The sequence below is a fragment of the Pituophis catenifer genome, unplaced genomic scaffold (genome assembly GCF_029215685.1).
Source record: "Pituophis catenifer annectens isolate HBS135680 unplaced genomic scaffold, rPitCat1.0.hap2 SCAF_3, whole genome shotgun sequence".
NCBI lineage: Eukaryota > Metazoa > Chordata > Lepidosauria > Squamata > Colubridae > Pituophis > Pituophis catenifer.
Window position 1 is genome coordinate 197,809,632 of NW_027256883.1, and position 144,179 is coordinate 197,953,810.

Consider the following 144,179-nt stretch of genomic DNA (forward strand, 5'->3'; position numbering starts at 1 on the left):
GCAATCATTTGAGATAATAATTTCTATTGTTTTGTACCAAAATGTAGCAATAGCACTTCGATTTATATACTGCTTCAGAGTGCTTTACAGCCCTCTCTAAGCAGTTTACATAGTCAGCCTATTGCCCCAACAATCTGGGTCCTCATTTTACCGATCTTGGAAGAATAGAAGGCTGAGTCAACCTTGAGCCGGTGAGATTCAAACTGCCAAACTGCAGGCAATCGACAGTCAGCAGAATTAGCCTGCAATGCTGCATTCTAACCATTGTGCCACCATGGTTTCTTGTAGGTCCTTGTTTCTGGAGATATGTCACTATATGGGGTTAGTTGTGTTAACTCAAGGGGACAGAAAAGTAGAATGCACTTCTAACTTACCCTATAAGGCAACACAACACTTGATCAATGGGATGGAGTATGCTTATCTCTATGCTGAAGTTTTGCCCAGTTAGTCAATTACACACACACACACACACACACACACACACAAACACTTATTTGAAAGGAAGGTAGGTGCAGAATTCTAAAGACTGAAAAGTTCTGTCCATTTATTTTAATTATAATTTTTTTCTCTCTGTTCATTTGTGTCCAGTTTTTTGAGACTGCTTGGACAAGTCACTCTTTCTTAGCCCTAGGAAATAGGCAATAGCCAACCACTTCCAAAATCTTACCTAGAAAACTAGAAAATACCCAAACTTAGCCAAAAAACATTTTGATATTTAATGCTCAAAATCTGAATCTCCAGTCCTTCCATGCGATGTAAACATGGTCACAAATACACTGTGTCCATATGAACACAGTGGAAGAGCTGCCTGATGAAGAGCGGTTGCGTCTGTTATAATGAGCAGGGGAACCATTGTGGGTAAAAAGAGAGACAGATGCCTTATAAGTTAATTTCCATTCCACGTGAGCTCATCTCTCACCTGCTCAGAATGCATGAAATGGTTCTGGTTCTGCTGGCAGATGCTCACACCGAAAATGTGTCCTTCTGCCCGTCTACCCCAGAAACTAAATTCAAGCTGAAACATTGGAAGCAAATAGCTTTTAGAATAAAATTAACAGCTGTTGCTGTATTGGCCTGAGGCAGCATTTGTTCAGTGTTTGACAAGTGGGGGAGGGGAGGAGGAGGGGAAGCGGAAGAAGAGGAAGAGGTAAGAAGAGGAAGAGGAGGAAGAGGAAGAGGAAGAAGAAGGGAGAAGGGAGGAGGGAGGAGGGAGAAGGGAGAAGAAGTAGGAGGAAGAGGAGAAGAAGAAGGAGGAGGAGGAGGAGGAGGAGAAGAAGAAGGAGAAGGAGAAGGAGAAGGAGAAGAAGGAGAAGGAGAAGGAGAAGAGGAAGAGGAAGAAACAATAACAACCTTCGTCACCTTTTGCTGTAAGTTCTAGAAAGTGAGGAAAGATAAGCATGGAGTGCATCATAAAAAGTAATAAAGGAAGATGCTGAGGGAATAGATATTGTAATTCAACTTTGCAAGGATTCACTTTTTTCATTGATCAACCTACTGACCATTTAGATATAGACGTTTAGCATTTTTTCAACCATATCAATCTGTTATCCAACAGTAGATTGTAGAAGTGAAGAAAATCTCATTTGTGGGTGGTTCACAGAGATATCCAGGAAGACCACTGTTTACTTGAGAAGGATGATCCCTGTCATTCACTATAGGAAAAACACTGCAGTATGGTTATGACTCAATTAATGCTGACAAGCAAAGAGTTAAATTGTTTTGTTTTTTTTAGATGAGAGACATGTCCATTCATTTTCATAATCTCTCAGGTTGCCCATTACTAAATAATCCTTAAATAGTCTTAGTACAGCTCCTACCCTTGTTTTGAGTTTGTGGTCCATCATTTTGTAGTCCTGATTTAAAGGGGATATGGAAAAAACACTTAGTCTTTGTGTTATCAAGTCAGTTTTGACTCCTGGCAAGTTTATGCAATTTTCTTGGCAAGATATTCAGAAGCAGTTTTCTCATTGCCGCCTTCTGGATGAGAGGGAGAGGAAGTGACCCAAAATCACCCGGCTGGCTTTGTGCCTAATGTGGGATGAAAAGTTATGACTGCTGGTTTGCTTCTTGCCGCCGCCAGACGATCCCTTGGGATCCCATTGCCTGTAAAGAGCCCCATTGCCTATAAAGAGCCGCCTTTATAACCGAAAGGCGGCTCGAAAAAACTCCATTTCCATGTGGAAATGGAGAGAGAGCCGGCGGGGGCAGGTAGAGCTCTCTGCGTAGCCCCAAAAGTTTTTTTTTTTACTTTTGGGGACGAAGCAGATGAAGCTCCCTATTTCCCTCGCCGCTGCTCCGGGCTTTGGGAGACCTCTGCTCATGCAGAGCTAGGCAACAAGAACAAGCCTACAAAATTAACAGAACAATTAAAAAGGATATGAGCTGGACCTGTGACCCTGAATCGCAAGTATTTCATTTATTTTATAACAGTTACTGAAGAAGGAAAAGGAAAAGGAAAAAAGAATTTTTAAAAATGGCAACTGCCGAGGCTTGAGAAGGGCTGAAAGGGAGAGTCCTTCCGTTTTCTATTAAGATACAAAGTAGCGGAATAAATACTTCTGGCTACAATTGAAGATAAAGCTCTACTTTTCTGTTTTCTTCTTCCTGGAGATCTGATATTGATCTAGGTTGGAAAGAAGTTTTTTTTCTTCTTTGCTTCTCTTTTCTTTTTTTAAAATAGTTTATCTGTGTGGAAATATGGCATTAAAGCATGCAAAGCTGGACAAACAACCAGTGGGGGGGGATTCCCCCATTAATAAATTACGTGAACAAGTTCTAAATCTCCAGTCTCAGAAAACTGATTTTAATATAATTGAATTTCTTTTGGAGGAGATTGTAAGAAGGGATGAGATTGTGAATCAGAACCTTGAAAAATTTAAGCAGGAAATTAAAGAATTAGTGCAATTAAAGTTTGATACTTTGGATCGAAAGATTATAAAAATGGCTAATGGTTTTACAGAATTTATGATCAAGTTGGATGCAAATACTAACTTATTAGAGTCTAAAGTGGAAGAAATTGAGGACAATTTGGATAATAGAATACAAAAAATTGAAAATGATTTGACAAACACTCAAGACAATAGTCCAGAAGAAAAACCTAAAATAGAGGCTGATCAAAAGACTTGTAATGCAGAAAACATACAACAACGGATTGAAAGAGAAGTTTTAATGATGCAATATAATTTTACTGAATATGCGATTAGACTGAGAGGACTGCAGGAAAATAACAGAGATGACTTAAGGAAAATATCTTCTGAAATTCTGGCTGGGATCTTAAAGGTTCAACCTGAGGAAGTATTTTGTAGGATTGATAGAGTTTATAGAATAAATTCCTGGATTGCAAAGCAAAGGCAACTGCCTAGAGATGTGGTGATTTATTTTACAGATAAAGAAATACGAAATAATATTGTGCAAAATTCTTTCAACTCTACTTTGCAATTGTTTGGAAGAAAGATTTGGATCTACAAAGAGCTCCCGCCCAAGATGTTATCGGAAAGGAAGAAATTTGGTTTTCTGGTGACTGAGCTTAAAAAAAGAAATATTCTATTCAGGTGGGATGCTCCAGTTGGTATAATATTGAGATATCAAGGAGAAAGATACCAACTAAATACTGTTGAAAAAGCGGAAGAATTTTATCAAAAAATTTTGAAAATGAACTTAACATCTTTAGGCACAATAAAGGATAAGCAGAAGGAGTTGGAAATAAAGGGAAAACATCGAATTATAGAGGCTGCTGTGGACAAATTGCCTTTGGATTCTTTAGACATCTCAGCTGGATTATCTACAAATATGAGAGAAGTGGCATCGGACTCTAATGTGATGATTCACCAAGTCACAGACAAGTATGGAAACCAATTAGCTGATACACAATCGATAAAAAAGAAATATGAGACACAAAAACAAAACCAACAAGATCAAGTCATAAAGCAGAATGAAAACCGATCAGTTGATATACAACTTGTAGAAAGGAAACCAGGATGGAGATCAAACCCACAAAAAGAAAAGAAAAAAAGAAATAGGTCTCACAAAAATAAAAATTTCTAAATTAAGCAACAGTGAAGCCAGTTATTTTAAAAAAATGAATGAATATATGAAAAGATAGTTGAGGCGAAGTATTGGTCAATATTATCCTGAGGAGAGTGACAGACCTCTGCAATGCCATAATTTTGGGACGTGAAAAGAGCCTTAAATTGTTGGATTGGAATTATCTATTCTGGATTTTTTTTTTATTGATAAATATATTATATTTATCTTGAGCTATAAGGCAAGAGAGCTATGCTGGGGCACGCAGAAGATCTGGTTGTTACCCATTATGATGATGGGAATTAATAATCCTGATGAAAGCCACAATTACAATTATATGGAATATAATTATAATGTCACTCGGGTGGTTGTTTTCTTCTTTTATATATATATGAGGATATTCATTACTGATGGGGGCAGACGATGACTGAGGATTTTGAACAAACTGTTGCAACCAGGATGCTATGTTACCCTAATATGGATGATGGACTCAACAATCCAGTGGAAAGACATCAAAGAAGATATTATATGGATTATAAATTTAAAGTCATTGATTTTTTCTATATAATGGAATATATTTTTTTTTAGCAGGGCGGGCAGTGGATTAAAGATACTAAGAATTGTTGTGCATGGCAATTTTGTAGGAAAGTGGGTGGAAATAGGCTAGTTTACTGATTGTTTAGTTTAAGAAAAGGGATGTTTAAGTGATATATTTAGGGGAGTGGAGGAAATGGATAGAGTTGAATAAATGTTAAGTTAGGATTTATGGGGAAGGCTGCTTTGAAATATTATATTAATATACACAAAAGATCAAATGTTAAAGTAGGATTTATTATATAGTTTTAAAGTGGAAGGTTGTTTTGAAATGTTGTATTAATATACAGATATAAGTATGGGGGAGGAGAAAAATGGCAGATTATTGCTAAATTGGGAGTTTTAATAATATTATGCTAAATTAGAAGTTATTATACAATGTTATAGTAGAACGTTATTTTGAAATGTATGGTAAAAGGGGGAAGTAATAATATTAATAATATTATTAGCAAGTAAGGGTCAGTATTTAGAGGAGGGAGTAAGGGGATGGTAAAATATTACATAATCTGTTATGAATTAGGTTTTTTGTTGGGAAGAAGTCACGGGGGGATGGGTGGTGAGGGGGGGTTAGGGAGGAGGGGGGGAGAAAAATGGGGGGGGGGAATTTGTATTTGAAAACTTTTTCAATAAAAAAAAAAGTTATGACTGCCCAGTTCCTAGCCTAGTGCCTTAATCACTACACCAAACTGGTTCTCATATGGGTATTTTAAGTCCCCCAGAAATAAGATGATATGGATAGCTCTTTGATGATGAACAACAAGGAAAGGATCTTCTCTTTTGTATATATTCATGGACTTTGCAAAGATACCTGGTTGGCTCCAGTATAAGTATGATATAATATACTTATTACATTAAGTATCATATAATGCATATTATACTTTAGTATACAGTATAATAGATTAAAACAGTATTTTCATTTATTCCAGCATAGCTGTTCTGAGATAATTGTTCTTAGTGTTTGAACATAAGTTTCGAGGTATACAGCTTACTTTCCTCCATGAAATCATTTAGCTATGAGAACAGTTACATAGATTTCTTTACACCTTGCACAAAACTATAAGGTGGTTGATTTGGGCTCAGTGCTATGCTTGAAAACCATCATTTATGGCTTTAGAGTGTTGTGTGATCCCAGCCAGTTAGGGTTTAGCAGACTATAGTTAAACAAATAGTGTTATAGCACTTAGACTTATATACCACTTCACAGTGCTTTACAGCCCTTTCTAAGCAGTTTACAGCCTATTGCCCCCATCATTCTGGGTCCTCATTTTACCAAGCTCAGAAGGATGGAAGGATGAGTTAATCTTGAGCCTGGTGGGATTCGAACTGCCAAATTGCAGGCAGCCAACAGTCAACAGAAATAGCCTGCAGTCCTGCACTCTAACCACTACGCCACTGTGGCTCTTATAAGGGGTTAGGTTAGGATGATATGTAAGGCCAAGAAAACCAAAGAGAAAATGCTACCATATTTCAGTGATGGGATGAGATGCATATATTATATTTCTTATTTAATAATTTAAAAATAAGAATATTTTATTAATGTTGGAGGCTACTATTACAGGATGCTCCCAATAGTTACTACAGCAGCCAGCTTGATATCCTTCCATAAGTCTTGACAGCCAATTAAGCTGTCAATTAAACAGCCAATTAAACTCCCAGACCACTGGATATAAAAGATAACTCCCAAGGAAATCAACTGAAGAACTATTCAGATAATAGTTATGTTTAAGACTGCCAAGTTTGTCTTGTAGTACTGACAGCAATAATGATAGTAGTAATACTAGTTGAACATGAGCAGATTAAAATAGTGTGGGAATTCTGAATACAAACTGATCAAGTCTTGGCCCACCAGAAAGTGTGATAATTGAGACGACAAAACCAGGGAATAATAGAAGAATTTGAGAAGATCACAACGTATCAAGATGTGACAATTGAAAGTTGAAAGATTATGGCATAAACCGATTGTACGGGTCCCAGTGGTTATCAGCACACTGGGTGCATACCAGAAAATCTTGGAATCCACATTGCACATTGACAAAATTTCCATCTGTCAATTGCAAAAGATCACACTGATTGGATCTAGACATACATTATGGTAATATGTTTTAACATCCTCGGTTCCTCGGACTAACTTGATGCGTATAAAAGCCAATACCACTTAAAGAGCTGGCAGCTGTGGCTTCACATTCTTGTAAACAGAGAATAATAATAAGTGTTTTGGGTGCAGTCCCAAAATATTTGGAGCATTACTTGAACACCGTCAGCATTGACAAAATCACCATCAGTCAACTGCAAAAAACAGCTTTATTTTGAAACAGCTTACATCCTGCAACAATCACCTTTGAGCAACATCTGCCTTTTCCTTGGAAAGGACTCAATTGGTAGATTAAAAATGCCAAGTCCAGTATAAACATCTGGCTGACTGCGACCAACCACAATAATATTTTTGGATGGAAAACTTTTCTCTTTTGCTCTTTAGCTAAGGTATCCCCACCACCACCTCTATAGGCCATCTTCCTTAAACTGCTGCTAATGTTTTCCTTAAATTAGAAATTACTTTTTTACTTCTTGGGTATAATTTTTTAAATTATAAGTGCTGAAAAGAAACACGGCTTTAGTCCTAAAGCGTCACAATGATTGGCAAAGCAGAAACATTCTTTAGTGTTTAGATGCAAACAATGCAAAATATTATCTTCTCCTCTGAGTATCTGAAGCATGTCATATTAGGACTGTTAAGATGGTTGATTCAAAGGGATTCAGATTGGCTAAGTAAGTCTACTGTCTTCTAGAAGCTGAAAGGCAGGCAGGCAGCGCTTGATCCTAATAGCTAAGGCCAAAATTGATTATTTATTTAATTTATATATGAACTCCTTAATCACCCATCTCCCTTGAATGCATATGACTCAAATTGCATACAATTTTATATTTGCAATTATGTAGTTTAGGCCATGATGGTACGATGCAGGTGACATCCTGATTTCCACAGGATGATTTGGTGAGAATAACATAATCCTTAGAAGCAAAGCTGCCAGCATGTTTCCCCCTTAATCTCAGGAAAATGAAAGCAGAAAGCTATTACAAAGGCTTCTGACTGTGCAATCCTTCTTGCTGGATTTAACCAAATTTGTTTAATGTTCAGTTGGTTAACAGCTGGTCTTAAATGGTAAATAACAACAGTTGATTAAAATATCCTTACTCCATTAGTGCCTCCTATTACAGTTTGAGTACAAAGTCTACCCAAACAGCAACAAAATCTCTGCTTTCTAAGCCTGTAAGTAACGTCATGTTATTACCATTTAGATAATTTGCTATTAAGGGCCATGCATTATTTAATGCTGATTTGAGGACAATATAGAACAGGGGTGTCAAACTCAATTTTATTGAGGGCTGCATCAGGGTTGTGTTTGACCTCAGGGGCCAGGGTGGGTGTGGCAAGGGTGGGCGTGGCCAGCTTGATGTCACTTGTGTCGGGGGCGCCTGTGGCGGCCCGAGCGCTCTGCCAGCGAAAACAGACTCCTGACCTCTGTTTTTGGCTGCAACAGCCTCCTGCAACCATCTGCCAGCAAAAATGGAGCTCAGGAGGGCCGCCTGCAAGCTCCATTTTCACTGACAGAGGCACTGTGGGCCGGTCCTTCGCTGTTTCCAGGGCAGCCCTGCAGGCCAGATCTAAGCACCTCACAGAGCAGAACTGGCTCCCGGGCCTTGAGTTTGACACCCCTGATATAGAATATTAAAATGAAGAAATAAGATCATTGATTTTTTTTTAAGAGTTGTTCCTCCTGTTAAAATATATTCTTTTGAATAGCTAAATATGAGCCAGCAGTGTACAGTGGCAGCCAAAAAAGCCAATGCAATCCTAAATTGCATTAACAGAGGGATACAATCAAGATCAAGTGAGGTACTAATACCACTCTATAAAGCCTTAGTAAGACCACACCTAGAGTACTGCATCCAGTTTTGGTCACCATACTATAAAAAAAAATGTTGAGACTCTAGAAAAAGTGCAGAGAAGAGCAACTAGGATGATTAGGGGACTGGAGGCTAAAACATATGAAGAACGGTTACAGGAACTGGGCATGGCTAGTCTAGCGAAGTGGAGGAAAAAGGGGAGACATGATAGCAGTGTTCCAATATTTGAGGTGCTGCCACAGAGAGGAAGGGGTCAAGCTATTTTCTAAAGCACCTGTAGGCCAGACAAGGAATAATGGATGGAAACTGAACAAGGAGAGATTTAACCTGGAAATAAGGAGAAATTTTGTGACAGTGAGAACAATCAACCAATGGAACATCTTGCCTTTGGAAATTGAAGAGATTGGACTGTTATTTGTCAGAAATGGTGTAGGGTCTCCTGCTTGGGCAGGGGGTTGGACTAGATGACCTACAAGGTCCCTTCTAACTCTTAATCTGTAAATCAATTCACACCCTTAATTGTGTGCATACACACAAGAAGGAGAAAACTTAACTCTGTCTGTTTTCCAACTGCCAAAATATTACCATTGACCTTGGCAACGATAGCTAGAGCTTCAAACTGACATATGGATTTCTCCCATGTTTGGGGTTTCTGCCATCTGGACAGGCAAAGCTTGATGTGAATTTCCTGTAGCAGCTAGAAGGAAATTACATTTTTAACAGTGCACTTGTTCAGATGCTGGTTCTCTTAGATGGTGGGCGTGTGGGAAGGCAAATCAACCTCTCAAAATAACTTTAGGTTATATGTGCTCCAGCAAAATCTGTCATCTGTCATCTTAGACTGCCAATACTTAGGGACACTTATTTAGCGACTGTTTAAAGTTAGGCTGTCACTTTAAAAAGTGACATACAACCAGTTTCTCATAGTGTCCATGCTTACATAATCTGCATCACATAATCTCTATTTGCAATCTTCCCAGATGGCTTCTGACAAGGAAAATCAATGGGGAAGCCAGCAGGAGATTGCAAGTTGTGGTCATGTGATGTCTCCCTTAATGACCATGTGTGATTCGCTTAATGATTGTGGCAAAAAGAAGGTAAAATCAGGTCTGGTTATGTGATGCCTTACTTAATGAATGCATTGCTTAATGACTAATTATGGCCATAAATTGAGGATTTGCTGTACCTCTCCTCTTACTTTTCCCAGGATAACAACTTTATGAGTTCTAAGAGAGAATGGCCTGAATTTACTTAGCTGGCTTCCATATTTTAAACAGGATTTGCAATCTCCCCTTTTCTAATCTACCACCTTAATCACTACATCAAAGTCGCTCTTAATATTTAATATTTCTAAAATGTTTGTTCTGCCTTTGGGTTTCTGGCTCAGGGTTCACTGGGATTATCCCCACGTCCTAGCAGCAGTGAATTTCTTCAGTTTACAATTCATTACAGAAAATCAAGTTTATTTTCTAACTTGCTGTGGCCATTGTCAGTATGTGTATACAAGCAGGCGGTTGTAATGATTCTGAAAAAGATCTGCTTTTTTTGTATATGTCATTCTCCCAGAGATTAGAATGGCCCCCCACTGTAACACTCTTCTGGAAGGCGCTGAAGACTTGGTTCCAGTGGTGAAATCCAATTTTTTTTACTACCAGTTCTGTGGGCGTGGCTTGGTGGGCGTGGCAGGGGAAGAATACTGCAAAATCTCCATTCCCACCCCACTCCTGGGGGAAGGATATTGCAAAATCTCCATTCCCACCCCACTCTGGGACCAGACAGTGGTGGTATTTGCCGGTTCTTCGAACTACTCAACATTTCTGCTACCAGTTCTCCAGAACCTGTCAGAACCTGCTGGATTTCACCTCTGCTTGGTTCTGCCAGTGGGCCTGGGGAACACAGAGTGGGATGGAACATATTAAATGGCTCGTGTGCAGGAGTGGGTTCTACTTACCTTTACTACTGGTTCGCAGTGGGGCCACGCGCCTTTCTGTGCATGTGCAGAAGCATTTTGATGATGTTGGGGTCAGCGGCCGGAGTCTCCTGCCGGTTTTACTACTGGTTCTATAGAACCAGTGCGAACCGGGGGCAACCCACCACTGCTCGTGTGATATTTTGTCGCTGGGGTGGGAGGATATTTTATTATGTTATTTCATTAATTTATTATTCTCTCTTTTATTACTTTTATTGCTTTTTATATTGTTTTTTATATTATATTATATTATATTATATTATATATATATATATATATATATATATATATATACACATGTATATAATATTCTTGTAAGCCGCGTTGAGTCACAATGTGTGAATAGGCAGCAATATACATTTCCAAATAAATAAATATTTTCAAAATAACTGAGGAGCAGATAATTCTATGCTAACTGGCTAATGTATAAGGAATTGGATGCGGCATGACAGTATTTTAAAAATGGAGATAAATGTGAGCTGAGTCTGACAATGATTGCAAAATATATAAACTCAGTATTCATAATGAAAGTAAGTACTGTAGCAGATGCTCCAGAGCTAAATTAGTGGCATAGCTAGGATTTAAATTTTCCAGAAATTCTCCAGGTTTCTCCTAACTTGTTAAAAATGGAGGACCTATGGGTTTCAAATAATGCATATTATTGCGATTTTATAGCTTATACTTTAACAAAAGATGGAAAACTGAAGTCTGCAAATACCATCTTTCCCATACTGGTTCTTTTTTGATAGGCTGAGGACAGTGATAGGATTCAAGTAATTTAACAACTGGTTCTCTGCCCTAATTATTTCTTCCAACAACCAGTTTGCCAAACTGCTCAGAAAGTTAACAACCGGTTCTCCGGAAGTGGTGCGAACTGGCTGAATCCCACCACTGGTTGAGGGTTGTGTACTTCCAAAACATGGAATATTTTCCTTTTTTGGCACTGTTACAGATGCTGCAGTGCTTATCTGACCTGGAGGGCTGTCAAACTCCCAGCCCGCAGGCTGGACGCATCATGCTCTGGCCACGCCAGTGATGAAATTCAGCCAGATCTATCTGGCTTATGTGATCCGGTAGGGCCAGTAGCGGGAGGCTCTGCCCACCCACCCGAATGTCATCACGTCCTGTTTTTGAACCTCTGCGCATGTGCAGAAGGCTCTGCACCGGGGTGTGCTTTGTTTGAAGCGAGGTGAGAAGAGGCGAGACAGTGTTAAATAACAATGCTCTTTATTAGGCAAGGCCTCAGGCCATAACAATAGCAAACACCCATTACAGTAGGAACGAATGAACAAGGCAACAATTTCTGTCATGGCTGCTATTTATACAGCAGCTGTCAAACAGGTGACCAATCACGCGCACTTATTTCTCCCGCTGGGCGAGCTGTTACTTCACAGCCAATAGGCAACACTTCCATGTTGCTGGGCAGAGGCGTGGCTACATATGCCACAGGATGGATTCTACTTACCTTTACTACCGGTTCGCAACAGGGCCGCGCGCACACACTTGCTTTGTTCGTGTGTGCAGAAGCTTCCTAATGACATTGGGGTCAGTGGGCAGAGCCTCCCACCAGTTTTACTACCGGTTCTATAGAACCGGTCCGAACCAGGGGTAACTCACTACTGCTCTGCTCATGTGTGGAGGAGGCATGCATGCTCACATTTGCGATCCGGTACGAGGGTAAGTGCATTTCACCCCTGGACCACGCCCATGCCTGGTTTAGTGAAGGGGAAAAAAAGTCCTGATACATCATATGACACTGCCGTGATGACATGAGTTTGACACCCCTGTGCTAGGGCAACCCAAGAAGACTTGCTTTCTGAAGAGGAAGATCTGAGGGGTTTGTGATGGGAGGGAAGAAATCAGAGGCATTTTTGCCTCTGTTGTCGTAGTCAACTTACTGTGAATCAGAGAAGGAGGTTGAAGACACATCACTATTTAATGAAAGAACAACTCATCGAGATTATTCTGACCAGCTTTTCCTGTAACCGAAGCTGGAATGACCCTGAATCCATGAGAAGAAAGATGTAGGTGTGTTGGTCGCCAGAAGCAAAGCCTGAAAATCCATCTTAGAAAAGGAAAAAGGAAAAACAGGTAGTCCTTGACTTACAACCATTCTTATAGTGACTGTTCAAAGTTACAAGGGTACTGAAAAAAAATGTGACCTATGAGCAGTTTTTACACTTACGGTCCTTGCAGCATCCCCATGATCAAAATTTGGGTGCTTGGCAACTGGCATGTACTTATGACAGTTGCTCTGTCCAGGGTCATGTGATCGCCATTGAAAACTTCCCAGTCAGATTCTGACAAGTGAAGTCAATGGGGCAAGCCTGATTTGCCTAATGACTGCATGGTTAACTTAACAACGGCAGTGATTTGCTTAACCAATGGGGGAGGGGGAAAAGGTTATAAAATGGAACACAGCTCTCTTAAGTACCACCTTTCTTAGCAAGGGAAATTTGTGGGCTCAATTGTGATTGTAAGTTGAGAATTGCCTGTAATAAAACTCATTGAAATGATCTAAAATAGAGCAAACTCAAATGGAGGAGGGTTATTTATTTTATTTATTTTTACTTATTTATTTATTTGTCAAACACGTATAACATAACAGATATAAGTATGACCATTATTATGAAATCATGTTTAAGGATACAAGTAAAAGGGAACTTTAGGAGAGGGACGGTAGGCATGCTGGTGTACTTATGCACGCCCCTTAAAGACCTCTTAGGAATGGGGTGAGGTCAACAGTAGACAATCTAAGGTTAAAATTTTGGAGGTTTGGGGAAGAAACCACAGTCAGGTAGTGCATTCCAGGCATTGACCACTCTGTTGCTGAAGTCGTATTTTCTGCAATTGAGTTTGGAGCGATTTACCTTAAGTTTGTATCTATTGTTTGTTTGTGTATTGTTGTGGTTGAAGCTGAAGTAGTCATTGACAAGTAGGACGTTGTAGCAGATAATTTTGTGTACTATGCTTAGGTCAGACCAAAGGCAGCATAGTTCTAAATTGTCTAATCCCAAAATTTCAAGCCTGGTGGCATAAAATATTCTGTTGTGAGCAGAGGAGTGGAGTACTCTTCTTGTGAAATACCTCTGGACTTGCTCAATTGTATTAATGCCCAATATACAATGCGGGTTCCAGGCAGATGAGCTGTATTCAAGAATTGGTCTAGCAAAAGTTTTGTATGTCCTAGTTTGCAGTACAATATTACCGGAGAAGAAGCTTCTCAAGATTAGGTTAACAACTCTTAATGGTTTTTTTGGCAATGTTTTTGCAGTGAGCTCTGGCACTTAGATCATTAGAGATGAGTATGCCAAGGTCCTTAAGAGAATGAGAGTTGTCTACGAGGTCATATCCGCCCAGCTTGTATTTGATGTTCTGATTTTTTTTGCCAATGTGTAAAAAAAAAAGGGTTATGAGAAGGGTCAGTTGTAAACATGTTTCAAAACCTTGATCAGATTTCTGAAATTCACCCCTCATAAATCCTTTGTGATAATCCTGTTCCCTTGGCTCTTGTAACATCAGTCTGATGACATTTACTCTCCTGATGTACAACTTATGTCCTGTTTTCCCCTCATATATTTTAGCTCTTGTTTTTCCCTTGCTCGATTTGAAAGACCTCCTGTCTTTTCATTCCGGACAGTTTATTTATCACTTCCTGCTCTTTTTCGCTTTCTCACTGTAAGTAGGCAGGATGGGCAGCACATGGTCAGTAGCAGAATATAGCTAATATGAGCCCAGGTGGCGCAGTGGTTAGAATGCAGTACTGCAGGCTACTTCTGCTGACTGCTGGCTGCCTGCAATTTGGCAGTTCAAATCTCACCAGGCTCAAGGTTGACTCAGCCTTCCATCCTTCCGAGGTGGGTAAAATGAGGACCCAAATTATTGGGGGCAATATGCTGACTCTGTAAAACCGCTTAGAGAGGGATGTAAAGTGCTGTAAAGCGGTATATAAGTCTAAGTACCATTGCTATTGCTAACTCGTTGAAAACAGCACACCTCTGATTCAATCCTTGGACTCTGAGTTTGAGTTTGAAATTAAAGTTCTGTGACCATTCTGAATAGCTTGGATGGACATTGTTTTAGATCAATACAGAGCAACATTTGGCAAGGATTTTGAAGAACATCCCATGGGGTACTTCAATCTGGCTTCCATAATATCACAAACTTCACTTCAACAATGCATTTGAACCCCAAACACGTGGAAATCCAGCTGCAGGCTGTCATTCATTTTGCTTAGTTAGGAAACAAAGCCTCAGTCTTAGCCAGTATTGATTTCCTTGTGAAGAAGTCAACTCAGTTTCCCTGGATAGATATCAGAACAAACAATGTCAGTTTGGCATGACAGTACAGCTTTCATCTTAATGGGATTTACTAGTTTGAAGCTGGACAGGAATAATCACAACTATTCCATATTAATCTTCTTGTGACAGTCTTTCCTAATAGTACCATTTTTAAACTTCTAGGGTAAATTTAACCTTCAGTGTTAAATCGCTAACTGCAGAACATCCATCCTCACAATGTCATCGCACACTGTCAACATCAAAAATAAGTGTATGTGTGTGTTTCGGGGGAAGTTTGGTGATGGGAACAAATGGGTGGAAGAGTTATGTAATATAAAGTTTGGGATTAAAGACCAAAAGCTTAAGAACAGTAGGAAGTGGTGAGGCTAGGACTAGAAGTCAGATCCAAGAACCAAATGATTAGGGACCGACAGCTAACATGAACAGCTCAAATATACCAGCAGCCAGGGAGATTTAGGTACATCGTGATCCACTAGATCAGAGCAGTCAAACTGGCAGCCCCCAGGCTGGATGTGTCATGGACAGGCCATGCCCACCCCAGCTCTGCGAATTGGAAAAAAAAAACCTTGATTTTCCAACCCGAAGTGCCATCTTGTATGCGATCTGTTTTATATGGATTGAAACATGGCAATGCTTTAGAGAAGAAAATGGCTATTTCATAGATAAATGATGGATCACAGATAATAGATGACAGACAGACAGATAGACAGAGAGGCAGGCAAGCAGGCAGGCAGGCAGGTAGACAAATAGATAAAGATACCTGCCTCTTTGCTACTTTGCTACAGTATGCTACATAAGGTTGTTTTGGCAACAATATTTGCCAGTTGTGTAAGCAGATACAAGGTGAAAGAGTTTTTCACAACAATGTTCATAAGCAGAATTTTGCTAAGAAGAGAGAATAAATGGACCAATCAAAATCCCCCCATCGCCATCCATGGCAGAGTTTTTGCACAGGCATGGAAATCCTTCATCTAAGTGAAACTACAGTGAAAATCAATGGCAACAAGCAGCGTCATGCACCTTCACCATGTGAGAGGGATGACTTCCCTTATTGCCCAATAAATAACAAATGAATAAACCCATTACTGGAGACTCACAGTGATTTGAATATATTCCTTGGGTGACCCTGAGGGAACAGATCAGTGGTGAAATGTAAAATTTGTTACTACCAGTTCTGTGGGCATGGCTTGGTGGGGGGGTAATGTGACTGGGTGGGCGTGGCCAACTTTTTTTTTTTACTTTTAAAAGCATTTTTTCTACAACCTCTTCAGCTAAAGAGTTGCTGAGTTGCCCGATCATCAGAGGCTTTTTTTTTCTTTTAAAAGCAAATGCAAAGAAAAGCAAAGAAAACAAAAGGCTCTGATGATCCCGGCTGACTCAGAGCCTTTTAAAAGGCTCTGATGATCAGGCAACTCAGCTGGGATCGTCAGAGCCTTTTAAAAGCATTTTTTTTACAACCTCTTCATTTGTAGAAAAAATGCTTTTAAAAGTAAAAAAAAAAGTCTCTGATGATTGCATGGCTCAGCTGGTCATGGGGGGGGTGGGGAGTAGGGATTTCTGCTATCGGTTTTCCAAACCACCCACTGCCATTGCTACCAGATCAGGCGATCCTGTCCGAACCGGGAGCATTTCACCTCTGGAACAGATAAAACCCCAAGTAGCCTCAGTGACTCTCAGACAGTGTTAAGACCAGATGTCTGCAAAGAAACACAATCCTTCCATCCCCCCAGCCCCACCATCTAGTCTCAACTGTCAGTACCTGTCTTTCCATCTCCCCCACAATCCAGGACAACTGATGAAGCTTCCTGGATGGGAAGCAAAACCTCTTCTTCTTCCTCAAAAAAAAAAACAAAAACAAAAAGCCACCATCTTTAAGACCATGAGAGAGGTTCTCTGAGGATGGGCTCCAGCATGAGTCCGAAAGCTTGGAAGATTAAACCTTTGGTTCCGGTGATCGACCCAGATTGGATCCTGCAACATTGTCCTGGGACATGTATATTCATCTTCATTTGTGGATAACTTTTGGCCCATGGGATGTTGCTGAACTTCAGTTCCTAGCTACTCTAGACAGCATGTTCAGTGATGAGGAATGATGGGAGTTCAACAACACTATCTGGAGAATCACTGGGTTGTCCCTCTATGTCTGTAATTATGAATTTGGAAAGGAACATTCCAGTCATTGAATCTAATCTTTGTACAGTGTATGAATCCAAATACAAGTATCCGCAGCATCTGCTTGATCATACGAACACGTCGTAAAGGAATTTTGAATAATTTATTTCTGCCTTCTTTCCTCCTGGATGGATTCCAGCTAGGCTTTGTATGCTTAACTGTAATAGTCTGTAAGAATGTCCTTGAGAAACAGGAGGGAGAAGAGGAACTGTAGAGTAGACATAGATAAGAGATAGCTTAGATTTCAGAAGGACTGGGTGTCTGAAAAGAAACCCTCCCTAGTTTCTTTGACTGTACAGGTAAAGGGGGAGAAATGTACTTTCAAATTGCCAGTTCTATTATTATACTGTAACAATAAATGTAGTAAGTACTCATGGTTGATGCTTCTTGTCTAGGCTATCTTGAAGGGCTGACACCAATCTTGCTTTATAATGCTTTATACTACCACTTTATAATGCCTTGGTAAGGCCACACTTGGCATACAGCATTCAGTTTTAGTTGCCACAATGTAAAAAAGATGTTGAGACTCTAGAAAGAGTGCAGAGAAGAGCAACAAAGATGATTAGGGGACTGGAGGCTAAAACATATGAAGAACGTTTGCTAGCACTGGGTATGTCTAGTTTAATGAAAAGAAGGACTAGGGGAGACATGATAGCAGTGTTCCAATATCTCAGAGGTTGCCACAAAGAAGAGGGAGTCAAGCTATTCTCCAAAGCACCTGAGAGCAGGACAAGAAGCAATGGGTGGAAACTAATCAAGGAGAGAAGCAACTTAGAACTAAGGAGAAATTTCCTGACAGTTAGAACAATTAATCAGTGGAACAACTTGCCTGCAGAAGTTGTGAATGCTCCAATACTGGAAGTTTTTAAAAAGATGTTGGATAACCATTTGTCTGAAGTGGTGTAGGGTTTCCTGCCTGGGCAGGGGGTTGGACTAGAAGACCTCCAAGATCCCTTCTATTATTCTATTCTTACAAATCTTAAAGTATCTCTCCCCAATTAGCCTCAGTCTTGTCTTATAAAACTTGTTCCCCTTGTTTAACATCTTTTAAATGCAGTCTATCTATAGACAGATGATCTTAAAATTAACTTCTGAGTCCATTGTTCAAAAATATCCTTCAATATGTCCAATGTTGAAATATTTTCCTCAATTCTGTATTAATAAGTCCAATTTAAGTGTTCTTCTTTTTTAATTGTAATCTTTAGTTTCTTCTGGTTCCCTCTAGCATCCATCCTTCAAAGTCCCATCCTATCATGATTTTTGAAAAAAAGAATTGAAAACAAAAGCATTTTCCCACATGAAGGATTTTTATAATTAATTCCAAAATTCCATCTAAACCATTTATAATTTCCCAAAACCCAGTTCTAATAATCCTTTTGCTTTCTATTCACCCCAAAAATTTAAACCCTTAAATCTTTTTTTGCCTAAGAATTGAAGGAAACTCACAGATGTTTTCAGCCTTGTCGATCCAAAAGTTCCTAATAGACAAAATAATTGCACTTAAACCATTTCCAAAAGTGATTAAAAAAAGAAGTTTGCAAACCCAGTGTTCTTCTGAAGGTGGTGATTATGGTTTGAGCAAGATGGTTATTTCCTCCTCTCCCAGAGAACTGGACCAGGGGTGAAATCCAGCAGGTTCTGACAGGTTCTGGAGAACCGGTAGCGGAAAATTTGATTAGTTCAGAGAACCAGCAAATGCCACCTCTGGTTGGCCCAGAGTGGGGTGGGAATGGAGATTTTGCAATATCCTTCCCCTGGAGTGGAGTGGGAATGGAGATTTTGCAGTATCCTTCCTCCGCCACGCCCACCAAGCCACACAACGCCCACCAAGCCACCCCCACAGAACCGGTAGTATAAAAATTTGGATTTCACCACTGGACTGAACTCACCAAAAACGGCTTTGTTGAGAATTCCCAGCAAGGACCATCTGTCTGGAGCACTTATAGATGATCTCTTCTTAGTCAGAGATGGATTATAAAATGTTGGCTCTGCTTTTAGTGGAGCCATTTTCAATCTGCCATTTCTTCCCCAGAAGTCACTCCAATATTCTTCTAAGACAAATTTTACTAAATCAAAAATTTAGGATTTTTTTAAAAAATTTTTTTGCTTAAGAGATAAATTAGCATTTTTAAAGGCAGTACATTCTTTCCTCCCAATGTAATGGTGTAAATAAGAAATAGCTGCACATGCAGGGGTGGAAGTCTACCGGTTCAGACCAGTTCAGGCGAACCAGTAGCTCCCGACGATCAGCTGGGAGCGAATCAGTTAACTCCGACGATGAGGTAGGCCTGCCCGTCCACCCCTGAGCTTTACTGAGTTATATCTTCTCATCTGATTTGTGTGGCAGAGCGGATTGCTGCGCCTTAGCTGTGTTACTCCCCAGCAGTAACGTGGAAGGTACGTTTTCGTAAAATTGTGCATGCGCGAAGTGGGCAATCACTGAACTGGTAGTTAAACCAGCAGGATCCCACCACTGTGTACACGTGTTCTTGATCTCTCAGATGATCTTAAAGTGGGAGTTGCAGAAAATTATTTTGAATTTCTAGAAACCTGGAGTTTCAGCCACTGTGCTGAGTGCAGAAATTACATTCGATCTGAGGAGCTTGAACTGTATCAATGGCCCATGAAAGACACACCTGCTCATTACCTACTCTTCCCCAAATCTGATGACTGTTATCGTTTCTATTTTGCTTGGATTCTTCTTCAGTCAATGGACATGTTGCTTCTTATGTGCCGACTAGAGCCTGGAATGCTAATTAGTGAGCCATTTCATTAAGATTATGCAGTAATTGCTTTATTAGGCTAAGCTTCAGTGAGCTCCAGATAATGTTTGCATTCATTCAGAGTTGGAAAGAAACAAGAATGGCTTTTTAAAAAAGAAAAAGAAATCTTAGCATGCCATATGACTGTATGACTGTAATTTTGTTGCTTGTATCCTTACGATTTATATTGATATTGTTTCCTAATTGCTTATTTGTACCCCATGACTATCATTAAGTGTTGTACCTTATGATTCTTGATGAACGTATCTTTTCTTTTATGTGCACTGAGAGCGTATGCACCAAGACAAATTCCTTGTATGTCCAATCACACTTGGCCAATAAAGAATTCTATTCTATTCTATATGAGTATTTGTGTGTATGAGTGTGTGTGCATGTGTGAGAGAGAGACAGAGAGAGACACACAGAGAGAGAGACAGAGAGGCAGAGAGAGAGAGACAGACAGACAGACAGACACACACACACACACAAAGAGAGAGAACATTTATTTGTTTTTCTTTTTGAAGAAGTAAAAGTTCTTGGGTGAGTCAGATAAAACCAATTATCTGATGCAGGTAACAAAGCATGAAATGTCACAAGTCTCTAGGTGCATCATCCTTAGAGGAGGCAGAATTTCTTATTTCAAGATATCGGACCAGACAATTTGATGGCTATTAAATGATGAAATAAGGCCTTGCAACTTGCTTTGGTCTGTGCAAGCAGAAGTAAACGTGTTTACTAATTTTGGGTTTTAATTTTAAATGGGGACAAAAGAAGAAAAATATTTATTTGGCTGTGCCTCAATGCTGCTCAGACGGCTTCTAAAAGCGGTTGATTTTTTTATTCTTGTATTGCACTGACAACGTGACTGTGGGGAAGCAAAAGCAGATTGAACAGAGGTAGCTTTATTCATTCATTTCAAGATGTATGTACTGCCTCTTAGGCAACACCTTCACCAAAAGACCTTGACAAAAATTGGGGGGGGGGGAATCAACATTATAGCACTCGTTATCTATATATGGATCAAAACGTCAATCAAATCTCAAAACAGATGAAGCTTTAAATCATTAAAATTATGGCACTCTGAATCAAGACTGAATGGCACATCATAATTATTAATTAAAATTAGCTTGAGATATCTAAACTCTGTGAGGGTTGCAATCGTAGTACTTTGGAAAGGAGGAGTTAGAAAAACTTGTCTTACTGAGCAACAGAGATGAGCAGCTGACCGAGTAGAACATATCACAAGGTCATCATAACTACAAGCTGCATTGTCCACAGTGTCTTCAGAATTTCTTGGTGTCTACCTGCCACATCTGCCTTACAAAAAAGATTTTAGTATTTTTTTTTAAATTGAAAAGAAACAAAGTATCAGTAAAGTACTTTCCTCTTGGTATCCAAGGATGTCTTCAGGGCACAAGCGGTCCCCAAAAGTTTTCTTAGAAAATAAAAAAAAATAATGGGTAGTTGCAGTATCACATTTTCCTTGGATATGTGACAACTCTCCTCCCAAGGGACACAGATAAAGTATGGATGTTAAGAGAGCACCTTCTAAGCTCCCTCCACAGCAATGGTTTTTATGCAAAAGTTCATAACATATTATCCAAATCAGTGATGGGATGTCCCCAGTTCGGACTGGTTCACAAAAACCGGTAGTAAAACCAGCGGGAGGCTTCCCCCATTGACCTGGACGTCATCATAGGCCATCCGCGCAGGCATGATGCGAACCAGTAGTAAAGTAAGTAGAACCCACCCCTGATCCAAATATAAGATAAGTTCATTAGCCTGAAAAAGTTAGAGGTTTCTAGCTATAGCATGCATGCATATATATATAAATATAAATTGATTTATATGCCACCCTTCTCCGGAGACTCAGGGCGGCTTACAATGTGCTAAGCAAAGCAATTTTACCTTTGTTATCATTCCAGAGTTCTTTGAGGCAATAATAAAGAATTAAGGAATTAATTTGAGGCAATAATAAGGAATTAAGGAATTAATTTGAGGCAATAATAAGGAATTAAGGAATTAAGGAATTGTGATTTGAAGTAATTCATATTTTTTAAAAAAAATTGTTGTTGTTGTTAGTTGCGAAGTCGGGTCCGACCCATCGCAACCCCATGGACAACATTCCTCCAGGCCTTCCTGTCCTCTACCATCCTTTGGAGTCCATTTAAGCTCATACCTACTGCTTCAGTGACTCCATCCAGCCACCTCGTTCTCTGTCGTCCCGTTCTTCTTTTGTCCTCAATCTTTCCCAGCATTAGGCTCTTCTCCAGTGAGTCCTTCCTTCTCATTAGGTGGCCAAAGTATTTGAGTTTCATCTTCAGGATCTTGCCTTTCTACTTAATTTTCCTAAATGAAATCATGGTGAAATGGGTCTGGAATTTTTCAGCTACAGGCTTTGAGGGTACCAGCCTTTTGAGGTGTGCTTGGTGAAGAAACACACCAAAAGATCTCCAGAAAAGTCAACAAAATCATGAAAGCCTGTCTAGGCGTCTCTATGTTCCATTTTATATTAAACAAAAGAAGGCTTATTCTGAGTTTCTTTCTCATGCTTGCTTCAATTCTGTTTAATCTTTTTTGCAAGTCCTTCCTTAAAGACTCTTTCATACATTTCGCAAGATTATTTATTCCTTTGCATAAATAAATTTATGAAAATCTTTACTAAGACATCGTGTAGAATCCAGAACTCAGATCCTGAAACTCATCTCCATAACTGTATGAATTTATTTTTAGAAAATGAACCTGTGAGCATTTAGATTGCTGGCATTAAAATAGACATTTGACTATATATCTATGATGAGCTTTCTTCATCATGTTTGTAAATGAAATCATTGTTTCCTTTTAACATTTAAATGACATCATGAACAATGATTTTTCAAGTAGGTTCCCATCTCACCTCAACCCTTAGTCATGTTGAGAGTCCTGCTCAACTCATTTTTTTGCATCAACATGAAACTGATGATAAAACTTGAGCAGCAGATCATCTTTGCACAGGTTCGCCTGGTGCACCAATTGTGACCCTACTTGGATCAGGAGGCTCTCCTCACAGTCACTCATGCCTTTGTCACCTCACAGTTAGATTATTGCAATGCGCTCTACATGGGGCTACCCTTGAAAAGTGTTCGGAGACTACAGTTGGTCCAGAATGCAGCCGCGCGAGCTGTCGTGGGTGCATCTAGGTTCACCCACATTACACCAATTCTCTGCGAGCTGCACTGGCTCCCTATTGGTCTCCGGTCACAATTCAAGGTGTTGGTTATTACCTTTAAAGCCCTACATGGCTCAGGGCCAGGTTATCTTCGAGACCGCCTTCTGCTGCATAGCTCCCAGCAACTGGTAAGATCCCACAGAGTTGGTCTCCTCTGAGTCCCGTCAGATAAACAATGCTGGCTGGCGGGCCCACGGGGGAGGGCCTTCTTTGTGGCTGCCCCAGCTCTCTGGAACCAGTTACGTCCTGAGGTCTGGACCATCCCCACCCTATTGGCCTTCCGAAAAGCAGTGAAGACCTGGCTTTTCCAGCAGGCCTGGGGCTGTTGATCTCGCTTTGCGATCTGATGAGATCCGGCCATGAATGGTGTGAATGGGTTTTAAAGTCTTTAATGTTTTTAATTTTTAAGTGTTTTTATAGTGATTTTTTGAGTGTATTGTGAGCCGCCCTGGGTCTTCGGAGAGGGGCGGCATATAAATTGAATAAATTGAATTGAATTGAATTGAATCTGGATTTACAGCATTTGTTTGCAGGAATTCTGCCTAGTTTATCACTTAACACACTATAGAAAATTAAAATCACAATAAAGTTTCAAAAATGGTAAATGAGCAATAGAATAGTGTGTGTCTTCAGCTCGTTGGGCAATGAAACATCTATAGGCAAACAATCAAGGTCAGAGAGCACCAAGTTCAGTCCTGTGCTGCATTATTCTCTTCTATTGGATGGATGGATGGATAGATAGATAGATAGATAGATAGATAGATAGATAGATAGTTAGATAGATAAATAGATAGATAGACAGATACTGTATTTTTCAGAGTATAAGACGCTCCGGACTATAAGACACACCTACCTTTTTTGGTGAGGTAAACAAGAAAAAGATATCTGTCTCTGCTTCTGCCTCCCAGCAATTTTGCCTTGTTGCAGCAAACAGCAAATAGCCTGCTTTACTTTCATTTTCATTTACAGCATAGCTTGATTAGCACAAAAAAAACAAAAAAAAAAAACTGTTCCCAGCAATTTACCTCCTTGCAGCAAGCAGCAGAGGCCCGCGCAAAACAGCTGAGAGTCAGGAGGCCAAAGGACAATCAACTTGTGCTAATTAGGCTGTGCTGAAGCTGAAACAAGCTGTTTCTTCTTGCTGCTTGCTGCAAGGAGGTAAACTGCTGGGAGGCAGAGGCCAAAGGATAGGGGCCAGTGGGTGGGTGGGGCTACATTTGGTGTATAAGATGCACCTAAATTTTCACCCCCTTTTAGGGTGGTAGAAGGTGCGTCTTATACTCCAAAAAATACGATAGATAGATAGATAGATAGATAGATAGATAGATAGATAGATAGATGATAGATAGATAGATAGATGATAGATAGATAGATAGATAGATAGATAGATAGATAGATAGATAGAGCTTGTTCTGAATATCCTGAAAGCATCAAGTTGATCACTGCAAAGCCTAATATAAAGAGCCTTAGGCTGATCCATAAGACCAGCAAATATTGCTGAATATATACAGACTCAGCTCATTCATATGTTAGCTTTTCCAATGCTTATAACCTGTATACAAGGGCATCCATATATGAAGACCAATCATATCTTTCAAAACTAACATAAGAGCTGAATGGGCTGCTGTATGCTCTATGAATTTGTTGGTTCCCTATTTTCAGAAAACACCACTAACGGTCGATATTACGGTTCAAAGACTTAAAAAATAGTGGGATCTTTCATATTCTTATCTTCAGGAAGAGAAGTTCAGAAGGGCAAAATTTTTTTTTTAAAAAATGGAAGAGCTCTGGAATGAGCTGCTGATCCTTTTGGTTGAACCATTGAGTGCTTCTCCTTCTCTTGCCAAAAGAAATCCTTTTGAAGCTGCACCACAGACTAAAACATTTTTCCCACTCTACAGAATAATGTAATTATAATTACTATCCGTGTAAATTATTAATAATGGAGCCACTAATACTTCAGTCTGACCTTTTGTTCTCCCACAATTATAAATGCTAACACAGAGTTGAGATTGCCTAATGATAACATAGTGGAAAATGCTTGAAGATTACCAGAGTAGCAGCATTTTGTCTCTATTTAAGTTTTCAGCTGATCCAGGACAAATATGACAAGACAATGTCAATTTTCTCCTCACAAGGAAGAAAAGATGGGAAGATGCTAACACAATCTTTAGGCAATGCAACAACATATGGACCAGTGGTGGGATTCACTTACCTTCCCTAATGGTTCGTAAATGTGAGCACACATGCGCACGGCCTTCTGTGCATGCACAGTGCTCACGCATTATGTCCAGGCGGGTGGGCGGAGCCTCCTGCAGTTGCCGCTACCAATTCACTTTATCTGGAGAGAACCGACTGAATCCATCTACTGATATGGACATCATTGGATGGACGTACAGAAAACAAATTGCCTATATTATTGGTACAAGGAGGTAGAAGATCTCAGTTATAACAATAAAGATGGGACCAAGGGTTGAGCATGGTATACATTAAACATGCAAGTTCCACACCAAGATGAAATGGAAGAATGAAATCGACCAGTTTCATGAAAAGAGAGTGAATATAATCTCACCATTTTTTTCAAGGAGAACCTTCAAGAATCTCTTGGAAGTCCTGTGCCTCATTGATAGGGAACCAGAGGAACATGGCATGAAATCAATGCTGTTGTTAAAAGTCAATGTGAAAAGAGACCAGAAAAAAAAATACAACAAACAAAAAAGAGAAGAAACCAGAAGCAGTAAGTGCGAACCAAATTGGGCCAGCTAAGCTGAAGAATTGAAAGGTCGGCAGTTCAGGGGTTCAAATTACCCGTTACTTGTCCCAGCTTTTGCCAACCTAGCAGTTCGAAAGCACATAAAAAATGCAAGTAGAAAAATAGAGACCACCTTTGGTGGGAAGATAACAGCGTTCTGTGCGCCTTTGGCATTTAGTCATGCTGGCCACATGACCACAGAGACGTCTTCAGACAGTGCTGGCTCTTCGGCTTTGAAACAGAGATGAGCACTTCCCCCTAGAGTTGGGAACAACTAGCACATATGTGTGAGGGGAACCTTTACCTTAAGCTGAAGAATGACACAATGGCCAACAAACTGGAAGAAGCAAGTGTACATACCAATACCAAAGAAAGAGAACTTAACATAGTGTGCAAAGTATTGTACAATTAATTGCTTAATTTCTCATGCTTGTGAAATAAAGTTCAGGATGATCTAACCCAGATTAGAGCCCTACATTGAAAGGGAAACATTCATGCTGGTTTTTAGAAAAGGCTGAGGAACAAGAGGCATTATTCTTGATGCACACTGAGTGATTGAGAAATCCAAAGAAGAGCAAAAAGACATTTACTGACAATGGGAAGGCCGTGTCAAGCTATGGAATATCCTTAGAAAAGTAGGAATCTCAAAACATCCTCATAAAAAGTCTGTACATAGGACAGCAAGTGAGTCTGGGCAGAAAACAATGAAGTAGATTGTCCCAAAGGTGCTTTTTCAAGAAGCAACTGGACTTTCTTGTTTTTCTTTGAAGACGTTTCACTTCTCATCCAAGAAGCTGGAACTGGACATGGCTAGTCTAGTGAAGAGAAGAACCAGGGGAGACATGATAGCTGTGTTCCAATATTTGAGGGGCTGCCACAGAGAGGAAGGGGTCAAGCTATTTTCCAAGGCACCTGAAAACCAGGCAAGGAATAATGGATGGAAACAAGGAGAGATTCAACCTAGAAATAAGGAGAAATTTTCTGACAGTGAGAACAATCAACCAATGGAACAGCTTGCCTTTGGAAGTTGTGAGAGCTTCATCACTGGAGGCTTTCAAGAAGAGATTGGACTGCCACCTGTCAGAAATGGTGTAGGCTCTCCTGCTTGGGCAGGGTGGGTGGGTGTTGGACTAGATGACCTACAAGGTCCGTTCCAACTCTGTTAATCTGTTACAATCTGTTACAATCTGTTAATCTATACAATCAGTTCATTCAGTGAAGTAGATTGGTGCTCAGTTGGCAAAGGAATGAAGTAAGACTGTATATTCTCTCCTTATTCATTCAATCTATATGCAGAATATAGATTGAGAGAAGATGGAGTGGAAGATGTATGCAGTTTTATATTTGGAGAAAAAAGCATCAATAATCTTTATTGGGATTTTGATAGCCAAAATGCAAATCAATTGCAAGCTCTAATAATGAAAGTCATGGAGCACAGTGAAAATTGGGACTACAGTTAAATACAAAGATAATCAAATTAATCACAACGGGTTCAGCAACCAGTCTTAGAATTGACCAAGAAGACATTGAAATGATGGATTGCTTTTGCCTTTTCAGATCACCTATCAACAATAAAACAATCAGCAACCAAGAAATTCACTCCAAACTAATACTTGATATGGTGGCAGTGAAGATTTTGGAAAAGATGTTGTGACGTGTTTATATGTATTGTACAAAAATTAGAATTGTGCAGTCAATAGTTTTCTTTGCGTTACTCTACAACTGTAAAAGTTGGACATTAAAGAAATGGAATAGAAAGCATACTGATGCCTTGAACTTCAGAGATGGAGGTGATTCCTGAGAATACCAGATAACAAACTGATTATAGATTAAGTCAATTTGGAATTCTCATTTGAAGCACAAATGAACAGTCTCAAACTATAATATTTTGGACATGTGTATAGACCCAGCTGCTTAGAGAAGTCCATATTTTTGGGAAAGATGGATGGAAAGTGAAGAAGCATCCAGCATAACGTAAAGGGACAACTCATTCTATAGAACATCTACACATAATCTATAAGAATTAACACTGAGTTAATGCTAAATAGCAGTTGTTGTTATATTATCATTATCATTTATAGCACAAGTGTTGATTGTAGAAAATTCTCATGTTCAATTTTGTGATATCATTTGGTATTAGAAGTTGCAAGGTGTTGGGCTGGAAAAATATGTGGTTAAGATTTGAGATGCATATTTCCAATAGAATTAAGTTTCCTGAGATGGTGTTAGATTGCAGCTTCAGAATTTGCAATCAGCACATCTTTGAACCCAAGGTGTGTGAAGCAGAATCCTCATCATATTGACAATATAAGTACTTACAATTCTCCTTGGATACAGAACACATGTTAGAACGCATATTATTTTTGAAATAAATGATGGTGAGAGGAAGATAGTTGCAAAACACTAGGGACCCAATATCTTGTCACTGATATGCTCAGATTTTTTTCTCTCAAATTTACTTTTTAGAAAATTATTTTCCTCTGCAAATAATTTTTCAAATATTATTGATATATCACTATATATGTCCTCTTGAGAAAATACCATATCCAAAAGGAGAGTCCCCAGTTAGGATGACCTTAACAAAGTGGGCCTTGTTTTCATTTAATTTTTCTAGATTCAGAATCTAATATATCCTACAACATAAAGAACAACATTTCCAACGTTGCTATATCTTACTAAATACAGTACATATCTGATTGATTGTGTGCCATTAAGTCAGTGTCAATTCTTATTCTCCAGGACAATCCAGCCTTAACCTGGTCTTTCAGATCTTTCAATGATGGATCCATTGCCACTGTAACTGGTTATCCATTCATCTTGGTGATGGTCATCCTCTTTTCATTCCATTCATTGGTCACAGCATTAGAGCCTTCTCCAGAGAACTAGGTCTTCAGAAAATAAGTCCAAAGTAAAGTAATTGGCTCAGTGGGTAAGATGCTGAGCTTGTTGATCGAAAGGTAAGCAGTTCAGCGATTCAAATACCTAGTGCCACATAACAAGATGAGCTCCCATTATTTGTCCCAGCTTCTGCCAACCTAACAGTTTGAAAACACTTTAAAAATGCAAGTAGAAAAATAGGGACCACCTTTGGTGGGAAGGTAAGAGTGTTCCGTGCACTTTTGGCGTTTAGTCATGCCAGCCACATGACCACAGAGACATCTTTGGACAGCACTGGCTCTTCGGCTTTGTAATGGAGATGAGCATCGCCCCCTAGAGTCAGGAATGACTAGCACATATGTGCAAGGGGCACCTTTATCAAGGGGCACGATAATTTGAGCTTAACCATTTGTGCCTTGAGTGAGAACTCTGGGTTGATGTGTTCAATGATCCCTTTATCTTTGGCTATCCATAGTATATTCAGGGGTCATAGCTAATGCCAAACTTCAAGCATCATTGATGCTGTTTCTATCTTGCATCTTCAAAGTCCACTAAAGACATTTCAGGATAATGTTCAACATTAAGAAGCTCCAAGTAGCTCATAATGGAGAAAATTATTATTTTACTGTTAATTTACATTTATTATAGCTGCCCACTCCCATAGACTCTAGGAAATGGGACTCCAAATCTTCTGGGGGGGGGCATATTTATTGATTCATCTAGATGTGTTGAACTACAATTCTCATGGAAGCTTTTGCTCACCATAGCTGAAGGACAGCAGCTTGAGGAAACTTGGTCAATTCTTAGTCTGATCATCGGTTCTTGGCATTGGTCAAAGACAGAATAGAATAGAATAGAATAGAATAGAATAGAATAGAATAGAATAGAATAGAATAGAATAGAATAGAATAGAATAGAATTTTTTGTTGGCCAATGTGATTGGACACACAAGGAATTTGTCTTTGGTGTATATGCTCTCAGTGTACATAAAAGAAAAGACACCTTCATCAAGAATCATAAGGTACAACACTTAATGATAATCATAGGGAACAAATAAGCAATCAAATCATATTAGGAAACAGTCAATATAAATCGTAAGGATACCAGCAACAAGGTTACAGTCATACAGTCATAAGTGGGAGGAGATGGGTGACAGGAACGATGAGAAGATTAATAATAATGCAGACTTAGTAAATAGTTTGACAGTGTTGAGGGAATTATTTGTTTAGCAGAGTGATGGCGTTAGGGAAAAAACTGTTCTTGTGTCTAGTTGTTCTGATGTGCAGTGCTCTATAGCGTCATTTTGAGGGTAGGAGTTGAAACAGTTTATGTCCAGGATGCAAGGGGTCTGTAAATATTTTCACAGCCCTCTTTTTGACTGGTGCAGTATACAGGTCCTCAATGGAAGGCAGGTTGGTAGTAATTCTTTTTTCTGTAGTTCTAATTATCCTCTGTGTCTGTCTTGTTGGGTTGCAGAACCAAACCAGACAGTTATGGAGGTGCAGTTGACAGACTCAACCATTCCTCTGTAGAACTCTGTAGATGCTGAAGTAGAAGCTTACTAAACTTGAAATTAGATCCCCACCTCTTCTTTGTGTTATACTATAGGACTGTCACTTCCTCCTCTCTAGTTGCGGATAGTGCCTCTGCCCTATCAAAAGTGAGGTGGCACAAGGAGTGAAAAGTTGCTTCTGCATCCCAGGAAGCAAGAGAGGGAACTGCACTCCCTACTAGGGAAGTCAGGAAAAAAATTGGGGAGGTGGGGGGAGGAGGAAGAGAGAAGATCCCCTTCTCTCATTCCGCTGCGACCTCCGCAGCGTTCAAGCTACCTTTCTCTCTCACAGAGAAGGAGAGGAGGAGAGAGAGCGAGCGAGCGAGCAGGAAAACAGTCGTACTGGTTGCCGAGCTTCTGGGTCAGGATTGGAGGATTTATCCCAAAGACGGATCGATCATCTGGGGTGGGCTTTGGTGGTGTGGGGGAAGAGTTCAAACGGCAGCCAAGCCAGAAGCCAACCCAGCCAGGCACAAGCTACAAAACTGGGTTGCGTTTGCAACTTTTCCTCCAAGCCCGCCTTCCTCCGCCGTAAACCGGGATGGCTTCCAATTTTAACGATATAGTAAAGCAAGGGTATGTCAAGATTAGGAGCAGACGTTTGGGCGTAAGTATTTTGCGATGGCTTTGGCGTCTCTCCCCACCCCCACCCCCCCGTTTTCCTCTCCTCCATTCCCCGCTTCTCCCCTTGGCATTTTCATCCGAGACTGAGCGGCGGCGGCGGCTTTTGAGACTTGCCAGATGCTCCTCCGCGGCCGCCGGGTGGGTTGGTGGGTTGGGATCGGTCGGAGTGTCTGAACGTGAAGACAAGCAAGCCAACGGCCGCTTTAGCGTTCTAGTTATTTACTTCTACCTTGCAGAGGGTTGAGCCTTTCCAGATCCCTGCATACACATACCCGGCAGACTTGCAAGGCGCATTTCTAAGAGAACAGGTTCAGCGAAGGGAAAATACACAGAGATGTGCGCTGGCATTAAATGGGTATTTTCAGGGGCTCAGCTGTGCAGGTAGAGTAGCAAGCCCTGAATGCCACAGAATTCTTCCTCAAACGGGACTGGGGCGAGTGGTTGGAGGAGGCAATGGCTTGATAGGAAACTGATTTAGAAATCGGGGAATTGACTGATCGAGGCGGTCTGTGTCTCCTAACTTTCCACTTCTCTTTCCTGAAAACTTTCCTTTTTTGCACTAAAACGGAGCCCCGTTTTAGTGCAAAAGAGCAAGGAAACTTCAGGGCAGCTGTGTGCGATTTGCAATTGCAGCGGGGGTTTGGTTTAAAGTCTTGGAGATGGGCAGCTTAATCCTAGGTAACTTCACTCAGAAGTGAGACCTGTGGTGGGTGATGTGCAACGGTGCAATATTGGTTTTTTATAAAAAGAAGTAGATGTTAATACTTACATATATTGCTGGCCTCTTATCTCAAACAGTTGGGCCAGCACAAGTCTATGTGTGTTGATTCTAAAGGATGCCTGTTGCCTTGAGGGCAAGTCTACGCACATTTTACTTAAAGTATTAACGTCTACTTCTTTTTATAACAAGCTGATATTGCACCATTGCACTATATATACTATATATTAACCAGAAGTAAATCTTCCTGGCTTCAGTGGCTTCAGATTGCTTAGGAGTATAAATGTACTGAAAAGTCCAAACTGATGCAAAATACTCTCAGGAACAGAACTGCAGCATTTATCCCACTTGAATAAAACCGGCCCTGCAAGTAGGAAAAAAAAAACTACATTATTTACACTTAGTGAGTCTTGTATCTCATCATCTGCACCTGACAATTCTGAAGTTTTGTGATACTAAACCATTCCGGCCAGATGAACCCCTCATGCTTTTGTTAGCTGTCTCTTTAAAATATGCTGTCACTCTGCATGTGGGTCACATGGAAATACCATTCAAGTAAACCTTTCCTCCAAGTCAGATGTTGATGGTGTGTTTACCCCAGAGGATTCCTTCATTCATGAAACTTTTTATAGCTCTGGGAAGTCAGTAAGCCACGGCCTTTGACATAGAAAATAAATTTAGATCAGTTTCAAACTGGAGTTTTAGGGAGGTAACATCCATATCAATCTAGCAGAATTCCTTCTTTGCACAGCCGATTGCTTAGTTTGGGTGTGTAGAAAACTCTGCATGGGAATTTTTATTTGTCAAAAAAAATAATAATATTTGGAACAGGTTTACACCTCTGATTTTCAGAAGGTCTCAATTTAGTTGTCATGTTGTGCTGGAGCATTTATTTCACGTTTAAGCGTTTCTTTCATTGTTTACCTATCCCGCATACTTTTTCAGTTACCCCCCCCCCCAAAGATGCTATGCATGAAAATATTAGGAGTCTTATGTTAAAATTGTGTACTGGACTGTTTTGTACCAGACTGTTGCCGATGCACTGGTAGGCTGTTTTGGCAGTTATTGTGGCTTCCCTTGAGAAGTTGATTCATAGACATCTGCAAGGCTTTAACTCTTTGGAGGCACATTGTCTGCAGTTTTGATAAACAACTGAGCCGATGTCTCAGATTCGAAAGAAATGGGATACAATTTCAACTCAAGCGCCCTTTATTTTACCAGGTGGATAGTAAATGTCACTGGCTACTATAAAAATGGAAGAGCTTTATAACTGAAAGGTTCATGCAGTGTGAACTTGAGGCTCATGTACTGCATACATGTGAATGTTGAAAGATCTATGTGGTAGAAAAGAATAAATGCACTGATAGAATAGAATAACAGAGTTGGAAGGGACCTTGGAGGTCTTCTAGTCCAACCCCCTGCTTAGGCAGGAAACCCTACACCACTTCAGACAAGTGGTTATCCAATCTCTTCTTAAAAACTTCCAGTGTTGGAGCATTCACAACTTCTGGAGGCAAGTTGTTCCACTGATTAATTGTTCTAACTCTCAGGAAATTTCTCCTTAGTTCTAGGATGCTTCCCTCTTTGATTAGTTTCCACCCATTGCTTCTTGTCCTGCCCTCAGGTGCTTTGGAGAATAGCTTGACTTTCTCTTCTTTGTGGCAGCTCACACAGCGTACCTGGATACCTGTTCCTAATCGTATACAGGTAGTCCTTGACTTACAACCATTTGCTTAGAAACTGTTCAAAGTTACAATGGCACTGAAAAAAGTAACCTATGACTAGTCCTCACACTTACAACTGCCACATCATTCCCATGGTCATGTGATCAGAATTTGGGTGCATGGCAATCGTGTATTTAAACTAAAGAGTCGCGGTGGAGCAGTGGTTAGAATCCAGTATTGCAGGCTAGTACTGCTGCCTGCCGGTTGCCTGCAATTTGGCAGTTCGTATCTCACCAGGCTCAAGGTTGACTCAGCCTTCCATCCTTCCGAGGTCAGTAAAAGAGGATCTAGATTGTTGGGGCCAATATGCTGACTGTGTAAAACTGCTTAGAGAGGGCTGTAAAACACTTTGAAGCGGTATAGAAGTCTAAGTGCTATTGCTCTTTATGATGGTTGCAGCAGCATCCCAGGGTCATGTAATTATCATTTGTGACTTTCTCATCCCAGTTTTCAACAAGCAAAATCAATGGGAGAAGCGAGATTCACTTAAGGACTGCTGTGATTTGCTTAACAACTGTAGCAATAAAGATCATCAAATCAAGATGTCTTGCTTCATAATTGGGAATTGATCCCAATTGTGGTCTTAAGTTGAAGACTACCTGTACAAATATAATTCCTAGTTTTTAGTGACCTATTATTATACATTTCTAAATAAATATGTTCAGATTAGCAGCTCCAAAACTCGGACATTTCTGAAAAAGAAAACATGGGTTGGACTGGAGGTTATGTTTACTACATCACTACATTGCTTCTCCTCCAAAATGCTTAAGAAATGTCTACTTTTCCTCCTCGGTTTTAGTTTCACAATAAATGCATAAGGTCAGTTAGGAAGAGTGAGAGATCATTGTTTGATTTCTATATGGCACTAGTGTTATGGGTTGTTTAATTGTACTTAGGAAATAAATGACATTGGTTTTTTACAATATACTAAACCAAACCAGATAAAGTGCTTAATGTGATGTATGAACAATAACTTGCACGAACCCAAAGGACTTTATGGCTAAACTGAACCTGACGCTCCTTGGTTGTTAGTCCCAAATTATAACACTTATACCCTACTGGCTGTATAGAACAAGGAGGCAAGCTAATACCTTCCAAGCATTTTGGAATGCAACTTCCATTATCACCAGCCAAGAGTTTGAAAGTAACTTGGTGCAGGAATATCTCCAGTTTCCAGTCTGTCTGGTCCTCCAGTTTCAGAATAGAAGGAAGATTTCTTTTGTTGATAATGGATGGATGAGGGAGAACAAGTTGACATTAAATCCAGACCAGTGGTGGGTTGCCCCCGGTTTGGATCGGTTCTATAGAACTGGTAGTAAAACCGGCGGGAGGCTCCACCCACTGACCCTGACATCATCAAAATTCTTCTGCGCATGCACAGAAGCTTCTGTGCTTGCGAACCGGTAATAAAGCTAAGTAGAACCCACCCCTGATCCAGACAAGGTGGAATGGGTAAGTATTACTTAAGGATGAAAGTTTAACTGGGATTAGACAGCGTTCCACTTCTCCTGAAAGTACCAGCCCTCTTTGTTTGGGAATGCTATTTGATCCCCAGGGATTAATGTTTTTGCACAATCATATCTAGTGTGATGAATGTGACTCTTCGTGGCCCAATCAGATTCAATATCTAGGCCTTGGATACATCCCATGTTAACTATGGCAGCACACTTGCATCAGGCTACTGAGAGTTAGTGGGATGCAGTTAAAAGGACAAATGAGAACTTGAAGGATCCTTCTTTAAGTCTACATACTATTCAAAAGAGATAATCAAAAAGTCAAAAAGGGAACACAAAGACCAAAAAAACCCATCAACAGCAATCAACACCAGATGAGCAGAGATTAACACCAGGATTTACATTACACTAACAACCAAGAAGCAAATTATACCCTAATTAAGGAACTGCCAAGCAAACTGACAGTAAATAGCTCAAGCAAAGAATCACCAAAACCACACCAACCAACCCTGACAGGGCAAGCCAGTAAGATATAAAATGAGAACAAATCTGACTCCCTACTAGCACTGATGATATTACCCAGTTTGGTAATGAAACATCTGCAAGAAAACAACTACGTTCAGAGACCACCAAGGACTCCTCATTTTTTCCAAGTCTCCCATCAACTATAGAAATACACATATGATACTTTGCACTACTCACTCTTCATTTCAGATCAAGAAGAAGGATGTTATTGGAGCAGGAGCTGCTGTGCACACTAATCTTACTTTTTATTTATTTACAAAAAAGCAAAATGAAAATGAATGAATGAATGGTGCAAAATTCAGCAGCTAGGCTCCTGCATCACCCAATGGCTGCAGATCTTGAAGGATCTGCATTGATAGCAAATTGTTTACTAAGGACAATATGCTGTGTTTGGTTAAATAAAGAAGACTATGAGTCAATCTTGACTCCTGCTACATGAATGTACACTGGCGTCTATGGTGGGAGTAAAGCAGAAGCAAATGACAAAGAATTCCCTCTTAATGTGAATTTTGATGTTGCTTCTAAGTATCTAAGGGGCAGAGCTTATGTGATGAAACCCTAATGCACATTTTGGCATTCAGCTGACAGTTCTGAATTCCGTGGAAATGTCTGTAGTTTTCCTGGTTAACATTATGGAAGGCTCCTATTGCCTTTGAGCAGTGGTGGGATCCTGCCAGTTTAACAACCGGTTCGGTGATAGTGCGCTTCGCTGTTTGTGCGTACACAGTTTTATGAAAATTTACCTTCCGTGTTACTGCTGGGGAGTAACACAGCTGAGGCGTGGCAATCCGCTCTGCTGCGCGAATCAGCTGAGAAGATATAGATCAGCAAAGCGCAGGGACGGGCAGGTGGGCCCACCTGATTGTCGGAGCGAACTGGTTCGCTCCCAGCTGATCGTCGGAGCTAGTGGTTGGTCCGAACTGGTAGAATACCACCCGTACCTTTGAGGGTGTTTTTTGACTTCCCAGTTTAACCTACGGCTGTGATATATCCTTCTGGTTATCCATTCTAAGTTCTAAGAAGGTATGACCTTGCTTAACTGTTTTGGGCTCCACCAAGATTGGTTTTCCCAGTTGCAATGTATGGCTGTGAAAGTTGGACCATAAGAAAGGCTGAGCACCAAAGAATTGAGGCCTTTGAACTATGGTGCTGGAGAAGACTCCTGCGAGTCCCTTGGACTGCAAGGCGATCAAGCTGGTCAGCCCTAGAGGAGATCAACCCTGACTGCTCTTTATAAGGCCAGATCCTGAAGATGAAACTCAAATACTTTGGCCACCTAATGAGAAGGAAGGACTCACTGGGGAAGAGCCTAATGGTGGGAAAGATTGAGGCCAAAAGAAGAAAGGGACGACAGAGAATGAGGTGGCTGGATGGAGTCACTGAAGCAGTAGGCATGAGCTTAAATGGACTCCAGAGGATGATAGAGGACAGGAAAGCCTGGAGGAATGTTGTCCACGATGGGTCGGACATGACTTTGCAACTAACAACAACAACAACAAAGATTGGCTATATTCTGCCCCTTGTTTTTAAATAAACATATGTATGGCTTCCTGTCTTTCAGGAGGTCTTATCTGAAGAGGTCTCAATTGTCAGAGGCCTCTTGCTGTGGAAGTGGGAGAATCTTGCATAAAATCCTTTGGGTTGCACGTCATCCCCAGATCTTTGCCTTTAGAAGAGCAACTCATTTCAACAGACTTTTAATTGTTAATTGGTAGTCATAGTAGACGTAGTTAATTTTGTTAATATCCCGATCCTCGTAATTATATGATGCTCTGACATTTTTATCTGTTTATCATCATGATTATTATCATTACTGTGCCTGTGTTAATTTGATTAATTTAAACCTAATTACTTAAATTGGTTTACTATGGATATTTGATGTGTATGGTTATGTTGTTACCCACTGGGAGTCATCATAAAATATAGCTATGTACAAGCATGATAAATAAACATAAATTATTTTATTGTTCCCTTAATCGGTATTTTTATTTTTTTAAATATTCTGTTTTTGTTTCAAAATAAAAAGATAGGGTAAAAATCAGAGAAGCAAATAAATAAGAGTTTTAAATCCTTATTTTGATTTTTAACAAACTGTTTAGCTTTCTGGACAAGGCTAATTGCTAGTATGAGGTTTAAATCAAAGAGATGGAATAGATTTGAATTTTAAAAAATCCCTCCAACCAACCCACCTCACTAAGTATATGGATTTAGATTGCATGTGGAGTAATTATTTTTTTTTTACATTTTATTACATTAATTTATTTGATTTTTTTATTAGTTTTACTGTTTTTAAATGTGGTTTTTATATTCTGTAAGCCACCTTGAATCGCCATGGGTGAATAGGCGGCATTATAAATTTAATTAATTAATTAATGTAACATTATTACAAACCATACTTTGAGATTGTGGCTAAGATAGACAACTTTAACCATAGTTTCAACCTTGGAATGATTTTAAAGCCTAACTTAAGTAAAGTTAATCATGTCAAATAGTTACACCTGGAGAATGCCATTATATAATCTCCCCTCATTCTCCTGTTCTCTGTTGAAACAAAGGATCCTGATTATGCATTGTGAGTTTTTCAAGTATGTGGGCTTAGTTCCTCATGAAAAGTGGTTCTTGAACCTGAGACACTGAAAAGAGGAATGAAGAGAGCAGTTGATTCTGATCTTTCCATTCACATGTACTAGATGACTATCTAGATCAGGGGTGTCAAACTTGCGATGACACATTGTCGTCACATGACATCACAATTTGTCCCCCTTTGCTAAAATGGGGATGGGTGTGGCCAGTGCGTGATGCATCCGACCCATGGGCCACGGGTTTGACACCCCTGGTCTAGATTCTAGATAGTCATTCTAGTACATGTAATGTACAGGAGTATACATTCTAGTTCAGTGGTGTCAAACTGGGGCCCATGGGCCAGATGCGTCATGCACAAGCCACGTCCACCTCAGCTCTACGAAGGGGAAAAACATCATGAAATGTCATGTGACAGCAACATGATGCGGCGAGTTTGACACCCATGATCTAGAATAAGAGCTCTCAACCTGGGATCCATGTAATCTCTAACTAAAATGTAGTTTTTCATTCAATAAAGTAAATAAGGGCCTGGTGGCTCAGCAGACTAATAGCATTGTGATTAACACCAGCTGTCTGCAATTACTGTAAGTTCGAATCTCACCAGGCTCAAGGTTGACTCAGCCTTCCATCCTTTCTAAGGTAGGTAAATTGAGAACCCAGTTTGTGGGGGCAATAAGCTGACTTTGTATAAAATATACAAAAGTATGAAGGCTATTGCTTAACGCATTGTAAGCCACCCTGAGTCTCCGGAGAAGGGCGGCATATAAATCAAATTAAAAAAAAAAAATAGACAACAAACTAATTTATGGCAAAATGTTTCTTAACATCAATAAACCTCACTAAAATTATTATACCTTAAAAAGGGGATTGCCTTATTTATTTATTTATTTATTTATTTATTTATTTATTTATTTATTTATTTATTTATTTATTTATTTATTTATTTATTTGATTTCTACAGCTGCCCATCTCAACAAGCGATTCTGGGCAGCATAAAACAGGCATAAAACAATTAAACAAGCATTGACATTGATTTAATAGATTAATAAAGAAGTACCTATATTAAGAGATGCAGTGGCTCAGTGGCTAAGATGCTGAGCTTGTTTGAAAGGTTGGCAGTTCAGCGATTCGAATTCTTAGTGCTGCGTAACGGGATGAGTTCCTGTTACTTGTCTCAGCTTCTGCCAACCTAGCAGTTTGAAAGCACATAAAAAATGCAAGTAGAAAAATAGGGACCACCTTTGGTGGGAAGGTAACAGCGTTCCGTGCGCCTTTGGCATTTAGTCATGCTGGCCACATGACCATGGAGACGTCTTTGGACAGCACTGGCTCTTCAGCTTTGAAACGGAGATGAGCATCGCCCCCTAGAGTCAGGAACGACTAGCACATATGTACGAGGGAAACCTTTACCTATATTAATAATATCCATATTGGCTATTCTCAAAATATTTTGATAATTGAGGATCTTTGGCTTCCTTTGTAATAACATTCATATGTGTTTTATGCAATTCAACCATTTTTTTCTGAGAAGGGTCTATAGGCTTCACCAAACTCTCAAAGGTCTTGATGGTACAAAAAGATTACGAATCATGATCTAGATAAAGCTTTAGTTGGCAGGAGATTTAAGAGCAGCTAATGACTTTGTACCACATTGTGCTTGCCTATAGTCTCTCTTCCAAATTTATATGTACTGTGGATAGATAACCTGCCGGGAGGCCAGAATTCACTACAGCAAAGTGGCCTGGGAGAGCTTAAAGTCACCTTTTATATTGTAGTTAATACTGAAGAATGAAATCCATGTGTAGGGAGAAAGGCTGAAGCCAAGGTGAAAAGCCATAGATCCCGGCTGTGTATTACAAGAAGTGGCAGCAAGGTCATACAACATGAAGGGTCTCTCTGGATCGTTTACCTTGAAAAATAATAAATCAGATGCATTTGTGGTTATTGTCCACTTAAAGCCTTTCCAGAGAACTTTGGGTCATATAATGGTGCCCAAGAGTTGTAAAATACTTTCATCGCTCGTCCAAAGGGCATCAAAGGGAATGGATGCAGAGACCTCAGAGCTGATGGGAAATCCACTGGCCTGTGGAAAGTGGATAAAATTGTTTTAAGAGCCACAAATTCCTTTTATTTTCTTCTTGTTTTTAAGTAGCCCTGTATAACTAGAGGTCAGTTCAGAATTTGCTTACTTAACAGTATTTATGGATGGCCTTTCAGCTAACACAGTCATGGTGGTTTAGAATGTAATACAATGAAAGGCATCCGCAATATCTATCATCTATCTATCATCTATCTATCTATCTATCTATCTATCTATCTATCTATCTATCTATCTATCTATCTATCTATCATGTGTGTGTGTGTGTAAGAAAAAAGGGAAGACAATCAACAGACTGAAATCCTTTATTTTTAGGCCCAGATTTAGGTCGCAAAAATGACCCCATGTGACTACAGAGAGCAACGGATTTCTGTATTTCTTTGCTGTCTTTTAATAATCATACAGTTTTGTTTGTTTAGTCTTGATCTTGCACTATTAATTGCTTCCAGAATGGTGGGAATGAGCACAATGGGTTTTGGTCACCATAATGGATTTCATTGTGCTTTTCATGATCAACAGTTGTATTGTTAAATAGAAGGGAATAGCTCAGGGTTGAAAAGACTCTGTTGAATCTATCAGTTAAGGCACCAGGCTAGAAACCAGGAGACTGTGAGTTCTGGTCCCACCTTAGGCATGAAAGCTGACTGGGTGACTTTGGGACAGACACCCTCTCTCAGGCCACAACATCAGGCTTAGACAACAAGCCAGTCAGTCAATTCCTGTTACAAACAGTGGATCAATGTTTGGTTAATCCAAAAACTGGACGCTGCACCTGAGGAAAAAAAAAAAGCTAGGAATTAAAAATGAATAATTTTGTTACCTAGTCAAGTAATGAAATGTCTGCAAACAACCAACCAAGCTCAGAGATCACCAAGGACTCCGTAATATTGTTCTATATCAGAATTGGTTGAAATGAAACACTTTGATAGTTTCTATAGGTAGCTGAACACCAAAGTTTGTGACATAACCAAGGGAAATCACATGAAACATTAACATATAGAAAGTAATCTACATATGTGCAGATGCAGGCAGCAGCAACTACAAATATGTGCTACAGGAAAGTGAATTACAGAAGGATAGCTAAGGACTACTTCAGACATATAATCTAGGTAGTTTTACTCTTTCTATAATAAACCAAAACAAACAAACAAAAAGTTTTACATGCAGTTTAAATGGGCAATTTCATAAAAAGAATTATGCAGCAGATATGTTCTGTAGTAAATTATCCCATCTCTATATCATGTCATTTTATACGTATAAAAAAAATCCATCCTTGGCTCACAAAGAGAAAAATATTATGTGTTATATTTATTTTAGAACATTCTTTCCCATTTTTAACCCAAGAAGGAAGCCATGGTAACTTCCAAACTATCGTTAAAATGAAAATCTTATTTTAAAAAAAATACTTGTAATTTTTAGTTTCTAAAATTATTATTTTATACATTGAACATATAGCTATAAATTTGGGACTAAGTCCATTTGAACACAATAGACTGTACTAAATCGTAATGTCTATGGGTAAATTTTATTCAGTGTGTTAGACTATGTCAAATGCTGTTTCGCCCTAATATTTTGTTTGGCTCTGACACTGTCCATGTTGCAGGGTGAATTGAATTCCTTTTAATCACAAAAGTAGTTTGCTTCCATAGTAATAATGCCTTAATAATACAATCCATTATAGAGATTATCCATTAACAAAATGGAATTTTGTGTTCTATTCCCTGACATAGAGGTTATCTGCTTACATGTTCTAATTCAAACTCACTGCTTCCTGTCGGTGAATTTAATGAGCTGTTGTACAATTACTGTGATAGAAACATTCTACTCTTAACAAAACATTCACCATATCTTCTCTCTAAAGCGTTTGTCTAGACATAGGCATTTTTTCTAGTGCGGTCTCATGATAGTCCTCCTAGTTCTTAAATCACCCTTGCGGGCCGCCTAATGATTTTTGCATGGCTTATCAAAATCCATGTTCACATGTTACAGGCCCTGCAATCCTAAATAATACCCTCTTCTGCCACTGATGGTAACATGAAGAAGAATTCCGTGTGGAGAGTTTGTGTTTATTTTTAGAATGTGAGCAGGGTTGACCTGGACATTCCATAGTGACTTCCTTCCTGCAACTTTGATATCTGATTTAAATAGGGAATCTGAGGACAAGATATGGAATTGCCAGTATCCAATCTTGGATAGGAGCCATCCAAAATCTGCACAGACTTTTTTTCTCTACCGAGTAAGAGTAGTTATACCTATTTTTTTTTGTGAATTCTATCTCACATTCTTTAGCAATGATGGACAATTTTATGACCAGTGCAGAGGTGGGTTTCAGCAGGCTCGGACCAGTTCTGGAGAACTGGTAGTGGAAATTTTGAGTAGTTCAGAGAACCGATAGTAAAAATTCTGACTGGCCCCGCCCCCATCTATTTTCTGCCTCCCAAGTCCCAGCTGATCGGGAGGAAATAGGGATTTTGCAGTAACCTTCCCCTGGATTGGGGAGGGAATGGAGATTTTACAGTATCCTTCCCCTGGAGTGGGGTGGGAATGGAGATTTCACAGTATTCTTCCCCTGCCACGCCCACCAAGCCACGCCCACCAAACCAAGCCACACCCACAGAACTGGTAGTAAAAAATTTTTGAAACCCACCACTAGACCAGTGGCAGTGAAGGAGTTGAGGTAACAGCAACATGGTTGTGGCATTAAGTATGTTAGAAATAACTGTAAATGAGATGTTGGAATGCTAGTTTATAAAGGACAGGGCCTTCGAGGAAGCAGGAGCTGGGTGGGAAAGAATGAAGTTACATGAATATACCAGAGTCACAAAGAAGGAAGAAGGCACTTCTGCACTGGTTCCTAAACTGTGATCTCTCATGCTGTTCCTGCTTCTTTCATGAACACCTTCAGAAATTCTAGCCTGGGTTGCAGTATGTTGTTAGCAGGACTGGATGCTCAGTTCAGATTGTGGTCATCACAAGACCTAACAGAATAACAGAGTTGGAAGAGACCTTGGAGGTCTTCTAGTCCAACCCTCTGCTCAAGCAGGAGATCCTGTATCATTTTAGACAAATGGCTGTCTAGTCTCTTCTTGAAAGCCTCCACTAATGGAGCACCCACAACTTTTGAAGGCATCCCAGTGGCATCCCACTCAGGGGTGGGTTCTAAATTTTTTTACTACCAGTTCTGTGGGTGTGGCTTATTTTGTGGGCATGGCTTGAAGATCATGTGACAGTGGGTGTGTCTTAATGGTCATGGGACTGGGTAGGTGTGGCCAACTCAATGTCACTCACATCAAGGGGTGCCTTGCCTGGCCCCTCTCCTCCCTGCCATTCCTTGTCACACCCAGCCTCAACGTATCTATAGTTCTGTAAAAATGTTGTTCACCTTTTTTCAACTTTATTATCTACATACTATAACTGCACTTTCATGGACCACTGAAAGGAGGAAATGGCTCACATGCTTTGCCCAAGAGTGTGATAGGCAACAGGCTTTTAAGGGGCTGCCAGAAAGAAGAGGGGGGCAATGTATTTTCCAAAGCACCAGAAGGCAAAACAAGAAGCAATGGATGGAAATTGAACAACGAGAGAAGCAACCTAAAACTAAGGAGAAACTTCCTGACAGTGTGAACCAATGTAGGTGCAGAAATATTTCAGTTATAATTTCACATATAAAATAGCCATTCATATTGAACAACCTGCATATTGTTCAAAACAGTCGTTAGTATTATGGCTGATGTTTGACAGCAAGCCTAAAAGTCAAAGATTACAAGAGTGCTTCTTTCTCTGTATGTATACAAAAGATCACATACCAGGAATAGCATATTAAGATGGGCTTCCCACTGGTTAATTGTTCTCACTGTCAGGAAAGACATTACTTCTCTCCTTGAATAGTTTCCATCCCATTGTTTCTTGTCTTGCCTTCCGGTGCTTTGGTAAATAGGTTGACCCCCTCTTCTTTGTGGCAGCCCCTCAAATATTGGAACATTGCTATCTTGCCATTCCCAATCCTTCTTTTCCCTAGACTAGACTTATCTAATTCCTGCAACAATTCTTTGTATGTTTTTGTCTCCAGACCCCTAATCATCTTTGTTTCTCTTTTCTGCACTCTTTCCAGAGACTCAGCATCTTTTTGAGATTGTGGTGACCAAAACTGGATGCAGTATTCCAAGTGTGGCCTTACCAAGGCATTATAAAGTGGTCCTAGCACTTCATGTAATCTTCACCGGATTGGTTATTTTTCTGCTTCTTGACTTTCCCGTTTGAGCTGGTCTCTCAGTACCCACCTTTTCCTCTTGGGGAATGTTCCCTTCTTACTATTCCAGTGCCTTCTCTTCCCTTTTCCAGATATTTGCACCTTATGGATGCTTTTAATTCTTCTTCCCACATTACCTCCTTTGACATTAATGCAAACCCGTTCTATTTTTTTCCCCTTGATGGTATCAACATAGCTGTGATGCCACTGTAATCTAAGTAAAAGGGAATAAATTGGTTCCCTTCCCCCTCCACACACATTTTCAAACCACAGCCAGAAAAGAAAGAATGAATGTCAAAGAATATATGTAGGACAGATAGATCTCATTTCTATGTTAGTAATAAAAAGAGGGAATTAATTCAGAACTTTGTAGACATCCTTTTTAAAAGAATGTGGAAAGATCAGACGGGCAAAAGATGCTAAGAAGGAACTCATATAATGTGAAGGTATAACTCTTTCTGTGATGCAGTTTCTCAAATTTCTTTCCAACCAATTCTTTTTAAAAACTTAGCTCACATTTGGAGTCAAGAAACTATCATCTTTTTGAGTTTTATATATTCATGAAGATGCACAGACCCAAGATCTGATTTGGGTTTAAGGCTAGGAAAATGCTGATTTACTCCAGAGATTGTGCAATCTGATCAACTATCCAAATTCAGAATAAAATTTATTAAAATAAAGCATTGCTTGTCCCTAGCATGGGTGAAATGCAACCCCCCCAAAGAAACCCCCTATTTTACTTTTCCCAGCAGAACAGCATAATTAGATAATAATGACAGGATCAAGATTGCCAACTTTAATTAAAATCAATGTAGAGGTTTCCAAGTCGCAAATTTCTGAAGTGGGGAAATAAAAATGCTTTGGGATAGAAATTGATGAAATTTATAATGATGATGGCTTTTTCCAAGAAAAATCTGTGCCAGATTTCTCTTTCTCTCCCTTCCTCCCTCTCTCTGTACCCCCCCCTCACACACAGACACACAAACAACACACAGACACACAAAGACAAATGAGATGGTTTCAGGGATTGCTATACAGTAACAAAAGATGTTTGCAAAGAAAGATAATGCTTTTCAATGAATATTGTGCTGCTTACTTCATTGTAAATTCATTTATACTCCAAACATACATTAAAGTAAATTGCATACTATAGAAATGGCAATCTATTTGACCAATTATTGTTGGGTTCTAAGAATTTTCTTCTATTCAACAACTCTTCTGTTGAACAAAGTCAGATGGTATGAAAATAACAAAACGTACACTAGAATTGTCACCTTATATGCTGAAGAAAATCATTTATTTTTCATAGTCAAATGGGAAATAGGTTATCTATTCCTTAGTAGCCACATGTCACCCGTACTTAAAAATAGAGAAATATATGTATTGCACCTTCTTTCAGTTGCTCAATTTTACCATTTGTCCATTTAATTCCTATTTGTACTGTGTCCTATGCCTGCAACATTGCAGGGTATCCTATTAAAAATAGAAAAAATCAGTTTCTGAGTAAGTTTAAAAAAAATAGTGTTATAAAAGAAGTCTTGCTCATATGATCCAATGAGATCAGAAGCAATGGAAGCAATACTTCCTATGCTCTTGTGTGAGAATTTATGTTGATCTCATTACCGGAATAAACAGCTTAGAAGCTCATTGGATTTCCATTCCAAGAAAAGATTGAGCAGGAATTTCTCAGGAAGATATTAAGTGCATAGTATATAATCTTAGGACATATTTTTGGATCAGACGACAGGTTTTAAATTGAACCAGGTCTCACTAGGGAACAGATAATATAAACCAAGAAAGAATGGTAATTCTGAGCATCTAAAGTTCCCCACTAAATTGCTACTTCAGATAGGAATACCTCATATATGTGCAATAAAAAAAAAAAATCTGATGTATGACTTTAAAGTAGGGGCTTCTCATATCCCATCATTCCTCAATGGTGCCCTATAAACTGGACTTCTAAAATTCCTAATTAGTTTGGCCAGCTAGGAATTCTGGGAGTTGAAGGCCATGCATGTTCTTTGAATCCACTCAATTCTCAATCTGCAGTATAGATAATCCTCAATTTATGACCATAATTGAGCCCAACATTTCTGTTGCTAAGGTAGACAGTTGTTAAGTGAATGTTGCCACATTTTATGACCTTTCTTGCCACAGTTGCTTAACAACTGCTTAACAACTGCAGTTGTTAAGTTGGTAATACTAACTTAAGTGAATCTGGCTTCCCCATTGACTTTGTTTGTAAGAAGCTTGCAAAAGGTGATCACATGACCCCACGACATTGCAACCGTCATAAATCTAAGCCAGTTGTCGAGCGTCTGAATTTTGACTGTGTGACCATGGGGACACTGTAGCAGTCATAAGGGTGAAAAATGAACATAAGTCACTTTTTTTCAGTGAAGTTCTAACTTCAAATTAAATGAACTGTTCTAAGTTAAGGACTACCTGTACTGGTTCAGAAGGGTTTCATGGTCACCACTACTGAAAACTCCTGAGAGCAGTGGTGAGATTCAGCCGGTTTGGGCCGGTTTGGGTGAACAAGTTGTTAAATTGCTGGCTGGCCCCACCCTGCCCCTTCCAGGAGTCCCCACCTGTCCCATTTTGGCTCTCAGGTAAGTGCAGGGAGGCCTACTAAGCTCAAAACGGGGTGCAGGGGGTGCGGCGCGGCCCCCCCTGCAGCCCCTTTTTGCTCCCAGGAGGCTACAAGGAGGCCTACTAGGCCCAAAATGGGGTGCAAGGGGTGTGTGGTGCAGCCCCCCATGGCCCATTTTTGTTCCTAAAGGCTGCAGGGAGGCCTGCTAGGCTCAAAATGGGGTGGGGGGCTGAGGCACCCCCCACAGCCCATATTTGCTCTTGGGGTGCAGGAGGCCGAGTTCTGTCTGTCACACTCCCTGGCCATGGCCACCATGGCCACGCCCATCCAGCCGGTCATTAGGGCAGAGAACCAGTTGTTAAATTATTTGAATCCCACCATTGCCTGAGAGATCAAGGATCGATGCGGCACTGCCATCCTGGCCCTTGTCATCTACAAGCATTACCAAAGCTGTCTTCTGACCTAAAAACTAACTGAAATTGTTCTAGAGAAATCTATTTCATCAGAGTTTTCATGAGCTGCAGAGCAACTAGTTTTTGAACAATCTTCCCCCTAAAGGCTGGGGACAGATTAATAGTTATTCAAGACATTTGGGTCCAAAGGCAACTTTTTTAGGAGGGGGAGTCAGTTGGGCATATCAATTCAATCAGTCAGTCAATCATTATGGCTGGGAGCACCACTCTTTTATCTAAGAGGGTGACGTTAATATACTTTTGGCTTGTTCATAATTGGTATCCATTCTTCTCCTGGTCATGTTTGGTTTTAAATTACAAAATCCATCCATGTTTGAACTATTGAATATCTTGCCCTGACAGACTGTCTGTGTATTAAAGAACTGAGTCATTTTTTTAAAAAAAAAATTGTTGCAGTAGTGGAAGCTTAATCAATAACAGGAAGCATGTTGACTCAACTGTGTTTTCGGGCCTTTGTTGTTATACACTTAGACAATGTACAACGAATTTTACTCATCCAAGTTTTATTTGGAATTGAAACAAAATGGGTATTAATAAAGGTAGTCAGGACATGTTTGCAGCCTGTGGAATTGTTGAATGATTGATTTTGTACCACCAGGTAGATGTTGACTTAGCGACTACGGGATACACATTCTCAAGGTTAATCTGCTTTTGACTTAATTAGAGTCATACAGTTGGAAGGAACCTCAGAGGTCTTCTAGTCCAACATCCTGCTCAAGGCAGAAAACCCTATACCATCCCAGTCAAACGGTTGTCCAGTCTATTGTGCACCTATCACTGCTGCAGTTGCGTCCATCCATCTTCCTGGTGATTGTTCTCTTCTTCTCTTTCCTTTCTCCTTTACAAATATTATAGATTTCCTCAAGAATGTCAGGTCTTTGTATAATGTGTTCAAAATATCATGATCTGGGTTTGCTCATTTTTGCCTCAAAAAAGAACTCTGGATTGATTCTTTTTCCATGGCATTCTCAGGAGTCTTCTCCAAAACCAAAAATCAAAAATGTCAGTACTCTTTCCATTCTGTTTCTTCAAAATCCCAAGGACAACTGTCAGACTATAAAATAAAAATTTCAGACTAAAAGTTTATTGCGATGTAGGGTACCACACTTCTTCCTGAGAAATTTTTATATAATCTGGGAAGTCTGTCTATCTGTCTATATGTATCCATCCATCCATCCATCCATCCATCCATCCATCCATCCATCCATCCAGCCAGCCCACCCGCCCACCAGCCTGTCCGTCTTATCTATCTATCTATCTATCTATCTATCTATCTATCTATCTATCTATCTATCTATCTATCTATCTATCTATCTATCATTCATATAAGCAATATACACTATTTATTGTACATGAATCTTGCATGCAAGACTTTTATGGAACTATTTTCATCATTGTACTGGGGCAACCTCTTTGATTTTATGAGTGAACAATGGGTGTCTCGGAATGTACGACTGCTTAATTCTGTATTTTTCTCATGTGACAAATTATGACAAATCACTTTCAGAAAGAAAGTGGTTAAAACTTATTTTATTTTTTACGCTTTTGAGCATTATCATATTTCTGTAGAGGTTGTAAAATGTAATATGTGCACTTTGGAAATGTGTTTAACAAACACATTTAGAGCAGCAGGAGGGTGATAACAGTGTCGTGCTTAATGAATTTCAGGCATATTTGACTAAAGTAGATAAGTATCACAACATCTTATTATGGATTGGTTTAAGTATAGTGTTAATTATGAAGATCGTTGGACGTTGGTGGTGATTTGTGGATAGAAGAATTTGAACTGCGTCTTGTTGCAGTGACAACCCTTCATTTTATCAAGATAACCCCAAGTAATGTCTAAAACTGTCTCCTCTATCTTGGTTTCTTCTTAAGGACTTATACCTCATCTCTAGACTCTCAACCATTTCAATGTATCTGAAGGACATTAAAGATTTTAAAGCAATGGTTAGGTCAGGGGTCAGCAACCTGCGGCTCCAGAGCCGCATGAGGCTCTTTGGACCCTCTGCTATGGCTTCCTGTCAGGTGATCCCACCACTGGCTGGCCCCACCCCTCACCCTTCCCTCCAAGTCACTTTTCGCCTGGCCTGAGAAGGTAAGGGTGACGGCGGGGGATGGAGAAGCGTCCAGGGCAGAGACAGAGAAATACAGAGAGAGGGGGAGAGAGAGAGACATAGAGAGATACAGAGAGAGAGGGAGAGTGGGTGGAGAGGAGGGAGGGAGGGGAGAGAGAGTTATGTCAAAAGGATTTTGTGGTTCCTGATGTTTTTTAACAACTGGTTCTCTGCCCTAATGACCGGCTGGGTAGGTGTGGCTGGGGGGGGGTCATGTGACTGGTGGAAGTGAGTGACATCGAGTTGGCCATGCCCACTCAGGTTTTGTGGCTCCTGGTATTTTCTTTTCTGTGGGAAATGGGTCCAAATGACTCTTTGAGTATTTAAGGTTGCAGACCCCTAGGTTAGGTATATAAAATATTATACATCATATTAGTTAAAGAGACTCATTCATGTTCCCTGGAATCCCTGGGATAAAAAAAACCCTACATCTATGTATAATTATTTGTTCGTTTGTTTCCCAGAATTTCTGATAAAGAGTCATGCCTCTAGGGATTAAAAGGTGTTTAAGTGAATTTCTCTTTAGTTGGTCCAAGAACCTTCACAAAATCCCATGGTTCTGCAGAATGCAGATTGAAAAAACTTGGTTTAGGACTGTGGTTTTCAAACTCGAAAACTTTTAAGATGTGTGAACTTCAATTCCCAGAATTCCCCAGCCAGTGTGTCCACATATCTTAAAGTTGTTAAGTTTGAAATACACCGGTTTAAAATATATGATACTGCCATCTTACTTCTCTATGTCCTCTTAAATTGATGTCTTTTGGGAAGGTCATAAGAAAGGATGTTAAGCAAAGCTACTGATATATTCTTTCTCTCTGGAGGAGCTAATTTATTGAACTGAAACTCGGGAGATTTAGGGTCAGTAAGGCCCTCAACTATGAATCTCATTGGATGTCCTTGAACCAGACATTTCCAACCTAATCAAACTCACAAGGTTGCTATTTTAGGGAGAATTTGGAGTTGAGTGTGATACTCACATTGCCCTGAGCTGAATGAAGAGCTGTTATATACATCTAATGAGCAGATTAATTTATGAATGATCATAGTCAGCTCTCAAAGACTGACTCATAATAAATATATAGAAAGTGGCAAAGAAAGAGAAGGAAAAACAGCTGTAAAGAAGAAAGGGAAGGAAAGAGACCTGAGTGAGCCAGAAGTATTTTTTTTTTTTTTAAAAAAGACCTAAGTTTAAAACAGATCCACTTGAATTCCATCATAAGCATTTAACCTTTTAACCTCCATTTAAGTTTATTTTTGACTGTCAGGTCTAGATCTTCTCCTGTCTGGACAGTATTGTGTAATAAAGTTTAAATTTTCCAGCATTCATGAACGTGAAACAATTGGTTATCATAATAGCTCCCAATATCTGTAAAATTTTGACCACGCTGTAATTTTCTAGATGGGTACAATAAATCTCCCACATAAATTAAGATATGAAAAAGAAAGCTGAGTTAATAGCCCACAAAATAGACTATTCAGAACTTAATGCTTGCTACAATTTTTGTGAAAGGTCGAAACCTTGCAAAGTTATTCTTACAATTATCCTGAACCTTGGAGAAGGAAGCATTAAGAACAGATGTGTAATTTTTCTCTACAGGCCACTTACAGTTTATAAATAGACAGAAGGCACACTCCAGAAAGTAATTTAATTTTATTGAATTTTTATTTTATATTCCACCTTTATTGTTTTGATAAATAATTCAAGTCTGTTGAACGTACCTAATACTCCTTCCTACTTCTATTTTCCTCACAAGAACAACCCTATGTAGTGGGCTGGGCTGAGAGAGAGAGAGAGAAAGAGACATGCCCAAAGTCACCCAGCTGGCTTTCATGCCTAAAATAGAAGTAGAACTCACGGTCACTCATGCCCTAGTCACTTCCCATCTTGACTATTGCAACGTGCTCTACATGGGGTTGCCCTTGAAGAGCATCTGGAAGCGCCAGTTGGTGCAAAATGCAGTGGTCCACATGGTTTTTTGCAGACCTCAGTGTGCACATGTATCACCACTCCTGAGATGCAATTCACTGTGCTGGTTGTCACCTTTAAAGCCCTTCATGGCTTGGGACGAGATTATTTGAGGGACCGTCTCTTGCCAGTCACATCTACCCAACTCACCAGAGTGGGGAGTCAAGGAATGTTGCGGGTAACATCCCCTACCTAGAGAGATACATCTGGTGGGACCCAGAAGAAGGACCTTCTCCATGATGGCTCCCTCTCTCTGGAACATCATTCCCCCAGAGATTACAATGGCCCCCACTCTTCTGGAAAGCACTGAAGACCTGGTTATGTCAGCAGGCCTGGGAAATGCAGAATGGGATGGAGCCCATTAAATGGCTCATATGATGTGTTGTCACTGGGTTGGGGCATGGGGGTTTATTTTATTATATATGATTCTCTCTTTTATTAGTTTTATTGTTTTTTATACAATACTTTTATATTCTTGTAAACTGCCTTGAGTCACCATATGCAAATAGGTAGCAATATAAATCTCCTAAATAAATAGATAACTCATAGTTTTCAGCTTGATGTTTTACTAGACCAGTGATGGCTAACCTTTTTGCCGTCATGTGCCAAAAGTGGGGGGAGAGTGGGGGGGTTGTGCACGCGTGTGCCCACACCCATAATTCAATGCGCCCCGCCCCCTGCACATGCATACGTGACCCCTCCGCATTCCCCCCACTTTTGGCATGCGATGGCATGATGGGTCCGGTAGGCCTGTTTTTCGCCCTCCCCAGGCTTCAGAGGCTTTCTAGGAGCCTGGGGAGGGTGAAAACAGCCTTCCCCACCCCCCGGAGGCCAGAAACAGCCCGTTTCCTGACTTCCGGTGGCCCGGAAGGCCCGAAAATGTGCTGGAGTTGAGCTAAGGCAATGCTCGCGTGCCCACAGATATGGCTCCGCGTGCCACCTGTGGCATGCATGACATAGGTTCACCATCACGACACTAGACAATCTGTCTCTAATGGACAGGCTATGAGTCCTGTTGTACTTCATGGGAGAAGCAGTTTCAATGTCCCCATTCTCCATCACAGACAAGGTCACAAGCTCTACTGTTTCTCTCCAGAAGTATCATAGCAGACTGAATGGTTATTTGCACGGTGTTCATACTCCAGGACTTTCTTAGCCAAATTTTAAAATAAGAAAATGCGGTTAGAAAAATAGTACACTTTATGAGATCAGCTGTGAGGAATACATTTTTTGCTGAAACAGGCAAACACACATTTACTGTACCAGATGGATCTTCTGCTCAGTTTTTTGTATGGAAGAGAGTTGTGTGCGTCAGCAGAAATTTAACATGAGTAATCAGTGTGAAATACCGGTAACTACATTAAGGTGCTTCGGACCTGTAAAGAGAATGAAAATCAGATTGCAAAACAAATATCTGAAGGAAGACACAGTAATTTGAAAGGGAAGGGAAGATAAAAAAAAATGTCCTGGTTGGATGGAGTTGATAAGGTCTTCAAAAAGAGACAGGTACTCAATATGAAGAGCAAAAGGCAATGTCAAATCTGGGTATGGATGTGATAGAAGATAGGATGGTTGGCAAGGATAAAAAGTAGGTAATATTATGAGGAATGGTGTTGGTGTAAATTTACAGTAGCTTTCCTTTTTGTCTCTTTTCGATTCACTTTTCCTTTGCTCACTACTTTTTATTATTTTTATTACTTTTTTGTGTGCTTCGCATAACATTGCTTACCCAAAGAAGATAGATAGATGATAGAAAATAGATGGATGGATGGATAGATACCATGTTTTCCCGAAAATAAGACCCTGTCTTATATTTTTTTGAACCCCGAAATAAGTGCTTGGCCTTATTTTCGTGGATGTCTTATTACTTTGGGGCGCATGGAGCAAGATGGGGCTCCTCTTGCCATCTTACCTGATTTCCAGCTCTGTCTCCCTAACCCTAACCAGAGGAAATGGCGGGGACTGGCTGCACATACATTTAAATATTTTCAGGGAGGGCTTATTTTCCTGGGGGGGTGGTTATTTTAGCACATGTGCTCAAAAGCCCGATTGGGCTTATTATCAGGGGATGTCTTATTTTAGAGGAAACAGGATAGATAGATAGATAGATAGATAGATAGATAGATAGATAGATAGATAGATAGATAGATAGATAGATACTGGAATGCCCATAGTTCTGAGCAGAGAGAAATATCTGCATGAATTATAAGACATAATATCAGAGAAGTAGAACACAGACGAGCTTTGATCATTCAAACCAGTAGAGAGGCATTTTCAAAAGACCAATGGTAGTTCAGTCGCATATCATAAGGGATGCCCAGCAGTCTGTGAATGAAAGGAGAAACCAGCCCAATCCACTTATCAGTCTCACTCAGTGTAGTCTTTTGGCACTAGATCAGTGGTGGGTTGCCCCTGGTTCGCACTATAGAACCGGTAGTAAAACCGGCGGGAGGCCCCGCCCACTGACCCTGATGTCATGAAAATGCTTCTGCGCAGGCGCAGAAGAGTGTGTGCACAAGCCATGCACGCGCGCGCATGCAGCCCCGTTGCGAACCAGTAGTAAAGGTAAGTAGAACCCACCCCTGCACTAGATCTTTAGTGCCTAGTACTTAGTGCCAATGGCAGCAATTAGAACAGAAAATATAGATTTCTCAATGTGGACTGTGTATCCCAAATTAAATTTTTAAAATGGAAATAATAGAACTGTTTGTATTGTTAAAGAGTCGCCTTATCAGGGAGATGGGTGGCATATCAATAAATAAATAAAAATAAAGAACTTTAAAAATGAAGGAAGATATAGGAACAAATGACTCGCTCATTCTTGCCCCCTTTTGAATCCATTGAATCCAAACCATTCCTGTTTCCAACAGAAGTATCTAAATGAAGGCCATAGTCAGATAATATACCAACATATAGCACAGCTTAACTACATGCTATGTAAAAGTAACACTTTTTATCTCCTTCTATGGTTTAAAGTAATGTTTTCACACATCTGTAAAACATTTTTCCTTGAAATGACCCTGTATCATTACTTTGAAGGACAGCACAGTGCATTTTCATATTATAACATGTAGACACGGAGAGACATACATGCACCCATGTATTAAAATGGTAATCTCTTTGGTCATTTCCTGCAAGACCACTGTTATTCCAGTGAGATGAAAGCTCTTTCCAATGAGATTCAAATGAAAAAAGATCACTGAAGAATCCTGCAAAAAATGGAATTTCAAGCAGAACGGAAGGCCAATGGGCAGGCAATAGGGTGAAGAGAAATCTTATTTTAGCATGCCTAGAAGAAGGAAAAAAAGAGGTTTAGGAGATTAGTATACTTTCCTATACATTAAAAAGTGATAATTAAGGGTCCTTCCAAGTCTTACTACAACTGGCATCCGGTGCTGGAAAATGCCAGGCTGATAAACTGCACATTCATATTGTCCTACAGTAGTTGTTCATAGGTAAAGATAAAGGTTCCCCTCGCACATACTTGCTAGTCATTCCTGACTTTAGGGGGCGGTGCTCATCTCCGTTTCTAAGCCGAGGAGCAAAGCGCTGTCCAAAGATGTCTCCGTGGTCATGTGGCCAGCACGACTAAATGGCAAAGGTGCACGGAACCCTGTTACTTTCCCACCAAGGTGGTCCCTATTTTTCTACTTGCATTTTTACATGATTTTGAACTGTTAGGTTGGCAGAAGCTGGGGCAAGTAACAGGAGCTCACTCTGTTACACAGCACTAGGGATTCGAACAGCCAAACTGCTGACCTTTCTGACCGACAAGCTCAGCGTCTTAGCCACTGAGCCACCGGGTCCCCTTGTTGTTCATACTCACAGCTAAATCAGTAAGATATGCAACATGAAATCATCTGAAGTTTTAACCTTCCTGTGAAGTTGATGTCCTGGTCCATTCTACCAGGTGGGGATGACTGACATCCATATCAGTCCTCCTACTTACTGATCAAGTGATTTCTGGATATGTTTTTCTGTTTTATTTCCAGAAATTGCTTCTGTGAAGCACTGAACATTCTTGTCATTTCAAACAATATGCTGTAGTTTGTTCCAGGTTAATGCCAACAATTCATTTTTACTTCACAGAGGCAGTAAGACCTCTCATCTTGGTTAAATGCTTAACATGGTCTAATCATGTAGAACTATATTAGAAAATCTCTAATAATATAATGGTTATAACATTTGCTTTGTACAGGGAAGATTTCTGTTTGAAACCCAGGAGAAGCATCTTGTCTTTAAATACTGTTTTTTCCTTAAATTACCTATGTTTCCTACATTTTATAAATAAGTCCAATGGTACACATTTCATTATTTATCTAATCATCTGAAGTAAAAGGATTTCATTGTGAGCTCCAAATAGTTTTAAAGGTAAAGGTAAAGGTTCCCCTCGCACATATGTGCTGGTTGTTCCCAACTCTAGGGGGCAGTGCTCATCTCTGTTTCAAAGCCGAAGAGCCAGCACTGTCCGAAGATGTCTCCGTGGTCATTTGGCCGGCATGACTAAATGCCAAAGGCACATGGAATGCTATTACCTTCCCACCAAAGGTGGTCCCTATTTTTCTACTTGCATTTTTTACGTGCTTTCGAACTGCTAGTTTGGCAGAAGCTGGGACAAGTAACGGGAGCTCACCTCGTTACGCGGCACTAGGGATTCGAACCGCTGAACTGCTGACCTTTTGATCGACAAGCTCAGCATTAGCCACTGAGCCACCACGTCCCTTTTCAAATAGTTTTACCTAAGAGAGCTATAATCTCATTTGACATCTTAGAATATCCTGCTTGAGAATCAGAATTGTGCAACTTTCAAAGGTCTGTCTCATTATGACTGCTGCAAACTGATGGGACGTTGACTCTCATTTTGAAATCAACATTCATATTAGTCCTAAAATGTGAAACAAAATAACAACAACACCCATAACATCTTTTTAAAGACAAAATTCCTGAAAATTCAGTTTATATGTGTGATGTATCTTCAGCAGGATTGTGGCTCTCAATCCTTCTGAGGATCTTGATCACTGGAACAATGGTTGAGCCAACCATTGCTCAGAATAGTATGTTGTGTGTATCCTCCCAACAGCAGTTTGTTCAATAAATTACAGGCAGTCCTTGCTTAATGAGCACATATTCAGTGAATGTTCGACCCTGTGACAACACTGAATCTTTGGTACTTACAACTGAACCTTGAAGTTTTGGCTGTCGCAGCAGCCCCACAATCACATGATCACAGTCTGGATACCTGACTCCCAATTACAATGCTGCAATGCAGGGGTGAAAATCCAGCAGGTTCTGGAGAACCGGTAGTGGAAATTTTGAGTAGTTCGGAGAACCCCCAAATGCCACCTCTGGCTAGGGTGGAAATGGAGATTTTGCAATATCCTTCCCGCAGGAGTGGGGAGGGAATGGGGATTCTTCAGTATCCTTCCCTGCCATGCCCACCAAGCCATGCCCACAGAACCGGTAAAAAAAAATGAATTTCACCACTGCTGCAATGTCCACAGTCACAATGGTCTCCATTTACAGCCTTTTTTGCTAGTTTTCTACAAGCAAAGTTCATGGGGAAGCCAGCAGGAGATTGTATAGAATAGAATAGAATAGAATAGAATAGAATAGAATAGAATAGAATAGAATAGAATAGAATAGAATAGAATAGAATAGAATAGAATATTTTATTGGCCAAGTGTGATTGGACACACAAGGAATTTGTCTTGGTGCATATGCTCTCATAGGGGAGCCATGTGACATCCTTACTTAATGACCCACAACGATTTGCTTAACAATGACAACTGAAACTACCATCACTAAGTGATGCAGTCATATGATGTTGCTTAGTGTTAGAAATTCCAGTCCCAGTTGATATCATTAACCAATGCCTCCTGTATAGTTAAGCAGATTATGTCACAATGAACAAACTCAGTTCACAAAGTGCTTTCTTGGTTTTATGGAGGCATTTGTCAGAACTCAAGAGTGCAGAAATGTTTAAAGGTTGAGACAAGAAAGTTAATTCTAATGTAGATCACAATTAAGAGCCATGCCAAGGCCTATTGTCAGAATCTACTAATTGTCTTTTCCCCTTACATTTTCGGTGTTTTAAAGTGCCATTAGGTGAGCTTTCCTAGTTATTGGCAGCTCGTTTAAGCAGATGTGGAGCTGAAGTTGTAAGTGCCTGTCTGGGGCTGGTGGAAATGAACCAATCTCATTTACTTCTGGCATTCCTTCAAATATTTGATCCTCCATGTTTAGAACAAACTGCTACCGCTTAGCTTCTTGGCTGTGAAAAACCTGCCTTAATAGTTGCCATATGCTTGGGATCAATAGAGAAAAGTGAAGTCCTTGCTATTCCTTGGCTTTAATGAAAGCAGCAAATTAATCATTTTGAAGAATCAGCACTCGGGGATACATTAAGCCTCCTTTGTCCTTATGCATGTTTTTCTGCAGTCCTTATACACAACAACAACAACAACAACAACAAAAATGAAATCCTGACAATGCATTTCATTGGACTCTCTAAATAGTGATATTGCTCTCATTTTTCACCTGAACATAGGTTATGTTTTGTAGTAGAATGAATGTGACTTTTGGGGATGCACCAGTAATCTAGCTTCCTTCCTTCCTTCCTTCCTTCCTTCCTTCCTTCCTTCCTTCCTTCCTTCCTCCCTCCCTCCCTCCCTCCCTCCCTCCCTCCCTCCTCCTGTTCTTCTATGTGGATTGGGCACCATATCTATTGAAACAATGGTAGGAGAACTGCCCAGGATGCATGTAGCACAGTGAGAAATTTAGTCCTAAGCTACTATTACTAGTTGTTGTTGTTGTTGTTGTTGTTGTTGTTGTTGTTGTTGTTGTTGTTGTTCTTCTTCTTCTTCTTCTTCTTCTTCTTCTTCTTCTTCTTCTTCTTCTTCTTCTTCTTCTTCTTCTCCTTCTCCTTCTCCTTCTCCTTCTCCTTCTCCTTCTCCTCCTCCTCCTCCTCCTCCTCCTCCTCCTCCTCCTCCTCCTCCTCCCCCTCCTGGCTCAGGAATGGTACTGTGGGAATGGTGAAAGGGATAGTGGGAAGCACAACATTTTTTCCTGCTTTTTGGAACAGGGATAAGTTAGTGATTTTCCAAGGCAGGGATTTCATTGATGCTCTTGTATTGATAAGGTGCATTTTATATATCTATCTAAGTATATGGTTTATAGCTTGACTCACTGGGTGGATCCAGCCAGTTGTGATTTATGAAAGACATAGCGCAAAGTTGGACAAGGTGTGACCTTTCTTATGTTGCTGAGCCTCAACTCCCAGCTTCCCATGTCATTATCCATTGTACCTGAAATTGTCAGGATTTGAAAATCAACACCATTATGTCACTTCCTAGGTTAATCGAAAGCAATGTGAACAATGGTTAATTCCAACATCTGCCCAGGTGATGAGACAGAGAATATTTTTTTCCTAGTGCTACCTGGAGATGCTATACCTGTCTTGCATGCAAAAGCTGGATGTTGTATTTTTGAGCCTTGATATTTTCCCCAAAGGAAAATGAAGTAGTAGACTAAATTTGAAGTTCCTCTCCTGCCAATACGTGTTTAGAATATATCCCAAAACATGTTGATGCTCTGGGATGAGACTTTCTGCTTGATGCTCTGACAACAGTTTTATCACCTGAATGGCTTGTCAAAGACAGTAGTTTTAAGAAAAGGAAAAGAGGGGAAAACAACCGAGAGTATCTATTGAGCTGTGTTTTTCAAACAGCTTCATTTACCCACATTCAGTTGAGCAGAAAGACACAAACAGATGCTTTGAATAATTGCTTTGAATAGATATGATAGTATTCATGGAAACAATAATATAATTAATTAAGAATTTAATTATTAAACATTTAATGTGGTTTGTGGTATGTTCACAAAATTCAAAAACTTTCTGCCATTACATTGACTGTAGTGAATTGAATCAAAAGATAGTTTAATTGCATATGTCCTGGTTAAAAGACGGAAGCACTGAAGACTGAACTTTAATCTTGTAGCCATCAAATTTCTGTTCCAGAGATTTCATCCACCCACCTGTAATTTTTAAGAAATTACAAGTCTTACAAAAAGTCTTACACTTATAAATATGGGGTACTTACTGGTGCACAGCGTTCTAAAACCACAGCAGGACAAGTTGTTGCCAAGGAAATGAATTTTAACCAAGAACAAACCTGATTGTATGTTACAGTCATAATGTACAACATAACAATTGTATGCTAATAACTGTTGCTCTTTTGAAGTATGAAATAGTAGACTCTCTGTAGCTACAAGACCTGCATTTTTAGCTTATAAATGTTGTGTCATTTATGTCCATTTCAGTTAGCTCAAAACCTTGGTGGTACTGGATTTAGTTCTCCTAGTTTGTTAGGCTCCTAAACCAAGAAAGACACATAGTGATTCTTTCAAACTGAATTCTTTATTGGTCCACACCTATAGACAGACTCTTGCCAGACTAAACACTCTATTATTTGCATCTGCCATATACTCTGAGAATTATTAGGGAGGAACTGTCCTCACCTTCTTTCTCTCACACAAGGTATCTCAACTGAGTTATCCTTATTTGTCTGGAATGCATCTCCCTATCTCCTAGGAATCCAGCTTGCTGCAGTCTATCACATCATATGGAATCAGAAGTTCCTGACTTCTGTAAAGTAAACAGAGTAAAATTTGGTTCTTTAAAAGAAAATCTATTAACCATAGTAGGTCAGTACATTTATCAAGACTGAACAGAGCAAAGAAGAGCAGAGCTCTTCATCAGACAAGAGAAAATAAAGAGCTGGGAAGAATAAAAAAACTCAGCTAGGTGTTTCAACTATAAACTCTCCATTGAGATTTTGGAGATTGTACACTAAATGTAGATTAAATCAGAGGTAGTGGTTGTCATTATATGATTACAACTGATTTTACATGGTCAATGAATAAAAGTTAAGCTTATCCTGAGAGACAGTTCCCATTTATCTTCTAACATTCCAACATATCAAAGTATTGCAACCAGGATATATCAATATTTATAATTATCAAAATCTTCAGATGTTTTTGACTATATCATTCTTATTCAAGATCCTTCCAACCTTCATTTCATATTCCTGCTAAACAACATTTAATCATTTTTATGGCCACCACATTGATGATTGGGTGAATAACACAAGGCTGAAACAGATTTTTTTTTTAATTTTTTTTTAAAAAAATTAACCTAAGCAAAAGAAAAAAAAAAGCAGGGGGAGAGACAGTAAGAGCATAATACATCTGAAGTCAAACTTTCTCAAGACCCTTCACAATCCTACATTCTTTCCAAGATATCTGCAGGTTCTGGCAAATCAATCTGACAAAATCTATGTGGTTACTATTGGTCAACAACAACTTGATGGCACATTGTCATCATCATCATCATCATCATCATGAAGTGGGGCGTTCATTCCTTCTTCCAGCTGTTGATCAATGTCTATTCTGACACTCCCTTGGCAATATAATAATCAACATTCATGCTTTTAAGTAACTGATTTCAGAATACAAAATTGTAAAGTTTTAGGTATTTGGTCCAGAAACACAGCCTTACTCAGATGGAAGAAGAGTGACATCCTGCTGATGTAAATGTTCAGAGAATAAGTAGATGGGGAAGAGACATCAGAACCATTCAGTGGTGTTTTGTTGCATGTAATAAAATGGAACAGTCCCTCCCCCTATTTACCTTGTTGGATTCCAGGCACAGAAACTGACTACAATAATAGTTAAATTATATTTTAATTCTGGCAGTGGGTCAGATTGCACCTGACTTTGGCAGAATAGTTTGCAAGGTTGATATGGCATTAATAATTCACCCACCATCTCTTTGGTTCTGCATTCCATTCTGTAATGACGTAATAGCTGCCTCCAAACAATCTCTCTACGATAAAGCCATTCCTGAAAAGTTCTCCTAAATTACTGATGAAGCCATGCTGGCTACAAAATTCTGGGAGTCCATACATCATAAAGCTGCCAAAATAGAGGAACACTGATGAGGAAGACAGTGACAGTGACTGATATTGATATTACTCCTTATTTTCTAAACTGCTAAGACAATCAGTCGAGCTGTAAAAGATAGTCTCACTGAGAGCAGTCTAGAAATACTAAAATATGTTTATCCCATATGTAATATCTGAAAAAGCTAAATGACATGAAAACACCACAGAGTCAGAAAAGTTACAACAGGATTCTTGTGTTATCTATGAACTTGACTATCAGGAAATTTCTCCTTAGTTCTAGGTTGCTTCTCTCCTTGTTTAATTTGGTCATTCAAAAAAAAAAAAAAAAGGCTTCCATGTGTAGTATGATTATGAATTAATGAGTGAATGTAAGAGAAAAAAACAAAGTGGTGAGTGCTGACATCTGAAAATTTTCATAGTTGCACAGTGATTTTGAATTATTTACTGGTCTATAACAGTATAATCTCTTAACCCAAAACTAGGATGTTATTTGTGACGTTTAATTGCTGAGATGGGTCCCAAAATACTTGAACTTCAAGTCTCTTGGAATCACTGGACAATTTGCATAGACCTAATTTTAAATCCTAGATGGAGGATTTAAACATATTTAGATGGATAAGTGCGTATGGATATTTATGAGTGTATATTTTCATAAAACCATTGTCATACAAGTCATGGGGAAGTATGTTTGTGTATGTTTTTCATAGATTTATCAGAGATGTTGGCTAGTCTTCAAGAAAGCATCCAGCAAAGGGCCCAGAAGAATGGAGAAATTTTCAGATGAGCGTGCTGCATACTTCAGATGTTATCACAAGGTAAGAAGAATTAAAAGAATTGGATGAGATGCTTCTCCCACGGTTTCATGCTGTGATGAAAATCTTATGCAAATTGTTTAAATTGGCCTTTTGTGCCAAATCATCTAAAGACATACACCGTTTACTGACATTTAAAGAGAATTAAAGTTGGGATTGTTCTGGTTTTATTAGCACTTAATCTAGGGATATCTCTTTGTCTCCTTTGTGGGGACAAAGGAAATCAAAATGGTAGTTTAATCATGAGATCTGAATCACCACCTTGGTATTTGCATTCCTTGCCCCAGCTTAATCATGTTACCTATACCAATATAGAAACCAGAGTCATCTGGTTGAATTGGATGCTACAGAAATTATATAAATAAAGGAAAAAAATTATCAAGGCATGCAAGTTTAATAGTCTTCAGCCCTTCTAGTTAAATGTTAATATAATCAATATACTCCCTCTCCCCCCCCCAAAAAAAAGAGATGAAAAATTCTTGGAGTTTAAATACAATATTCCATGCTTTGTCAAATGATAGATGTTATCATATTAAACTTTTGCTTGCAGTTTCTTTATTATTAAGGGAATTTATAACAAAATTTAGTAGTCTTACTTCAGATTTTGGGATGTTAGGATAATGGTATGAATTTATTTGGGGAAGTAGATGATAACATGCCTAGTACATTTGATCCAGCTTTTTGTATTCATTATGTATTTTTGGTTCCTTCATGCATTCCATTGATAAGGCCACTCACCTTACTAAATTCAATTCAAATTCAAATCTTTATTGTCAGTGCACAACATATGTACAATGAGATTGGTACTATGGTATCTTTGGGTGGCTGACAATAGTTGCAATATAATGTAATAAAAATCGAACACACAAATATATAATTGGTGGTTAAGATAAAACAAACATCCATCAACATAACCATACCCTGGGCTCCAATTGATGCTCCAACCCATATGCCTGGGAACACAGCTATACAATATATTACAAATAACTTCATTGGGTGTTAAATTGTGGTTGGCATCTTTTATTGTACCTCTTATACACACAGAACCATCTTCTTAAGTGCCCTCTAGATGTGTTCTTCCAGTTGTTACATTTTCTAGCCAAGATACTTATTGACTTTGCTCAGTGAGCATTCTTGGACTTAATAGTCCAAGCGTTAAGGAATTCTACTACAGTGATAAGTTGAATTTTGAGATTTTGGTAGCTACGATCAAGTTTGGATGAGACTTTGGCTTCAGATTGTTATTGTTGTTGCCTAGACTATTATATGATTTTGAAACAGCATTCTTTCTTTTAAACTGCCATACATCTAAGAGAAAATGGATCATTTTTAGCATTTTTCATCAGTTGTATAACTCTCCAAGGCTCAGATAAGGTATAAATAAGAATACAAGAACTTGTGACCTTTCAGAAGTGTATTAAGTTCATTACTTTTTGGAATACAGTTGCTGGATACAGCCTGGTTAAATAAATCTTCCTGACCCTTATATCTCCATCTTCCCTTGAGCAAGGATTGTCCTCTCTGGGAGCTAAAGAAACATGTCTTTTTAGGTGCTCTTCTTAAGGTACAGATGTTCAAATAGCCCTTTCATGCATGACTTTCAGAGAGTCTCTAAAGATTTTGATCCATCTCAGGATCTGGGTTGTTGTGACTATTCTGCTTGATAAGGAGTTTGCCTGTTGGTTTTCAGTGCTTAGATTTCTGCTATTAGATATGGTGATTTATGATTTTCAGTTTTCATTTTCATTATGTTCATGATATTTATCTTGCCTATTTGTGTTATCTGTTTTAACCAATATTATGGATTTCAGAATGTGTACAACACCCAGTTAAACTGGAAATGCTTATTAGCATTGCAAATTAATAATCTCTCTTTCTCTCCTCCCCCCCCCGTGTGTGTGTGAGAGAGAGAGAGAGAGGAGGGAGGAAGTATGTGTGTGAGAGGGAGTGTATGTGTCCTATTATGTGAGGATCACATGCTCTGTCTGGAAAATATATGTGTAATTCCATGCTGTGTTATGATAACTATACTAGACCTTTACTTATTTTTTAAGCTTTGGCAGCTCAGCTTAATATATTAGAAAAATGGGATTTAGGTGTGGTGTTTAGGAGCCTTGGAGCAAGAAAGATAAGCTTCTGGTAGCTGATCCATTTTATTTGACTTGAGAAACATTTAAGAAATAAAAATCATGTGCAAACTGTGTTTGAATCTTTTTAAAATCCCCTTAAATTTTCCCCATCTATCTACATTTGCCTACTGCATAATGTGTACAGTATTGATTATTAAAGCTTTGAAATTATGTGCCATGCTTGGAATCTTAAGACATAAAAACTCACAAAGCCTTCTCTGGACCTGGCTGTTTTATCAAACTATCGTCCAGTCTCCAACCTTCGCTTTGTGGCAAAGGTTGTTGAGAGTGTAGTGGCATGACAGCTTCCCCAGTACCTGAATGAAGCGGACTATCTGGATCCGTTCCAGTTGGGCTTCAGGCCTGAGTATAGCATGGAAACGGCATTGGTCGCATTGGTTGATGATCTCTGGAGGGCTCGGGACAGGGATTGTTCCTCTGTCCTGGTCCTATTAGATCTCTCAGCAGCTTTTGATACCATCGACCATGGTATCATGCTGCGCCGGTTGGAGGGGTTGGGGTGGGGGGCACCGTGTTACGGTGGTTCTCCTCCTTCCTTTCTGACCGTATGCAGTCTGTGTTGGGAGGGGGGCAGAGGTCGACAGTGAGGTGCCTAGTTTGTGGGGTGCCTCGGGTCGGTTCTCTCACCCCTCCTTTTCAACATTTATGTGAAGCCACTGGGTGAGATCATCCATGGCTTCGGGGTGGTTTTCCATCAGTACGCTGATGATACTCAGCTGTACATTTCCACCCCAGGCCACCCCAATGATGCCCTTGAAGTGATGACCCGGTGCCTGGAGGCCGTACGGATCTGGATGGGGAGAAACAAGCTCAGACTCAACCCCTCCAAAACCGAGTGGCTGTGGTTTCCGGTGTCCCGTCATAGTCAGTTGGTTCCATCACTGACTATAGGGGGTGAGATTTAGGCCCCCTCAGAGAGGGTTTGCAACTTGGGTATCCTCCTGGACTCACAGCTGTCTTTAGAAGACCATCTGACAGCTGTGGCAGGAGGGCTTTTTATCAGGTTTGCCTGATCCACCAGTTGCGCCCCTTTCTGGACCGGGACACCTTGCGCACGGTCACTCATGCCCTCATCACTTCTCGTCTGGACTACTGTAACACTCTCTACATGGGGCTCCCGTTGAAGAGTGCCCGGAGGCTCCAGCTGGTCCAGAATGCGGCCGCACGGGTGATTATGGGGGCGACTCGATGCTCCCATGTAACACCATTCCTGCGTGAGCTGCACTGGCTCCCGGTGGTCTTCCGGGTGCGATTCAAGGTGTTGGTTGCCACCTTTAAAGTGCTCCATGGCATAGGACCTGGGTACTTACGAGACCGCCTTCTGCCTCCAATAGCCTCCCATCGACCAGTACACTCCCACAGAGAGGGTCTCCTCAGGGTGCCAGGGTGCCTGGCAACCCCCAGGGGGAGAACCTTCTCTGTGGGAGCACCTGCCCTCTGGAACGAGCTGCCCCCGGAGATTCGTTGGATTCCCGACCTCCGTACCTTTCGCCACACCCTTAAAACACTATTATTCCATCAAGCAGGGCTGGCCTAAAATATTATTTTAATGGGTTATTTTATTTTAGATTATTGGCCAAACTATTTAATAATTTTAAATTGTTTTTAACTTTTATATGGTTGGTTTTTTATCTTGGCTGTACACTGTCCTGAGTCCTTCAGGAGAAGGGTGGTATAAAAATTTAATAAAACTCAAACCCAAACTCACAGATTTTCAAAACCATGTTCAAAGGTCATGGAAAAAAAAAAGAAACCAGAGAAAAGGCCAAGAACTTATCAGTTCTTCTCAATGTGACCAGTATCTGTGCTGCTGCATACAGAAAGTCACCCAGTGATCTGGTCTTTGTTAATTTGCATCACATAATTAAATGTGCCATTTGATATGGAAGAACTTATTATGTTAAATGCCTATGCTGGTTAGTCCAATTCAGTGGTGGGATTCAAAATTTTTTACTACCGGTTCTGTGGGCATGGCTTGGTGGGCATGGCAGGGGAAGGATACTGTAAAAACTCCATTCCCACCCCACTCCAGGGGAAGAATACTGTAAAATCTCCATTCCCTCCCCACTCCAGGGGAAGGTTACTACAAAATCCCCATTTCCTCCCGATCAGCTGGGACTCGGGAGGTAGAGAATAGATGGGGGTGGGGCCAGTCAGAGGTGGCATTTACCGGTTCGCTGAACTACTCAAAATTTCTGCTACTGGTTCTCCAGAATTGGTTAGAATACCAATTCTGCTGAATACCACCTCTGGTCCAATTCCTTGTTCCCCTGTACTATGAAAAATATTGAATATACTAGTTCTTTTCTTTGCTGTATTATGCACCTGCACTTGTTTTGCTGAGGACCAAAATAAAGATGTATTTTAAATCTGACCAATTCTTTTATCTTCTTCATTTGTTTGTCTATAGAAATTGGGGAGATCCATCTTTGCAGCAATAAAATTTTAGGTTGGCACAGAAAGTATGTAGTTTGCAATAACATTGAGTAAACCAATTATTGAAGCAGATCTTGACCTTTTTTTTCTCTTTCCCATTCACATTATTAATACAAAATGTTATTAATACATTAATATTAATACAAAATGTAAGTGGTTCATCCAAAGCTCTCTGAATGATGAGGGAATTAGAGCCGGAATATAGTATCTTGAATTAAGTAATAATTAATTCTTTTCTCTTCTCTCAAAAGGCAATTTTATTTCTTGCTATGCATAACTTTTTTTTTTTTAATTTGATTTATATGCCGCCTTTCTCCGAAGACTCAGGGCGGCTTACAATGTGCTCAGCAATAGCCTTCATCAACTTCCCAAAATAAATTCTGTCCTGCTCAGAAGAAGAAAAAAAGTTTCTGAACTCAGAGTTACTAGCCACCAACAAAACTGTTGCTATGATTGCCTTATATCCTGAAGATAAATTTAATCGAAGAAAGTCTATCTAGGGCAGGAGTATCAAACTCAAGGCCTGCGGGCTGGATCCGGCCCCCGATGTAGTCTGATCTAGCTTGCGTCCTGGAAAAATGTAAGGGGCTGGCCCATGCCGCTTTGGTCCAGTCTACCTGCATCGCTTCAGCCCAGTCTGCTCAATGTGAAGAGGAAACATCGGGCCACCATGGTTTCGGCCCCGTCTACCCAATGCGAAGAGGAAACATCGGGTCAGTGTGGCTTCGGTCCAGTCTACCCAGTGCAAAGAGGAAACATGCCAGCAGTTTGGGGAGTGGCGTCAAGCTGGCCACACCCACCCAGTCGGCCACATCCACCCAGCTCCCGAGGTCATCCACAGCCCTGATGTGGCCCTCAATGACATTGAGTTTGACACACCTGATCTAGCATATATTAAGATATTTCAATGAGAATTAATAAAGTTTTAATATTAGCTTTATTAATTTACATTTTTTCCCTGTGGTCTGAATTTCTGTTGCCTAATACCTGCTGTTATTATTAAGTCTGTTTCTATATTTTGAATGTTATACTGGGAATTTAAAAAAAAATTCCAGAAGAAAGCTCAGGAGAACCGCTTTTGTATAATGCCAAGTTATTCCTGGGTATATCATATATGTAACTAGGAATTGAGCTTGAAATTGGAGGTGACTTCATTTTCCCCACTTTTAACTTGCAATTTAGATTGGTTTTGAAAGATTTTGTTAAGTCGGAATAAATACACATCTTCAATTACCATCAAGAACTCAACAGTTTGAAATCTACTGCAGGTGATGATGGGTGGTGAAAATTGGGGTTGCCATTACTGACAAGACCTAATTATATAATGTTACTTATGGTCAGATTTAGAATGATAAAGCTTGAATAGACATTACTGAAGTTATTGAACTTTGCTGTTGTGTTCCAATAAGCACCATAGATTGAAGTTTGTTTTAATTTCACAGAGCCAGATCTGATAATTTTGTTCTTATCACTTTAATGATTTATTGCAGTTGTTCAGCTGACTTATGCTTAGCTCCTTCGGTGATGTCTTAGGCTAACTGATAACTAACACACTTATTTATAGATATGAGGCCTTGGATGAACTTTTTCATCATCAGGAAGGACCTGTGAATGGAATGCTTCTTCATCGGATTGTAAACTCTTCCTTGTAAGGGACAAAATTCAGCATCCAAGCCATGATTAAGACAAATGTGTCTGAATCCTCCAATGTGCATTGGAAAGGAGTTTTCAATTCAAATCTGACCAATTTAATTTTAAGTAACAAAAGTGAGCAGCAGTATAAGGAGAATTATTAGACGATTATAACAGTTTCCCTGTGAGAACAGATAGTACAGAAGAGAATTCATATTGGCAACACAGGGTTGTACTGTGGAGTCCTTGGTGCTCTCTGAGCTTAGTTGTTTTGTTGCAGTCATTTCATTATCAAACTAGTTAACATCATGAAGCCACCTAGTTTATAATGGAATGTCCGCAAGAAAATAACCAAGTTCAGAAAGCACCAAGGACTCCACAGATACCACATCTGGGGCTTTCAAATTTAGGGTAGATGTGGACACCATAGCCATCAATGTTCTGTTTGCACTCTATAGTCCCCTAAGATCAGTGGCAAAATGGCTAGTTTTTTTGGGGGGGGGAGGAGGGTTTCCCTCTTAAACAAGGAACGCAATGGCTCAGTGGCTAAGACGCTGAGCTTGTCGATTGAAAGGTCGGCAGTTCAGCGGTTCGAATCCCTAGTGCCACGTAATGGGGTGAGCTCCCATTACTTGTCCCAGCTTCTGCCAACCTAGCAGTTCGAAAGCACATAAAAAATGCAAGTAGAAAAATAGGGACCACCTTTGGTAGGAAGGTAACAGTGTTCCGTGTGCCTTTGGTGTTTAATCATGCTGGCCACATGACCACAGAGACGTCTTCAGAAAGCACTGGCTCTTCGGCTTTGAAACTGAGATGAGCACTGCTCCCTAAAGTCGGGAATGACTAGCACATATATGTGAGGGGAACCCTTACCTTTAGCCTTACCTTCCCTCTTAAAAATACGAGAGGTATTTCACTAATTCAACTATTAAAATATTTAAATTATCTGAAAAGCCCTCAAGAAAAATAAACTCATGCTCCATCTTGTGATCTCCATACTGTTCTCATAACATCGGGTGTCTAAATGATAAAATTGGGGCTATTGATTTTAAGAAAGTTGTCTAGGAATGGATTGGAAGCCATCTTTTGTATTAGGCCTTCAGGCCTGACAGCTACAGGGAATCACATATAGGTACCTATGTTTTACTTAGCATAAACATGTGGATAGAGATACATTCTAATAATGTTAAAACTTGCATTCATTAACTGAAATTAAACGTAGGGATGCTCTTACGATACCTTACGATAAACGTAGGTATCTCTTTAAGGATAATCATTGTTTATTAGTTGTTGTTATCTTCTGTTTTCATTCTGAACAAGTAGCTTAATTGAAATTCAAAATGAACAACAATGTAAAAAGGCTGTTTTTTTCTCACCTGTCAGTTGAGTTCTGTGTTAGAAGGGGTATTCTAATATGACAGTGCTCTGTGTTTTCCAGGTTCGCAATAGTTTGAACTTGGCTTCTCTGAAAACATTCAATGTGACTTCAGACTCCATTCCAGATACCATTGTCCCCCTGGGAATTTTGAATGAAATTCTGCCTAATCAGTGTGTTGTCTTGGTTCGCAGATGTTTGAGTCAAGCTGTTGGGTTCAGAAGATTAATCTTTCTTGATATCTGTAGTATGAAATCAGAATCTTGTTCAATCTAGATAATAGTCACTGGTGATGAACAATCTTCATTGTCTGCTTTATGAACTGATAAAGTGCAGATGTGGGAGGAAAAAGCAACCCAAAGCAAACCCATTTTGCTCTTCAGATGGATGAACTGTGAAGCACCAGTTGTGAAGTGAGGCTTGCAAAATGTTTGTTGAAACCCATCGTTCTTCATTTTAAATTTTGACAGAGCAATTGCTCTTTCTGTATCTGACCTTTAAGGATGAATTGATAATGGGAATAGATTGGGAAACATCTTTTGTATCGTTCTCTCCTAAACCTCATAAAGCCATCATAGGCAGTCAATAGCTCATATCTCATCTATAGCTAGTTACCTTCACAAAGAAATTGAATAAGCAGAATTCAGATGCTGGGGAAAAAATGAAAAAAAAAAAAAAGCTGTTACCAAAGACAAAGTGTTATAGATAATTGAGAGAGACAGAAAGTTAGTTTTCAATAATACATCTAGCAATGGATGTGTGTCTGTCTGTGTGATGTGTATACATAGTGTGGTGATAGATGTAGCAATGCCAAGTGACAGTAAGATCAGGAAAGAGTATGAGTAACTGGAGAAGTACTAGGGCTGTGATGGCGAACCTATGGCAGCTCAGCTCAGCTCTGGGGTGCATGCACGCGCCAGCCAGCTGATTTTTGGGCCTTCTGGGCCCACCAGAAATAGGGAAACAGGCTGTTTCCTGCCTCTGGAGGTCCGGGTGGGGTGGGGAAAGCCCGTTTTTCTTTCTTACCTGGCTCCAGATCATCTCTATGCATCTGGGAAGGGTGAAAACAGCCTTTCCCACCCCCTTGGAGGCCCTACGGAGGCTGAAAGGGCCCATTTCCCGACTCCCGGTGGGACAGGAAGTGACATTTTTTCCTGTCCCCCAGTCTCCAGAGACTCCTAGAGAGGCTCCTAAAGACTCCTAGAGAGGCTCCTAGAGACTCCTAGGAGGCTGGGGACAGCAAAATATGTCACTGAGAGTTAGGAAATGGGCCCTTTCAGCCTCTGTAGGGCCTCCAAAGGAGTGGGAAAGGCTGTTTTTGCCTTTCTCAGATGCATAGAGAGGATCTGGAGCCAGGTAAGAAAGAAAAATGGGCCTACCAGGCTATCATGCGCCAGGAGCGGGGGTGGGTGGAGTTGCGTTCGCATGTGCGTGGGCACGTGCACGCGCGACCCTCCCCCGCCCCCCCTCCTGGCACGCGATGACAAAAAGTTTAGCCATCACTGTACTAGGGCATGAAGGAGGAACTAGAGAGGATGTGGAAAATAAAGCCAAATGTGGTCCCAATGGTACAGACTGAAATCAGGAATAATAGAAAAACTGTTGGAAAGGACCTTGGAGATCTTTTCATCCAACCTCCTGCTCAAGCAGGAGACCCTATATTATTTCATACAAATGGCTGTCTAATTTCTTCTTAAAAGCCTTTAGCCTTTAGCAATAGAGCACCCACACCCTCTGAAGGCAAGCCGGTCCACTGGTTAATTCTCCGGAAATTTCTCCTTCGTTCTAGGTTGCTTCTCACCTTCATTAGTTTCCATCTATTGATTATTGTCTTCCTTCTGGTGCTTTGGAAAATAGGTTGACCCCCTCTTTTTTTGTGACAGCCCTTCAAATTTTGGACCACTGTTATCCTAGTCCTTTTTCACTAGACTAGTCATACCCAATTCCTGAAACCATTCTTCATGTTTTAGCCTCCAGCCCCCTAATAATAGGGATGTGATGGCTCAGTGGCTAGGACACTGAGCTTGTCAGTCAGAAGGTTGGCAGTTCGGTGGTTCGAACCCCTAGCACCGCGTAACGGAGTGAGCTCACATTACTTGTCTCAGCTTCTGCCAACCTAACAGTTCGAAAGCACGTAAAATGCAAGTAGAAATTGATTGTATTGTATTGTATTATAATAAATTTCAATAATTTTTTTTTAAAAAATGCAAGTAGAAAAATAGGGAGCACCTTTGGTGGAAAGATAACAGCGTTCTGTGCACCTTTGGCATTTAGTCATGCTGGCCACATGACCACAGAGACGTCTTTGAACAGCGCTGGCTCTTTGGCTTTGAAACGGAGATGAGCACTGCCCCCTAGAGTCGGGAATGACTAGCACGCATGTGCAGGGGAACCTTTACCTTTACCTTTTACCCCTAATAATAAACTACCTCTCTCCCTATGTGTGTGTGGGTGCACACTATGTATATACATAGATATATAGAGACTCACATGCACACGTACATCCACACACCCACACCCACACAAGAACTATGTTGTTTCTGGGATCTATTGGAGCCATTCTCTCAGCCTATCATCACAAATCCTATCCTTCACACTGTTGTGTATGGTTTTTCCCAGAGAGAAATTTAAATGTAGTTCGGGCTTCTAGGTAGAAGTGGGCAATTCTTACCTACTTGGCTTCTGCCTGTTCTGTGGTATGTAGAAAGTCAGCACCCACCCACCCTCTAGAGAATGAAATATTTTGGGGAATATTAAAAAGGTAGGATAGAATATTTCCCCTACAGGAGAAGTGGGAAAAAAAAGAGGCAGAAACCAGCACCAGTCTCCCTGCCCCAAGCAGAAACTGAAGAGGCCAGCTTTTAGAAATGCAGATCTGGTAATCCATTCAGAAAGACTGGATCAGACAGAAACTCCAGATAAGCAATTAGGCAAGACAAGATTAGCTCAGACAAACACCTAGGATTTGCATTTCCCCTTTTGCCTATAGAGCCAGCCATGACCCCTACATGATGCCATAGAAATCAAAAAGGTATAAAAACCCACCGTACTCTCAACTCCATTTTGTCAGCTGTCGCAGAACTGCCTGCTGTTTGTGTTGGTTCTGTTCACCAATAAAGAAAATCTTTCTTTCCAATCAGCCTCCATTTTATTCCCAGCTTAGAACTGGACCTGGATTTTTCTTCCAACAGGTAGAGGAGATAACAGATGAATCTTTAAACCTAGAAGTATTTACAAATATTTAAGTTAAGTAGAGGACTTTAATATTATGTTTACCAGAGGCCAAATAATTGCAATTCTATCCAGTACACTGAACCAGAATTTGCACAGTTTCTGAATTTGCACAATTACATTGAGTTGCAGACTAACCAAAAGGATTGAGCTTGCACAATACAGTAAGAAAAAAAAACCCCATTCTACGCATATTTTACAGTATTCATATTGAAACTGAAATGCTAGAATGCTGGAAGGAACATTTTAGAGGTGATAGGATTGTATGATAGTATGATGTTGAGGAGTGGGTGGAAAACCAATGCTATAAATGTTAGCGATCAAGAAAAAGAAATGAAAGAGGAAGATATAAAACCCAAGAGTGTGATTTTGCCCACTTCATTATATGGAAGTGGGGATTGAATGTACTGTAGTTTAAATGGAACATTTAAGATGAGTGTACAATCAGAGAAGAAAAGATGAGGTCAAGAATGCAATGGTTGCTTGAATGACTATGGATCGAATATAAAAAACGAATGAAAGAAAGGAATGGATATGGTTTGGTCATAAAGGCAGAATCAATGAAGAATGAATCACAAAATAAATATGTCAAGAAAGAATGAATGTCTTAAGAAGAGTGCTTGGAGTTGAGTGGGTCCTCAGAAAGTTATATGAAACATTTAAAGAACAAGGCAAACAAAGAAGCTTGGCAAGAATAGAAAGCTATAGAGAAGAATAGCGAATGACATGTTGGATAACTTGACTTAACAGTTTTCTCTTTCTTATTTCATGCCTTTAATTTCTTTAATGAATTTACTGAGTTTTCTGAATAGTTTTTATCCCAGAGCTATAAGTACACTCAACAATGAACCAAAGGGCCACCATCAGTGAGCTGTTGAAAGCATTACTTGGTCTGTTGTGTGGATGTTCGGTGATTTAGGGGTGGGGAATTTGTGGTGGGTGGGGGTGTGTTTGGGGATTGTATAATAATAATGAATCCAATTCCTCGATAAAGCATATTCCAGTCCATTATGCTTGCCTTTGCATTTGTCCTTTTAAGTTAATACAGGTAGCCCTCAATTTACAACAGTTTGTGTCATGATCATTCAAAGTCACAACAGCACTAAAAAAGTGACTTATGACCATTTTTCACACTTACAACTGTTGCAGCATCTCCATGGTCACATGATCAAAATTCAGACGCTTGGCAGCTGACTCATATTTATGACGGGGTCACTGTCCCGGGGTCATGTGATCCCCTTTTGTGACCTTCTGAGAGAAGCAAATTCAGTGGGGAAGCCAGATTCACTTAACAACCAATTTAATAACTGCAGCGATTCACTTAACAAATGTGACAAGAACGGTCATAAAATGGGACCACATGCAGTTAACAACTATCTTACTTAGCAACAGAAATGTGAGGCTCAATTGCGAGGCTTTGAAAATGCTTTGAAATGCTTTTTTCAAAATGCTTTGAAAAGCCTCTGACGATCCCAGCTTAGCCGCGTGATCATCAGAGGCTTTTTTTTTTACTTTTAAAAGCATTTTTTCCGCCGAAGAGGTTGTAGAAAAAATGCTTTTAAAAATAAATTAAAAAAAGGCTCTGATGAGGTGGCCGGATAAGCGAACGGTGATTGGGCTGGGGACCAGTTCGGGGGCGTGGCCAGCCAATGTTATTACCAGTTTTCGGAACTACTACAAATTTTTACTACCGGTTCTTGCGAACCGGTGTGAACTGGGAGCAACCCACAACTGGTACGCTTACCTGACCATGGAAATGGCCCTTGGAGGTAGAAAAAAAAAAAAGGAGCTTTAGATTCTTTACCTCAAATTCATGGTGTCGATGTGTCAGGTTGCACCTATTACCTAGGATATTCATTGTGAAACAACCTTAATGAGATTCACGAGTGGCTGTTTATTTTTATTATTTTTTTTTAATTCCAGGTTACAGAACTTAATCATGTGAAGAATATATTGCGGTTGCCAAAAGGCACAAGGAAACATGCTGTAGGGATATATTTTAATGACGACACATCCAGGACTTTTGCTTGTGAATCAGGTAGGTCTAATGACATAGACTAGTGTGTGTGTGTGTGTGTGTGTGCACGATTGTGGTAGCTGTAAATATTACAAATGGTCCATACCAACCTGCAGATTTTTGGTCGTTTGTATGCAGAACTCGAAGCAGATGAATGGTGCAAAGTCCTTCAAATTGAGTGCCTGGGGACTCAGATTAATGATATTAGCCTCGGAGAACCTGACCTGTTGGCTTCTGGTGTAGAAAGGGAACAGAATGGTATGTAAATACATGTTGTATATAACCACAAATGGACACATTCAGGGTGCCTTTGAAATGGCTTCATAAAATCCAGAAATGCTCCTTTGTTAATTTTTTTCATTTGGTCATTTTTTTTTAAAAAAATCTGCAAGTGACATCTCTGTTTATATTCTGTCCTTCTAAATATTTCAGTCCTACGTTTCTAAGCAAAGAGGAAATTATTTGAAATGAGAATAAATCTCAGCTGTTGTTTAGGAATGTGAGGAATGCTGAGATTGGACAACCATTTGTCTGAAGTGGTATAGGGCCATGATGGGGAACCTATGGCATACGTGCCTAAAGTGGCACAGGAAGCCATGTTGCCTGGCATACGTGGCCTTGCCTGTTTATCTTCTGAATTTCTGGTGCACATGTGCGCACGATGATCAGCTGTCCTTTGCATGCGCGGTAGTGCCGAAAACTGGTATGCACATGCTGTCTGCCAAAAAGGTTCCCCATCACTGGAATAGGGTTTCCTGCTTGTGCAGGGGGTTGGACTAGAAGACCTCCAAGGTCCCTTCCAACTCTGTTATTCAGTTAGGTGGAAATCAATCTGTTTTAACAATATGCATAATTTTTTTTATCTCTGTCTGAACAGTGGCTTATCCTTGTAGGATATCAGGGTTTTTGGATTGCACCTTGTGTTCATGTCCAACAGTTACTCTTCTATATCACTAAGAACCCTGTTGACTTTCTAACTTCCAAAAACAGAAAGTTTCTAGGCAGAATCTTGCAGATCCTTTGGCTGTACATCATGCACAATTCAGTACCCCAAATTCTTAGAGTTTACGTTTTAACAATTGCATTGGGGATCCGTGTTTTTGACGTGGTTTCACATACATAAACCATAGAGCAACATAGCATGTCAGGCAAAAGACTAAATTGAACTTTTATCCTCAGTGAACTACATTCTTCAACCAGTGGGTTTTTTTCAGTGACATTCAAAAATACGTTTTTCTTCTGCCAACGGAAGTGGCACAATCACATAAAAGTCCTCCAAGCCATGTAAGATTGCTCTTTTATTTTGTAGGCTGTTAGGGGGCAAAAAAATTGTAGGAATAATTATGGAGCAATTTGAAAATGCCACCAAAAATTGATGCACGATTTCTTATGATTATGCTGGCTTTTAGTTCGGCAAGGATTTTAATTTAAATCTTTTGTTTTTCTCCCAGAGAGATTCCATGTGTATTTGATGCCGTCGCCTAATTTAGATGTACACGGGGAATGTACCTTGCAGATAACATTTGAAAATATCTGTCTTTGGGACATACAGAATCCCAGAATAAAACTCGTATCTTGGCCTTTAAGTGCCCTCCGGAGATATGGGAGGGACTCAACCTGGTTTACATTTGAAGCTGGAAGGTGAGCAAATTCTTTTCTGCAGGTTTTTCCCCCCATAACGTTGTTGAAAACAGGAAATTCTCTCTGCATTGGAACCCTTGTATATCGTGTTAACAAGACACACAACAAGCCACAGACATATACAGCAGCAACAACTGTTCTCTGTCCTATTAATATAACATCTGATATATTTGATGGCAGAGGAAGTAGGTCTATTTGATTTTGGGAGAACAGCCAATATTTTAAATCTCTTGACAAGTGTGAATCTGATTACAGTCCGTCGCATTGGAAACTATAAAAGCATGATTGACCGGTTGGCGGGGTTGGGGGTGGGGGGCACCGTTCTGTGGTGGTTCTCCTCCTACCTCTCTGACCGGTCGCAATCTGTGTTGACGGCAGCGGTCGACCCCGAGGCACCTTGCTTGTGGGGTGCCACAAGGGTCGGTCCTCTCGCCCCTTGTGTTCAACATTTATGTAAAGCCGCTGGGTGAGATCATCCGTGGCTTCGGGGTGGAGTTCCATCAGTACGCTGATGACACCCAGCTGTACATCTCCACCCCAGGCCACCCCAACGATGCCCTTGAAGTGATGTCCCAGTGCCTGGAGGCCGTGCGGGCCTGGATGGGGAGAAACAGGCTTCAACTCAACCCCTCCAAGACCGAGTGGCTGTGGCTTCCGGCGTCCCAATATAGCCAGCTGACGCCATCGCTGGCTATTGGGGGCGAATCACTCGCCCCCACGGAGAGGGCTCGTAACTTGGGTATCCTCCTGGATGCACGGCTGTCTTTAGAAGATCATTTGATGGCCGTGGCCAGGGGGGCTTTTTATCAGGTCCGCCTGATACGCCAGTTACGCCCCTTTCTAGATCGGGACTCCCTACGCACAGTCACTCAGGCACTCATCACTTCCCGCCTGGACTACTGCAACGCTCTCTACATGGGGCTCCCCCTGGGGTGCACCCGGAGGCTCCAGCTGGTCCAGAACGCGGTCGCGCGGGGATTATGGGGGCGATGAGGCGCTCCCATGTAACACCTCTCCTGCGCGAGCTGCACTGGCTCCCGGTGGTCTTCCGGGTGCGCTTCAAGGTGTTGGTGACCACCTTTAAAGCGCTCCATGGCTTAGGGCCGGGGTACTTACGAGACCGCCTTCTGCCACCAATAGCCTCCCACTGGCCAGTACGCTCGCACAGAGTGGGCCTCCTCAGGGTGCCGTCCGCCAGACAATGTCAGCTGACGACTCCCAGGGGGAGAGCCTTCTCTGTGGCGGCGCCCACCCTCTGGAACAACCTCCCCCCAGAGATATGTACAATAACAGACCTCCGGATTTTTTGTCGGGCCCTGAAAACCCATTTATTTCAACTAGCTGGGCTGGCTTGAGTTAAATTTTAAATTGATTTTAAATTGGGTTGTTTTAATTTACGGCCAAAATATTTAATTATTTTAAACTGCTTTTAAATTTTGTATGTATTGTTTTTTACTTTGGCTGTTCACCGCCCTGAGTCCTATTTGGAGAAGGGCGGTATAGAAATAAGAACAAATAAAAAATAAAATAAATAAATAAATGATTCAGACTGGACTATATTTTTTCTGGTATTACATTGGTTAGCAAGGATTTTTTTGGGGTCCTTTTAGATTTTTTTTTTTTTTAAATTCTTCAGCGCAATCTGAAGATGCGGCAGAATCAGACCTATATTTTTCTCCCTGCCACACAGGTTACACTAGCCCTGTACTTTTTATTCAGGAGAATTTTAAAGGAAGGATAAAAACACATTTCCCATCTGTGTACATACATATATATTCACATACATTCAGTAGTGGCCAAAATTGTGGAAAACCTTTGGGAAAAGTGTATTTTCTAAAACTAGCTAATAACACCACTTTTTTTGGAGTAGTACCATAAACCTATATATCAATGGAAAGATAATTTAATCAGGAATGTAATGCAATAACTTTTATGAAGGATTTGCTATTGGAATAGCAGTTACAGTATAAAGAAGAAAAGTGAAACACGTAGAAAAAATGAGATATATAAAAATTATCACATCAGTTAATATTTAGTTGGGTAATCTTTAGCATGAATTACGGCCTTACAATGCCTTCCCATGGAGTGAACCAAGTCTTTTAGTTCTGCAGCTGCTATAATACGAAACCAAGTTTGAATGATTGTTTCTATTAACTGGGTTTTATTGCTGGATCGCTTCTGAGTTACAAGTTTCTTTAGTCAGCTCCATAGATTTTCAATTGTGTTAAGATCTGGGCTATTCCCAGGCCATTCCAGCAGTGGAATATGATTATCTTAAAGTCAAAAAAAAAAAAAAAAGTGGTGTTATTAACCATCAAACCTCAAAAATACACTTTTCCCAAAAGGTTTCCACACTTTTGGCCACTACTGTATATTCACACATGTGTACAATTTTTGGGCTGGATGGTAGACAAGGAGAACATTTAACAATGGATTAATTAGAATATCCAATACTGGAGAAACTTCAGAGATGAAGCTTCAGAGATGAACAAAAAAGAATTTTTTTCCTGTACTGAAAGTCCTCTTAAAAAGTACAGGTTTAAGCTGGCTGAACTAGTCAGCCAAAATGGCAGCATAGCTAAATTCAAAGCTATGCCCACCTCCATCGCTACCGGATCAGGTGATCTGGTCCGAACTGGGAGCATTTCACCCCTGCTTAGGACCATTGCAGCATTCCCAGGGTCACATGATCAGAATTTGAGTGCTTGGCAACCAGCATGAATGTATGATAATTGTAGTGTCCTGGAATATCTGTTATCTAATACATGCTTGACGAAATAAATAATAATAAATAAATAAATAAATAAATAACTAATAAATAAAATAAAATAAAATAAAATCTAAAAAAAAGTTAATGTGGGAAACCAGATTTGCTTAATCATTATGTGATTCGCCAAACAATTGCAGTGATTTACTTAACCACCGTGGCAAAAAAGGTCATAAATTTGGGTGTGTCTCATTTAACAACCAGATTGCTTAGCAAACAGAAATTTTGGTCCCAATTGTGGTTGTAAATTGAGGACATTCTGCTGCTACTCTACTAATCCATATCTTCGCTCCATACGGAATAATGGGTCATGAGCTATCTTGTCATGTAGAGAAAGAATGCATTGTTTGAGAGTATTAAAAAGTAGTCTTCCAGAAAAGAAATGAACTTTAAATAGTGTCTATTCTCTCTTTGTGCTTTTATTTTCATTAAATGTGCTTTGTATGGCCTTTAGAGGGACGTGGTGGCTCAGTGGCTAAGACGCTGAGCTTGTCGATCGAAAGGTCGGCAGTTCAGCGGTTTGAATCCTTAGTGCCTTAGGTGAGCTCCCGTTACTTGTCCCAGCTTCTGCCAACCTAGCAGTTCGAAAGCACGTAAAAAATGCAAGTAGAAAAATAGGGACCACCTTTGGTGGGAAGGTAACAGCGTTCCATGCGCCTTTGGCGTTTAGTCATGATGCCCACATGACCACAGAGATGTCTTTGGACAGCGCTGGCTCTTCAGCTTTGAAACAGAGATGAGCACTGCCCCCTAGAGTCAGGAACGACTAGCACATATGTGCGAGGGGAACCTTTACCTTTACCTTATGGCCTTTATTTGGATTCCCCAGATGTAGAAATTATTTATGCTTATCTGTCTATCCAAGGATATACATGTGATACTTAGGTTTCACTAATAACTGTGGTTTAAATTTGAATACAAGAACCATGTGCAAACTGGACTCAAAAGAGCCTTAGATTTTTGCACATTTCTGTATGTTGTGGTACAGCTCTCCAGTCAATACACACCTTGTAGAGAATCGCATACCAAAACCTGCAGAGAAAAGTATTTCTATAGCAATATTTTACAATGGAAAAGCATAAAATTGGAACAGGATCAACTTGTGCATCAAGAAATGTGGTAACGTTGCAAGAAATGGGGAAGGCAGAAATTCATCTGAATTTAATACATTGTCATCTGCTATTTTTTGCTTCATCCTTTGTTGTTCCTTCCCCCCCCTCCCCAGCAGAGACCTTGCTGTAGGAATGCACAGTTATCAATTATTCTGATCGTGTGAAACCATACTCTGTTCTTTTTCTGGCAGGATGTGTGATACTGGGGAAGGCCTATTCATCTTCCAGACAAGAGATGGGGAGGCAATCTATCAGAAAGTCCACTCAGCTGCCTTGACCATAGCAGAACAGCACGACCACTTACTGCAGAATGTGAAAACCTCGATGGTAGGTTTTTCTCCTAATTTCATGGACCACACAAGTCACCTCCTGAAGCAAGAGTTTAGGTTGGATGGTAGGAACGGCAAAGCAGTCTGCTTGCTCTTGCTAGCTTACTCCACGTCTTTGTTTCTAAGCAATGGGTTTACTGAGTGATGAACCTGTAGCTGCAATTGCTGTTTGATTGATGAACATGGGAAATGAAAGCTACCTCAAGTATCCTGATGGATTGATTCGCCTCTGTTATACAGTAGTGGCCAAAATTGTGGAAACCTTTTGGGAAAAGTGTATTTTTGCGGTTTGATGGCTAATAACACAAACTTTTTTTTTTGGCGTTTCAAGATAATCCTATTCCACTGCTGGAATGGCCTGGGAATAGCCCAGAACTTAACCCAATTGAAAATCTATGGAGCTGACCAGGGGTGGGTTCTACTTACCTTTACTACCTGTTCGCAATGGGATCTCACACGCACGCCCTCGCTTTGCTCGCATGTGTGCCTTGCTTCTGAGCATGTGCAGATCGCCGATGATGACATCCAGGGCGATGGGTGGGGACTCCCGCTGGTTTTACTATCAGTTCTTACGAACCGGTCCAAACCAGGGGCAACCCACCACTAGAGCTGCCTAAAGAAACTTGTTAGTCAGAAGCAACCCAGCGATAACACCCAGTTAATAGAAGCAATCATTCAATTTTGGTTTCACATTATAATAGTGGCAGAACTAAAAGACTTGGATCACTCCATGGGAAGACATTGTAAGGCCGTAATTCATGCTAAAGGTTACCCAACTAAGTATTAACTGACATGGTGATAATTTTTGTATATCTCATCTTTTCTATGGTGATCATATTTGTATATCTCGTTTTTTTTAATGGTGGTAATTTTTGTATATCTCATTTTTTCTATAGTGATTATATTTGTATAGCTCATTTTTTCTATGGTGATAATTTTTATATATCTTGTTTTTTCTACGTATTTCACTTTTCTTCTTTATCCTGTAACTGCTATTCTAATAGCAAATCCTTCATAAAAGTTATTGCATTACATTCTTGATTCAATTATCTTTCCATTGATATATAATTTTATGGTATTACTCCCCCCCCCAAAAAAAGTGGTGTTATTAGCTAGTTTTAGAAAATACACTTTTCCCAAAAGGTTTCCACAATTTTGGCCATTACTGTAGAACAGTAGGCCACATTGCCCCTCGTTTTCAGAAACAGGTATTGGGATGTCCTCTAGGGCAGGGTATCGAACCTTGGCACTTTGAAGACTTGTGGACTTCATCTCCCAGAATTCTTCCTGGGGAATTCTCCACGGGGAATTCTGGGAGTTGGAGTCCACAAGTCTTCAAGTTGCCAAGGATGAACACTCCTACTCTAGAGGTTGGCAGAAGGATGGTTGGAACTTCGTGCATTTCTAGAACTGCAGTCTATCCATGCCTGGTTTCACCCTTGTTGCTGAGCTACTCATTTAACCCTTAAATATTAAAAGAACATCAAGCCCCTGCTCCTTGGAAAGACATGAGCCTCTCATGAGTCTTTGGGGTGGGTGGTATAACACAAGTAAGCCAAAAGAAGACATTATAAGGAAAAGCTTTTTTGGTGTTATTCTGTTCACACTGCCTTTCTCAGCAAATCTGCAGAATTTGCCCTTTTTTAGCCTTTTACTAGATATTGTATCATCTTAGTTTTAATGTCTTCTTATATTAAGTCTCATTTTTGTTATTTTTTGTTCAATGTGAAGTTTGGAGAAATCAAGTACATGTTATAATAGGACCTGAAAGGAAAGGTTTGGCATCCCGGATACATAATCCCCGTGTAGCTCATGTATTGAACTACTGCATTAAACCAAACAGTTGGCTCAATAATCTTGTCTTCCTCAGATTGTAGTCCATTTTCCAAATGGGAAACATCCTGCCAATATTTTTACCTCGACCAAAGTTGTGCTGACTTGTTTACCCAGCTTTAAGTCTACAAACTTCATGCTGCAATATGAGATTGATGAAAACTATCTGCCTGAGAACAAATGTATCTTAAACTAGAAAGCTCATTTGGAATATATGTGATATTTTGCCCCAAATCTCGCTGGGATTTTACTGGAAGACAGAAATGTATTCTTTGATTTTGTGGAACTGAAACAGAGATAGATCAGCTGATATACCAAAAATGGTCAGGCAAAACTTGAGGTGTTAGATTAACATATTAAGGTTGGTCACACAGTCAGCCAGATGTTTATAGACTGGATTTGGAATTTTTATCCACCTATCAGGTCCTTCCCAAGGATCTGGGATATAGGCAGATATTGTTGTTGGATGGTGTTAGAGGTATTGTCGCAGGATGTAAGTTGTTCCAAGTAAAGCTGCCTTTTGTAATTGACTGCTGGTGATTTTGTCAGTATTGATGGTGTTCAAGTGGTACTCTCGATTGTTTTGGAATTTCTTCTTCTTCTTCTTCTTCTTCTTCTTCTTCTTCTTCTTCTTCTTCTTCTTCTTCTTCTTCTTCTTCTTCTTCTTCTTCTTCTTCTTCTTCTTCTTCTTCTTCTTCTTCTTCTTCTTCTTCTTCTTCTTCTTCTTCTTCTTCTTCTTCTTCTTCTTCTTCTTGCTTATTATTCCTATCACAACAATGTGAAGTCGCAGCTGTCAGTTCTTTAGCTAAGGTTGACCTTCATAAGCATCAAGTTCTTTCCAAGAACTTAAGACCGTGATGGCGAACCTATGGCACATGTGCCAGAGATGGCACGCAGCGTGCTCTCTGTGAGCACGTGAGCCATCGCCCCAGTTCAGCTCTATCGTGCATGTGTGTGCACCTCCCACCGGCCAGCTGGTCTTCAGGTCTCTGCTGTACCTGCATGGGGGGCAGGCATATGCGGGGGCATGTGCACACATGCACAGGGGCAGGGAGCATGCGGGGGGCAGCATGCACATGCGTGAGCAGGGCGGATGCGTGGGGACTGCACATACATTGCATTTTGGGGGTTCAGGTGCACACATTCACACGCATGTGTGCTTTGGGCACTTGGTCCGGAAAAGGTTAGCCATCACTAGCACATCATAATGTACTAGCATAGTATACTATGTGCCAATCTAGACAATGTTATCTTTTGTAATTGATATATGGCAATTTGTCAGTGCCCAGGCTTGTTAAATGTAGTCCAAGATTTTTTGGTATGACAAAAACAATTATTATTAGAAATTGTTATTAGGTGTATTTCTTTAATATATTAATTGCTTGTGATCTATAAATAAATATCAGAAAGGTTTTTTTTTTCTTGTACGGTTCTTTTCAATGTTTTTCTCCTGTTAAAAACACGTTTTATTTAAATCTATTTGTTTCCTTTGATTAAATGCTTTTCTCAAGCCCTTCTATCAGAGTATTTGAAGTTTCTTTAAAAATAATCTTTTAAAAATATTTTACCTGTCTTTTATTTTAAACAAGAAAGATACCTTTAATTCAAAAAGATGAGAGAGATGCCGAATGATACGCTTTTAAGTTGTTTTCAAAGGCAAGTTTTTAAAATGTGCTACAGTTACTAAAAATAGATTTCTAATTGTTTCCATGACAGTAAAATATAGGATAATTTTGTACATTCTTTTGAAGGTTTACCTGATGGAACATATTTATTTAACAGTGTGGCTTTTATTGCATGGTGTATTTGTAATCCAGATGCAGGTGTTAAAGATTTCAAATTGGGTTTTTGTTAAATATAAGTAGTTTTCTGTGAAACACCCTCAGAGACGCAATAGGATCCTACCCTCATAGTCTTAGAAAGAGTGCAGAGAAGAGCAACAAAGTTGATTAGGGGACTGGAGGCTAAAACATATAAAAAATGGTTGCTGGAACTGGATATGTCTAGTTTAATGAAAAGAAAGACTAGGGGTGACATGATAGCAGTATTCCAATATCTCGGGGGCTGCCACAAAGAAGAGGGAGTCAAGCTATTCTCCAAAGCACCTGAGGGCAGGAAAAGAAGCAATGGGTGGAAACTAATCAAGGAGAGAAGCAACTTAGAACTAAGGAGAAATTTCCTGACAGTGAGAACAATTAATCAGTGGAACAACTTGCCTCCAGAAGTTGTAAATGCTCCAACACTGGAAGTTTTTAAGAAGTGATTGGATAACCATTTATCTGAAGTGGTGTAGGGTTTCCTGCCTGGGCAGTGGGTTGGACTAGAAGACCTCCAAGGTCATTTCCAACTCTATTATTCTAAATTCTTCTGATAGGCCTTCAAGAACTGTCTCTTTTTGTAAGCTTTTGGAAAGAATGAGACTGAAGCCCAGCAAGCTAAAACACTGATGTGTTGGAGACTGGTTTCTCCCAGAGTACCAAGTTTTTATTTGTAGGGTTTTTTTGGGTTTTTTTTAATGTTTTTATTGTTTTGTGAACTGCTCAGGGCCATGATTCATAATATGGGTAATGTTGCTATATTTGTTTGTTTGTTTGTTTGTTTGTTTGTTTGTTTGATTGATTTTCATCCCACCTTTATTATTTTTGTAAAGAAACTCAAAGTGACACACGTACAGAATATTCTCCTTACTCCTCCTCTTCTTCCCCCACAACAACCACCCTGTGAGCTACGCTGCTCTGAGAGAAGATAACTGGCCCAAAGTCACCCAACCAGCTTTCGTGCCCTAGGTGGGACTTGAACTCACATCCTCCTGGTTTCTAGGCCTGCATCCTTAACCATTACCTCAAAGTGGTATAAACAAAACTATATAAGTTTTTTTTTTTTTAAAAAAAAAAACAAGCATGCCCTTCATATTTTGCATATTGTCCTAGTATGTGTAACTCTTATTAAACTCCAATTTGAAGGTATTAAAGATGTGCTGACTGGCTAAGATGCATTGCATTCTACAGCTTGCCATTTTTTATTCTAGCAACTTTTTTTAAAATTAAAAATTAACAGATATCTAACAGATCTAATGTGTGTGTGGGTGGGTGGAGTTACTACTATGTTTAAGAGAACTTTTTCAGATATTTTTAACCTTCAAAAACCTTGGTGGGCTTATTAGTGACAGATTTCTTCTCTTCTCTGGTGCGCCCTGGAAAGAGCAGGTGACACTTAACATCGTTTTATCACCTGGTCAGTCCAAGAAACACTAGAACCATGTCTCTCTTTTAGGAGAGTTGCAGAAATTCGTAAAAGTTTAAGCAAAGCTAGTGTCAACTCGCAAAGCATCCCTGGCCTGCTCTCGACTTGCCTTAGGCAAAGGGGATGGGAAACCGACAAAGCAGCACGGGAGCCAAAGACAGGAGCACTTTCCAGACATATCTTTCTCAAGGTTGTCTCCTGGGGTTACCCACAGCGGCTGGAGGGGACTGATCTCTACAACCTGCGAAATTGCTCCATTGGCGAATGTGATTGATGACACACCCTGGTGGGGGGGGGAGGAAACAGGGTCATGATTAGAGCCATAAATTACGTGGGGTCAGAGTTGGCTTCACTTGGGTACGTGCCGACATGAAGCTCCTAATAAATAACTGGATTTCTTTTGAAGCTTGGCTTGAGGCTCATGATTTAATTAGGAGTGAGCTACCGGTACTTTCTTTTAAAAACTGTCATTTTTCAGCTCTGCTCTTTCTGTGTGCATGTGGAGAAAGAGAAAGAGGGAAAGTAGAAAAAAATTAGATAAAATCTCATTTGTTCCTAATATTCATCCTGCTGTGGGTTCCTCTAAGGAAAATACAGTTTGCAATTTCTTTTCTTCCAGAAGAAATTGTGACAATGTTCTTTGACATTAATGGAATATAGTTTGTTAAAATTCATGCTTTTTTTTTTTCCCAGGGGAAAAGAATTATATGTTTTCCCTAGTGTTTTTGTCTTTGAACGGTCATGCCATGTGTTATTTTCCCTACTCTTAGAACAGCATATTTGTTCTGAACAAGTGTGATAATCTGTAGCTTATTTTTACTCCCTCCTAACTCCCTAAGGTAGAATTGTTATGAAATCAACTTTCCAGCAAGTGGCATGTTTTTCTTTTTTTTTTTTCATTTTATACTGTGAAAGTCTAATCACACATTTTCATTCGTTGAAAAGTATATCAGCAAATGACTGTAATCAGTTTTAAACTATAGCCAAAGTTGTAATCCCAAAACAAAATCAAGCTGAACTACAAAGAGTTATGAACAATGTCATTCTTACTTAAACCTCTCCCCAAGAACCGGTGAAAGTTTTGATACTATGTTGGAAATGGAGGATAAATTGCTTTCGTTGACCGATGTAAAGATAGAAGAGAGCAGAAGACACAGAAGTAAAATGACCCATGTGGAACAAGGCATGGCAGGAAAAAGATGGTCTTGGGTGGGACTTGGTATAGAGCAATCATGGTTTGTCTCCCATTGTTATCAATATATCTTAACAAATCTCTTATTTCTTTGGCTTTCAAGAAGGAGTTTCTGGTATTCACATTAAAAAAATCTAATGTCATCCAGTTTTTATTTCAGTGATTCCTCTGTCCCAGAGACCCTAAGTGTGTGTGTGTGTGTGTGTGTGTGTCTGTGTCTGTGTCTGTGTCTGTGTCTGTGTCTGTGTCTGTGTCTGTGTCTGTGTCTGTGTGTCTGGGTACATGTTGGGAGAGCCAAATTGTTAGAATGGCTTCTTGCAATGCTGTTAAATACAGGATGTGTCATTAATTCTTTACTTCCTAAATTATTCATCTTAAACCCAACAAAGGAAGAGTGCATAAATGCACAAAATTGCACCAGTGTTATTTCTCAACCAAAGTAATATGGTAAAATCCTGGCTTGTGGGATCCCTTTCCTCAAAGGAGTTATCAGTGTGACTCTTGACATCTCTACTATGTTATACTCCTCCATAGATGGAGCATACAGCTATATACCTGTATACCTATATACTTGAGTGGTTTATACAGCCAGCATATTGCCCCCAACAGTCTGGGTCCTCATTTTTACCAACCTTAGAATGATGGAAGGCTGAGTCAACCTCAAGCCATCAGAATCGAACTCCAGACTGAAGATATTCAAGATAACAATTTTATTTGATAAAGCAACACTATTCTAATGTTCTTCTGCTTTCTTTGGTTATATAAACTGTCTTTAATTTTGGATATGAGCTTACTTTTTGCACATTGCAAAGATGAAAAGCATTAAAACCAACCTAGGTGCAACTTTGATGCAACATGTTGAAGATGCATTTCACATGGTCCTCAGATATTCATCCCATTATGTCTTGGATTTTCTTTCAGCTTCAAATGAAAATGACTGACCGAGCTGTTTCTCTTGGCACCATGGTCCCTTTGCCCAGGAGTGCCTATTGGCAGCACATCACACGGCAGCACAGTACCGGACAGCTCTTTGGCTTACAAGGTAAGGTGCTGATATAACATTTCCAAAAATAGTCCCATTGGGGATGATATGCATGAAAGATCTTCAGAGCCTGAGCCAGGAGATGTAGCCAAGGGAACAGTCAATAAGATACAACTTTGCCTGCAACTGGATAATGGGTGGGCTCAGAAGGGACCCTCCCTAATTTCTTGAGCTGCAAAGGTGGTGAGGTAGAGAGGTACTTTCAGACTTGCAAGATTCTGTTCAGTATCACTTTACAATAAATATCTGGTTGGGATCTGATTTATATTGTGAAGTTGGCACCAAATTTGCAAGTCTGAAAGTTCATCTTAGCCAACCCACTACCACCTAATTTATACTCTAAGACAAGGGTCGGCAACCTTAAACACTCAAAGAGCCACAAAAATCCTAACTGGAAGCCCCCCATTCAATTCTGGAGCTGACCGGAAGCCCGGTTCCCCCACCATAGAGTCTCCTCCTATCGCGGTGTCCTTTTTCCACTGTCAACCGGAAGTCCAGTTCCCCCACCATAGAGTCTCCTCCTAGCGCAGTGTCCTTTTTCCTCTACCTGTCCTAACTGAAAGCCCTATCAATTGTGGAGCTCACCAGCGACAGGGAGCCGCAGCAGAGGGATGAAAGAGCCACATGCGGCTCCAGAGCTGCGGGTTGCCAACCTCTGCCCAAAGAAAATAGGGAGGGTCCCTTCTGAACCTCTTGTCCCATCCACTATCCAGTTGTGAACTATGGTATCTCTTATCTGACCATTTCCTTGGCTATGCCTCTTGATCTAGTCCCCCAGGGTCTTTCCTGTATAACATTGCACATTGAACCTCAGGATCATTTATAGAGCAATATACAGATTCACAGATATTGCCATACAGATTCATTTGGTATTACATTAATCAGTGACGGTCTTCAGTGCTTTCTTTTTCTTGTTCTTCTCCCCTCTCCTGGGCAATGACCTTCTCTGGCTTCCCATTTCAAGGAAGCTCTAATTTTCTACTATGCTTGTATTACAAATCTCGATGCTTGCCTTCCCGAATAGAATTGGAAATCAGACCACAGTTCCCAGATTTGGTTTGGAAGGCAAAGCACAGTTTGCTGATTTGGATCTGGTGAAAAAATATGGTTTGGATGAATGAATGAATGAGGAAGTTGCAGGTGAATTGGAGAATGTAAAAGAATTGAGAATGAAGAGATCCTATGTTCGCATAGGAGAGATCGTGGCCACCTGTGAAGAGCAAGGTGGAAAACTTTTTCTTTGTTGAAAATGTACATGACATAATTAGATCTCAGGTGACATTTTACAATGTGCTCTCTAGACTTCATATCACTATTTTCATTTAAGAAAAACATGCCTTTTGTGCATAAAACTGATTATCATTATATCTGAGTGTCCACGTAATCTTGACTAGATTGCAGATGGAATTGAATAAGTGTTAATCAAGTCTCCCATTTTGGAAAGTCAGTAACAATTAAGTCCACAGGCTTAATCAATCAGTGTTCATTCTACCTCAAAAATGATGCCTGATCGAATAGCTCTTTATTGAAAGTTGTTGTTGTTGCTGTTAGTTGCAAAGTCGTGTCTGACCTATCGTGACCCCATGGACAACTTTCCTCCAGGCCTTCCTGTCCTCTACCATCCCCCGGAGACCATTTAAGCTCACACTGACTGCTTCAGTGACTCCATCCAGCCACCTCGTTCTCTGTCACCCCTTCTTGCCTCAGTCGTTCCCAGCATTAGGCTCTTTTCCAGTGAGTCCTTCCTTCTCATTAGATGGCCAAAGTATTTAAGTTTCATCTTCAGAATCTGGCCTTCTAAAGAGCAGTCAGGGTTGATCTCCTCTAGGACTGACCGGTTTGATCGCCTTGCAGTCCAAGGGACTCGCAGGAGTCTTCTCCAGCACCATAGTTCAAAGGCCTCAATTCTTTGGCTCTCACTCTTCCTTATGGTCCAAATTTCACAACCATACATTGCAACTGGGAAAACCTTATTGAAAGTTATTGCATGTTATCTTTTCCTTGTCTGGGTGAACTTTAGATTGTGAAAACTGAAAAGAAAGGTGGGAACCAGCTGATCTATCGGATTCTAAATCTTGACTGTTCCAGAAAAAAACCACCCATGTTTTAATTCTTTACGTTCTAAATTAATTCTTATGCACGCCTGATGACGACCTTCTGGTACTCAATATAGGGGGCGGAGCAGCTGTCATATGAAATGAAACCCTGTAAATGAGGGCATGTTACATGTAACACCCCTCTGGTCTGAAAGTTTAAGAAATGGATAGTGGACTATATATATGATTCCTCAAAATTAGGAAATAGCAGGCATCAAACTCCAAACTTACTCCAGAGTCTGTTAAACAATCTGAATATTTTCTTTCTTATTCTCAACAGAAAAAAAATGTTATTGGTTTCCAAATAGGTAATTATTCTAAATGCACCTCTAATTGTAGTAGCTTAGATTGTGACATGCATGATGAAAGGCAGATTTTATCTCTCTCTCTCTCTCCTGAATAAACTTATTTCTAGTAAGGTGAAAGTGTTGCTCATATTTTTGTAGCTTCAGTTCAAATCTTGATTTGTTTTATAATCTCTAAGGACATCTAGTGGCCAAGGAAAGTGTTTATATAATGTCCAATATAATTTATTTGTGAGGGACTGGAAAGAAAAGTAATAAAAAAGAAATGCTATTAAAGGTAAAATGTGTATAGGTAGTCCTTGATTTACAACTATAATTGACTGTAATAGTCATACATAGTGGTTGTAAATCAAGGAATAACATGACCAGAACCAAATTTTCAACATGTTTTTTTTTTTTTTGGCAGCAGTTGTTAAGTGAACGTGGCAGTCGTTAAATGATCCCCACCGTTGTTAAGCGAATCCATTTACTTCAGTGGGTTGGGGTTTTTTGGTCTGAAACCAGAATTAACACCAGAAATTGGCAAAAGGTGTCACAAATCACAGTAATATGATCAGGAGACCTGCAAATAGGTGTAAAGGAGACCTGGTTGCCAAGCGACCAAAATATAATCACATGAATACAGTGCGTATGTGTGGGGTGGGTAGGTCATGGTAGGGGTTTCCTGCCTGAGCAGGGGGTTGGACTAGAAGACCTCCAAGGTCCCATCCAACTATTCTATTCTATTCTATTCTATTCTATTCTATTCTATTCTATTCTATTCTATTCTATTCTATTCTATTCTATTCTATTCTATTCTAGTCCAGTCCAGTCCAGTCCAGTCCTTTGAAAATGGGTTGTGAGTAGATCTGGGGAGGTCCATAGTAACTTTGAATGGTTATTAAGGGCAGGAATCCTAGACAGATATTCTAAAATAAATCTACTTGTACTGTAACCAGTTGGCTTCTGGGTGCAATTCAACATGCTGGTTATGATCTACAGAGCCATAATGGACTTGGTTAGCTGATGGACCATTTGCCTCCTGTAGTTTCTGTCTGTTCTATTTTATTGGACAGAGCTGGTATGCTTTGGGTCCCATCAGTTAAGTAGTGCCCTCTGATGGGATGCAGAAAGCTGCTCTCTGGAATAGTATTCTCTCAGAGATGGGAGTCCTCGAACTCCAGGATCGACCTCCTGGCAGTGGGCAGAATCAGCCAGCAATCTTGCATTCTAACCACTGTGCCACCCTGGCTCTAGTTTAGATTGTTTGTGTGAGAGAAAGAGGGCAAATAGGGCTACTCCTAAATAGTTCCCAGAGGATATGCTTCACGGTGCAAGTAATCTGCTTGAGTTTGGCAGGACTTTTTATCTATAGGTGAGGAACTATAAACTATGAGCCATGGTGGTACACTGGTTAGAATTCAGTACTGCAGCAGTGGTGGGTTGCCCCGGTTCGGACCGGTTCTATAGAACCGGTAGTAAAACCAGCAGGAGGCTCCACCCACTGACCCAGATGTCATCAGAAGTGATCTGCGCAGTAAAGGTAAGTAGAACCCACCCCTGTACTACAGGCTACTTCTGATGACTGCCGGCTGCCAGCAATTCAGCAGTTCGAATCTCACTGGCTCAAGGTTGACTCAGCCTTCCATCCTTCTGAGGTGGGTAAAATGAGGACCCAGATTGTTGGGGGCAAGATGCTGACTCTGTATACCTCTTAGAGAGGGCTGTAAAGCACTGTGAAGTGGTATATAAGTCTAAGTGCTATTGCTATAAAGGAAATTGCTTAGAAGAATCTCAGTGTCTCTTGGTTTTTGGAACCTGACATCTGTCTATATGAAAACATAAAAAAATGTGGCTTTAGTTCATAGTTGTGGCTATAATCTGGATTCTTGTCCTGTCTGCAGAAACCTCTGGGTGAGGGCAAAGTGAAGGAGGTTTGGATTGGCATTTCAACACCTCAAGCAAATGGAATGGATAACAATATCCATAAAAATCTGAACATTAGAATGAAGGAAAAAATACTTTTCTTTGTCATGATGCTTTTGGGCATCTCAAATCATCATTTTAATGGTAAAAGTGAGCAGCTGCTCAATCAGACAAATTTATTACATCCTGAATGTGTGATAATTTGATAACATCATTGTTCTTTCTCCTTTTTGTTTGATTTGGAGAAGATAGCCCACTGAAGATCCACAGAACAGAAACCTTTCCCACTTATCGGTCAGAACATTGATAAAATGGAGCCAAGGACTTTAACAAGCTGTGTGTGTATGTATTGAGATGGACTGATCCAACACCAAGGCTTGCAACTGAGCTGGACGACAATAACGAAGCAGATGAAAGGAGGAAAGACTGGATTATAACTGCTAGATTATTTCTTAATTTTCAGGAGAAGAGGAAGACTGGCTTGAAAATTATCATTTGTAATTTGCAATGTTTCATAATCACATCTGGAACAAAGAAACTTTATTTCGGTATGGGCTTCTTATATAGTTAATCTCTGCTGTTGATTTGTCCTTTGCTATCAGTTGTTCGACATTTAGTTCATCCATTTTGGTGATTTCTTGAATAATGTAGTTTATGGTTTTATTTTCTTGCTCCAACACTGACTGTAACACTTTTCCAATTTTAAGACTGGTTGCTTATTTTTAGGAACTGGAATCAGTTGTCTCCCTGTCTATTAAAGTCTGGTTTTGTCTCAGCTAAGCTATCTAAAGATAATTCTTGTGTCTATATGTTTAATTCAAGTTCAAGTGCTTAAATATGTATTTTAAAAGTTTAGAAATAAAATGGCCTTTCCCATATTGTTAGAAAGATCACACATACGGCTTTTCTGAACTATTCAAGAAAAGCAATAATGCCGAGGATTCTGTAGGTAATACTATTACTCTATTTGGCACCAGCAATGCTTCCTTTTAAGCCCCATGTTAATGTTATGCATTGAGAAGTTTCAGATTGCATGAATGGTTCAATGCCTATTCAGAATACAGAGCAGAGCTTTTAAATGTTTTCTAATTCATGATATGACAGCATGTTAATGACAGGTAGTTCTCAATTTACAACCATTCATTTAGCAACCGTTCAAAATTACAATGGCACTGAAAAAAGTGACTTATAACCAGTTCTTGTATGTATTTACAACAATTGTAGCATCCTCAGGCCATTTGTGACCACCTCATCCCGCTTCCAGCAAACAGAGTCAATGGAGAAAGCCAGATTTGCTTCAAGATCATACGAGTCACTTAACAACTATGGCAAAATAAATAAATAAAAATAAAGCTGTGTACAACTTACTTAACAATTCCCTTGCTTAGCAAAAATTCTGGTCCCAATTGTGGTCATAGGTGGAGGGCTGTGACACAGAAAGGCTATCAAAGCTTATGATCTTAACTTTTAGGGTTAAAATGATTTAGGTTAAAACCCCCCCTGCCCAGGGCAGAAATCCTAGACAGATATTCTAAAATAATTCCAAATAAATGGCTGCCCAGCCTTTGAACATCTCCAGTGATGGAGATTAACATCTGTAACTTCAGGAAGAACCTGTCTTGCTGTTTAGTAGCTCTCACAATCAGAAAATTCACTCTTATTCTTAAATTCACTTCTTTAAACTAAATATATCTAAACATAACCAGATCCTTTGACTTTCCTAAGATTTAGCATGGTTAGGTGCACCTAAGTTTCTGAGAAACAAAATACACTTATCATATTTAGTTCATAAAATAGGAAGGTGAAAATGAATCAGGGGTGAAATGCTCCCGGTTCTGACCGGCTCTTGCGAGTAGGTAGCGATGGAGGCGGGCAGTTCGGAGAAAATCCCTGCCCCCGCCCCCCATGCCCAGCTGAGCCCGGTGATCATCAGAGGTTTTTTTTCTTTTAAATGCTTCTGACGAGCCAAGCTCTGATGATCCCAGCTGAGTTGCCTGCTAATCAGGCAACTCAGCTGGGATCATCAGAGCCATTTAAAAGAAAAAAACTTTTTTCTTTTAAATGGCTCTGACAATCCAAGCTCTGACGATCCCAGCTGAGTTGCCTGCCGATCAGGCAACTCAGCTTGGATCATCAGAGCCATTTAAAAGAAAAAAACTTTTTTCTTTTAAATGGCTCTGACAATCCAAGCTCTGACGATCCCAGCTGAGTTGCCTGCCGATCAGGCAACTCAGCTTGGATCATCAGAGCCATTTAAAAGAAAAAAACTTTTTTCTTTTAAATGGCTCTGACAATCCAAGCTCTGACGATCCCAGCTGAGTTGCCTGCCGATCAGGCAACTCAGCTTGGATTGTCAGAGCCATTTAAAAGAAAAAAAGTTTTTTTTCTTTTAAATGGCTCTGACGATCCAAGTTCTGACGATCCCAGCTGAGTTACCTGATTAGCAGAGGGTTTAAACCCTCTTGACGATCGGGCAATGCAACTGGGATCGTCAGAGCCTTTCGAAAGAATTTTTTTACATGGTTTTACATGGTTTTACATGTAAATGTAACCATTTACTTTTAAACCATTTAAAAAATGGTTTTAAAAGTAAAAAAAAATTGGCCACGCCCACCCAGTCACATTTCCCCCCCATTAAGCCACGCCCACAGAACCGGTAGTAACAAATTTTAGATTTCACCACTGAAATGAATGGATAATGTTTGGTAACCTCGAGCTGAAGTTAACTTAGATAAATGTTTGGGTCCACAGTGGGAAGAAACCAGTGGTGGGTTTCAAAAATTTTTACTACCGGTTCTGTGGGTGTGGCATGGCTTGGTGGGCATGGCAGGGGAAGGATACTGTAAAATCTCCATTCCCATCCCAATCCAGAGGAAGATTACTGCAAAATCCCATTTCCTCCTGATCAGCTGGGATTTGGGAGGCAGAGAATAGATGGGGGCAAGGCCAGTCAGAATTTTTACTACCGGTTCTCCGAACTACTCAAAATTTCCACTACCGGTTCTCCAGAACTGGTCAGAACATGCTGAAACCCACCTCTGGAAGAAACATATTACAAGATTGTCAGAATTTTACATACACGGAGGAGGCACTTTTTTCTGGGTTTATATACATTTGCTTATACTATAGTCTTCATTACTTTATAATAGTTTTGGCACAAAACTATAAGCAATCATACTATTGATTTTTTAGCAATAGTAGCAATAGCACTTAGACTTATATATTGCTTCACAGTGCTTTATAGCCCTCTGTAAGCAGTTTATAGAAATCAACATATTGCCCCCAACAATCTGGGTCCTCATTTTACTGACTATGGAAGGATGGAAAGCTGAGTCAATCTTGAGCCAGTCAGGATCGAACTACAGGTTGTGGGCAGAGTCTGGCTGCAATACTGTATTCTAACCACTGTGCCACAACTTCTAGTAGACAAATGAGACTCAGGGGCAGGGGTGGAATTCTACCGGTTTGGACCGGTTCAGGCGAAGAAGTAGCTCCGACAATCAGCTGGGAGTGAACCGGTTTGCTCCAACGATCAGCTGTCCCCGTCCACCCGCTCCTGCATTTACTTACCCTTATCTTCACAGCTGATTAGTGCAGCAGAGCGGATTGCTGTGCCTCAGCTGTTTTAATTCCGTAGCACTAATGCGGAAGGTGATTTTTCGTTGAACGAAGTGCACGATCACTGAACCGGATGTTAAACCGGAAGGAACCCCACTGCTCTGGGGTTACATAAAAATTGGTCCAGGAAGTACATTCAAATCTCAGGTTGTTCCCTCCTCCCCAGTGGTGGGATTCAGCCAGTTCGCACCACTTCGGGAGAACCGGTTGTTAACTTTCTGAGCAGTTTGGCAAACTGGTTGTTGGAAGGAATCATTAGGGCAGAGAACTGGTTGTTGAATTACTTGAATCCCACCACTGCTCCTCCCCCAACAAGATATACAATGTGCAGATATTTTAAATATAAACCCTGTTCCCCCTTCCCCCTCATCATATATGATATAGAATCATCCTGCTGTTGGCAGAATTCATTTAATACCCTCCATCCAAGAACCAAATGGAATTTTCAGTCATTTGTGTTTGTGTGTGTATGTGTGTGCATTTGACTTTGAAACAAAATCCCCCAACTTTTTTTTCCCAGAGTTTCTATCTACACACTTGAGCCTTTCTAGGTATTTGTTCATGATTGCCTGCTTCTGTTCCAAATGGATTCTGACCTTGTAGGGTTTTCTCAACACTCGTGACTGCAAAAAGAAGAAATAACATTGTGATCAAATTTCTCTGACAAGCTTCTTTGCTGTGCTCTGCTTGACCAAAAGGTGTTGCCCTAACACTGTATATTGTGGTGTCTACATAAACTAAAGCAAGACCCAGAAACACAGCACAATCATCACACCAGCAAAGAAAGGTTAACATTCCTACATTTTCTCAGAGAAGACGCTAATGAAAAGCTACAGGCATCTGCTCCCAAACACAGCTAACAGGGCATAGAAACATAACCAGGCATATCAGTTCTGTCAGCTCATCCTCACTCTGAGCTTGAGAACCTGACACTTAAAGATCGAGATACATTACTTGCAATCATACACCCACTTAGGCTGTGTAAAACCCATCAATTTGTTGGAATTACGGAGTGTGTCCATTCTCCCAGTTTGTGAAGCCTCAGAAAGAATGCTGGGTTTTTATTACCTTCCTTCCTTCACTTTAGAACTGTTGATACATTAAATGGTGGGGAGAGAGAAAGAGAGAGAGGGAGGGAGGGAGGGAGAGGGAGAGAGGGAGAGGGAGAGGGAGAAATTTATGCAGCCATTAATGAATCTTAGGGGGGAAAATATTCACTTGGCTTAAGTTGCCAACTCGCATGTATACATCTGGAGTGCAATTAAAGCTATTAAAACAATCACTACTTAATTATAATCCAGAGAATTCAGACTTCTTTTAGTTGCATGCTTGCAATAAAACTACTGAGGTCTTCAGTGGAGATAGACCAGGGGTGTCAAACTCAAGGCCCATGGGCCGAATCCTACCCATGGGGTGTTTAGATCTGGACTGTGGGGCCATCCTGGAAACAGTGAGGGACCAGCCCGCAATGCTTCTGCCAGGGGAAAACGGGTTTTTGAGCTCCGTTTCCGGCTGCAACAGCCTCCTGCAACCCTCTGACAGCGAAAACGGAGCTCAGGAGGGCTGCACAGCCGGAAACGGAGGTCAGAAACCCGTTTTCCTTGACAGAGCAGCTGGGGCAGTCACAGGTGCCCCTGACATGAGTGACATCAAGCAGGCCGCACCCACTCTGGCCATACCCATCCAACCCCCCCGAGGTCAAACACAACCCTGATGTGGCCCTCAATGAAATCAAGTTTGACACCCCTGAGATAGACCCTCCCATCTTTATCAAATTATGCAGCCAACGAGCCTAAGAGGTACTAAATGCAATATGAATGCACGTCTGATGCACGTCTTTTCTTTCTACTTGCAACTTTAGAAATATGATTCTGCCTATAGAGATCTCTCTTGCTGGACTGGGTCAATTGACATAATATGTAACGCCAGAGGTGGGATTCACTTACCTTCCATACTGGTTTGCAAATGTGAGCGCACGCGAGCATGCGCTAACTTCGCTTGCATGTGCCATCTCTGCACATGCACACGGCCATCTGTACATGAGCACTAGTCGCGCATTACATCTGGGCAGGTGGGCGGAGCCTCCTGCAGTCGCCGCTACCAGTTTGTGTGATCTGGAGAGAACTGGCTGAATCCCACCACTGTGTAATGCTGAACTACTAGGGGTATTTTTCTACCACCCTTCCCTTATATATTGAATCATGTTCTGTGAAGAGACTATTTGGAGTTTCAGTCAAAAGGTGATTTCGATCGAATCATTTCTTTCATTGACTCCTGCTGAATCAATTTAAAGCATCAAATCAGAGTGGATATTTTTTTATTCAATTTGACGACTGCTTCTCCTCCCAACCCAAATTGAATAAACAGCTTGCATTGATTATTTGAAGCACATCTTGGGTGATTCACTCAACACTAATATTTAGAGTGGTAAATGTCTTGGGTTTTTTTTTTTTAAATGTGTTTTTCCTGGTTCTTATGCTATTTATTTTTTATTGCAGATAAAATTCGTGATGTTTTTAAGCAATGTGGTGGATGACCTGATCTGGGCTGGAAGTTGCGTAGCTCTTAAAGACCACCTCACCCTGTTTGAAGTATGATTCTTCTGTTTGGCTGCAGGGCATTAAACTCCATGGGTATTTTGGTCTGGGTATTGGTATTTTGCAGGAAGGGCCGGACCCCTGGTTTCTGCAGAGACACCTAGTTGTGTGCAGGTAGTTCTCAAGTTACAACCATTTGTTTAGTGACCATTCAAAGATATAGAATGTGTACATGCAGTTGGAGGTATGATATGGCCTACATGATACAGATACAGCCCACTGAAGACAGTAATCAGGCCCGCAAGGGATCATGAGGCTGCTTTGCCCGCATCGCCCCTCCCACCTGTTGGCCCTCACCCTTTGGCAAAGTGCAGGACTTACCTTCGCGAGCCTCGCAGACTGGACCTGGAAAGTAAGGCCAACATTTTTGGCTGGCAGATTGATACTGGAGGTGGGGGAGGCCCAAAACAGGCCCATTTTTGGCTTGCAAACTGCTACTGGAGGCAGGGGGAGATCAAAAATGGGGAGTGCAGATGCCCCGGGAAGCCTCAGTGTACTGTTTTTGGCTGGCAGAGTGTTAATGGAGGTGGGGGAGCCAAAAATGGGCCCATTTTTGGCCAGCAGAGTGCTACTGAAGGCAGGGGAGGCCAAAAACGGGCTTGTTTTTGGCTGGCAGAATGCGACTGGAGGCTGGGGGAGGCCAAAAATGGGGTGCATGGAGGCCTCACAGGGTGTCCGCACATCCTGTTTTTGGCCTCCCCCGCCTCCAGAAGATAGACAGAGAGACAGAGGAAAAAAAAGAGAGAGAGACACACACAGAGAGATAGAGAGAGAGAAAGAGAGGGAGGGAGGGAAAGAGAGAGGCAAGAGACACAGAGATAGACAGAGAGAGAGAGGGAGGGAGGGAAAGAGAGAGAAAGAGAGAGAGAGAAGAGAGAGAGAGAGAGAGAGAGAGAGAGACTTGTTGATTGTCTCTCAAGCTCCTTGGGATTGAGAAGAATTGCCGCAAAACTGAAGTTGACCACTAGACTCCTAAACAACTTAAAAAATGATCTAGTAAAAAGAAAAGTCAATCAAAAGAGCAACATGCAAACAAAAGCAAATAAAACACCCCCAGGAGCAAAACAAATTAAAGTTTAATTTGTGAGTATTGTTTAATGGACTGCTAAATTGGCCATACCCACCTAGTCACGTGACCACCTAGCCACGCCCACCCAGTCACATGACCACATAGCCACACCCATCCACCCAGCTGGTCCGCCCCACCCAACAGTCTGAGGGACTGTGAAGTGGCCCCCTGTTTAAAAAGTTTGTGGATCCTGCTTTATAGAGTGGTATTAGACCTCATTTGACCTTGAGGGTATTCCCCTGTTAATGCAATTTAGGATTGCATTGGTTTTTTTGGCTGCTGCTGCACACTGTTGGCTCATATTTAATTGGTTGTCCACTAAGACTCCAAGATCCCTCTCACAGTTACTGCTATTAAGCCTGGTTTCACCCAGTCTATATGTGTACTTTTGGGGGGGGGGTTGCCTAAGTGTAAGACTTTACTTTACATTGAATTTCATTTTGTTATATAGGGCCCAGTGTTTAAGTCTGTCAAGACCCTGACTCTCTTAAGGTACTTTTCTATCTGAGCCACATCTTGCCTGGCCACCTCTCATTTCAATAGCATTTCCTGATGGAGTGAGTGGATGGATTAAATTTAACTTAGAAGATTTCCTCTCCCCTTACACCCGCACGCACTCCCTTCTATCTATCAGCGGTGGCTTCCTTTTATTCTTTTTACCCCACAAAGTCTATGTCAGTCATGAGAAGAGGTGGCGCAGTGGTTAGAGTGCAGCACTGCAGGCTACTGCAGCTGACTGCTACCTGCAGTTCGGCAGTTCAAATCTCACTGGCTCAAGGTTGACTCAGCCTTCCATCCTTCCGAGGTGGGTAAAATGAGGAGCCAGATTGTTGGGGGCAATAGGCTGAGTCTGTAAACCGCTTAGAGAGGGCTATCAAGCACTATGAAGCGGTATATAAGTCTAAGTGCTATTGCTATTGCTATGTGCCAGGTTGCACACAATTCTATGGCAGTAAGAGAGAGGCTTTTAAAAAATCTTCCTCTTTCTGTAACTGCAGCTTTTTTTCTTCCTTATTTTTTTGTATCTGCTTACTTACCTAAGCTGTGCACTTGACAGACCATCAGGGGAAAAAGAATGTTGATCTTAGCTTTTCACATAACATTTTTGCTTGTTTGTTGAATCAGGGAAGTTCATCTTTCCACACTAGGATTGAGCAATCTTTTGACGGTGATACTAGAGCTTTCTGTTTTTAATTAAGGACTCTTGAAAGAGCACTAAGCTTGTGTTTGAAAAACAGATGTAGTTCTCCAAAGGTGATTAGTTCTGTGCTGTGCATAAGATTGATTTATACTGATAGAGAAAGACAGATTGTGCTTGATTTAAAATACAGGTTCTGTCTTAAATGGGTGCAACCATTCAAAATTAGGGTCTAGGACAGGGGTGTCAAACTCAATTTCATTGAGGGCCGCATTAGGCTTGTGTTTGACCTTGGGGCTGTGGCCAGGAGGGGCATGGCCGGCTGAACAACACTCGTATCAGGGGCGCCTGTGCTGGCTCGAGTGCTTTGCCAGTGAAAACAGGCTCCCGAGCTCTGTTTTCGCCTGCAACGGCCTCCTGCAACCCTCTGCCAGTGAGCTCGGGAGGGCCGCCAATGGGCCTCGCAAGCTCCATTTTTGCTGGCCGAGGTACTGCGGGCCAGTCCTTCTCTGTTTACAGGGCAACCCTTGGGCCAGATCTAAGCACTCCACAGGACGGATCTGGCCCCTGGACCTTGAGTTTGTGGAATTGTGGAATAGAATCATTAAAGAAAGAAGGGACAAAATGAAATGTGAATAACAAACATTAAAATACTTTTAAATTATTTTAAATAATTAAATTGAGTTGTTGAATGGTCCCATGGCTATTTGTCTCATGAGGAGTTGGCTCACCAGTTGGCCATGGTGAGTTGGCTGCAGCAAGTTGGCTGTGCCATGTTGATCATGACAAGTTGGCCGCAGCAAGTTGGCCATAGCAAGTTGTCTCTTCCCATCAAAATTATGATGGCCACCCTCCCCATGGTCATGTGATCACACTCTGGGCACTCAGCAACCAGCCTACATTTACAACTGTTTGTGGTACCCTGTGATGGCAATGTTTACAATGCCATTTATTTCTCGGTTTTGTTAAAATATGTCCATTGTATACAATGGGTTTGCTTAATGGCCATGGCATTCATTTAATGACTGTGGCAGCTTTACAACATAAGTGAATCACATGAACTGTGATTCACTTAACATCACAAAAATGGTAGTAAAATCAGATGCCTTATGGTGACCAGCATCAATTATGACCAACATCAGTTATGACTGTAATTCCAGGTTTAATTCTGATAATAAATCAAGGACTACCTGTATAATTTTCCTGCTTGTTCTACTGGCAAAGGGTTTCCATAGCCTTTTTTTTTTTTTTTTGTTTCGGGAGCACAGGCCCCTACTTAGTCAGTTGTTGCCAGAACTTCCAATCAGTTGCAGCAAACTACAGGTAGTCCGTGATTACACCCATAACTGAGTCCAAAATTTCCATTGCTAAACAAAACAAGTTAAGTGATTTTTGCCTCATTTTATGAGCTTTCCTACTACAGTTGTTAAGTGAATCAGTTACAGTTGTTAAGTGAATGTGGCTTCCCATTGACTTTGCTTATCAGAAGGTCGCAAAAAGTGTTCACATGGCCCTGGGACACTACAACTGTGATAAATACATGCCAATTGCCAAGCATCCAAAATTTGATTATGTGACCATGTGGATGCTGCAACAGTTCTAAGTGTGAAAAAAACAGTCATAAGTCACCAGGCTCAAGGTTGACTCAGCCTTCCATCCTTCCGAGGTGGGTAAAATGAGGACTCAGATTGTTAGGGGCAATTGCTGTCTCTGTAAACCGCTTAGAGAGGGCTGTAAAACGCTACCGTTTTATGGGGTGAAATGCTACCAGTTACACTCTGGTTCAGGTGAACCAGTAGCAGCAGCGGCACGTGGTTCGGCGAATCAGTAGCAGCGGCAGTGTAAGGCTCTGCCCACCCACTTGGATGTCATTACTTCCTGTTTTTGACCCTCTGCGCATGCGCAGAAGGCTTTGCACATGCGCAGAGGGTCTACAATCGGACCTGATGATGGTGCATGCACTCGCTTTGCTCACCCGCAGGTGCGGCACACACACTTCCGAACCAGTAGGGAAGGTAAGTAGATTTCACCCCTGTGTAAAACACTGTGAAGCTGTATATAAGTCTAAGTGCTATTGCTATTGTAAATCAAGGATTACCTGTATAGAAGAATTAGAAATGTTCAGGGCATGTTCAACTGCATGTACACATTCCTATAAGTGCACATAATTACTAAATTTTAACTATGTATGCACATCAGCCCAGCTGAAGAGGATAAAGTGGAAGTGCTCCCAAATGTGTCAGACAACTCCCTCACAGTCTTATATTTTGACATTTAGTCTCTACAAAAATGTGGATTTAGCTCTTGCTCAAAAAGATACCAAATCTGTTACATAATGGAGAACAACTGCTTGCTCAGTCTGTTATGATAGATGACACTCAATGAATTGGGTTTGTCTAGTCTAGTGACATGGTGGCTCAGTGGCTAAGATGTTGAGCTTGTCGATTGAAAGGTCGACAGTTCAGCGGTTTGAATCCCTAGTGCCGCATAACGGGGTAAGCTCCCGTTACTTGTCCCAGCTTCTGTCAACCTAGAAGTTTGAAAGCACGTTAAAAATGCAAGTAGAAAAATAGGGACCACCTTTGGTGGGAAAGTAACAGCGTTCTGTGCACCTTTGGCATTTAGTCATGCCGGCCACATGACCATGGAGATGTCTTCGGACAGTGCTGGCTCTTTGGCTTTGAAACGGAGATGAGCACCGCCCCCTAGAGTTGGAAATGACTAGCACATATGTGCAAGGGGAACCTTTACCTTTACCTTTAATCTAGTGAAAAGAAGGACTGGGGTGACATGATAGCAGTGTTCCGATATTTGAGGGGCTGCCACAAAGAAGAGAGGACCTGAAGGCAGAACAAGAAACAATGGATGGAAACTTATCAAAGAGAGAACCAACCTAGAAATGAGGAGAAATTTCCTGACAGTTAGAACAATTAATCAGTAGAACGGCTTGCCTCAGAAGTTGTGGGTGCTCCATCACTGGAGGTTTTTAAGAAGAGATTCGACAATCATTTGTCTGAAATGGTATAGGGTTTCCTGCTTGAAGGTGTTGGACCTCTAAAGTCCCTTCTGTTATTTTGTTATTCTGCTATTCTTTACTTAACGTGCCCCACATTAAATCTGTAATAATGGCAGCATCCATTAGCTCTGATATTAAGGCAGAATGGGGTTCATCTATTTATGCCACATAATTTTCTGCTGCTTTAGAGACTTGGAGGAATGTTTATTATTACTACTATGATGGAGTCTCCTGGACATTGCTGAGATCTTCAAGAAAAGACTGGACAGCCATTTGTCTGGGATGCAATAAGATCTCCTGTCTTGGTCAGGGGTTGGACTAAAAGATCTCCAAAGTCCCTTTCAGTTCTCTGATTCTCTGATTCTAAAAATCCAGCATCCCAGATGATGATGTAGCATTTTCAATAGAATAGTTGTATTTTATTCAAAACACAAGGGAGAGAAAAATTGCTTCTGATAATGCCCTTCTAAAAGTATAATAAAATATCTCAGAAAACAATATAGGTGAGGTCATCACCAGTAGATCAGAGCAAAGGATAGTCAAGACACTTTCTAAGGGCACTGCAAAACAACCATGTAAGGATCTCAGCTTAAGCTCAAGATAAACAGGATCAGATAAGCAATATTGTAAACGTTTTGTTGCAGGTATTTCTTTATTATTTCCTTTTTAAAATGAAGCTGAGTTCATAACTGCAGCTGTACGTCTGTAGTGAACCAATAAAGCAAAAATCAAAGTGTACAATGAAATACATGCTCAAAATTTAATATGAAGGTGATGAAAATAAAAGGAAAGATATTAAGAAAAGAGCAGCAACAATAAAAAGAATATGGATGTAGCAAAACATGAAGGCCATTACTAAGATGATTGCTGAATCAGTAAAAGCTAAGTTCACTAAAACTCAAAGAACACAAGAAATTCCAGAATTTTGGCACAGAGTAACAATTGCTTTTCAGGATTTGGGGCAATTTTTTTCCCCCAGGTCCTCTCTGAAATTCTGGAAACCGTGACTGTCTTCTACATGCTAAGTACATAACACATATGTAAAAATGATAAAAGAGATCTTTATTGTTAATAGAATGATATGGGGGGGGGGAGAGGACATGTCTTTCTCAAAGTTGTGTGAGATTTCTTTGGATGCTGCTCCATGTAATTAACATTTAGAACACACAAAGCAACAAATGAATGCAATTTTGCGGAAATAGACATAACCAAGTCCAAGTGGAGATTGACAGCACATGTATAGTTCAAAGGTTCAATAATTTGGGATTTCACAAGGCGTGTAATGGGATATTAATAGTGAGAAGAATAAAAATGCACAATGGAATGTGGTTTCGTTGTGAGCCTTCAAATGAAGAAAATAATGCCTAGCAATTCATCAGCAATATCAGGAAAAAGGCATAAGAAGAACAAGAGCTGATGTTTAAAGGGTTTTACTTGGACCAGAAATACTCAGCTTCAAATCACCACCTGACCATGAAATTGATGTGTGATTTGTATCAATCACTCTCAGATCAGCATAAGAAGCAGAATTGTTGTGATGATAAAAATTAGGGGAAAATTTGAGGTACATTGCTTGAATTCTCTAGAAGGGAAAAAAACAGGAGAATGAATGAATGAATGAATGAATGAATGAATGAATGAATGGATGGATGGATTGATTGAGCACCTAAAGTTAGCATTGAATAATCTGAAGCAAGTAGGCCTACCTGGACCAAATGTTGCTTTGAGAATGAGGAAAAGGAACTTTGACATTGAAATGTTATTGGATCTGAAACACTAAAGGCCTTTCAGAACAAAAGAACCTGCACAAAAATATAGATACTGAAATAACAATGAAAACAAAGCACTGGGACATTATAAAATAGAGTTTGTCTTGGCAAAAGGGATCAACATGAAATGAAAGGAGGTTAAATAGCATTATATTTCTCAGGCAGGGAAATCAATACACTTCATTGTTTAAAGGCACTGGACACGGTTACACTGTGAGCTTTGTTTACCTGAAATAAAGATTTTTTTAAAAAAAGAAAGAGACAAAAACCATTCATTTCCAGACAGGAATATTCATGTAAATGTGGCCTAAATGGCAGTTTGGGAGTAAGCAAATTTTTTATCTAGGAGTCTGTCCCACCAGGACATTCCCTCTGCTAAATGATAGCATCTGTTTCTTTGTTCTGAAAATAACAGTTCAGTAAATATTTCTATTCAGACTTTATTTGTTCAGCAATTGATACAGAAAGTCTTTATGTTCTGCTGAACAGTCCAATTATTTGTGAAACAAGTAATTACATTGCATTGGCCTTGAAATAATGGATCCTTGAATAGGCAGCACTAGATATCTGGTAAACCTGCATTAGTTGTAGGAAGGAAAACAAAATTGTGGAGATAATGTTATATTGTTCTGTACTCCTTGTATGTCTTGAATATTGTATATGACAGGTCACGTCAACAAACTGCCGAAAATCATGATAGAAATGTGTACTTGTTGCTGCTAATCAGGATCAATTGGGCAGACTATTAACTTCTCCTCTAGGTTGAAAGAGAATTAACCAGAAAGGTCATTAGCAAAATAGAATGAGAAGAGAAAGAATTGGAAGAGATAACAAAATACGAAGACCTGCAAATAGAAATAGAATGACCGTGGCAAAAGAAAGCAAAGGCAATACCAATAGTAATAGGTGCCTTGGGTGCAATCCCAAAACAACTGGAACATTACTTGTACACAATTGGCACTGACAAATTCACCATCAGTCACTTGCAAAAGGCGGCTTTACTTGGAATAGCTTACATCTTGCAGTGATATCTGTAATACCATCAAACATCCACATGTCCCAGATCCTTGGAAAGGACTCGATAGGTAGACAAAAATGCCAAATCCAGTCAGAATATCTGGCCTACTGTGCGACAAACCGTAATGACTCGATAAGTGAATAAAATTGCCAAATCCAGTCTAAACATCTGACTGACTGTGCGATGAACCATAATAATACAAGTGGAATGACTGTGGCAAAAGATAATACCAATAGTAATAGGCATGAATGAAGGTGAATGTCCCAGGTTAATGTTGCAGGATCCAATCTGCAGTTGGTCACCGGGACCAGAGGTTTTGTCTTCCAAGCTTTTGGACTCATGCTGGAGCCCATCTTTAGGGGACTTCTCTCTAGCAGAGAAGTTCCCTGAAGATGGGCTCCAGCATGAGTTGAAAACTCGGAAGACAAAATCTCTGGTTCCGGTGACCGACTCAGATTGGATCTTGCAGTAACAGGCACCTTGGGTGCAATCCCAAAACAGAGCTGTGGTGGCACAGTGGTTAGAATGTAGTACTTTGGGCTACTTCTGCTGGCTGCCTGCAATTTAGCAGTTTGAATCTCACCAGGCTGAAGGTTGACTCAGCCTTCCATCCTTCTGAGGTCGGTAAAATGAGGACCCAGATTGTGGGGGTCAATATGCTGACTCAGTAAACCGCTTAGAGAGGGCTGGAAAACACTGTGAAGTAGTATATACAGTAAATCTAAGTGCTATTGCTATCTGGAGCACTCCTTCAACACCATTGGCATTGACAAACTCACCATCAGTCAATTGCAAAAGGTTGGGGCTGATATGGCAACAATGCAATGCCATTGATGAAATAATGATCTGATCCAGTTTCTGTTTCCTTATGATGAAAAATGAAAAAAAGTCTATTTGTGTGTGTGTGTGTACATGTGTGTTTGCAGATTTTATTTTCTTTTTTAACCTTCCAATCCCACTTCATTTTCTCAAGTGCTGTGGACAGTGAAAGCAGGAAAATGAATGATCCTGTTCACAGCTAAGCATGTACTGAAATCAATGGGATTTATGAAATGCTTAAGAGGCTTTGCTGAGATGCAACCAAAAGCATGGTAGCTGAACATTAATCATAAATGTTGCAGCTCTAAACAGTGTTCTAAAATTCTGTGGCTAGCTTCAGATTTCAAGTTATTAAATGTTTTTCTGTGTCACTTCATTATTACAAGAGCAGATTGACCTTCCTTTGTTCCAAATGAATAAAAACACTGATGAAGGACTGATAAAGTCATATTTTAAATGAAAATGTTCTGCTCTAACTATTATCTAAAAAGGGAAAACTTACGACTGTACTACCCTTCACATGAGTTAAGAAAAAACAGATCTATCTAATTATACATAATACATAATTCTTCACTCCTCTCTCTTGGGATTAAATTTTAGATTCAGGTAAGAACACTTTAATCCCCTATGCCCATCATGGCGAACCTATGGTGGCACGCATAGCCATATTGGTGGGCACACGAGCTCACCTCCAGTGGGATTGGAAGTTGGCAAATGGCCCATTTTCAGTCTCCAGAGGGACTCCGGGGGTGTGGGGAAGGCCATTTTCGCCCTCCCCAGACTCCTAGAAAGATTCTGGAGTCTGGGGAGAGCAAAAAACAAGCCTTCCGGTCCCACCGGAAGTTGGCAAACAGGCTGTTTTCAGGGGCTTCTGGGGGGTGGGGTGGGGAAAGCTGTTTTCGCCCTCCCCAGAGTCCTAGAAAGGCTCTGGAGCCTGAGGAGAGAGAAAAACAGGCCCACCGGGCCATCACGTGCCAGGAGCAGGGGGTGGGGGGTTGTGTGTGCATGCATGGAGGCGGGGTGCATAGAATTATGGGTATGGGCATGTGTGCGACACCCTCCCCCTGAGCTCCCCCCGCTCCTGGCACACAATGGCAAAAAGGTTAGCCATCACTGCCCCATGCATTCTCTAACAAATATGTCATAGCTGTTGTTATTTGTTGCTGCTTGTTTGTTCATGATAACTACTGGTTTTAAAATGATAGCAAAAGCAGTCCTTAAGCAGATTAAGGATCAAGTGCTTAACCTGGTATCCTTTCAAATATGGGCTTGATGAGATGCATCTATTGTAATAGCTAGAACGTTCAATTTGATCAGATTCCTTCAGATGTGAAAAATCCCATTATAATTAGTTTAGAGTCATTCTATCCAAGAGGCGGAAAAAAAAAATAGAATAATGTATCAGTACATAATAACACTTTTTCTCTCATGCCACACCTATATGTGCACACGCATGTATGCACACACACGTGTGCACACACACACACATGTGTATGTGTATCAGGAGTGGTAGTCACTTATTTTTCCTACTGGATTGCAAATGTGGGCATGCCCCATCCATGCATGCATCTGGGCCTTCTGCGCATGCACTTTGCTGGCACGTGGACCTTCCATGCATGTGCTTTGCTAGCGCACGGACCTTCCATGCATGCACTTTGCTGGCGTGCGGACCTTCCGCACATGCTCTTTGCTGGCATATGGACTTTCTGCGCATGTGCTTTGCTGGCACACAGATCTTCCATGCATGCGCTTTGCTAGCGCACGGACCTTCCACGCATGCACTTTGCTAGTGCATGGACCTTCTCAAAAACATGCCAAAATAGGAGGGCATAGAGCCCGGGCGGGTGGGCAGGCCCACCTGCGATTTCCGCTACCAGTTCGGGTGAACTGGTCTGAACTGTCTGAATACCACCTCTGATGTGTATGTGGGTTTCCAGATTATTGCAATTCCAAAGATGGTTATCTAGCTTATTCTACAGCACCTCCAGCAAAAAAGGAGCCCATCATCTTTTCTAATTCATTCTACTCTTGAATTACTCTTAATTATTCTTAGGAAGTATTTTACCGTGCGTTCAAAATCTGTTCCTGGTTTCTTTTAGTGATAGGAGGTCCAATACATGCAACGAATGCCCAGCTCCCTCTGCAACCATTCTGCAGTGATCTGCAGGATCTGTGGCTTTCCGCTTTTCAAATATATTTCAACAGATGACATCAAGTGGGATCTTCTCATCCTATATGGTTGTTTCAAAGTAGAATGTATGAGTAGCCACAGAGATTGAAGAATAAAGGAGAGATGTTTATGAGAGATGTTTATGAGAGAAGAAAAATAAACAAAAACACCACTGGAGAGTTGTAAAAATAGTCAAATGGTAGCTGTGTTCAATAATAATAATAATAATAATAATAATAATAATAATAATAATAATAATAATAATAATAATAATAATCTTGGGTTGGTAACTTTGATTGTGCAGATAACCCACCATTTTAAGTATTCAGCTCACCTGTAGATTAATCTACAGAGAACCTGTAGATTAAACCCAGGGTCTTAATGGATTGGGGCAATCTGTAATAAATGAATACATTAATGCATACAAAAAGTCGCATCTAGACAAGATACAGTAGTAGGCCAAAATTGTGGAAACCTTTTAGGAAAAGTATATTTGTGAGGTTTGATGGCTAATAACACCACTTTTTTTTTTTTTTTTGGCATTTTAAAATAATCCTATTCCACTGCTGGAATGGCCTGGGAATTCAATTGGCCTTAACCTGGGAATTCAATTGGCCTTAACCCAATTGAAAATCTATGGAGCTGACTAAAGAAACTTGTTAGTCAGAACCAACCCAGCAATAAAACCCAGTTAATAGAAGCAATCATTCAATCTTGGTTTCACGTTATAACAGCTGCAGAACTAAAAGACTTGGTTCACTCCGTAGGAAGATGTTGTAAGGCTGTAATTCATGCTAAAGGTTACCCAACTATTAACTGACATGGTGATAATTTTTATATATCTCGTTTTTTCTACATGTTCACTTTTCTTCTTTATACTGTAACTGCTATTCTCATAGAAAATCCTTCATAATAGCGATTGCATTACATTCTTGATTAAATTATCTTTCCATTGATATATACTTTTATGGTACTACTCCAAAAAAAAAAAAAAGTAGTGTTATTAGCTAGTTTTAAAAAATACACTTTTCCCAAAAGGTTTCCACAATTTTGGCCACTACTGTAGGTGGCACATAAATATAATAAATAAACCAAAATAGCTACAACCACATCACTCTGAAACACCTGCAGTTATGTGGATGATCAAAATGAGACCTGAGGTTATCTAGAATACATTCCAAGGCATTCATAAACCTTTGTAATGGTATGTGAGAAAGACCTTGGGAGATGCTGCTAAGGGAACAGTCAAAGAAGAGACAGCATAGCCCGCAGCAAGATGCTCAGAAAAGACCCCCTCCTAGTTTCTCAGCATAAAAGAAATGGGGCTGGAAGGCGAGGGACAATTAGACTTTCATCCTTGCGAGCTTCACTCGATGTATCTTCACAATAAAGTAGAAGTAGATAAATTGTGAGGAGCCTTTCACACAATATTAATATGGATTCTACTAAAATTTTGAAAATGGGACAGTTGTCTTTTTGTATTCTGTGTGCTAATACATCAGCCCAATGCAAGCAATAAAAATCAAGATTCGGTTTAACAACGAACGGTGAAGCAGGAGATACATTAAGTTATGGGAACATAGTATGTGGACACACACTATGTTTGTGTGTCCACAAGAGAGGTTTAAAAAAATCAAGATGGAGACTATAACTGCTCATTGAAATCTCTGCCCCTTTTTAGGTTATCATATGTAATGTGACAAAGCAACATATAATTCTGTAAAAGTTCTGTTTTTCCTTTTCCATAAATCATCTATTTTTTCCCCCCTGCTATTCTGCTCTAGCAATTAGTTTTCTTTTTTCTCTTTGCTACTACAGCAGTCATTTGCTTCCTGGAGCACCCTGCATGTATTCTCAGTCTAAACCTCCAGCTGCTATTTATTTTAAATGCAAAATAAAATAAAATATGCAAATGCAATCAAGTACTGTCTAATGATGCCTTGAGACTCCAGTAAAAAACGACACACAGGCTCACAATATAAATCTCACATCATTCCCATTTGCACATCCAGTTTCCAAAGATCTGCTAAACAGGTATTTCCCAACTGACTGGGAAAATAAAAATTCCTTGGAAAATGTGAACAAGACATACATACATATATCCCGGCTCTCTGGAACCAATTACCTCCTGAAGTCCGGACCGCCCCCACCCTATTGGCCTTCTGGAAAGCGGTGAAGACCTGTCTCTTCTGGCAGGCCTGGGGCCGTTGATCTCGTTATAGTGATCTTGTGAGATCCGGCCACAAATTGGAGTGTATGTGTTTTAACGTTTTAATGTTTTAATGTTTTAATGTCTTCGTTTAACTTTTGTATGGGATATTGTTTTATTCTCTGTTGTAAGCCGCCCAGAGTCCCTTGGGAATTTGGCGGCATAGAAATGCGACTAAATAAATAAATAAATAAATAAATAAATAAATAAATAAATACACACACATACATCGTAAGAATACTTACTTTTCTTTTAAAACTCTTGTGTTTATATTTTTTGCTTCTTTAACCACTAGATGTCTCTCTCTTTCCATCTCAAAGGAAGAGGAGCCCATGGGTAGAAAAAAATAGCAAGGACTTTATTTGGTTTATCAATCCTGCTCCATGCTTTGATCCTTGGCTAAACTGGGGTTTATAGCTAATAAAGTCAAAAATATCTTACACTTATTCCTCCTCTTATCTGACTTCTGGAACTTCCCATTTTCTGTATTAGGCTTCTATTCTTGATCTCTTCTGCTACTGGCAGAGCTACAGTGCCAGAATGAGACACTGGCATTTCATTAAAGGGGGTCTTTCCAATGAAACCGAATGAAACGGAACTGTCTCCTCTACACATATATGGGTCCATGACAAACCTTTTCTGCTTACACTTATGCTGGACAAGAAACCCTGAGTGGGATTTTTTTTTTTAATTTGATTTATATGCCGCCCTTCTCCAGAGACTCAGGGCGGCTTACAATGCGTTAAGCAATAGCCTTCATACTTTTGTATATTTATACAAAGTCAGCTTGTTGCCCCCACAAACTGGGTCCTCATTTAACCTACCTTAGAAAGGATGGAAGCCTGAGTCAACCTTGAGCCTGGTAAGATTCGAACCTGCAGAAATTGTAGGCAGCTGTGTTAATAACAGGGTGCATTAAACCACTGTATTACCAAGGCTCTTTTAAACACGAAATATCAGATGCTGCTGGAGGTTGCTGGTTAGGGATATCATGGAGTTGCCCTGCAGATTAAGGCAATGTTCAAGGAGACATTGCAGTCAAGACAAATCAGCGCTTGTTCATCAGAGATAGTTAGATGCTGCTGAGAAGGTAGCCACAGAAGAGAAGGTCCTATGGCAGTGATGGTTAACCTTTTTGGTGCCGAGTGTCCAAAGTGTGCCCGAACCCCCAAAATGCAATGCAAGCACCCCCGTGCATGTGCCTCACCCCCACACATGCATGCACATCCCCCGCACCCTGTTTTGGCTTCCAGGTTGGTGCAGGAGGATTTCCAAGCCCAAAATGGGGTGTGTGGGCCAGGGGTGGGTTCTACTTACCTTTACTACCAGTTCGCAATGGGAGCACATGTGAAGATCATCCATTATGATGTTCGGGTGGGTGGGCAGGGCCTCCTGCTGCTTTTACTACCGGTTCACAAGAACCTGAGAGAACCGGGAGCAACCCACCACTGGTGTGGGCCCCCTGGCACTCCGTTTTGGGCCTGGAAAGCCTCCTGCACCAATCTGGAAGCCAAAACAGGGCACGGGGACACAGCACAAGCCCACCCTGAACTTCCTGGTAAATTTCTTGTGGATGGCAACCATTTGGTGAAAATTGTCATAGCATATTTTCAAAATTACAGATGTACCCATCAGCCAAAACAGGTTGAGAGATCCTCACTTCAAACTTAACTTCCCCTTAATTCTGAGCAAATAAGCAAAAAAAAAAAAAAAAAAAAAAAGCAAGTATGCTCCCTCACCAATTTTATTTTCAAAGCGGATCCAATAGTACCTTATAGAACTTGGAGGCATTCTTTCAAATAAAAGTGATCATGGCAACTCTACGGATTGTCAGGTTATCCACACCCCTAAAAAAGAATTAAACAATAAAAGTAAATATCACATATCACAGGCAACAAACAAGGCCTCTGAAAGCTCATCTCTAAAAATATCACATTGGAGAATCTGGCATTAAACAAACTAAGATGTACCTATGAGAGAAGCTGTAGAGGCATGCACGAGCCAATTGCTAAGTTACCAAATAAGCCAGGATTTACTGTCCCATGTGAATATGACTCCTATATTCTGAAGTTGCATGGATCATGGAGTAAATGTTGCCATACAAAAGTCAATATCAGCATGGAGAGAACTAGCCAGAATGATCCAATCCATGAAGGTATGCTGGCTTTCAGGAAAAAGAGTGGTAACCCTAGCTTAGCACTCTAGAACAATTAATCAGTGGAACAACTTGCCTCCAGAAGTTGAGAATGCTCCAACACTGGAAGTTTTTAAGAAGATGTAGGATAACCATTTGACTGAAGTGGTGTAGGATTTCCTGCCTAGGCAGGGGGTTGGATTAGAAGACCTCCAAGGTCCCTTCCAACTCTATTATTCTATTCTATTATATTCTGTTCTGTTGTGTTCTGTTGTGTTCTGTTGTGTTCTGTTCTACTCTACTCTACTCTACTCTACTCTACTCTACTCTACTCTACTCTACTCTATTCTAATTAAGGTTGAGAAACACAGAATGGGACAACTCGCCATGGCAACTCATCTTGGCAACTTGCTGCAGCCAACTCTCCACAGCCAACTTGCCATGGAACAAACTCTGTGGCCAACTCGCCACAGGGCAACTTATTGCAGGACAATTCAACAAATACAAAAGTTAAATTAATTTGAATGGAAATAATAATAAAATAAAGAAAGTCAATCCAGAAATACCAAAATGTGATCACCAATAATAAAAGTAACTGAATGAAATGATAGATACAGTCTTGAATTGTCCTGCAATGAGTTATCTTGTGGCAAGTTGCCCCATGGTGAGTTGGCCTTGTCCATGTCAAGTTGTCCTAGACCCGAGAAACAAGGAATTCAAGCTCAGATTTTAGGAGCTAATCACTAACACAATGCCCTGCATGTATGTGCACAGATTTGCCAGTTTTGTTTTCTTCTACCTTTTTTTTTTTAAAAAAAATCTCAAATTCATTATGCTTCTTATAAAGAAGTTTGCAAATTTCAATAAGTTTTTATTTAAAGTCAGCAGTTCTATTTTTATGTGACAGGGAGGCAATCCTTCTTTCTAAACCCAGCGTTAACAATAGCATCAACATTTTATTTTTTCATCAGCTCATACTGATCTTGATGAAATCTGCATGCTGTTAGATGATAGATGATCTGCATTTCAGCATAATTCAAATGAGGGGATAAGACAGACACATACATTTAACATATTGTCATGTTAGTTGCTTTGAAGTAATGCGGGAAATATTGTGCTGCTTTAATTTAAACTTGGGGAAATGGATGCCACATTTATCGCTTTACATTGCTATTTTTAGACCAGCAATGATTCTTGTTTGGGCTTGCTGTTTGCTCTCATTGGGAAGGTAGAGGATGCTTCTGTTCACAATCCCGATTCTCAGACTGAGGAATCAATACAGTCTTCAAAATAGGCTATTCCCTATTTGTCCATATGGCTGGTTGAGATTAGCAAAGAAATAAGCAATATTTCATGTCTAGGAGAACCAGACTTTCTTAGGAGTTTAATACTCTCATTATAGTATGCTCACACCATCAACCTATCAAATACATATATAAGGATTTGGACATATATTTTGTAAATCAGCGACAACAACATGTTGTAGTGAAATAGAACAAATCTCAATCTACCTCAGCATTTTGCATCTGAAATAGGACATTTGTGTCTAGAACAGGTACAGAGAAAAGCAGTCGACATAGTCAAGAGGACTGTGTAAATTTTTATGAAGAGACATTATAATAATAATAATAATTTTATTTCTATACCGCCCTTCTCCCGAAGGACTCAGGGCGGTGTACAGCCTAATTAAAAACAGAATAAACATCAATTTAAAATAATTTAAAAATATTAAATAAATTTGGCTTAATTTAAAACCCCAAAAATTTAAAACATCCAATTTAAAATTATATTGCTAACCCAGCCTGGTGGAACAATAGGGTCTTGAGTGCGCAGCGAAATACCCGGAGGTCAGAAATCTTACGAATTTCCGGGGGCAGTTCATTCCACAGGGCTGGGGCTCCCACAGAGAAGGCCCTCCCCCTGGGTGTCGCCAGCCGACATGACTTGGCCGATGGCACCCTGAGGAGTCCCTCTCTGTGGGAGCGAACTGGCCTGTGGGAGGCTATTGGTGGCAGAAGACGGTCTCGAAGGTACCCGGGTCCTATGCCATGGAGCGCTTTAAAGGTGGTAACCAACACCTTGAATTGCACCCGGAAGACCACTGGGAGCCAGTGCAGCTCGCGCAGGAGGGGTGTCACGTGGGCGCAACGGGTTGCACCCATAACCACCCGCGCGGCCGCATTCTGGACCAGTTGGAGCCTCCGAGTGCTCTTCAAGGGGAGCCCCATGTAGAGAGCATTACAGTAGTCCAACCGGGAGGTAACAAGGGCATGAGTGACTGTGCGCAGGGCGTCCCGATCGAGAAAGGGCTGCAACTGGCGAATCAGGCGGACCTGATAAAAGGCCCCCCTGGCCACGGCCGTCATATGTTCTTCTAAAGACAGCCGTGCGTCCAGGAGGACACCCAGATTGCGAGCCCTCTCTGTGGGGGGCAAAGATTCACCCCCAATAGTCAGCGATGGCACCTGCTGACTATATCGGGACGCCGGGAGCCACAACCACTCGGTCTTGGAAGGGTTGAGTCCGAGCCTGTTCCTCCCCATCCAGACCCGCACGGCCTCCAGGCAGCGAGACATCACATCAAGGGCATCGTTGGGTGGTCTGGGGTGGAGATGTACAGCTGAGTGTCGTCAGCGTACAGGTGACACTTCACCCCAAAACCACGGATGATCTCACCCAGCGGCTTCACATAAATGTTGAACAGGAGGGGTGAGAGGACCGACCCTTGCGGCACTCCCCATGCGAGATGCCTCGAGGTCGACCTCTGTCCCCCTGCCAACACAAACTGCGAGCGGTCGGAGAGGAAGGAGGAGAACCACCGCAGAACGGTGCCCCCTATTCCCAACCCCCTCAACCGCCGCAGCATGATACCATGGTCGATGGTATCAAAAGCCGCTGAGAGGTCTAATAGGACTAGGACAGAGGAACAACCCCTGTCCCGAGCCCTCCAGAGATCATCCACCAACGCGACCAATGCCGTTTCTGTGCTGTGCCCCCGCCTGAAGCCCGACTGGCATGGGTCCAGATAGATAGCTTCATCCAGGTGTCGGGGAAGCTGTCGTGCCACCACGCTCTCAACAACCTTCGCCACAAAACGAAGGTTGGAGACCGGACGATAGTTGGCTAATTCAGCCGGGTCCAGGGAAGGCTTCTTGAGGAAGGGCCTCACTACCGCCTCTTTCAAGGTGGCAGGAAAGGCACCCTCGCTCAAAGAAAGACATTGAAAGACTCGTGACTGTTTAGCCTTGAAAAGATTAAGGGGGATATGAGAATATTCACTAAATACATTAATGGACTTCATTTGTGTGAAGCAAATGTGTGAAGCAGTGTGTAGCAGCTGCCAAAAAAGCCAACACAGTTCTGGGCTGCATAAACAGAGGAATAGAATCAAGATCACGTGAAGTGTTAATACCACTTTATAATGCCTTGGTAAGGCCACACTTGGAATACTGCATCCAGTTTTGGTCGATGTAAAAAAAGATGTTGAGACTCTAGAAAGAGTGCAGAGAAGAGCAACAAAGTTGATTAGGGGACTGGAGGCTAAAACATATGAAGAATGATTGCAGGAACTACTATTTATTTATTTATTTATTTATTTATTTATTTATTTATTTATTTATTTATTTATTTTATTAGATTTATATACCACCCTACTCCCGAAGGACTCAGGGCAGTGAACAGCCAAGAGATAAAACACACAGATTACAAAATTTAAAAACAGTATAAAACCTAATTAAATAAATTTGGCCCGGAACAGATTAAAACACCCCTAAAGTTTTAGACAAATTTAAAATTTACAATTTTAAAAGGGAGGTTAGGCCAGGCCAGCCTGTTGGAATAAAAAGGTCTTGAGGGCACGGCGGAAGGTGCGTAAATCCGGGATCCTCCGTACCTCCAGGGGGAGCTCATTCCAGATAGCAGGTGCCCCCACATAGAAGGCTCTTCCCCTGGGGGACGCCAGTTGACACTGTTTTGCCAACGGCACCCTGAGGAGCCCCTCTCTATGAGAGTGTACTGGCCGGTGAGAGGCTACTGGTGGCAGCAGGCAGTCCCGTAAGCACCCGGGTCCTAAGCCATGGAGCGCTCTAAAGGTGGTAACCAAAACCTTGAAGTGCACCCAGAAGACCACCGGGAGCCAGTGCAGCTCGCACAGGAGAGGTGTTTCATGGGAACGCCACGTCGCTCCCAAACTAGGTATGTCTAGTTTGATGAAGAGAAGGACTAGGGGAGACATGATAGCAGTGTTCCAATATCTCAGGAGCTGCCACAAAGAAGAGGGAGTCAAACTACTCTTCAAAGCACCTGCGGCTAGAACAAGAAGCAATAGGTGGAAACTAATCAAGGAGAGAAGCAATTTAGAACTAAGGAGAAATTTCCTGACAGTTAGAACAATTAATCAGTGGAACAACTTGCTTGCAGAAGTTGTGAATGCCCCAACACTGGAATTTTTTAAGAAGATGTTGGATAACCATTTGTCTGAAGTGGTGCAGGGTTTCCTGCCTGGGCAGGGGGTTGGACTAGGCCCTTCCAAATCTGTTATTCTATTCTATTCTATTCTGTTTAGAAGACCAAGCTCTGCTTTCCATTTTTCCAGACAAAAAGATGCAGAATTTAAATTGCAGGAAGGCAGTTTCGTATTGAATGACAGAAAAACTTTCTAAAAAGAAGATGGAATTAATTATCCAGAAAGGTGGAGGCTTTCCTTCAGCAGATTTTTTTTTGGGGGGCGGGGGAAGGAATTTGATTTGGATTTCTTTGCTGAATGTGAGGTTAGTTTGATGACCTAAATCAAGGTTGGGTCTCCAACCTTGGCAATTTCCATGCTGGCATAGGAATTCTGGTTGAAGTCCATAAGTCTGAAAAGATTCTCAATCATCCAGGTGCTTCTTCAGGAGGCAACTGGACTTTCTTGTTTTTTTTTTTGAAGACATTTTGTTTCTCATCCAAGAAGCTTCTTCAGCTCTGACAGGATAGTGGGGAATGGAAGGATTTATATACCTTGCAAACAGCTGGTCATTTGCATCCTTTTAGAGGGTCATTAGAGGGATGCGATGGCTCAGTGGCTAAGACGCTGAGCTTGTCGATCGAAAGGTCAGCAGTTCAGTGGTTCGAATCCCTAGTGCCGCGTAATGGGGTGAGCTCCCGTTACTTGTCCCAGCTTCTGCCAACTTAGCAGTTCAAAAGCACGTAAAAAATGCAAGTAGAAAAATAGGGACCACCTTTGGTGGGAAGATAACAGCGTTCTGTGCACCTTTGGCATTTAGTCATGTCGGCCACATGACCATGGAAATGTCTTCTGACAACGCTGGTTCTTCAGCTTTGAAACCGCCACCTAGAGTCAGGAACGACTAGCACATATGTGCGAGGGGAACCTTTACCTTTTTAGAGGGTCGTTGAAGCACTTGGAGGTTTACCTGTGTCTTCAGGGTCACCGAGTAGTGCTCCTGGTTCCTGTAGTCTGCAATTTTTTCCCCCTCTGGAAATCCATTCCTACTCCCATATCATTCAAAGGGTGACTTTTAGCTATACAATTTGGGATGAACACCCTTTCATCCCAGATCAATGTTATTAACTTATATAGCTAAATTGCATAATGCAGGAAACAGGATATTTTTATATGCAGATGGTAAGAAAGCAGAAAACCAGATTTTGAGAAGAAATTGAACTCAGGAACAAAATTCATCCTGGGACTTTGTAGCTGACAACTATTTAAATCCATAAAAATAAGAAGAAGGGAGGGAGGGAGGGAGGGAGGGAGGGAGGGAAGGAAGGAAGGAAGGAAGGAAGGAAGGAAGGAAGGAAGGAAGGAAAGAAAGAAAGAAAGAAAGAAAGAAAGAAAGAAAGAAAGAAAGAAAGAAAGAAAGAAAGTAAATTGATTTGAGACAAACAAACATTAAATCACAATAAAAAGGTTGAAACTAACTAAGCTTAGGATATCTGCAAATGCATCTACTTCTTGGCATCTACTTCTTCTTAACTGTAGTTGCTTGACTTTGGTTTATGAATAGATCTGATACACTATACAACCCACCTTGGGTACTGACCTGCCTTTCTCACCCCTGAGCTATTATCATACACACTGTGATGCAGCTGCTGAACGTATCACCCGTGAGCATATCTAAGAAATAAGCATGCAGGGTTCCCGTTCAAGATCATCAGATGCATAAGGAGAGCTTAATTCTCTCCTCAGAGCTGTTTCATCATAACTTTCATTCCCCATAAAAGGTCTTTGTTTTCAGTTTATAGATATGCATCACATTTACAGCACTAGAGTTTTTTTTAAAGGCAAATAAATATTTCCCTTGTCCTGTGTGATGTGTGGCTTGGGCCCCATACCTATAGAAAAAATGGTAGGAGAACTGCCCAGGATGCATGTAGCACACTGAGAAATTTAGACCTAAAAAACAACTTCTTCTTCTTCTCCTCCTCCTCCTCTTCTTCTTCTCCTTCTTCTTCTTCCTCCTCCTCCTCCTCATCCCCTCTCTCCCTCCCCTTTGTATAAATTTTATTAAAACATTTTAAAAGATTTTTAAAAACTAACAAAAACTAATACAAACTACAGAGAAAAAGGAAAAAAAGAAGAACCAGGGGGAAAATGCAAACGAAAAGATGAAACAAATAAAAGACAAGATAAATAGACAAAAGAAAATATAAAAATAGAAAGAAGCTTCCAATTTCCTTTGGAATAAATATAAGTATGATTACAAAATTACCTCTTATTCTATGGTTACAAAAAAAGAGCTCTATTATCTAATGTTTTCTAATCATCAAAGCTCTAAATCAAAAGCTTATTTTTTTCAGTTTCAGACAAAAAATGTCTAAGGGATTTCCAGTCAGCAATAAACATAGATGTTGTCTTCTCTCTAATCAAAGAAGTCAGATTAACCATCACTGCAAGTTCCATCATTTTCACCGACCGTTCTTTCCTTTTGTGTCGCGCCAAAGCTTTCCACTTTTGAGTATACGTATAATAATTGCTTCAGTTGCCATGTATAAAAACAAAGTTCCATGACTTCTTTTTCCCCAGCTGTCCATCCATTAGTCCTAAAAAAAAACCTTTGGTTCCAATTGTATATTACTTTTAAAATTGTCCGAATTCCCCATCTTCTTGATATTATTCACTCTTAGGCAAGTTAAGTCAGATAATGTGATTGGCATGAATTCATAAACCACAAAAACAATTAAATGGAACTAAATGATTCAAAGTATCAAACATTAATGAATCCTTATAGATTAAATTGTATTTTTAAAAACAGAGGTGCCATTGCAGGTTGCCAATGTCACCGTACGGGGGCATGGTGGCCTAGAGGTTAAGGTGCTGGCCTTATTAACTGAAAGATTGACAGTTTGAGACCATGTGACAGGGTGAGCTCCCATTCCTGCCCACCTAGCAGTTTGAAAGCATAAAAATTCAAGTAGATAAATAAGTACCACTTCAGTGGGAGGGTAGCAATAGCAATAGCACTTAGACTTATATACCGCTTCACAGTGCTTTTACAGCCCTCTCTAAGCAGTTTACAGAGTCAGCCTATTGCCCCCAACAATCTGGGTCCTCATTTTACCAACCTCGGAAGGATGGAAGGCTGAGTCAACCTTGAGCCTGGTGAGATTTGATCTGCCAAATTGCAGTCAGATGGCAGTCAGCAGAAGTATCCTGAAGTACTGTATTCTAACAACTGCGCCACCACGGCTCTTAACAGCAGTTTGTGTGTCTCAGCATATAGTCATATGACCATATGACCATGAATGCATTTTCCAGGCACATTGGCTCTCTCAGCTAAGAAATGGAGATTAGCACAGCCCCCTACAGCCAATCATGACTGGACAGGGGAAACCTTTGATCTGAATTCCACCACAGAGACAAAGTTTTTGTTTTCCCAAATGGCCTTTTCTAACTTTATGATCCTGAAGTCTTTACAGTGAGTCCTTGGTGAAAGGATCATTCTTGCCTTTATGCCTTAAAATAGCAGCTGGATTCACACATTGCTATAGGTACATGCACATATCCCTAAATTGTAATATCGTTTATTTGATTTTAAGTTTTTTTTTTTTTTGTTTATGGCCATTTCACAGCATCAAATATTTGTTTTCTGGAATTTGATTATCTGCATGCTATTTGGACTGTACTTAGTCACCTCTGTATAAATTCCACATTGCATCCAGTGAAGGCATTTAGTTGAAACTTTAGTCAAAAGTTTGATTTCTGCAAATAGCAGTAGATGCATTTGCCCAGTTAACAGCATGCTGGGATCTATTTTCACACAGAATACTCAGATGGCTACCATGTGCCCAGTGGTTTTGCCAATAACCTGCCATGTGTTTTTCTCATATCGTCTCAGGATACATCAGGAGCATCTATTTTTATGACTCTTCCATTTTATCTAACCTCAACTGTTTTGAATGGCTTATTTTCCTTCACACTTGCAAGGATGTTACACACAATTCCAACTTTTCCCCTGCTCCATTTTAGTGGCAGTCTAATCAATTATCACTTCACACACAACTAGCTCAGATACAACTGATAAATACTATAAATTCCAAATGGGCAACTGTTATTATTTTCCTGTAAATGAATATTTGAACTAATAGATCAATTTCCCAAAGCTTCAGGAGAAAGCAATGGATGGAAACTAATCAAGGAGAGAACCAACTTAGAACTAAGGATAAATTTCCTAGTAGTGACAACAGTTAACCAGTGGAACATCTTGCCTTCAGAATTGTGGATGGTCCATCACTGGAGGCTTTCAGAAGAGATTGGACAGCCACTTGTCTGAAATGGTATAAGATCTCCTGCTTGAACAGGAGGTTGGACTAGAAGACCTCCAAGATCCCTTTCAACTCTGTTATTCTGAAGAAATAAAGAACCTAAAACAAAGAGAGATCTTAGCATTGAATATGAAAATAAAATTCTAATTAAAGCCCTGTTCTGAGTCATAGCGATGGATCACACTTGTTTCAAATCATTTTTCAGGGCTTTGCCATTACATGCTGCAAAAGGGAAGCAACTCTGGATCCATTTGTTTTCATGCTGAAAACAAGTAAATCGAATAATTAATCAGCAAAACAAGCACATCTTTTTAAAAATGAGATGCCAAACAGTTTTAATTTCTATCAGTCCTTAATCACCTTCTTACAAAAGATTATCAAAAGCCAAATGTGAAACTTTCCCCCCATATATCTTTGCAACTTTGGTTTGCAGCAGTTGTGAAATCCAAATCTTTTTACTACTGGTTCTGTGGGCGTGGCTTGGTGGGCATGGTGTGGTGTGGTGTGGCTTGGTGGGCATGGCTTGGTGGGCATGGCAGGGGAAGGATACTGCAAAATCTTCATTCCCACCCCACTCCAGGGGGAAGGATATTGCAAAATCTCTATTCCTACCCCACTCTGGGGCCAGCCAGAGGTCGTATTTGCCAGTTCTCTGAACTGTTCAAAATTTCCGCTACCGGTTCTCCAGAACCTGTCAGAACCTGCTGGATTTCACCTGGGGCTACTCTTGAAAAGTGTTCGGAGACTACAGTTGGTCCAGAATGCAGCCGTGCGAGCTGTCGTGAATGCACCTAGATACACCCACATTACACCAATTCTCTGCGAGCTGCACTGGCTCCCTATTGGTCTCTGGTCACAATTCAAGGTGTTGGTTATTACCTTTAAAGCCCTACATGGCTCAGGGCCAGTTTATCTTCGACATCACCTTCTGCTGCATAGCTCCCAACAACTGGTAAGATCCCACAGAGTTGGTCTCCTCCGGGTCCCGTCAGCTAAGCAATGCTGGCTGGTGGGCCCGTGGGGGAGGGCCTTCTCTGTGGCTGCCCCAGCTCTCTGGAACCAGTTACCTCCTGAGGTCCGGACCATCCCCACCCTATTGGCCTTCCGAAAAGCGGTGAAGACCTGGCTTTTCCGGCAGGCCTGGGGCCGTTGATCTTGCTCTTGTGATCTGGCAAGATCCAGCCATGAATGGCGTGAATGAGTTTTTAATGTTTTTAATGTTTTTAATTTTTAAATGTTTTTTTTTTATAATGAGTTTTTAAAATGTATTGTGAGCCGGCCTGAGTCTTCGGAGAGGGGCGGCATATAAATTGAATTAATTAAATTAAATTAAATATACAAGTAGTCCTTGACTTTTGACAGAATAGGAATCCGAAAATTCTGATGGATGCTTTGGATAGTGAGGAGGATGGCATATAAATTTAATAAACAAGTAAACAAACAAATAAATAAATATATACATACATAAATAAAACTCTTACATGGTAACCATCTCACTACTGTGACTCAGTTTTCAAACTAGGCTTCCTTTTGGTTGAACATTGCACATTTTTAAAGGGAAAAATGTGGGGGGAATCCTAGATTGATTTGATTTATTGGAAATCAGATGTACCTTGCTGGGAAAATGAAATGAATCCAAAATGATATTACAATCTACACATGGAGATAAGTCTTCAACTTATTTTCAAGGGAAGGCTAGCTGCTAATATTTTCTTCCCATGTTGCAGAGAGAATCGTACTGACTAAATCATTTATTCTAACTGCCCAGTGACAGCTGTTTGGCCCATATATATATATTTTAAAAAACAAACCTGTGATTTTTCCATACTTTAATATGAGAAATTTTGACCTAAGCTGTACTGAATCACATTACCTAAGTAAATAGGTTTATGGAATTGAAATGTCCCAAAAGTTAAACTTATTTATAACTGGTTTTATCCTCAGGCATTCTGATGGGCTAGAATAAAGATTAGAGCTGTGGTACAAAAGGTATCTATAGAAAGCCGGAGAATTCTGCTTTAGTGGCTCCTGTTCAGCGGTTTTGTGCTTATTCATTACATAGTGATTGTCCTATTCACACAACCAAATTGTCCTGCTGAGTGCATGAGCTGAATACCTCTGGGATGATTTGCTGAGCTTAACTATAGAAAATGAGGTCTTTGGCTTTCAGGCAGGAAGTTGCCTTTTTTAAAAAAAAAACATTCTCCCTGCATTGTACACCAGTTAAATCAAATTATATATTCAAACACAAAGAAGCAACAGAAAAGTAAAGCCAAATATACCAAGAATTAGTAGATAAATGACTAAAATACCAATAATCAGTCAGGAGTCAATTACTGAGCAGCAGATAATTCTAACGCTTGTCGGAAAAGGACATTGTTAGAGGGCAGAAAAGCACTGTGTGGGATTTCTGCATTCCCCATGGAAAAAAGGCCCCTTGTCTGCAGCATCCCAAAGACAGTGGATGGGAGATGGGTAGAATCATAAGGGAGGAGAGGGATAGTTGGGGCCAAAGATGTTTTGGATAAAGGGACATGGTGGCTCAGTGGCTAAGATGCTGAGCTTCTTAATCGAAAGGTTGGCAGTTCAGCAGTTCGAATCCCTAGTGCCGCGTAACAGGGTGAGCTCCTGTTACTTGTCCCAGCTTCTGCCAACCTAGCAGTTTGAAAGCACGAAAAAAATGCAAGTAGAAAAATAGGGACCACCTTTGGTGGGAAGGCAACAGTGTTCCATGTGCCTTTGGCCTTTAGTTATGCCGGCCACATGATCTTCGGACAGCGCTGGCTCTTTGGCTTTGAAACGGAGATGAGCACCACCCCCTAGAGTCAGGAACGACTAGCACATATGTGTGAGGGGAACCTTTACTTATGTTTTGGATTTTAATAGTGGCAACTCAATTCAAATTGTTGCCAGAATTCACATTTGGCTGACAATCCAGACAACTGCCAACACCTGATCCCAGCTCTCCTCTTACTGCTTGAACCACAGTTCTAGTGCTAGTGCTGGTTGTTATCTTTAAAGCCATACTTGGTCTGGAATCAGGCCATTTGAAGGACCACTTTTTCCCAGTTATATCTACCCAACCCACCAGAGAATAGAGGCAGCATATGTTACGGGTCTCCTCTCTTAAGGAGGTCCATCTGGTGGGACCAAGGAGGGCCTTCTCTGTGGTGACTCCCTCCCTGTGGAACATCATTCCTGAAAAAATAAGATTGGCCTCCACTCTGACACTCTTTCAAAAGGCCCTTGAAGATATGGTTTTGCCAATGGGCCTGGGACCCCCAGGGTGATATGGAGCCCATCAAGCGGTTGGTTTGATTGTTGTCACTGGGAGGTGGGGGTTTATTGGATTTTATATTAGGGTTTTATTTCTGTAAGCCTCCCTGAATCACTACAAGTGACTTGGATGGCCATACTGCATACATTTTTTTAATAAATAAATAAAATAAATAGTAACCACCATTTTAATTCCCCCTCAGTGCTTTTGAGATCCCATCATAGCATTCTAGGAGAATAGGTGCCGTCGCCATGCCTAGCAGCAATTACCATGAAACCCATGATGCATTTTCTTTTGGCTGACACAATTCTTTGCTGCCTCCAATTCTTCTCGTGCCTCCAAAGACATGAGAAGATCCTTCACACGGGTTTAATCAGTGGAATCACCAAGACCTCAAGAATCTTACCCAAGCTGACTCTTCTCCTCCCCATAAAATGGCATTACTTTAATCCAAAATAAAAACACATATCCCTTCACGGCTACATTCTTCTATTTGAGCTGGGAGCTATGTTTCCAAATACTGCACATGCAGAATTTTGTGTGAAGGGGCTAATTGAATTTATTCAGGGGTGAAAGAAAAAAAAATCTTGATGTTTGCCTTACAGCATCATCTTTGAAACTGATCCAGAGTCTACAGCTGTGGCTGAACCCTTCAGGCAATACACCAAGTGAGAGCACAGCTCAAATTAACCTGTGTGTTAGGCACCTGACCTGATAAATGTAATTTTTGTCATCATTAAGCCAGCTAACAAAATCTTCCACATTCAGCTTCTGAAAGTTAAAGCCTAGGGAAATTTGCTAGGGTGGCAACACTTCTTATCACAAACATTTGATTTAGGGGTTGAAGATGTGGAACACACAACTTGTAAGGTCAAGGGTCCTATTTGGCCCTTGGTTGATACACAGGGAGCTGAAGAATCTCCAATGTAGATGAAAGGGGCGGGGAGGGCGCGAATGAATATTATTTAAATGCAGTTAATTAAAGACAGCATAATTGCTTCCCATCAGGATTGTGCAAAGAAATCCCAAGGGGTGTTTTTTACAATGCATACTAGAGTGAGCAAGTCATGTCTCTTCAAAGCATTAAAGTAGTTGCATCCTCTTTTGGGTGCTCCTGAATAGTTGTTTTGTTCTTCAACCTGCACATTTATTTTCTTGGTGGTCTTAAGTGAAAGTTTTCTCTATCTTAGATCAGTTCACAGGATTATATGATTTATATTACTGCAGGGGTGAAATCCAGCAGGTTCTGACAGGTTCTGGAGAACCGGTAGCGGAAATTTTGAGCAGTTTGGAGAACTGGTAGCAGAAATTTTGAGTAGTTCGGAGAACTGGCAAATACCACCTCTGGCTGGCCCCAGAGTGGGGTGGGAATGGAGATTTTGCAGTGTCTTTCCCCTGCCACACCGACCAAGCCACACCATGCTCACCAATCCACGCCCACAGAACCGGTAGTATAAATTTTGATTTCACCACTGTATTACTGGCATTTATTGTATACTTTGCCAGAAAATGCAAAGTGAGAGTGTCTCCAGTGAAAACAGCTTTTGACATTTGGATATAGTTCAGAAACTGTAAGTATTAAAGAATTCAGTATATAAATATGAACTGTTTATATATACAATTCTCTTTTTTTCTTCTTTTCAACCATGACTGATTCTCAGAGGCTGCCTGAACTCGATATCTCCCTGCAGTTTTCTCAGAAGCCATATCATAAGATTCCTTACCCGGAATGACAATACTCTTGTGACTCATGAGGATCCATGAAAACAACAGATCGCATGTTTTTTTAGTACCTGTATTACAGAGACATTCATAGTAGCCTCATCTCACCATTACTTCATAAATACCCAGAGTGCAATAGGACAATTGTGTACTTCTCTGCTGCTTTCAGATACTGATCCTACTACAATAGGGTCCAAGGCAGTTCATTGCCACTAGCTGGCCACTGCCAAGTTGCTTCTACCAACTCATCGCTTCCATGTCATCATAGGCCAACTCAACAAGGCCAATTTAATGTGGGGACAGCTCACTATGGGCAGCTGGATGGAGACCCAGGTGGGAGGGTGAGTGGGCAGGTAGCCAGGGCAAAGAGGAGGAGGAGCAATGGCTGGGGGCTTCCTATTGGAGGAAGAGCCTGCGGGCGAGAAAAGCAAGCAGGTAGACAGAGTGCAGAGCAGTGGTGGCAGAGATCAAGCTCATCCCATTTTCACACACCTCGTTGCCACCACCACCACTGCCAGCCATTAGGCAGCAGCAGCGGTGGGCAGAGTGGGAGCTCAGCACAGTGGGAGTGGCAGTGGGGGTGTATGAAAATGGGACTTGACTACTCATTGTCACCACCAAATGGCTTGAATACCTCTGCCACAGCCGAATGGCTCATAGAAGTGCCAGTGGGAAGCGTGAAAATGGGGTGTGCCTGGCCTCCACTGCAATCACTCTGCATTCTGTCCAGCTACTCGCTCACCACCTCACCAGGTTCTTCCTCCGGCTGCCCAAAGTGAGTTATCCACACAGAAAATTGGCCATGTTGAGTTGTCCTGCGATGACTTGGCCGTGGTGAGTTGGCAGAGGCAAGTTGGCAGTGGAGAGATAGTGGTGGTGAGCTGACTGTGCCAAGCTGGCCACACCGAGTTGTCCCATTTCAGCTGCAACATATAATATTGCCAGGTTCTGTGCAGCAATGCTTAAAATTTGACGGATAATGACCTGTGCCATAAAATAGATTTAATGAGTATCTAGTTCGCTACACTAGAGTGCTCTGTAATTTAATAGATATTTTTTTCCATGTGTTAACTTTTATGCTCCCCTATATCCATCTAATGCTCCTACCCTTTCTTTTGGATTCCTATTGACTCTTGTGTTTTACATATTCCAATTTTAATGTCTCTTCTAGCTTTTCATATATTTTTAAAGACTCTGGTGTATTTTTTTATGCTTTTAATTGACCGTAGCCCCGACCACCACCTCCTATGCTGGTCTATGGCCATAATGAAGATTTGATTTGATTTGAACAGTTGTCTCCTCCAGTGCTAAAATTCAAAACCATCCTTCCTATCCTGCTTGGGAAACAGAAATCTGGTAGGGAAATAGAATTTTATTGACAGATCATATCACTTTTCTTGTAGTCACCGCTTGGAGGCAAAAGCTTGGAGCTGCATGGCCTTTTTTTCAGGGGAACTCAACTCTTGGTATTAGGGTCAGGAAATCTAAGAGCCCATATTAAACAAAGAGAAAGGGATATGAATCGTTATTTGGCTGTGTTGCAAGTTTGAGTTTAATTTGGATAGAATTAATTGTTCCCTGAAGCCAGTTAATTATCTTTTCAATATAACAATTCCCAATTACTTAAGAGCCTTCAACAGCAATTCTATTTGGAGGAGAGAGAGAGAGAGAGAGAGAGAAAAGGAAAACTCTATATTGTAAGAGATGTTTCTCTCTTATAACATGGATCTATGGCTCTGGAGAGGTTGCAACAATAGAATTTGTCCTTCTAAGCTGTGTATTCTAAAAAGATATACAGCATTCAGTCATTTAATCCTGACAGAGAGAAATTTGGACAGACTTTCAAGATTCCTGGGTTCCCTTTGATATCTATCTTTTGAGCTAGCTCAAACAACTGACATTAATCCTGTTCCACGTTTGTCTGAGTTTGTTTGTTTTCTTATTCAATTTATATAGCTGCCCATCTCACTTTTACCTGACTCCAGACAGTTTACAATAAAACATACAATACAAGAAATAAAAATAAAATGCATAGCAGCCAGGCATTATTCAATCAATCATCCATACAGCCTAGCTGTCTATGGAGATTCTCAGTCATCCAGGTCATGGTTGTCCCAGTGATTCTTTTTCAAAAGAATCATTTCAAGGTCCAGTTGCCTTGAAAAAGCATCCTAGAGTCCCAGGCTTGGGCACAAAACCAAGATTTGAAGGCCTTATGAAACACCAAAAGAGTATTTAGTTGGGGCTAATTTACCATCATGTGGGATGATGTTCCACAGGGCAGATGCCAGAACAGAAAAGGCTCTTCTTCAGGCTCAACCAGCTGATACTGCCTGGAGCATGACCATCCTGTCAAATTGAGTAGGATGGGTAGAGACAATTGGGGAGAGATGGTTCCATCAGTAACCCAATTTCAAGAGAGCCTTGGTGGTGCAGCAGACTAAAGTGCTGTTAAGTAGCACTTAGCTGCCAGCTGCCTGCAATTACTGTGAGTTCAAATCTCACCAGGCTCAAGGTTGACTCAGCCTTCCATCCTTCCGAGGTAGGTAAAATGAGGATCCAGATTGTGGGGGCAATAAGCTGACTTTGTATATAAAAGAACACCGTTTGGGGGGGGGGGCGAAAGCCCTATTAAGCAGGTATATATAAAAAGTATGAAGGCTATTGCTTAATGCATTGTAAGCTGCCCTGAATCTCCGGAGAAGGGCGGCATATAAATCGAACCAATAAATAAACAATAAATAAATAAAGCCATGAGGTTCTAAAGGTGACAACCCACATCTTGAGGTGCATATAGAAGCAAACCAGCTCCCAGAACAAGCAGTGGTGTTACATGTGCTGAGTATCCAGAATCAGTAACTGACACCAGTTCTGCACCAGTTGAAGCTTTCAAATACTCTTCAAGGGTGGTCCCGTGTAAAGTGAATTGCTGTAGTCCAGGGCATGATATCCATGAGCAAGGTCCCAATCCTGGATTAGGCAACCCAAAGTTACACAAATGCCCTCTTAGCCATGATGTCTACCTGATCTTTAAGCAAGAAAGACCTGGTTCTGTCTGGCTCAGTGCCCACACATCCAAAACCAAAAATGGAATTTTCCCAAATCCACAAGGTTCCAAAATCCTGAGCCACTTATCTTGCTTGAGTTGAGCTGAAGCATGTTGCTTCACAGTCAGAGCTCCACAGCCTCAAAGCACCGATACACAACTTCCCCAGCATAATTCAGGCTGCCTGGGATGGAGGTATAAACTGAGCATCATCAGCATACTGAGGGTACATTAACTCAAACTATCAGATGACCTCACTCTTTATGTAAATGTAAAACAAAAAGGAAGAGCGTACTAAGCCCTACATCACACCACAAAATTGGGATTGCAGACTAGACCTCTTCCCCACCCCCATCTCTCAACATCAACTGAACCAACACTAGATGAAGGAGGACAATCAGCACAACACTGTGCCACTCACCTGCAATTCCTGAAGCCAGTCCAAAAGGATACCAGGATCAAAGGTTTTGAAATCCAGTGAAAGATTGATGGAAAGGATGGATGGATGTCCACCACCATCCTGCTTACACCAGAAGTCATTGAGAATAATCAGTGTTCTCTTAGTCCCATAGGTAAAGGTAAAGGTTCCCCTCGCACATATGTGCTAGTCGTTTCCAACTTATCTCTGGTGGTGCCCATCTCTGTTTCAAAGCCGAAGAGCCAGCGCTGTCTGAAGACATCTCTGTGATCATGTGGCCAGCATGGCTAAATGCCAAAGGTGCATGGAACGCTGTTACCTTCCCACCAAAGGTGGTTCCTATTTTTCTACTTGCATTTTTTACCTGCTTTTGAACTGCTAGGTTGGCAGAAGCTGGGACAAGTAATGGGAGCTCACCCCGTTACGCGGCACTAGGGATTCTAACCGCTGAACTGCCAATCTTTTGATCGACAAGCTCAGCATCTTAGCCACTGAGCCACCACGTCTGCCTTAGTCCCATAGCCAGGCCTAAACCCTGATTGGAAAGGGATCCAGGTAACTAATTTCTTCCAGAGTTCTCTGAATTTGCAATTTAACCAGCTTCACTCCATTCAAGTTTTAAATTTACAGCTGTCAAAGTTCAAATTTCTCTTCAATGCCTCTTATACTAATCAAATCAAGCAATTGTTATTTTAACCTATTTAAATTTCTTTTCATGTTTGATTCAGTCTCTGTAATAGCTTGTAATAGCTTATCCATGTCCCTCCTTAATAGTTCTTTCATCTCAAGGTCATCTCTAAGTGCCTTTACTCTGGAATCAATGTTCCTCTTGTACCATTAGAATTGCACAGTCATCCCTCATCATTCCCCAGCCAATCCCATCATCTTTCACAGGCTAAATATTTTGTCAAAGACCGTGTTCTGTGCTCTTGTAGACTTTCCATAGCATTAAGTATCCAAATTTACCATGGTTCTTCACAGACTCTAGAACCTCTATGATTACACTGCCTGGCAGGTGTAATAAGTTTCTACTTTGTACAGAAAGGAGTTAGAATACTGGGCTGATGATTGGCAGGCTTGCATTCGAGATCTGTTGCTGCTGCAGGATGGGGTGAGCTCCCATCACATGCTCTAGCTCTTGCCGACCCAGCAGTTCAAAAGTGGATGACTGAGAGCAACTAAATGGGTACCACTTCAGTGGGTAATTTTATGGGGACACAAAAGGAGCCCCCAACTGGGCATCCCCCAGGCAACGATGATGTCACCATGAAATCCTTTCACCACAGAAGCATTTCGGTACTTCTGACACAAAAGTAGTAATAGGCTAGGTGGCTCAGTGGCTAAAATGCTGAGCTTGTTGATCAGAAAGGTTGGCAGTTCAGGGGTTCGAATCCCTAGTTTAGGTCTCCTGCGTGAGCAGGGGGTTGGACTAGATGACCTCCAAAATTCAAATGTTTTAGAATAGAGTAACAGAGTTGGAAGGGACCTTGGAGGTCTTCTAATCCAACCCCCTGCTTAGGCAGGAAACCCTATACCACTTCAGACAAATGGTTATCCAAGGTCCCTTCCAACTCTGTTACTGTTATTATTACTTATACAGAGAGACAGCGTTAGAGATGTAGATGATGATGATGAAGCTCCATGCTACAGCTCCATGCTACCGAAATGGTTCATGCTTTTCCTGCAATAAGACAGGAAATATACATGGTCATATGCAAAGTGCATGGCAAACTAAAGCTGTGATTTCTTCACTACTTAAAAAGAAGGAAGGTTAATATTAAGGCAAGAGAGAGAATCCACTATTTCTTTTATCTGTTCCTCTGTAAAATTCTCTATAAAATTTCTGTGAGTTCGGATTAGCAGTCTAATATCTGGCCAAAGCCTGTGTCTTAACAAAAGACACTTAATAACCCATTTTGTGTTTCCAAGGAAACTAGTTTTTGTTAAATGTTCTGAAAGGGGGGCAAAAGGCAGAATTTTCCCCCACTCCACTGCAAGCTAAGGACATTGCAATTATGATACACTTTTGCAAAGATTCCAGGGGAGTGTACAGAAAAATGAAAAAAAAAGAATTTAGTGGCTTCTTAAAGATTACCTAATGTATTAAGGCATGCTCTTCCATGAATCAGAGGTCATTTTTGGGTGCATGAAGAACAATCATAAGAAAAAAATATGATATATGTGTATAGCTGCAAAAGGACAGAAGGAAAAAGAGGAAAAAGAGGTGGAAGGAGGGTAGGAGACAGAATTGCTTTATCACAATCCAGGGATCAAGGGCCTCTGGAGACAAAAACATTTGAAGAACGGTTGCAGGAATTGGGTATGGCCAGTCTAGAGCAGTGGTCCCCAACCTTTTTATCGCCGTGGACCAATCAGCCTTTGATAATTTTACCGTGGCCCGCTGAGCGCGCGCAGGGGTGGGGGCTTTGGGCCACACGTGCGTACCTGCGCGGGGCTCTCTTCCCTGGAGCCTTTGCGCACGGCCCAGGAGCCTTTGCGCTGCAGCGTTCATGTCCCCCGGCCGCTGCGCGGCCCGGTGCCAGGTACTCCACGGCCCGGCACTGGTCCACGGACCGGGGGTTGGGGACCACTGGTCTAGAGAAGCGAAGGGCTAGGGGTGACATAATAGCAATATTACAGTATTTGAGGGGCTGCCACAAAGAAGAGGGAGTCAACTTATTTTCCAAAGCACCAGAAAGCAAGACAAGAAACAATGGATGGAAACTAATCAAGGGGAGAAGCAACCTAGAACTAAGGAGAAACTTCCTAACAGTGAGGACCAGTGGTGGGTTTCAAATTTTTTTACTACCGGTTCTGTGGCATGGCTTGGTGGGCATGGCAGGGGAAGGATACTGTAAAATCCCCATTCCCTCCCAATCAACTGGGACTTGGGAGGCAGAGAATAGATGGGGGCAGGGCCAATCAGAATTTTTACTACTGGTTCTCCAAACTACTCAAAATTTCCGCTACCGGTTCTCCAGAACTGGTCAGAACCTGCTGAAACCCACCTCTGGTGAGGGCAATTAACCAGCTTGCCTCCAGAAGTTGTAAGTGCTTCATCACGGGAGGTTTTTAAGAAAATTTTTTAAGAAAAGACAGCCACCTGTATGAAGTGGTACAGGGTCTCCTGATTGAGCAGGGGGTTGGACTAGAAGACCTCCAAGGTCCCTTCCAGCTCTATTCTGATTGATTCTGATTGAATTGAAATATAAAGCAGCAGCTGAGCTGCGGTGGCGCAGTGGTTAGAGTGCAGTACTGCAGGCTACTTCAGCTGATCACCGTTTGCCAGCAGTTTGGCAGATCGAATCTCACCAGGCTCAAGGTTGACTCAGCCTTCCATTCCTTCCGAGGTCGGTAAAATGAGGACCCAGTTTGTTGGGGGCAAAATGCTGACTCTGTAAACCACTTAGAGAGGGCTGTAAAGCACTGTGAAGCGGTATATAAATCTAAGTGCTATTGCTATTAAGTGAACAACACCAGTCAGTTTCCTGCATGAGGTAGTACAATGTGGAACATTGGAGACCTGATAAATGGGAAGCTGCTATTTCAGGAATGAACTGTCTTTTCAGCATTTGTATGATTTCAAGCAACACCATCTCTCCTTTCCTTTTGGCTGCCCTTGCCCACAATCCCACTATGGTAACTGAGATACTGTCAGGGCATTTGGCCATGAACTCAATTCTTGAGGAATGACTGAAGCATTCCTTTTGGGGGTGACTTTGAATCGCTATTGAGTCCTGGCAGTTGCCAGAATAAATCCTGAAGTTTTCTTGGCAAGGTTCCTTCCTTGGGCTGAGAGTGGCTGGCCCAAGGTCACCCAGCTGGCTTTCTGACATAAGGCAGGACTAGAATTTCCGGACACCCAGTTTCTAGCCTGGCTCCTTAACTACTACACCAAAGTGGCTCTTGCAGGAAGCTGTTACTTATTTAAGAAATTTATGATAGATATCATAAATCTCATAGATTATGGTAGATATTGTTTCTACCGGGAAACCACGTCTGGACTTTGTGCTTGAGGTGGGAAAAAAAAATGAAACTTTGATTTTGGGTTTTACCGATTAGATAGATTGGTTGTTATAGAAATGGCTATAACATTTTACCTGATAAACTATTAGGTAAAAGTAAAAAGTTGAGGTTTGATGTTAATGCCTCATTCTACTGCACCAAAGGGAGTCGGAAGTCAATGTCTTGTCTTTCTTTTTTCCCCTTCTTCTCCACACTTTCTCCTTCCCCTTCCCCTTCCCTATTTCTCTTTCTCTTTCTTTTTGCTTTTGCTTTTGCTTTTGCATTTGCATTTGTATTTGTTTTTGTTTTTGCATGTTATATTACAAATTAATAAAATTGTGATCAGCAGAAATTTATGATATTGGCCTCCAATCTTAATGAATGTAAAACTAGATCGCAAACAGAAAAACAAAACATAATAATAGTTACAACCAATTAAAAACCCCAACAGAATTACCCTTTTATACTAAGGTATAAAACCTCAGTCTCTAACAGTATAAATCAAAATACACACATGCCAGGCCAGCCTGATTCCCCGGAGGAAAAAAAAAGAAGATAAAGATTTGAATAAGGGAGGAAAAATCAGGGACAAAAAAGTCATTATGGTACAGTGGTTAAGCTGTTGGACTAATTCTGGTTCAAGACTGCAGATAGCCTTGGATGCTCATTGCAGATAGGTCCTCAACTTACAAGCCTTCATTTAGCACAGACGGGTCAAATATGCAGCCTGTGGGCTGGATCCGGCCCGTGATAAGCCCAGAGTTGTCCTGTGGGGCTGTCCCAGAGACAGCGAGGGACTGGCCCATGCCTCTCTCAGCCCACCCTGGCTGTGCCCATCAGTGCTGGAATTCAATTTTTTTTTACTACCGATTCTGTGGGCATGGCTTGGTGGGTGTGGCAGGGGAAGGATACTGTAAAATCTCCATTCCCTTTCCACTCCAGGGGAAGGTTACTGCAAAATCCCCATTTCCTCCCGATCGGCTGGGACTTGGGAAGCAGAGAATAGATGGGGGTGGGGCCAGTCAGAGGTGGTATTTACAGGTTCTCCGAACTACTCAAAATTTCAGCTACCAGTTATCCAGAACTGGTCAGAACCTGCTGAACAGCACCTCTGGTGCCCACCCAGATGGCCGCAATGACCAGGCTATGCCCACCCCAGCCCCCCAAGGGGAAACAAAATCCTGATACAGCCCACAATGGGATCGACTTTGACACCCCTGATTTAGCAATTGCTCAAAGTTACAGTAGCACTGAAAAAAGGTGAGTTATGACCGGTACTTCCACTTGCAACCATTACAACATCCCCACAGTCACACGATTAAAACTTGGACCCTTGGCAACTAGCATGTATTTGTGAGAGTTGTAGCATCCTAGGATCACATGATCACCATTTGTGATCTTCCGATAAGCAAACTCAATAGAGGAAGCTGGATTCAGTTAACACATTAAACAAGTGATTCATTTAACAACCATGGGCAAAAGGTTGTAAAATTGAGTGTGACTCACCTAACAACAGCCTTGCTTAGCAATGGAACTTCTGCTCCCAATTGTGATCGGAAGTCAATCTATCAATCAACCAATCAATCAATCAAAATAGAGCTGGAAGGGACCTTGGAGGTCTTCTAGCCCAACCCTCTGCTCAAGCAGGACACCCTATACCATTTCAGACAAGTGGCTGTCCAGTATCTTCTTAAAAACCTCCAGGTATGAAGCACCCACAACTTCTGGTGGCAAGCTGTTCCATTGGTTAATTGTTCTCACTGTTAGGAAGTTTCTTCTTAATTCCAGGTTGCTTCTCTTCTTGATTAGTTTCCATTCATTGTTTCTTGTCCTGCCTTCAGGTGCTTTGGATTATAAATTGACCCTTCTCTTCTTTGTGGCAGCCTCTCATATAATCCCAGTTGAGGACTACCTGTATATGACTTTGGACTGCTGCTCAGTTTGATACACCACACAGGGCAATTTTTGTGATGATGAAATTTGAGGACATGAGCAGAGCATATCTTGAGCTTTTAACAGTAGAGGAAGAGGAGCTGTCTTTCTCAAAATTGCATTAGCCTGAATCAGAATTAATCCCCTAAAATTTTATAAGACGGGCCCGTAAGGTGTGGAAATCAGGAGTGGGTTCTAATTTTTTTTACTACCGGTTCTGTGGGTGTGGCTTATTTTGTGGGTGTGGCTTGATGGTCATGTGACAATTCTTTAGGATTTAGCAGAGGTACTGGTCTACCAGGCTTTTAACTGCTTGCAGAGCTGTACCAGTCTACTCATTTGTTTTGGGAGGCACTGGTCTACCACCACACTGCCTTTTAACACTGATCAGCTGTAGGGCGGCCCTTTGAAGCCCCGCGGCAAGAGTTTAAACAGCTTTTTTCTTCTAGCTGATCAGCTGGGACTCAGGAGACAGCAATAGATTGGGGGTGGGGCCAAATAAAAGGTAAGAATAATACGAGGGGGTGGGGAGGGCGGGGGGGCGGGCAGGCAGAACCGGTTCAGTGACGTCATATTGTCACCACTACCGGCTTGGTGGAACCGGGCGGAACTGGGAGGAACCTACCACTGGTGGAAATGGGATGTAATACAGTTCTTCCTGTTTCTGTGATGCCTTCTTGTCCCTATGTGTATGTGTGTGACTGTGTTTGTGTATGTATGTGTGTATGTGCACACACACACACACATACCTATTGGCTGGAGCCGTGATGGCGAACCTATGGCATGCATGCCAGAAGTGGCATGCAGAGCCATCTCTCTGGGCACACCAGTCGTTGCCCGCTGCTCTTCCAGCGTGCATGCACATGCGTGCCGGCCAGCTGGTCTTCACGCGTGTGCTTCCATGCATGCATGCTGGGCAGCTTCCAGTTTCTGGTGCTTCCCCATGCTCCCTCGCACCCGCTTCTGTTTCGGCACTCGGTGGCGAACAGGTGTGCCATCACTGGGCTAGAGAGAAGAATTTCTGATGAAGATAGCTGAAAAACCTAGTCTTTGGTACCCCTCCCCTTTTCATTATTTTTTTTAATTTGATTTATATGCCGCCCTTCTCCAGAGACTCAGGGCGGTTTACAGTGCGTTAAGCAATAGCCTTCATCCTTTTTTTGTATATTTATACAAAGTCAGCTTATTGCCCCCACAAACTTGGTCCTCAATTTACCTACCTTAGAAAGGATGGAAGGCTGAGTCAACCTTGAGCCTGGCAAGATTCAAACTTACTTTAATTGCAGACAGCTGGTGTTAAATTACAGTGCTTTAGTCTGCAGAGCTATCCAGGCTCCTTCATTATTATCTCATCGTCACTGATGCTGTTACACCAAGGAAAATCTCCAAATTCATCCCTAATTTTGAAGTCAATACAAAATTTCCAGCAAGAATCGGACTAATAGAGCAAATTGGAGCAATTCATTAAGAGCATCCAGTAGCTGCCATGGCTTTGTTTCAGGCTTTTGAATGCGGAGGCATGGAACTAAAAAACAGCCATGCTGTTTGCCCTGCTTTATGCAACTGAATCAAATGTTTCACACCAGGAAATTGTCAGTCTTTTAAAAGCCCGGGCAGAAAACCCTCCATTATTATTTTATACTTGCCTGCTTAAGTGTAACACTCAGGGACAGGCAGTCCATTGTGTTTCTCCTTAGGGTTTTATTTAAGCAGGTGCAGACCTCCAATTGGCAGACAGTTGATAGATCTCACCTTCATTTTACTTTTGCCTTTATTAATGTATTGAAAACCGTAAAAAATAAGAAAGGAAGACTGCTGATTTTCTCTGCTCCATCTCTGCTCATACTGTGCTCTCCACCGTGTAGGAGCTCCCAAAGGTGCTTGCTTACAGTCTCTTTGACTGAACCAGCTGATGCTCTGCAAATCACTCCAGATTTCCATTACATCCGTCTATTGTTTCTAAAACGTTACCTTCTCATCTTTTCTAATCGCTTCCTGTAAGCATTCAGGCTAGCACAGGGGGATTATCTATGGAATGAGAACAAAGGCACGTAGGCAGTTTTGTTCCAGTGGTGGGTTTCTACCTGTTGTGGCCCGTACGCGGGCTTTGCAGCTAGTAGCTGATTCAGACAGTGAGGAGGCTGGTGTGGTGCTGCGCCAGCAGCCTATGCAGCTGGCATTCAATTCGGACAATGAGGAGGTTGGAGAAAATGTGGTGCCAGAGGCAGGGATTCAGCCAGGGCCTTCAGAACCTCCAGAAGCTCCCTTAAGTGAAGAGGATGAAGAGGAGGAGCCTCTTCTCGATGCACGAGCACGCAGAGCTGTGAAAACGCAGGAGTGGCTCCTCAGGAGGAGGTCTCCTCGAGAGTAAGGCTTGGGGCTAATTGGCCACTCCCTTAACTTATTTAAGGAAGGACAACGACTGAGGCAATTTGCAGGGAACAACTTCGTTCATTCTCGTTCGCATCTGGATCTTAGTCCTCTTATCAGTTTCCTGCAAATTGCTTCTGGGCTTTCTGCCAACCATAGTAAGATTACGATTATTTATTCTTTGGATTCTTGTAGGCTATTAAGAAAGTTAATTAACAGCCTTTGTTGTAAAAGACTGGTTTATTCAGTAAACTAAGGTTTGAACGGACTTTGTGTGTGCTGCGTTCTTTGGGGTCCGTAGTTGGGGCAGAACACTACCGGTTCACCCTGGTTCAGGCAAACCGGTAGTGGCGGTGGCGGGAGGCTCCACCCACCTGCCCGGATGTCATCATGGACACTCTGCGCATGCGCAGAAAGTTCTGCACATGCACAGAAGCACCGCGCACAAGCAAAGCAAGCATGCACATGCACTCACAGTTCCAAACTGGTAGCGAAGGTAAGTGAAAACCACTACTGTTCTGTTCCCACCACCCCAGTTCCATCTTCCTCATCCTGACAAATCCTTTTACATTCTGAAGCTTCAGGACTTCTATACATCAAGAATTTGAAAGAACACAATACATTTTGTAAATAAAAATGGTGACGGTTCATAAAGATTACTAGGAACAAATAGAAATACATGTTATTTCCATAGCAAGGAAGATAAAGCGGGAAAGGTTAACTTGATTACTTTATTTAAAGAGGAAAATATGTTCTTATTTGGATATCACTTTGGAAAATTTGTGCCTATGAAGAAAAAAAAAATGAAACTTTGATCTTGGTTTTGTTGATTAGAAAGATTTGGTTCTATAGAAAATGGCAAAAGCAAAAAGTTGAGGCTGGAGTGTGTTTATTTTGTACTGTGCTAGGAAGAGTTGGAAGTCAATGCCCCCTTTTCTTTCTTTTTCTCTTCACCCCTTGTATTCCATGCCCCTTTTCCCATTCCCTTTCCCACCTTTAATTTATTTTATTTTATCTTTTTTTTTTTGTATTTTATATCTTATACAACAAAATAAAAAAAAATGAAAAAAAACATTTTGTGTAGTTATGCGACTTTGGCCAGTGTGTATGCAAATGGGCTAAACTGGAACTGAATAGGCAAAGATTCAGATAACAAGATATGCTTTTGTTAGAAAAAGTATAACAATGTAAGTAGTCCTCAACTACAATTGAGCCAGGGGTGAAATCCAGCAGGTTCTGACAGGTTCTGGAAAACCGGTAGCAGAAATTTTGAGTAGTTCGGAGAACCGGCCCCAGGGTGGGGTGGGAATGGAGATTTTGCAATATCCTTCCCCCAGGAGTGGGGAGGGAATGGGTATTTTGCAGTATCCTTCCCCTGAAGTGGGGTGGGAATGGAGATTTTGCAGTATCCTTCCCCTGAAGTGGGGTGGGAATGGAGATTTTGCAGTATCCTTCCCCTGCCCACGCCCACCAAGTCACGCCCACCAAGCCACACTTTGCCCACCAAGCCACTCCCACAGAATCGGTAGTAAAGAAAATTGGATTTCACCACTGAATTGAGCGCAACATTTCTGTTGCTAAGCAAAACATTTGTTAAGTGAGTTTTGGTCTATTTTATGACCTTTCTTGCTACAGTTGTTAAGTGAATAACTGCAGTTGTTATGTACTTAACAGTTGTTCTGGCTTTCCCATTGATTTTGTTTGTCAGAAGGTGGCAAAATGACCTCAGGACATTGCAACTTTCATAAATATGAGCCAGTTGCTAAGCATATGAAGCTTGATCATGTGACCATGGGGATTCTGCAAATTATAAGTATGAGAAACAGTCATAAGTCATTTTTTTCAGTGCCATTGTAACTTCGAACAGTCTCTACACAAATGGTTATACATAATACTACATGTACCTGTATTATGTTATAAACATACCTGGGCCTGATTAGAGAAACAGCTGGAACCAAATGTCTTTATCCAAATGAAATACATATAACTTTGTTTTATACTCAGTTAAACAGTAAACAGATTAACACAGTTGGAAGGGACCTTGCAGGTCAGCTAGTCCAACCCCCTGCCCAAGCAGGAGAACCTACATCTGCCTCTACCTAGGATCGAACTCACAACCTCCTCTAGGATTGTGAGGCAAGAGCTCCACCTCTAGGCCACCGGATCTCCTAATTCTCAAGATACAGTCTACATCAGGACACTAACAGCACCTCATAACTTAGAACTTTAGAGCTTGAAGTCAGAAGTATTCAAGCAACAATATTAATAAAAAAACAGCCAGAAATTTTCATGCAGAATTTGGCTTTTTGTTCCTGTAGGAAGTTAGCACCCACCCCTCTCCTAGGAAAATGAAATATTCTAGGAAATATTAAAAAGGCAGAATATTATATTTTCCCTAAAGGAGAAACCTGTTTCTAAAGACAAACTCAGAGCCTCAGCTCCCTGCCCTCCCCCATCAAATATTCTGGTGTCAACCTATCTATAAGACAAAGGCTGGGCCAGCTTATCTACAACACAAAAGACATGGCCCTTAGGACATGATAGGATTAGCCCTCACTCAAGATCCAAACTAGGACAAAGCCATTAAGCCATAATAGGAATTGCCCAAAGCCCAGGACATCATCACCCAGCAAGATTCAACCAGGCCCGGACATGGCCCCATGGGAGTCTGACAACCAATCAGAGTACATTTCTTACACAGGAACAGGAAGCTCCAAGGCAGGGCTGAAGAGAGGGTATAAATCTCTCTTACTCTCTCATCCATGTGCTCTTTTTGCCCAAGACCTCAAACCATGTGATCCTGTCTACCATTAAACCATCTTTCCAAGCAGTCTCCATGTTTCCAGTTGGAATCATGGAGTTCTTTCTTCCCACTTGGAACTGAACCCAGATAGACATTCGTTCCAACATTCCTTTGCAATTAACCCTGCATGCCCATCAGTTTAGTGTAGCACATTCAAGATAAGAATTCAATTTATATTTAGCTTTAATAATCAGCTTCCCAACAGAAGTATACTCACATTTCCCCCTCTACACTTCTCCCAAAATGATTATTTTGCACTGTATGTGGGGGTAACACATACAATCTTTGACCACTGGGGAGTCTAACCCTATATCTTCAGATATCTCCAACAATGGGGAGGAGAGATCTGTGAGAACAATTTGTGTGTGTTTGTGGCTGCTTTGTGATAAAAAGGACACCAACACCCTTAGGGCAGTACATGTATTAGCAATCTTAGTGACTGCCAATGCATCCCAGGTGCTAAACGTGCCATTTTCTGTATTTATTTTATTGCTGTTCTGTGCAACCATGGCATGCTGCATGGCTCTCTGGACAGAACTTTATCCTTCGTGCATTAGCTACAGATTTAGCTTTCTTTGAAGGAAAAGCCATATGAGCCACAGCTGCTAAAGCTGAGCCATTGGTTTGGGCCACCTGTGAGAGGGATATTATTTTTTGGAGAGTGAAGAAGCAATTCTAGTAACCATCTGGTGACAATTTAAACCTGTGCTTTTAGGCTCTTCTCCTAATCCAGGAACAATATGTTGGTCTTTGGAGTCTTTAGTAGCAATATTACTTTGGTCATTTCTTCCTGGGCTCGTTGTATGAAAAGCCCCTCTAAATCATTTGCAATCTGTTGGGGCTTATCATCAGTTCAGATGATTTGTGGAATGACTTGGCACTCACCTGAGACCAGTCTATCTGATCATGATGCCCCCATACTGCCATTAAGCCAGTGGAAGCACTGATGTGGAGTTATGTGGTTCTCCATAGTTGAGAAGAACCTATTAGGCATCTAATGAATCTCCTGCCTTTCAGAGGGCAGCTGGAGTTTTTCCTGATAAGTGATGATGTTGAGACTTTGGTTACCTGCTGGAAGAAGGAGATGATTAGGATGCTTAAGGGGATTGGAAGGAACTGACTCTCGCCTCTCACAGGTCCACTGCTGCTCCTTATTTCCCTGAGTTGCTCAGGGAGGACAGAGGGAGTGGCCTTGAAAGATAAAGGGAAGAACTGCTACCAAGACAATAGATAAAGAGAAATCTGAGCTCAGGCCAAGAAAGTAACCTGAGAAAATATCCATGATAAACACCTCCCTAGTTCATATGAAGGAAGGGAGGGAGAAATGCATTCAGACTTGCAGGATTCTATTATTGCTGTTACAATAAAAGTAGTATTGACCTATATTGACTGTGGCATAGTTTTTTAATCTGATCTATCTTATAAAGCTGACAGAGAGAAGTAGCAGCAGAGGAGATGCCTACAGTAGACACGTGTCTTGACTTTGAGTAAACACTGAAAAGAGCTCATACTTCTTCTGGGCCATCTCTAATAAATTGCTGGGGTTTATTTTCATTCCTGAGGAGGTAGCTTCAGTGGTGGTGGTAATAATGGGAAAAATGTTCTGCTCAAAGGCCCCTACTATGTGGACTGTCCCATTTCTTCCTAATACTTACAGGAAACTATTGGGGCATGTCATCTTCTTGCACAGGATTTGGTATCCTCAATAAGTCTTAGCCATGGACCAAATAGGCAATACTGCAGGAAAACATCCCAGTGCCTTAAGACTGTCAAGAACTGGATGGGAAGGAACAAACTCAGATAGAATCCTCCAGGAGAGACCAGTGTTGGGTTTGTGGGCCTAATGATTCTAAAGAAATATCAGCTTTTATTTTGAATAGACTTGTACTCATCCACGTAGAGATGGTTCACAATTGGGGTTCTTCCTAGGTTCACAACTCTTGTATGATGAGCAAGTAGAATT

At 40.9% G+C, this 144,179-nt stretch overlaps 1 protein-coding gene across 2 annotated transcripts; it reads left to right on the top strand.

Annotated features, from left to right (window-relative positions):
• The first annotated feature begins 30,505 nt into the window (after nt 1-30,505).
• Nucleotides 30,506-92,849, top strand: DOK5 (docking protein 5). Of its 2 annotated transcripts, none has more exons than XM_070940059.1 (8): nt 30,506-30,723; nt 61,910-62,017; nt 74,762-74,876; nt 74,994-75,113; nt 76,307-76,496; nt 80,567-80,702; nt 87,894-88,014; nt 92,569-92,849. In XM_070940059.1, exons 1-8 carry the CDS (start codon nt 30,658-30,660, stop codon nt 92,625-92,627), a joined length of 915 nt encoding a protein of 304 aa, XP_070796160.1. In that variant the 5' UTR covers nt 30,506-30,657; the 3' UTR covers nt 92,628-92,849. The 2 variants fall into 2 exon arrangements, with proteins under 2 accessions (XP_070796160.1, XP_070796161.1); XM_070940060.1 differs by lacking the exon at nt 92,569-92,849 and adding an exon at nt 92,299-92,366.
• Nucleotides 92,850-144,179: the final 51,330 nt, after the last annotated feature.

Excerpts from the sequence above, each read along its gene's own strand:
- DOK5 (XM_070940059.1), top strand. The coding sequence starts at position 30,658 with ATGGCTTCCAATTTTAACGATATAGTAAAGCAAGGGTATGTCAAGATT. Across the intron at positions 75,114-76,306 it reads TGTAGAAAGGGAACAGAATG|AGAGATTCCATGTGTATTTG; the intron begins GTATGTAAATAC and ends TTTTTCTCCCAG. Across the intron at positions 88,015-92,568 it reads ACAGCTCTTTGGCTTACAAG|ATAGCCCACTGAAGATCCAC; the intron begins GTAAGGTGCTGA and ends GATTTGGAGAAG.